General features: G+C 45.7%; 2 protein-coding genes and 1 long non-coding RNA gene across 15 annotated transcripts in view; 2 read left to right on the top strand and 1 right to left on the bottom strand.

Annotated features, from left to right (window-relative positions):
- The window catches only part of TIFAB (TIFA inhibitor), a 2,381-nt gene extending 485 nt beyond the window's left edge, over positions 1 to 1,896 (top strand). The window contains 2 exon segments of the mRNA XM_066276776.1: positions 1,273 to 1,397; positions 1,400 to 1,896. Coding sequence (XP_066132873.1) covers positions 1,283 to 1,397; positions 1,400 to 1,896 — 612 coding nt within the window. The 5' untranslated portion in view covers positions 1,273 to 1,282.
- A 48,139-nt stretch (positions 1,897 to 50,035) lies between these two features.
- On the top strand, positions 50,036 to 143,057 carry MACROH2A1 (macroH2A.1 histone). 12 transcript variants are annotated; one of them, XM_066272516.1, is made up of 10 exons: positions 50,039 to 50,211; positions 61,242 to 61,318; positions 61,408 to 61,611; positions 91,674 to 91,780; positions 92,119 to 92,316; positions 117,108 to 117,218; positions 125,636 to 125,735; positions 132,120 to 132,209; positions 134,693 to 134,867; positions 142,315 to 143,057. In XM_066272516.1, the coding sequence occupies exons 3-10, from the start codon at positions 61,440 to 61,442 to the stop codon at positions 142,478 to 142,480; spliced, it is 1,119 nt and encodes a 372-aa protein (XP_066128613.1). In that variant the 5' UTR covers positions 50,039 to 50,211; positions 61,242 to 61,318; positions 61,408 to 61,439; the 3' UTR covers positions 142,481 to 143,057. The 12 variants fall into 12 exon arrangements, with proteins under 12 accessions (XP_066128622.1, XP_066128624.1, XP_066128623.1 ...); XM_066272517.1 differs by lacking the exon at positions 50,039 to 50,211 and adding an exon at positions 56,720 to 56,734; XM_066272515.1 differs by lacking the exon at positions 61,242 to 61,318.
- On the bottom strand, positions 119,859 to 134,733 carry LOC136333412 (uncharacterized). 2 transcript variants are annotated; one of them, XR_010731032.1, is made up of 3 exons: positions 134,670 to 134,733; positions 133,988 to 134,199; positions 119,859 to 120,622 (listed from the first exon to the last, which is right to left on the bottom strand). It is a non-coding gene; the product is annotated as an uncharacterized lncRNA (long non-coding RNA). The 2 variants fall into 2 exon arrangements; XR_010731031.1 differs by lacking the exon at positions 119,859 to 120,622 and adding an exon at positions 127,514 to 127,809.
- Positions 143,058 to 143,640: the final 583 nt, after the last annotated feature.

The following is a 143,640-nucleotide window of genomic DNA, read 5'->3' as shown; positions in this document are numbered from 1 at the left end:
CCCTTGAAAGGCCTCTGGGACACAGGAGGACAGGAGCTGAGGGAGGACAGGGCAAGGACTCACAGATCCAAGTACCCCAGGTTGGGGGTTCTTCTTGCTGTGGGGGGTCAGAGGGCAGAAAGAGGGAAAGAGCTCCCTAGAAGAGGTCATGTTTGAATGAGGCCTTTGAAGAAGAGCCATACCTGGACACAGTTTGGGATGAAAGATACATTCTCGACAGAGAGAATTGTGCAAGCAAAAGCCTGGGGTCAGGAAAATATGTAAGTAGTTGTTCAAATCCACCCAGCCTGTTGAAGGGTGGTTTCTGTTGAAGGTGGGGACAGGTCCCAGGCCACATGCAGAGGATAGCTATGGTAGAGAGTTTGTGTTCCTCAAATTCATGCAGGAACAAAGCTGATCACTGTAAGTAGCCTTCCCACATGTGCCAATGAGATTCTAAAGCACAAATTACTAGAGATGGAGGAGTTGCTGGGACAGTGTGTGTGTCTCACACTGTGGCAGATATTGCCAGTGGCCCTCTGTGGAGCCCTGGTCAGTTCTTGAGCAAGAAACCTTCCTCGTCAGGATCTGTCTTCTGCCCCAAACAACGAGGATGGGATACTCATGGCGTTCAGACTCAGAAGTACTTAGCTTTCCATGGGAAGGTGCTAGCTGTTTTTAGCCCTCCTTTGGGTCCCCAGGCAGCCTTTCTGATTTCTCAGGAGTAGTCAGGGGTCCCCTTCTCTGCCCCCGCCCCATGTGCCTGATGCCAGAAGCTTCTGTCTCTCCCACCAGCTGGGTGCTTGGGAGAGCGAGGGCTTTTCTCTGACATCTGCTTAACCCCATCTGCTTAAACCCAGCAGCTGCTCGGGGGGGGGGGGGGCTCAGCAAGGGTTTGTCATGGGACTGCCAGATATGAGAAAGGTGTGTCCTATCTGTCTGTACTTCCCTTTCCATGAAACATGTCAAACCATCCTCACATACAATAGGGCACCAGACCTTACCTGGCATGTTGGGATGCATTATACTTTGCATAGACAAGGTCAGGCATACCTATATTACAGAAAAGAAAAGGACAACTCAGAGGGCAGGTGGCATGCCCCACTCACAGAGCCTGGGGAAATGAAGCTGGGGCTAGCGCACATGGACCTTGGCTATATCCTGGCTTGTCCGGAATAGTGGTATCCACATCGGTGCTTGGCTCTGTTTGGCTGGAGGTGGTCTGGGGTCCCTGAGGTGGGCAAGTGTGTCTATGCTCAGGGAGTCAGCGTGTCTGTGTTCTATCCTTCCCAGGCTCCTGTCCATGGAAGGACCTTTCACAGTCCTGCGGGTGAGCCTGCACCACCCCACCCAGGGCCCTGCCATCTTTGCCACTGTCCCACTGAGGCTGCAGCAGAACACTAGCCCACTGCTGATAGGGCAGGGCAGAACGCCCATCTCAAGCTGCATCTCTCCCGCCTGTCCTGCCAACACCTGTCCCTGGAGCCCTACAGGGAGAAGAGCAGCGCTCTGCTGACCTTCAACCTCAAGGTCCTGAGTCGCAGGAGCTATGTGTGGGTCAACAGGCTGACTCTGAGGTTCCTGGAACAGGTCCCCCTGAGCACCATCCACAGAGTTGCCTTCTGTGGCATCCAGATGGTGGTCCGTGTAGAAGGAGGCACCTCCCTGGAGCGCTTTGTCTGCTGTTTCCATGTCAGCCCCTCATCCTTGATTTATAGACTCCAAGCTGAGGAGACTGATGAATGGAAAGACATCCCCAAGGAACCACCTGCCCGAGGTTCAGAGCTGCTAGCTCTGGGTCACTTGGACTCTCTCCATGGCCCTTCCCAGACTGGGGACAGCTCACCCCAGCCAAGCACTGGAGAAGGAATAGAAATCCAGCTCCAGAAGGAGCCCGCAGACAGCGCGCTCTGCTAACCCTGTCACTGCCACCTAGAGCATGCCTTGGCTGAAACAGGACTTGAAATATTCGAGCTTCATCATGCGATGTTGATAAGCAAGGCCTGCCTGGCTAATAATGAACCCATTCTGCAAATATAAACTGCTTGGGGTGGGGGGAGCTCCCTCCCCGGTTCCAGCTCTGCAAGGCAACGGGAACTTCATATACTTTTAGAGGCCCTGAGGGGTTCTAGGAACTCCTCTCAGCGTTTTACCCACATTTCACAGTCTTGTCTGACTAGGAGTTACTTTATGTTGCTAATTTTGTGTGCCGCTTAAGAGCTGAGTTTGAGGTTGCAGCAGGAATGCGCAGACACATGTAACAATTACGTTTGTGGTAGCTGGGGGTTACCTTTGGCTTTCAAATACCCACAGGCACTGGGGGCTTAGGGAAGCCTGTGTTTAATAAACTGCAAGTATTTCATTAAGTTGGCATAGCCAATAGGATTCCCTGATCCCACATGGATTGCGTGCGTGCCACGCTGTCATGCAGAGGCAAGGGTGGGAACCACAGAAGAGGTGTAAGAGGAAATTGGAAAGTTGGGGGCTCACACCTCGGGTAAGGATGCAAGCAGAGCTCAGGGCTTCCTGGGCATGCGAAGCTGGGGGCTGAGCCTGCCAGAAAATCCATTGCATCTGTCATCCTCCTCATCCTCACGCTCCCCCACTCTCAGTCAGTTCTGGATCAAAGTCTTGGCTGACCACAGGGCACAGGTCTTCAGGAAAAGGTGGCTTCCCAGAGCACTGGGCTCTTTCAGGATTAATGCTATGAGAGGGTGGGGTAGGAGGTTGTGTTGGAATTCAGTCCGGCCTTTATTTCACTCAGGGTGGGGTGGTCTTTTCAAATAAGGGTGCAACAGGGTACAAGGCAGGCCACAGGTGTAATAGTTTTCTCAGAGAACAGAGGAGCAGAGCAGAGTTGTCTGTAAACAAGACATTGCATCGTGTTGAGCCCTGTGTCAAAGGGAATATGAGAGGCACAAACTAGCATCTTGAGGACATGACGGTAGATGCATTAGACAGTGGCATCGTCACCATGACCTAGAGCAAGGAAGGCCAGGACTGAACATGAGCAGTCCCAAATGGGACATTGGCATGCTGTGTCTGTTTCCCATGAGACCTCAAGCTCCATGCAGACGGGACTACAGATCATTCACTGGTGTATTCACGGTGGCCATTACAGAGCTGGGCAGAGGATGGACAGACAGAGAGGCGGAGGTGGCCAGGGAAGCACACCTTGGCTGTCCTGAGGCATGAGCAGGTTTTCCAGAATAGCTGAGGGTATGGTAGAGCAAGAAGCAGGCCAGACAGCTGGGGCAATAAGGCTGCTAAGCCATGAGCGGACAGTAGGTAGAGGCAAATGCCCTGGGCCTCCGTGGGGCAGCCAGATGCTCAGGTAGGGTCTGAACAAGGCCAGCTTCTTCCTCATTCTTGAGCCTCTGCAGCCCAAACTCAACCAGAACTATGGGAGTTTGGAATTCTGTGTTGTGACTGCTGAGGAAGGTTGGCAGGTTTGACAGTGCCCCATGTTACCAAGAAAGAGTGCTCAGCCAGCACTCCCTGCCCCAAATAGAAGCACAGAGGGGGCAGGCACATCCTGGAGACAGTGGGAGAGGCTGCAAGCAGAAGCGGTCAGGATGGCTGGATTGAGCCTTGGCCTGCAGCTCACCAAGTCTCCAAAGGATCTGCTCTGACCCTCTCCCCACGACTCACCTCCACACCAGTGCCACACAGGCCAGCCCGTGCAGGTCTCCCTTCCCCAAGCACACACCAGGAACGTCCTCCTTATACTAATAACCCTCCCACACAGGCCAGACTGTCTCTTTAAGAGATTCGCTGTGGTTGTAGGAAGCTAAGATATTGCCTTGCTGAAGGCATCTGCATTTTCATAAAAAGGATTGGGGAGGGTAATGCTGGCCCTAAAGGAATAAGTTTCCTCAAAGAGTGGCACCAATGATTTCACACAAGGCAGACATTTCCCTTCCCCTCAATTAGACAGTCCCTTCATACATGTACAAAGCAAGACATAATTCAGCAGCTGGCTCCAGGTCTCACTGCAACTAAGTCATATAGCTGAGACAGAAACTGAGAACTAAGTCTTCCACAACAACCTGCTGGGCAGCCAGGCTGCAGTCAGCAAAGAGATGTGCAGAAGCAAGTAAGCCTCAGGCAAGGTGAATGATTCATCACCATGTGCACGAACTCCTCCAGCCCCACCCTAGGCTGTAGGCTGGGAGCCGATCTTCCACTGGATCTGCTGTGTATGCTTGGTCCTCAGGCTCTCTGCTCTGTGTCTTCCCCCTTCAATTCCATTCCATGGCACCTAGTGCTGCTGATGTTGCCATCCAGCTAGCTGGTTCCCAACGTATCACACAGAACCATTCGGACCCTCCAGTTTCTCTTCCCTGAGGCAGCTCTACCTGCATTCCTGTGCTCCAGTCACTTACCACCATGCCAGGTCTCCTTAGCCCGTTGCCAGGCTTTGGGGCAAAGCATAAACAAACCCAGCTCCTCTACCTTCGAGTGGAACTGCCGCAGTTAATGAACTCTGTTCCCACTCAGGGCTGTGATTCCTCTTACCTTGAACATGAACTTGCAGGCAAATTAAAGTGAAATAAAACCTACCATTTGAGTTTCATTCTCAGCTGATTGGAAACATGCATTACCTCCCCATGACCGGGCTGTGAGAAGGGAAGTTATTATCTTTCCTCAGAGTTTGTAAACTCTTTATGGCTGAGGCAGCTTTAATCCTGCTGGGGAAAAATGATCTGGGAATAAATTGCTCTCATCTACCTTTGTTTTCCAATCACATGCTCCAGTGGGAACAAAACATCCTAAGTGAGGGGATGTGGGAAGCCAGGTGATCCCAGACAGAAGAGTTTAATTATTTTCTTCTTTAGGCACGTGAGTGGAAAGGGCTTTCCTGTGCCATTTGGCATGGAGGTTCATGCCACAGAAATGCACTCCTGCACGATGCCAGCACTCCTGAGCTGTTACTCTTCACTGCCTTTTTCCCCAGGGGAACAGGGTCTCCATTTCCCCACAACACCCACTTCTTTGTGAGGAGGAACCTGTGCCCAGCTCCTGGCATTTGGAAAGACCAGGAAGGAGTCTGAGAAAGGGCAGATCTGAATCAAAATCAAATCACAGTCCAGGAAGGAGGAAGAGGCTGCGGAGTTTGTGTTTCTGGAGATTCTTTCCTTCTTTCTTTCTTTCTTTCTTTTCTTTCTTTCTTTCCTTCCTTCCTTCCTTCCTTCCTTCCTTCCTTCCTTCCTTCCTTCCTTCCTTCCTTCTTTCTTTCTTTCTTTCTTTCTTTCTTTCTTTCTTTCTTTCCTTTCTTCCTCTGTTCTTTCTGTTCCCTACCACAGAGTTTATGTAGAGCAGATTAAAGCAAAGCCACCAGGCCACCCTTTCTAACTGCAGGGAGGAGCCCCATTGAGAGGTCTGCTGGCTTTCCTGTAAGGTTGGTGGATAGAGGGATGGTCACGTAGGGACTTAGACTCGCCCACTTTGGCTAGGACCACCCACAATCAAGCCCGCCAAAGGAAGCTTCCCAGGAACCATTTGGAAAGAAGTGATCATCTGCCAGTTAGTGAAATTTTACCACGTTATAGTAGTTCCACTTCCCTAGAGGGACCCTTTAAATATTTTCCACGTGGTTTAATTTGTGCAACTTCTCGGGCCTCCATTTTTCCTTGGGGCCAGGGAACCTTGCCGGGCGGGGTGTGCGCTTTGTATTCAATAAAGTCGTTTACTTATTCCACACTTGTGGTTCCGCCCCCTCTTCCTTCCTTCTCGGTGGGGAAAAATACCTTACATTTTTGGTGCCGAAAACCCGGGAGGAGTTAGAAGTCCTCAAGGACCACTCCTTTCTCCTCCCCTCCGAGAAAGAACCAGGATCTCCGATCTCCAACCCACTTCGGCGCACGGTGCAGTAAGTCCCCTGCCTCCAGCTTTCCTCTCAGTTCTTTCCGAGACTCCCTGTCCGAAACCGTAGCTACGTCAGGGAAGTCTTTTCCGTCCGTCCGAGTGAGCCTGTGCTTGTGGAGACCTCCCCAAGCACACCCACTTTCATCCGTGGCTGGACCTTGAGTTTTTAGGACGCTAATGCTCAGGTCTGACCACTCCGAGAACTGAGGGGAGCTGTGAGGGCACAGGAATTTCCCTCCCTAAGGAAGAAGAAACTGTTCTTCTTCTACGCTGTGGCCAGGCCACAGAACCCACTCAACTAGCCTCCTGAAGGGACTTTCGGTTTTAACACTCTCACCAATTTAACTATCGCCAAAAAAGTTGGGAACTGATTGGAGATCTCTTACATTTACGGCTCCTAATTATTTGCGCAACCGTCCTTAATCTCTGTGCTGCCTGTTCCACTGCGCAGGCCTTTTTCTGGCCAGAGAAACCTCACCTAAAACCTCTATTCCTAATCTTTCCTTCTCCACAGACTCCAAACCATCTCTCCCCTCCCTTCGCAAAAACCTGTTTCTTATTCACCATCTACTACCATCTCTTTCTCCTCCCCTGCTGGCCAGGGGCCCCTCCCTTCACTGTGTTCTCTAGTCCCGCCTCCGTCAGGCCTTTCTCAGCCTGGCATTGGCTCTTACACTGGTTTTCAGGACATCCAACCCCAATTTTCTTACAGGAAGTTCCTGCCCTGTCCTGCCTCTGGCTCCAGCGTTTTTCCTGCGGAATCTGGATGCTGGGCTCCGCACAAGCCCCCCCCCCTCCTCTTATTCCCAAACCCCCAAACCCTTATCCGGAACCTGTGAACACGGCATTTAAAGTTTTCAACGGTCCCAACTAGTAAAAACAGGCCTGTTCGCCAGGCCCCCATGCAGCAGAAGGTAACGCTCCAAACCCCAACTCTTGTGGCAACCCTGAGACCAGCAGAGCCACCAGCAGCTTGCTTTAAGTGTGGCAAGGAGGACCACTGGCCCCGGCAGGGCCCCTGCCTGCGGCTGCCCACTGAACCCTGCCCTGACTGCAAGCAGCCCAGTCACTGGCGGAGTGATTGCCCCTTTGGGCAATAGGTTTTTTTCTCAGCGCCTCTACGTGGAGGACAAGCCGCCCAAATGGAAGGCCAATCCAGCCAGGTGGGTGCATCGCTCGAACTCCTAGGACACGGCCTGGACTCGGAGAACCCAGGGTTTTGCAACAAGTGGGTAAGTCCATTTCTTGTGGACCTGGGGGTTGCCTTCTCTGTTTTTACCTTCATACTCTGGACCTCTAGTTCCCTCACAGGTTTCGGTTATGGGAATGGATGGGACCCTCTTCCTTTCCCCTTTTTACGCCACTCCTGACATGCAGTTCTGCCTCAAACTTGCCTCCTTATAGGACCACTGGCAGTCGGAACCACTGGACTTCATCCATCTCCAGCTCACCAAAAGGCTGGACCCTGCAAATTCCCCTATTACTCCTCTCTTCTTTTAAATCCTTACAGGACCTCATCCACGAAGTTTCTCCAATCACGGCCACACAGATGTTCCTCCTGACACCCCCCCAAAGCCACCACCTTCTGATCTCCCCCTCCCCACGACGCCCCTATTCAGCAGGAAGTAGCCAGATGAATAAATGGCGCCCCTTTTTCTATTTAACACAAAAGGTCAGAATGTAAGGTCGGTGGATAGAGGGATAGTCACATAGGGACTCAGACCTGCCCACTTTGGCTAGGACCGCCCACAATCAAACCCGCCAAAGGAAGCTTCCCAGGAACCATTTGGAAAGAAGCGATCATCTGCCAGCCAGTGAAATTTTACCACGTCATAGTAGCTCCACTTCCCTAGAGGGATCCTTTAAATATCTCCCACGCGGTTTAATCCGTGCACCTTCTCTGGCCTCCATTTTTCCTCGGGACCAGGGAACCTTGCCGGGCGGGGTGTGCGCTCTGTACTCAATAAAGCCGTTTACTTATTCCACACTTTGCGGCTCTGGCCCGTTCCTTCCTTCTCGGCAGGAAAAAATACCTTACATTTCCTTTAAAGACAAAGATCAGGGTCGGGTGGGGAACCTTCAGAAGAAAGCAGGGACTGGGGCCTTTGGAGTTAGAGCTCAGTCAGGCTGGCAGTTCTGGGGTTTCCATAATTGCTTCTCTGAGCCTGACAGCATTCTTCCACTCACCTGCAGTTTGCTGGGCTAAGAAAATGGACCCTATTACATCACCTTGCTTGGGGGATGTGGTAGGGAGTGTTATGAGTCAGGATCCAGTCAAGAAAACAAAAGCCACTCTAAGTATTTCAAAAATTTAACTTAGGGAGTTGGGGAGAAGCCACAGAGGCAATGTAAGTCAAAGATTAGCCAGAGCAGGAAGTTGCTGCCACTGCCTATACCAGTGGTCGACAAACCGCAGCTCACGAGCCACATGCAGCTCTTTGGCCCCTTGAGTGTGGTTCTTCCACAAAATACCATGTGCAGGCGCAAAGGCCAGCTTAGGAGTGCCCTGATTAAGTTAATAACAATGTACCTACCTATATAGTTTAAGTTTAAAAAATTTGGCTCTCAAAAGAAATTTCAATCATTGTACTGTTGATATTTGGTTCTGTTGACAAATGAGTTTGCCAAGCACTGGCCTATACGCACCCCTGGGGCTGCAGGGGCAACTGAGAGAGGTGGTGTCCATTGGAGGCAGAGGCCATCCAGGGGGAGCTGGGGCCAAAGAAGAGATACAGCTGCTGCCAGAGGCTTTCTGAGGCGCTGAGAGCAAGGGCAAAACGCCCTGGCTTCTCCACGCCCCCTTGGCTCCTATTGGCTGATGCCAGCCAGAAGGTAGCTAATGAGAAGCCTAGGCAATGCAGCCTGCAGGTGGACTCCCCCATGGTTCAGAACTGAGGAAAAAGGGGAGAGTGATGGATCTGAGGGCAGAGAGTCAAAGCCAACACAGGGAGCATGCCTACTTCAGTGCCCTTCAGCCCCCACCTGGGACGCTGAGGCAGCCACCAAAAATGGAGAGGAGGCACAGTGTAGAGGACTCCGCATCCTTGGGGCCCCCTGAAGGCAATAGGCCTACACAGTCCGTCCTCCACCCAGGGCACCCGACCTATGTGATTTTTGGTGTCTGCAGGAAAGGGAAGAGCAGGGCACAAAGGGCAAGGTCATACAGTGAAGTACAGAGAACTGGGTGTGGCCTGGCCCGGCCCACACAGTCCCACTGATTGGACACCTGCTTTGAAAGCCCGTCCCTGCCCATCACAGGCCAGGCACAGAGCAGGGTCTACATCCCTCCGCCTTCCACTTACTGACTCGGAAATGATCTTCATCTCCCGAGCCCCTTCTCCTTGTGTATTAAATGGGAACATTACTAGTACCTACCTCACCTCCGTGAAGACTGAAACACACCTCGGATGAAGGAACTTTGTGCACGTGCCTTGGAAGTGTTCAGTAAATGACAACCATTCACGGGAACTGCCACCCATCTCCAAATATTCCTCCCTTCAGGACGCTTCTCTGACTTTTTCCAGAAAGAAGCTGCACTTTCTGAGCTCCGAGCCAGTGTTGGGACACTGAGAAGAGATTCCAGGCAGAGATCCATGGGATGGAAGGTGTTCTCCAGCTGGGAACCTGCGTACTTGCCGTGTGTGCTCTGTGCCCTGCTGGAACTCCTGCCAGCGGAGCCCCTGCAAGGAAGGAACTGTCCTGGATATGTTTGGACATATCCACCTTGGACTTGGATGCAGCAGCCACCTGGCACCCAGTAGGTCCTCAGTAAGGGTTTGTTGACTGAATCACAAGAGACAGCTGAGAGAAAGGATTTGGGTGGGGTGATAGCAGACCTTTAGGAATGATGCTTTGGGAAGAAGCTCAAACTATAACAAAGCTCCTGGTTAAAAAGTTAATAAAATAATCCCTGGACAATTAGCTCAATCAGTTAGCTCAGTTCGGTCCAGAAAGAACAAGGTTGCATGTTCAATCTCCCTTCAGGCATGCACAGAAGCAACTAAAAAATGCATGACTGAGTGGAACAACAACTGCTTCCCTTCCCCCTCCCCCTGCTCTCTCTCCATTCCTCTCTCTGTCTCTCTAAAAATCAATAAAAATTAAGCCCTGGCTGGATAGCTCAGTTGGTTGGAGCATTGTCCCGAGTGCAGAGGTTGCCAGTTTGATTCTCTGGTCAGGGCACATACAGGCATGGATCCGTGTTCCTGTCTCCTCTCTCTCTCTCTCGCTCTCTCTCTCTCTCTCTCTCTCTCTCAAAAAAAAAAGATAAAATGCACTTTAACCAAATAATTGCTCAGGGTGAAAAGAGGCAGAGTGAGTTTTACTCAGTGAATAGACTTACTATTTGCACAGGACCCTGAGCTCAGGAGCCAAGGACAAATCCCAGCAGGGCCATGCAAGGCTCACACCTCTGATTCCTCTGCCATCTGCCAGTGGATTTTCCTGTTTCCAGATGAGTCTGTCTCCATGATGCAATGTGACCACCCAGCCCTTCACCACTCAGAAACACACACAGAGGGACCACTGGAAGCAGGCGAGCTGGATACTTGTCCTTGGAGGTTTTCAGAACCAGCGTGGGGCCTCATTACTGAGGAACACATGGTCCCCTGTGAACACATGGTCCCCTGTAGAGGCCAAGCAGGGAAGCTAATAACTAGGGGGCTCTAGCTTTTAGTTTTACGTTCCTCTTCCCCTGGGCCTGTGGTTGCTGTGCAGGTTTCAAGTTGAAACATCAGGGAAGCCTCATGTGGTCTGACTTCTCCTTCCCCATCCCATGCCAACACACACACGTGCACACACACGCACACACACACACTCCTGCCTCAAGGCTCTGTCAAGCACCACAGGTAAAGTATTGGTTAGAAAACCACAGGGTAATTATGAACTGTGAGCTTTGCTCCTCAGTTACAGAAAGAAAATAGCTCCACTTGAGATTCTCAGCACGCCTTACAAACCAGAGAGAATGTTTTGGCTCAGCTCAGGGGAGAAATAGAAGCCAAAGAGAAATCTCATTAGAGGAATGATGGGGCATTTGGAGGAGGCCAAAGTGTTCTGGATAAAGAAATCCCATGCACCCTGGAAACAAGATCCTGGGAATGCTGGAACAACTCTGACTGCAGTGTTTACCAATTTCCTATTGCGGTGGTGTAAATTCTCCCACCATGGTCAATTTTGAGGTCCTAAGATGATGTCACTGAACTTGGAGTTGAAAAGAGATACCCAGTGAGCATACCATTACATAGCATTTCCATAGCAATTGCATACAGACATGTATGCAAATATGGAAATGACCTCCAACAGCACAGATAAGGTAAAATAGAGTAAAACAATTAAGGAGCTGTGAGTTTTGATTTTTTAACTTTGTACTTTATATAATTTAACTGTAAGTTTATACGATTTAATTTTTAATAATGGCTAGTTTCGTAATCAGTTCTTAGGAGACAGTGTGAGACAGTTCCAGCACCCCACTCTATGGAGAAAGTTGCAGCCCCTTGTGCAAAATAACCAATGTGGAAATGCAGGTGGTACCTACACAGAAACCCTGGAGAGGTCAGACTAACCATTCCAAAAAACTTGTATCATATTATGGTATTTAGAAGTGAACATGTCTATATTTGTAACATTAGGTATTCAAAATAACCTTATGAGGATATGAAGCCATTCCTTACTACAGATGAGGGAAGCAAGGCTCAGAAGGGAAGCGTGCCCAGAGTCGATCAGCTGGTAAGTGGGGGCCCAGCATTTGATTTCTGCTAGACATTTGCTCTTCTCATCACCCTCTCCCTCTGTGCACACCTGGTGAGGGGCAGCCTACTTTCTCTGGCTAAACTTGGGTTGCAGAGCCCCACTGTCAATGCCCATCTAGAGATGTTACCAGATAACGGTTCACAATTGGAGTGCTTGTGCTGGGGCCCTGGAATCACTCCTCTGGCTTAAAACATGCAACATGCAAACACAACCACCTTTTTCCTGGGAGCTTGTTCTCAAGCCCGGGCAGTAACAAATAACCTGACATTTAGAGGACACCTTCTTCCTCATAAGGAAGGAAAGCACAGCTCTCTGGCCCCCCTTCCCCATCTCTTTGCCATCTTGGACACAGGATGTGGGAGTCTCTGGTAAACTGGGAGCAGACAGGCTTTCAGCTCAGTCTCTGGACACTGAGAGCAGCAGTACCTGGTTGACCACCCAGGCTATGTGTGAGCATTACCCAGAAGTCCCTTGGGGAGCCCCAAGCAGGCCACCTCCCACCAGCCTGGAGAAACTGGCATTGGATTACAGACAGGAGCATGACCCTGCCCAAAGCTTGGATCCCAGACCCCAAACTCACATGTGGCTAGACACCAGTCCCTAGGAAATCCTCCTGAGCAAAGTAAGCCCCTCTGCTACCTCCTAGCATCACCCAGCGTGGCAACTACCCCTCTCACTTGTGGGCAGGAGACACCCCTTTGCCCAAGCCTCATCCCCTCAATCCTGTGTCATTTCAAATTTTCTGGCATATTGGTTCGGTATGCTTGGCTCTTTTAAACATCACGCTTTATGACCTTTTACGGTGTAATTTTGTTTCTGTCCTGCCATTCTATTTGAATTAAATATCAAACAGATGTGAGTCTTTTTTTTTTTTTGCTCTTTTTAAAGAAAAAGTTTAATATTAGGGAGCGTGCCCTCCTATATGATCAGGAAAGCCATTTGGAGAAATAAGCCCCTTCAAATTAAAAAATAATTCACATTGTTAACGTTAAGATGCTTTCAAGTGATACATTTTGAAGTGCTAAGAAAAGGTGTTTCCAGCAAGCCATAAAGCAGCCAGGAGAAAAGAGGAAAAGATATATGACTCTAGGTCAATGGGGAAATTGGAGCTCAGAGATGGGGCACCCCCACCTGGAGAAGAAGCTCTAAGCTTGGAGATGAGGTACACAGATGATGGTGGGGAAACCATCTTCCCCCAAAGCCTGGGGGCTGCTCTCTGCAGCCTGTGTGGTCAGGATGGGAGGAGAAGCAGCAGGACCTCTTTTCAAGAGCCAGCCTGACCTGGGTACTCTTCCCACCCTCCCATATTTATACCAGCCTGGCACATCTCCCCTGATCAGCAGGCCCAGGGATGATCTTGTATGCATGGACATGCTGAATGGCTTAACCCCTTTGTTCCTGCTGAAGGCTCTTGGATCTTGGATGCCTTTCGAGGGTCTTGGATGCCTCTGGAAATGCAGAGAAAGCTATGGCACAGGAACACATCAGGAACATACATAAACTTGCATACAGTTGCAGAGGTGCATGGTCCCCTGATTTGGATCTTCTCCCTCCCCCCACCCCCACAAGATATTCATAGCACCGAGCATTTCATCACCCAGAACTCAGCCCACAGGACAGACGCCTTTCTCTCATAGGGAACAAGAACCCACGTTTCTAAGCACCCAGCACTGTGCTGGGCCTTTGCGTGGGCTGGGGGAGCTGGCCTGCCTCCAAACCTCTCTGGCTTCTTGGCAATACACATGCCTGGAGCCCAGCATTATTGGACTTGCCGCCATTCATGGCTATGAGCCAGGGCTTCTCCAGTGCTGGCTCAGGCTAAAGTGCTTCCATGTGGTCCTTTGACTCACTGCACCTAAAAGGCAGCTCTCCAACTACAACCGGCTGACTACAAATGACATTTCCATGTGGCAGGGAAAGGGGCCAGAATGCCTCTGATTCCAGCTGGTTCTGGACATTCTGGACCCTGAGACAAGGCTCTGCACACCCAAGCTTTGCCTCTAGGGATTATGTGCAAATTCCCAGAGACCCTGCTCTATGAGGAGCATGAGGCCCAGCTGATGAGAAACAGAATCTATACTTCCTAGAATTCTGCAGACAAAAGAGAAGGTTGTGTGGAGGGATTTAGAGCAAAGAAAAGCCTAGACTTTGGATTCAGCTGAAGTCTGGATCCTGGCTCTATCACCTACTAGCTCAGTGACCTTGGGCAAGAGACCAACCTCTTCCAGCCTGTTTCTTCCATCTGTAAAGAGGGATATCACCTGTGTTGCAGGGTGTTCGGGAGGATGAAATGAGAAGATGCATGTGAGGTGCTTAGCACAGCTGACCTACAGCAAGGGCTCAATGTCTAGAAAATACCTTTCTTTGTCCTTCCTCCAGGATGGCAAGCCCCCTATCTGATGGGGGCTGGGAGGTGGGTCAGAGCCAGGCCTACCCCTGGAAGTAACCACACTAGTAACTACAAGAGGAGCAGGAGATGCAAAGGGAGGGATGTGAATTAGTGTTTCATCATTCCTGTCTGGGGAGAATGGGGAAGTATCTGCAAGTAATTTTAGAAGAGGAATTGAGAGTCCGTGGGGAGGGGGAAGTACAGCAGAGAAAGGCTGAGGCTGGGCCTGTGCTCTCTAGAGATTCAGGACTGCATCCAGATTCTAGAGGCTCTCTGAGCTCACAGTGGCAAGGGCTGGGCTGGTCAGAAGAGGTTTCTGGTAGGAGGAGGACGAAGCTGGGCCTTGAATGGTGAGACGTCTGTTGAGGGAGAGAGATACCCACCTTCTGTGCCTTGTTGCTCAAGGCAGAGTTCCAAGGACAAGTCAGCCTTCTCTCGGGGGTCTCGATTTAGACCCCTTCTACCTCCCAGCCTGCACAGCCACACACAGTCGCCATTCATCTGTGTTTCACTCAGAACAGGAGGTCTTTTCTATAGTGCTGCTCAGGTGCCCGGCCTTGGAACTCCTAACAGCCACGGAAACACATTTCTCTCAACCTACAGCTAGGGGCAGCCATGTGCTGATCAGAGCCCTGAGGACACTTCCATCCCTCCTCAGGGGCCTTACGCCAGATGGCAGGGCCAGGGGAGTATGTGGGGCCCTGGTCTATACCCTGGGGCTCAGCCTCACCTTCCCCAGGATGCCCAAGACAACCTGCTTGACTCTGGAACCTCATTGGTGTGGTCACACTCATTCTGATGACCCTATTTCTATATTCTCCCAGGGCAGGGTCCCAGCTGCAGGTTCTTCTTTAGCCTTTGGGATAACATTGTGTCCTAGACTGATGAGACAGACTCTATCTCATCCTAGTGGGAACTTGGTAACTTAGACATATTCATATCTGTCTTTCTTCTTATTGAATTTTCCTTTTTAATTATGCATTTAAATATCAAATGACTTAAATATATTTAAATAAACAGCTGCTTACATCTCCCTCCGGTCTTCACTGGGGTACACATTTTCCCACAGGTGGGATCACAGTGCATAGACTTGATTTCGCTAGTTATTTCTTGGGCATTTTATATGACTTTAGACTTGTCATAATGATAGTATTCGTTATTTACTGTTGTATCAATGACACAGCTCAGTCTATAACCAATTGATAGGCATTTTCATTTGGTTACAATTTCTTTTCTTTTTTCTTTTTTTTTTTTGCTGTGTTTAAAGTTATATCCTAAACCAGTGGTCCCCAACCCCCGGGCCGCAGACTGGTACTGGCCCATGGGCCATTTAGTTCCAGTCCGCAGAGAAAGAATAAATAACTTACATTATTTCCGTTTTATTTATATTTAAGTCTGAATGATGTTTTATTTTTAAAAAATGACCAAATTCCCTCTGTTACATCCAAGACTCTTGACGCTTGTCTCGGTCACGTGATACATTTATCCGTCCCACCCATAAGGCCGGTCTGTGAAAATATTTTCTGACATTAAACCGGTTCGTGGCCCAAAAAAGATTGGGGACCACTGCCCTAAACTATTCATAAAATAATTTTCCTTAGCTGAATGTCCAGTTGAGAGCTGCGTGAATATTATCTGTGAGCTAGTCACACATTGCGGGTCCAATGTTTTAGGGATGGTATTCCATTCATCTGTGTGCCAACTCAGTAGTGTTCATTTCTTTTTTTTTTTTTTAAAGATTTTATTTATTGATTTTAGAGAGAAGAGAGAGAGAGAGAGAGAGAGAGAGAGAGAGAGAGAGAGAGAGAACGGAGGAGGAGGAGGAGGAAGCATCAACTCCCATATGTGCCTTGACTGGGCAAACCCAGGGTTTCCAATTGGCAACCTCAGCATTCGAGGTCAATGCTTTATCCACTGCGCCACCACAGGACAGGACAGGTGTTCATTTCTATGATTCCCATTTTATAGATGAGAAAACTGAGGCGAGTGGGATGAGCCCCCCTTATGTCTCCCTGTGCTGGTTCTCACCATGCCTCTCCCTCCAGGTTCACTGTGGGTCTAACAGGGTCCCAAAGTGTCTTTACCCAGGACAGTGAATGACAAAAGGTGGAAATGCCCTGATGGCAGGCAGCACAGGGATATTACGGGGTGGGGAGAGCTGCCCTGTGGCCTCTGAAACAAGCCCTACAGATGGCCATCACAGACCCAGCCCACAGTCGCCCTCCCTAACCCCTCCAGGGACCCTTTAAGCAAAGGAGGGCATGCTTTCTGGATTTCTAAACCCTTCAGATGATGTGAAAATGGGGGCAGGTCAGCCACATGAAATGCTGGCTACAACGTGTAAACACTACTGCGGGGTGCTGCTAATCTCCCAGGTCAAGTCCTGGTGCCACCAGCTGCCCACTGCAGGCACAGAGGCTGGGGTGGCTCTTACCAAATTGCCTGTATGATCTTGTGTCTGTGGCAGGCGGACATCGGGTTCCCAGGGCCAGGCAGGAGACCATATGTTGCACCTCTCTCTGCCCTGCAGTGGCCTGAGTGCCCTGCCCAGCATCCTCCAGATGCAAAGCTGTGGCAACTGCCAGGCCAGAGAGGCCCCAAACTCACACAAGCATCTCTGGCCCCCAGTTGTGCCCCTGGGTGAGGTGCATGGGGCTAACCAGAAACACCTGTGTACATGGAATTTCCTGCCCCAGCTCAGCCTTCATTTCCTCCGCCAGTAAAAACCCAAGGCATGCGAAGGTGAAAGAAACCAGCCAGTCAATCACCCAGACGACGGCCACCAGGACCGCAGAGACAGGACTTTCTAAATTAAATTTTAATTCCCACCCGATGGCCTGGCCCAGACAGCCATGATTCAAAATGTGCAAGTGGCTTCCTTAGGCAGGCAGATCCCTCCCCGGTCCTTGCAGGAATTAACCTCCCCACTGGGCTAGTGGATGGCAATGTCTGCCTCGGCCATCAGGCTGCGGAATGAGACCCTAAGAATAAAAGGAACCCCCTTTTCTCTCAACCTTATTGTGCAGCTGCAAGGGCTGCCCAGCTGATTAGCTGCTCGCTACCCCAGGCTGTTTGAATTATTAGGTGCTGGAGAGATCAGAGTCCACCGGTGACTCCAGGGCATTTACCAAGACAACATCAAAGCCGGGGGGTTCCCGGGGCCAAAGTGTAGGATAATGGTCAGAGCACTAGGGTCTGCGCTCTGTCCCGGCCCAGCAGGCTTAGGTGAGGAGAGAGTCGTAAAAATGCCTGTTTTTTTTTTCAGAACATTTTTCCAGAGATTCCTGCTGGTTAGAGGAGGTGGGGCTTAGAGCATAAAGAAGAGTACTGAACTACCTGGTTCTGGTCAAACCAGCAGAGGCATCATCTGAGACAAGGCTTGCCTGATCATGCAGCCGGCTGGGACCAGTCAGCAGACCGGGTCCATCACTGCAGACTGAGTCATGACCCCCACCTTCCCATCCCAGCCAGGGATGGGAGAGGCAGGGCGGTGGCCTGAGAGGCAATACTGCTGTCACAGAGGTCGGGGTTCAGAGCCCAGCTTGTGCCCTTATCTCTGAGTGTCAGTCTCCTGGTGCCTAAAATGGGAAACAAGGAAAGGCCCCTTCCTTACAAGGTTGTTATGAGGAATAAACGAGGGTCTGCGTGGTGTGTTATACTGAGCGATGTGTCAAGCAGGGGACCAGGTGAGGCGACCTTTGCAAGGAAACTGTTGCTCTGTCGGTGGCATGCCAGCGACAGTCACCACGGGAACATCCTCCCTTCAGCAGAGTCAAGATGGGAAGACCTTGCTTCAGGAGGAACTGACCCCATCCTGGACACCCACAGCCCCCTTTCATGTTCAGCTTTGTGCAAGACACATATGCCGCCTCCTCATACTGTCGGTCTCAAATATGCTTCCTGGGTGACCGTGGGGGAGCCCAGGGATGGTGGAGTCAGCACAGTCCTTCCTAGTCCTGGAAAGGTGACTGGCAGAGGCCTGGCAACCTGGTTGGAGGCCAGGACCAGCGCCCAGCAGGACTGTAGAACACTCGCTGGGAAATGGAAAGCGTCCCAGGTTTTTAATAGCTGCCATCTGCCATCTTTTAAAAATAGCTTTATGATTTTAAAAATAATATATACTTATTATAATATACTACATACAACTCCACACCATAACACGGATGAATCTCATCAACAATACTGAGCAAAAGAAGCCAGACACAAAAGAGTTCACACCTTGTAATTTCATTTACATGAAGTTTTAAAGTAGGCGAATGGAATCTGTGGTGTTTAAATCAGGAACTGGATCATCTTTGGGAGTGGTGGTCATGATAAAAGGACACAAGGTGAACTTCTAGGAAGTCTGGTGATGTTCTGTTTCTTTAACTCTTTTTTTTTTTTTTTTTACAGAGACAGAGAGAGAGTTAGAGAGAGGGTTAGATAGGGACAGACAGACAGGAACGGAGAGAGATGAGAAGCATCAATTATCAATTTTTCACTGCGACACCTTAGTTGTTCATTGATTGCTTTCTCATATGTGCCTTGATGGGGGGGGAGGGCTACAGCAGACCGAGTAACCCCTTGCTCGAGCTAGCAACTTTGGGTCCAAGCTGGTGAGCTTTTTGCTCAAACCAGATGAGCCTGTGCTCAAGCTGGTGACCTCGGGGTCTTGAACCTGGGTCCTCCGCATCCCAGTCCGATGCTCTATCCACTGTGCCACCACCTGGTCAGGCGATGTTCTGTTTCTTGATCTGGGTGCTGGTTACACAGGTATGTCCACTTAGTGAAAATCCACTGAGCTGTACACTTAAAATTTGTGTACTTTTCTTTTTTTTTTAAGTTTTTTTAAATTTTTTCTTTTTTCTTTCTTTTTTTTAAGTTGTGTACTTTTCTGTGTGTATGTTATATTCAATAATAAATTTTCTTAAAGTAAATTTCTGGATCCACAGCAATGCTGTATGTAAAAACAAATAAATATAAAACATTCATGCTCAGTGTAGAAAATGTGTTTTTTTAAAAGAAAAAGTAGAGCCTGACCTGTGGTGGCACAGTGGATACAGCATCAATCTGGAGTGCTGAAGTCTCCGGTTCAAAACCCTGCGCTTGCCTGGTCAAGGCACATATGACAACCAACCAGTGAACAACTCAAGTGAAACAACTATGAGTTGATAGATACTTCTCACCCCCCCCCGCCTTTCCTCTCTCTGTAAAATTAATAATAATATAAAAAAGTAAAATCTAAAAAAAAAAAAAAAAAAAAAAGAAGGAAAAAAGAAAAGAAAAAGTAGAAAACTGGAAACATGTCACTCATTTCACCACCCGGAGTTAATTCCTTCAGTGTTTTAGTATATTTCTCTTCCACTTTTCCATGTATACTATATGTGTATTTAACACATTTAGTATTATTCTTGTATGTAAAAATGTATGTGCAACTTTTTCCCTTAATGCTATATTGTAAGGATTTGTGTGCACATCCTGAATGACTCCAGAAAACTATCCTATGACTCTGTGATTTGCCACCATATGGATACATCATACTTTAACCTAGTGCTTCTCAATCAGAGCTGGCTTTGCCCCTCCCTCAGGGTATTTTGCAATGTCTGAAGATATTTTCAGTTGTCACAATTTGTAGGGAGTGGTGACTACTGGAATCTAGTGGGTAGAGGTCAGGGATGCTCCTAAACATCCTACAATGTCCGGAACAGCCTCCTCTACCCCAAATGTCAGCAGTGCTGAGGCTGAGAATCCTGTGTAATCATGTCTTTATTGGTATACGTGCAGGCTACTTCCAGCTTTTCCTAACACTAATAAGGGAACAACAAACCTCCTATATGAAGCACTCTGATTTTCTCCTTAGTTTCAGTTCCTGCAGGTGAGTTCAATGACAGGACCACTTTAAAGTTTTTAAAGTTTTTAAATTTATTGATTGATTTTAAAGAGAGAGAGAGAGAGAGAGACATTGTCTGTTGTTCCACTTAGTTGTGTAGGTACTGGTTGCTTCCTGTATGTGCCATGACTGGGGATCAAGCCCACAACCTTGGCACATCAGGATGATGCTCCAACCAACTGAGTCTCCTAGCCAGGGCCCACTTTAAAGCTTTTGCGTATGACTAGACTGTCTTCCAAGAAGTGATTAGGTTTACCTTCACCACCCCCAATCCTTCCCCCTCCTCTACTGACAAGCTCTGGCCCCTCAGCCTTTTCGAGGGAGTGGCACTTTTTTCGAAAAGTAGCCTCCTTTTTGGGAGGCCATCTTGAAGATACCCTTCTCTACCCGGACTTTATCTCTCACTCGTGCGTTCTTGGTGGAACTTCCTGAAAGAGCCGTCCACATCCCTCTCCACTCCCCCTGATCCATATCTATCACTGGGGGCACCGCAGACTCCCGCCCTCCACTGACACTGCCCTCAGAGCTACCACAGGACACAATGAACAAAACTTCAAGGTTGATTTTCAATGCTTGACTTGCCCTCAGCCACATCTACCACAAGCAAGCCCCCCATCTCTCTTAGAAGGTTGCCAAATATCTCTGTGCCACCACTCATTGGGGATTGTCACCCAGGGTCGGACACCACCCTTCTCTCATTCAGGAAGACAGAGATGATTTGAGCCCAGCCCATTTTACCGAACTCCAGACCTGAATTTCCAACTAAAACAACGCAACTTCACCTATCTCCCAAGTCAGGAGACTTAACCTTCCAATTTTCACCTTCTCTGGGTGCTCTTCCTAAAATAAAAATTACAAATGCAATATATAGACTTGATTTGAATCCCGATTCATACAAATCAACCTTGAAGCAAATGCATTTGAGGGATGGCCAGGGAAATTTGAATATGAACTTGGTGTTAGAGGTTAAGAAATCATTGTTAATTATGTGAGGTATGATTGTTAATGGTAGTATAGTTGTGTAAAAAAAAAATCTTTGTGTGTAAAGGATATACCCCAAAGTTTTTAGAGGGGATGGTTAGAATGTCTAGGCTTGACTTAAAATATCTTAGGTAAGAAGCAATACATTAAACAAATTTTTGAAAACATGAATGGTTATTTAATTTAATCAGGGGTTTAGGGAGGTTCACTTTATTGAGTGAGAGAGAAAGGGAAGGAGAGAGAGAGAAAGAGAAGCATCAACTTATTGTTCCACTTAGTTGTGCAGTTGTGCCATTGATTGCTTCACATATGTGCCCTGACCAGAGCTCGAATTGGTGACCTTGGGGTGAGCTGGTGCCCCCAGGACCAAAATGGTGACCTTGGTGCTTTGGGACAATGCTCTATCTACTGTGCCACTTGCTAGGAATGGAGGTTCACTTTTTTTTTTTTAGAGAGAGAGAGAGACAGGAAGAGAATGGGGTGGAGAGAGACGAGATGCACCAACTAATAGTTGCTTTACTTTAGTTGTTTATTAATTGTTTCTCATATGTGCCTTGACTGGGGGGCTCAAGCTGAGCCAGTGACCCCTTGCTCAAGCCAGCAACTTTGGCTCAAGTGAGTAACCTTGGGCTTCAAGCCAGCAATCTTGGGCTTCCAGACTGTGACCTTGGGATCATGTCAATGATCCGGCACTCAAGCCCGCAACTCCATGCTCAAGCTGCCAAACCTGTGTGCAAGCCGGCAACCTTGGGGTTTCAAATTGGGACCCTCAGCATCTTCCATCAACACTCTCTCCACTGTGGTCAGGCTGGAGGTTCACTTTTTAAAATATTTTTCAGACATTCAAAACCTCCCACAAATCTGACCATATTTCTCCTCTGCTGGGAATACTATGGTATGTTCTACTAGACGGACCCAGTCCAGACTTATAAATGTGTCATGACAGTACCAGGGGCCTTCCAGGGCCTGGTCACTGTCCACTCTCCAGCCTTCCCACTCCCTCATTTCCTCCGTCACCCTCCCCTCATCATAGACCATCGTCTTCACTTGTTTGAAAAGCAGGGGTACCTAACTCTGTCCTCTCTACCTATGAAAACTTATTCATCTTTCAAGAGTCTCTTCAAAGTGTCTCCTTGTTTCTGAACTTTTCTCTGTGTCCTCCCATCTCTGACCCTCAGACGAAGCCATTGACTCTCCCTCTACACCCCTGCCCTGCCCTCTAATCAACTATTTTATAGTTGCCTGTTCTCATTTGTTCTTCACTCTCACCTCCCTCTTACCTCCCCCCCCCACAACATACACCTAGGACTGAGCTTCTGGTGGACACCAGCTGTGTCTTGTTCACTGCCACTTCCCAAAGAGAATGGTGCAGATGCAGCACCTGGTCGAGATTCAATAAAAATCAGTGTGATGAAAGAGTGAGTTTTCAAGCTGGGCTTTTTCCTGTGCTTTATTTTATTTTATTTTTTTTATTTTTATTTTTTTTTTGCATTTTTCTGAAGCTGGAAACAGGGAGAGACAGTCAGACAGACTCCCGCATGCGCCCGACCGGGATCCACCCGGCACGCCCACCATGGGGCGAAGCTCTGCCCACCATGGGGCGATGCTCTGCCCATCCTGGGCGTCGCCATGTTGCAACCAGAGCCACTCTAGCACCTGAGGCAGAGGCCACAGAGCCATCCCCAGCGCCCGGGCCATCTTTGCTCCAATGGAGCCTTGGCTGCGGGAGGGGAAGAGAGAGAGAGGAAGGCACGGCGGAGGGGTGGAGAAGCAAATGGGCGCTTCTCCTATGTGCCCTGGCCGGGAATCGAACCCAGGTCCTCCGCACGCTAAGCCGACGCTCTACCGCTGAGCCAACCGGCCAGGGCCTGTGCTTTATTTTAGATGAGACCTATTTGAACAGTTTCTAAAAATGAGTCTTCAGGCATCAGAGTGCTCAAAGAATACCCAAGTTGCTAGGCAACAAAAGGATGCAAGTGCAAGTTCTCAAATATCAGCCCAGAGATGTTTTATCATTGCTCGTGGTCATTCTCCTTACTAGTAATTTGCTTCTTTACCTGCAAGAAAAGATATATTCAAAAAGCACAGTAACTTGTGTCAATCATTGGAAGGATACCAGAATTGGGACTAGGTCACACTGATGGAAGAAGCACAAACCTGATTCTGGCACCGGGAATATTAGGGAGAAAAGAGACAGCATGACCACCTCTAGGAAGTGGTCAGGACCCAGAGTCACCTCCTGCCTTTGGTCTTTGCTAGACCCAGCAGAAGAGCCAGTGGGGGGAAATGCAGGCTGGAGAAGGATGCAGAATTCTGAAGACAGAGGTGGGTTGATACCCTGCAAAGCCCTGAACCCCAAGGCCACAGGGTGTCCCTGCTAGGCCTCTGATCCCAAAATGCCACCTTCAGATGAAGTCTGGATAGACCAGTGCACCCAACACACAGAGCCACCTTACTTTGTCCCAACCTGTAAAGTAGCATGTCCTCCTTTCACGACAAACTCTGGAAAGCAGCAAGCATTCTTCTTTTGTTTTCTTGTTTTTCAAAAGAAAGGCAGTTAGCATAGCTTATGCATATCTGCAATTCTAAAGTAGGCCTGTGGATTACCCACATCAGAGACACTTGGGAAGCCAGTCAAAAAGGCTCTTCTTACTGACTCATTTCTGCAAACTCTTCAGGTAATTTTTTTTAATTATGGTAAAATATATATAACATAAAATATGCCATTTTAACCATACAATTCAGTGGTAGGCATTAGTCACATCAACACTATTGTGCAATACTCACCACTTTCTATTTTCAAAACTTTTCCAGCACCCCAGAGAGTTAAGCAATAGCCCCCTGTTTTCCCTAGCCTCTGGAAACCTGTAATCAATCCACTTTCTGTCTCACAGATTTGCCTAGTCTGGATAGCTCATGTAAATGGAATCCTGCAATATGTGTTATTTCATGTCTGGCTGATTTCACTTAGCATAAATGTTTTCAGGGTTTATTCATGTTGTAACATGTATTAGAACTTCATTCATTTTCAAGGCTGAGTACTATCCCATTGCATGTATTGACCATATTTTGTTTCCACATTCCTCTGTCAATGGACACAGGTTTGTTTCTACCTTTGGCTCTTGTGAATAATATGCTGTTGAGAACATGGGTGTGTGAGTATTTGTTCAAGTCCCGGTTTTCAAATTTTTGTTGTTTATACCTAGAAATAGAATTGCTGGGTCATATGATAATTCTGTGTTTTAACTTTTAAGGAATGCCAAAGTGTTTTCCACTGTTCCCAGGTACAAGGGCTCCAGCCCCATCTTGCCAACACTTGTTTTTATTCTATGGTTTTTATTATAACCATCCTAACAGGTGCAAAGTGGTGACTTATTGTGGCTCCTCCAGGTAATTCTCATGCACACCGAAGTTGGAGAATTCTGTTGTACGTAAAGGAGACAGAACATTCAACAGAGAGAGATAGGGACTCGGGGTAAAGGGAAGAAGTTTCTGTCATTTTTCAAAGAGTAAAATTTTCTTCCTGACCTGTGGTGGACAGAGTGTTGACCTGGAACGCAGAGGTCACCTGGGCTTACCCAGTCAAAACACATTCAACAAGCAACAAGCAAGCAATGAACAACTAAAGTGAAACAACTGAGTTGATATTTCTCGCCAAATCCCCTCCTCTCTCTGTGAGATCAATAAATAAAATCTTTTATTAAAAAGAAGAAAATTTTCTTCTTCCTCTTCCTTTTCCTTTCCCCTCTCCTCCTCCTTCTCTTCCCTCTCCTCCTCCCCCCTAGCATACATTGGTTCTTAGTGCCAAGGTCAGTCATTCATCAAGATCACCTCACATTCCTAAAGTGAAATTGAGGAGTTGGGAGTTGCAAGGGCTGGTTGAGATCTGAGAACACTGGGCAGATGAGCGTGACTGAGCTGGGGCCAAGGCCCAGCGTTGGTGACAGCAATGCTGTGGGAGCCTACATCCATGGGCTCTACTCTCATGAAGCTGTAGCCAGTGGAAGGATTAAGTCCAAGCCGCACTCTGAGGTCTAATGATTTTATGAGTTGGCATTGCAGGCAAACTTGGCCTTTCAAGGAGAACTGTAATGGGAATGCACAGCAGGAAACGTTTCAGCCAGCTTTTTATTAAGAAAACAAAACAAAACAACAACAACAAAACCAATGTGAGTCAGGGATGGAGAGAGGAACGTCCCTGCCTGCCCACCAATAGTGTCTGTGGGACAGCACTCAGTGGGCAAGGTATCAGGCTTTGCAACCACCTTGACAGACATCCAATAAGAGTGGTTTTCCTGTATTCCAGGATTCAGTCCAGGCTGAGTGAAAATCGCCCTGGAGGCAGGGGATGCCTCTCCACACCCTGATCAAGAAACTGCAAAGGTTCAGATGGGAAGCAGAGCTGACCCCTAAGCCCCCGTAGAGGCTACCCTCTCCCAAATGTACAATCCTGCCAGAAGTAACACTCATAGCTTCAGGTGGAATTTTGGTTTTCTAGTTACACTGAGCCAATTAGCCGGGCGGAGCTCTGTGGGTAAGCACTCTCTCAGGGGACTTGTAGGAGCCGCAGTCAAGAGATCAAATAACCCCCTTGCTCTCTGTGCAACAGGCCTGGACTCCATCAGCAGGACATGCCCAGCCAGCCAAGACGTAACTTTGGTGCAGACAGCAGGGCAATGAGGCAAGCAATAAAAAGGCCTAATCTCTTAAGGCAACATGAATTGTTGGCGAGAACATGAGGGGGAAGCAACATTAGCCAAGAATCATTTTCCTCTTGTTATAGATGCCTACTGACTACTTGGGAAAAAAGCAAAGTGGGGAAAAATTCTGCTAACACCAGTGGGCAGCAAGATGTAATTTACAGAACTGGTTTTCCCCAAATTTTAACCGCTAACAATTAGTCTTATGGTGATCATTAGTGACTACCATTGACTGAACGCCTCTTCTGTGGCAGGAATCATCGCTTGCCTAATCCCATGATCCTAAAAAATTAGCAGTATCATCACCCTGTGTCAATTAGGTTCAGTGCAAGAAACAGAAGTTAGTCTAGATATTTTGAGCAAAAGGGGATTTTCGTGTAGGGAATCAAATGTTTACAAGATTATAGAACGGCTGGAGGAGTTTACACAAGGGGTGACAAGCAGCTGTTGAATACAAGGACCCATTACATAGCTGAGACATCGGGGAACTGCTATTGCTGCCACTCTGGCTACTGTCACAGCCATCTCTTCCACTCTGAGGTGGCAGCCATCTTTCTTGGCTCCTCTTAACTCCCCACAAGCCAGCTTGCCTCAGCAGGAGAAAGAGGGTTCCTTCCCTTCCAAACCTCCCCTGAAAACCATTACCTAGAGGAAATTTCTTCTCAGCCAGAATTCTAACTGCAAAAGAGACTGCAGAGCTTTCCAGGCTCCCTAAGGAAAGAGGGTAAAATTGAGAATAAGAGTGCCCCACATCCCTATTTTTCATTTGTGTCCAGAGAGCTTAAGTCACTTGTACAAGGTCACACAGCTACTGCATTGAAGCCATTACTTGAGCCCAAGTTTGCAGGAATCCTGTTCTTACCCACTGCTTTTAAGAGAATAAAGGGAGGAAAGCACTATATATATTCTAAATATTCTTATTAGTTATAATTACATTGGTGGTTATTATTAGAACTTTAACATTTAAAGGAGGAGGCATTGTAGCCCAAACAATGTGCCAGCAATTCAGTTCCTCTACAACACTCTTTCTCACTACCAAGAACTTCCACACACACCTTCTGAGATAGTGATGATATTTGTTTTTTAATTTGCCATTGATTTTAGAGAGAGAGAAGAAGGGAGAGAGAAAGTGCCAAGTCATTATTTCGCTTAATTTTTCCACTTAGTTGTGTAATCATTGACTGCCTCTCATACATGCCCTGACTGGGGATCGAATCTGTAACCTCTGGCATACAGGTTGATGCTTTATCCACTGAACCACATGACCAGGGCCAGTGATAATGTTTTATTTCATAATCTGGGTAGTAGTCACATAGCTATATTGACCCTGTAAAAATTCATTAAGCTGACTACTTATGGGCTCTTCTTTATTGCATTTCTTTACATTATGTCAAACTTCAATAAAAAGCTTTTTAACAACAATGTTGGCTAATTCGATTTCCCCCAGGACCAGGAAAATATTCCATGTTTTCATTGAAAGGTGTTTTTCTTCTAGTCTTAAGAGGCTGAAAATATCATATCCAATGCTGCTGTCAACTCAGGATCTAAGAAAACTAAGGAATAAAAGAGCCAAGGAGGTTTGGGGGGCTCTTTGGCTAAAACCAAGACATTCCTTTTACTTCCTTTTCAGAGGTAGAAACAAACACATATGAGACCTGTCACAGAGACTCGTAGCTGTTCACAAACTATTTACATAACCCTCCTAAGCAACCATTAGGCTATAATTCTGAACCTCCCTGGCAGGTAGGTATGACTGGATTCTGGCCAATGGCATGTCAAAGTGGGTAGAAGTGATGGACATGAATTCTGTGTCTAGCCCATAAACCCTTTTGTGTACAGTCTTTGATTACCTTGTGCTAACTACTGGCCAATTGGAGTTTCCTGAGAGCCTAGAAGAGGGAGGAGTCATAAGACAGAAGAAGCCTGGGTCCTGTTATATCATATGGAGGAGAGCCATGTAGGAGAGTCACCTGACCAGGCAAACCTATGATGGGTCATTGCACAAGAAGGAAAGAAACCTTATTGCGTAAAGCATTTTTGTTTCAAAAGTTAGACTACCCTGAGAGCTAACTTTTGAAATTAGGCAAATCCTGTTCTCTAAATCACCTCTACCTTCCCAACCTAGAGCCAGCCCCAAAGCATTTTAAAAAATCTGAGAAGCCAAAGTAACCTCCTGCCTATTACTTATTGACTCTTAAGTTGTAACATGTACATTTCATAAGTTTCTTAGGTAAGTTAGGGCAAGAGATCAAGGGGAAAGACTCATTCTTATAAGAAAACCATAAGCATCTTAGAAGAAAACATAGGCAGTAAGCTCTCCGACATCTCTCGGAGCAATATATTTGCTGATTTATCTCCACGGGCAAGGGAAATAAAAGACAGGATAAACAAATGGGACTATATCAAACTAAAAAGCTTTTGCACAGCTAAAGACAACAAGAACAGAATAAAAAGACAAACTACACAATGGGAGAACATATTTGACAATACGTCTGATAAGGGGTTAATAACCAAAATTTATAAAGAACTTGTAAAACTCAACACCAGGAAGACAAACAACCCAATCCAAAAATGGGCAAAAGAGATGAATAGACACTTCTCCAAAGAGGACATACAGATGGCCAATAGGCATATGAAAAAATGCTCAACATCACTAATCATTAGAGAAATGCAAATTAAAACCACAATGAGATATCACCTCACACCAGTCAGAAGGGCGCTTATCAACAAAACAACACAGAATAAGTGCTGGCGAGGATGTGGAGAAAAGGAAACCCTCCTGCACTGCTGGTGGGAATGCAGACTGGTGCAGCCACTGTGGAAAACAGTATGGAGATTCCTCAAAAATCTGAAAATCGAACTGCCTTTTGACCCAGCTATCCCACTTTTAGGAATATGCCCCAAGGACACCATAGAACGGTGCCGGGGTCCAGCCCCGGGGGGGAAGATCCAGGGGTCCCACAGGAGGAGACGGCGTCGGCGAAAATCGAGTGAGAGAGCCGAATTCTTTATTCTCTGGTTAGCATTTACTGCCAGGCATCTCCGCCAAATGCTAGTCTAACTTTACTTTTTATGCACACACACTAAGTTACAATCACGTGGTATTTTGAATACATCATTGTCTTAGTTTCACTATGGTTACATATTTCTAGATAACAGTTAATTCATATCTATAAGCTACAAGTCAGGTGGTAAGTTATTCAAAGTACAGTTGTACAATAACTTGAATAGTAATAACAATATTGGTACAAACTTCTAAAAGATTAGTACTAATTAATAACTCTATTTTACTCTTGTTGTGAGTCAAGGGCACAGAAAGAGATAGCAGACGAAATCATCAAGGACTAGCAGAGGACCACCGCTTGCTCAGACAAATAGCCTTGAGTTCATGTAGTGTCCTAATTCTTTTTTCACAAGACTACAAAAGGCTTGCTATTAAAAAACTGACATAGTATAAAGAGTAATTTTTACTTAGAGATACATAGAGTGCACCTGCAAGATAGCTAGTAGCAACATAATATCAGAAGGCATTAGTTGCTATTGCTGCTATGAATCCCACCACATTCCTCTCCTTATTCTTGGAAAATGCAAAAATCTCATGAGAATGTTTTACTGAGAAAAGCCCAGCAACTGTCTTCAGTGACAATACAAGTCTTTTAACAAAACATTCTTTACTAGCCAGCTGCACTCCTATCCAAGGCCACGCAACAGGCCACTCTACTACACTTTACCTAAGATTCTAATGTCTAGTTAAACTTTATTTATTTACTATATTCATATACTAGCTAAGTTCTAACTATATTCTTTCTAACATGATTAATAAGAAGAAATTCTCCTACAAACTTAACCCTTTATGAAGGATATCATGGCCAGCCTCTTATGTTTATGAGCCCAGTTCAAGGGGCTTACAGGCTTTTCTGTGGAACTTACACCTTCTGTCTCATTTCCAAAGAAATTACTACAAATCTACAGGGAAAGCACGGTACTATTATCCCTGTGCCATAAATAATAGCACACACCCAGAAAAAGGGGGGAATATAAGGCCAGATTAATTCAAAAGATTAAAGGGGGAAGTATAGTTGTGCCTTTCCTTTGCGGTGACTTTGTCAACCTGCAGCTGTTGGTCTTTACTGCGGTGACTCTATCTTCTTTGCTGTGACTTTGTCAACCAGCAGTTGTGGATCTTCTCCTGCTGTGACCTAGTTAGCCAGCATTAGTGGATCAGCTCCCGACAGAACGGCTCGAAAAGGAGAAATGCACCCGCATGTTTGTGGCAGCATTGTTCACAATAGCAAAGATCTGGAAACAGCCCAAGTGTCCATCAGAGGACGAGTGGATTAAAAAGCTTTGGTACATATATACTATGGAATACTACTCAGCCATAAGAAATGATGACATCGGATCATTTACAATAACATGGATGGACCTTGACAACATTATACGGAGTGAAATAAGTAAATCAGAAAAAAAAAAACTAAGATGAATCCATACATAGAAGGGACATAAAAATGAGACTCAGAGACATGAACAAGAATGTGATGGCAACAGGGGCGGGAGGTTGGGGGAGGGGGGAGGGGGTGAAGAAGGAGAGAGGGGTTAGGGGAGGGGAGGGGCACAAAGAAAACCAGATAGAAGGTGACAGAAGACAATTTAACTTTGGGGGAGGGGTATACAGCACAATCAAATGTCAAAATAATCTAGAGATATTTTCTCTCAACATATGTATCCTGATTTATCAATGTCACTGCATTAAATTTAATAAAAAAAAGATATGCATGTTGGCAGTCCTTTTTAAAAAATTGCCCAGTCTTCTCCTTTGTTGACAAAGAAGCTCAGACAACAGCACTCTGGGCCCATTTAATACAGGGGCTAACAGTTCTGCACCACCAGAGGGCAATACTATATAAAAACTGATGCACCCATCATAACTGCCTTCTTGTGAAAGGGAGAAATGGAGTTGGTATTTACAGAAAGGGGCAGGAGGCAGGCACCAGGACTGTGGAAAGGTTGCCGGGTGGCAGGATGGAGGACATTGAGTAAAGCATCTTTGAGATGCATTCCCCCAACTTTCATCTCCCTGGCAATTGTTCCAATGGCTAAATTGGCCTGGATTTTTCTTTCTTTCTTTTTTTTTAATGCACCTTTATTTATTTCTGTTTTTAAATTATTTATTTTTTTTTGTATTTTTCTGAAGTGAGAAGCAGGGAGGCAGAGAGACAGACTCCTGCATGCGCCCAACTGGGATCCACCCAATACGCCCACCAGGGAGCGATGCTCTGCCCATCTGAGGTGTTGCTCTGTTGCAACTGGAGCTGTTCTAGCACCTGAGGCAGAGGCCATAGAGCCATCCTCAATGCCGGGGCCAACTTTGCTCCAATGGAGCCTTGGCTGTGGGAGGAAAAGAGAGAGATAGAGAGAAAGGAAAGGAGGAAGGGTAGAGAAGCAGATGAGTGCTTCTCCTGTGTGCCCTGACCGGGAATCAAACCCAGGACATCCACATACCAGGCTGACACTCTACCACTGAGCCAACCGGCCAGGGCCAGCCCAGATTTTTCTTACATGTATACAAATTCTCCAGCAGGAAGATCCAGCTGCATGAAGGAAGGAAAAACTATGCTGAAACTACCCTCCCAAAGCATTCAAGCATGTAGAGCTGTTAGAAAATAAAAACAGTGAAAAAAAACCCCCAGAAATAAAAAGAGGTAAGTGAGAGGACAGAGTCCATTTTGTTCTCTGTAGGGCCAGTGGCCTGCAAGAATCTATGGGAAAAGAGGAGTTTCTCCAGCAATACCCCGTGGTTTCCTATTAAAACCCAGGGTTGTGAGTTCTGCTTCCTGGAATGGAGACCTAGCTTTTTTCTGGACCCAGCATCTAGCTGAAAATAACTAAAAAAGAAGACAAATGTATGTCTTTAAACTATCTGATGGCATTAAAGAGCAATCAACAATTTCTGAAAGCAAGCAAAGGGGAACCCAGGAATCTGAGCCCAATCTTTGGCATTCTTTTCCTCCTTGAGATATTTGCCAGTTCAGACTTTTTTGTGGACTAGTACATCAGAAAGTGGCAGTTGAGAAGCTGAGCAGAGCTTTTGACAACCTCTCATCAGGTTGCAGGAACAAAAATTGGAGTTTAAGGCCTGCCAATCATGAAAGGTTATGGCAGCTCAGGTTTCCAGTTGGAATCTCAAAGATCTATGGCCTAGAATGAGAGAGCCTTAGCCCAGATTTCCTAGAAGGCAGGTCCAGAGGCAAAAGCTTGGACGCTATCTCTTTCCTAAAAACCCCAGCGGCATGGGAACTGGAGTGAGGAAGAAAGGGAAATGAGTCAGAGCAGAAGAGGGAAACACACGTTTAAGGGAGGGTCTACTGAACTCTGCAAAATATGCGTACTCCTTGAGACTCTCCAGGTCATCAAAAACAAGGAAAATTTGACACTGTCACAGACCAGAGGAAGATGAGACATAATCACTAAATATGAAGTGATATCCTGGAACAGAAAAAAGAAAAACCCATAAAGGAAAAACAAATGAGATACAAATAGAATATGGAGTTTAGTTTAGTTATGGAGCAAGTTAGTTCCTTAGTTGTTACAGATGTACCATGGTAATGTAAACTGTTACCATGTAAGGTACTCTCTGCCCTAACTGGGTAACTCAAATGGTCAGAGCATTGTCCCAATACACCAAGGTTGCGGGTTTGATTCCCGGTCAGGACACATACAAGAATCAACCAATGAATCATAAATAAGCAGAACAACAAATTGATGTGTTTCTTTTTCTCTCTCTGTCTCCCTTCTTCTTGTTCTAAAATCAATTAAACAAAAATAAATAAAAAAGAAACTCTGTATATCTTTGTAACCTTTCTATAAATCTAAAACTATTTTAAAATAAAACATTTGTTAAAAATAAATAAGTAAAAGGAAAGAAAAGAGCCTGACTAGGCAGTGGCACAGTGGATAGAGCATCAGACTGGGATGCAGAGGACCCAAGTTCGAAATCCCAAGGTTGCTGGCTTGAACGTGGGCTCACCAGCTTAAGCGTGGGTCTCTGGCTTGAGCATGGGATCATAGACATGACTCCATGGTCACTGGCTTGAGCCCAAGGTCACTGGCTTGAGCAAGGGGTCACTGGCTTGACTGGAGCCCCCGGTCAAGGCACATATAAGAAAGCAGTCAATGAACAACTAAGGTGCTGCAACAAAGAATTGATGCTTCTCATCTCTCTCCCTTCCTGTCTGTCTGTCCCTGTCTGTCCCTCTTTCTGTCTCTCTCACAAAAAGAGAAAAGAAAGAAAGAAAAGAGTAAGCAGATTGGTGCAGCCACTGTGGAAAGCAGTATTGAGGTACCTCAAAATATTAAAAATGAAACTACTTATGACCAATGATTTCACTTCTGGGAATTTGTCCAAAGAAACCTAAAATCCTATTTTTTATTTTTTTATTTTTATTTTTTTCATTTTTTCATTTTTCTGAAGCTGGAAACGGGGAGAGACAGACAGACTTCCGCATGCGCCCGACCGGGATCCACCCGGCACGCCCACCAGGGGCGACGCTCTGCCCACCAGGGGGCGATGCTCTGCCCATCCTGGGCGTCGCCATATTGCGACCAGAGCCACTCTAGCGCCTGAGGCAGAGGCCACAGAGCCATCCCCAGCGCCCGGGCCATCTCTGCTCCAATGGAGCCTTGGCTGCGGGAGGGGAAGAGAGAGACAGAGAGGAAAGCGCGGCGGAGGGGTGGAGAAGCAAATGGGCGCTTCTCCTGTGTGCCCTGGCTGGGAATCGAACCCGGGTCCTCCGCACGCTAGGCCGACGCTCTACCGCTGAGCCAACCGGCCAGGGCAAATCCTATTTTTTAAAAGTGAGAGTAGGGGAGATAAAGAGGCAGACTCCTGCATGCACCCTGACCAGGATCCACCGAGCAACATCTGTCTGGGGCCAATGCTTGAACCAATAGAGCCGCCTGCTGCAGGAGGAGAAGAATGGGAGAAGGAGGAGAGGGTAGGGAAGAGAAGCAGATGGTTGCTTCTCATGTGTGCCCTGACTGAGGATCAAACCCAGGACATCCACACTCAGGGCTGACACTCTATCCACTAAGCCAACCGACAAGGGCTCAAAACACTAATTTGAAAGAATATATGCCCCACCCCCAATGTTCATTGCAGCAGTAAGATTTGGAAATATCCCAAGTGTCCATCAGTAGATAAGTGGATTGAAAAGTTGTGGTACAGTCACACAACAGAATACTACTTGACAGTAAAAAAGAAAGAAATCTTAGCATTTGTGACAACATGGATAAACCTGGAGAGCACTAGGCTAAGTGAAATAAGACAATCAGATAAAAGCAAGTACCATATGATTTCATTATATGTGGAATCTAGTGACCAAAATGAACTAACAAGCGAAATAGGTACAGACTCACAGACAGAGAGCAGGCTGACAGCTGTCAGGATTGGGAGAAGAGTTGGGGAGGTTGAGTGGGGGAGTGGAAGGATTGAGCAAAAAAATAAAAAAATAAAGAAGAGAGAGAGAGAGAGAGAAAGAAAAGTCATGGACCCAGGAAAAAATTTAAAAATGAGTACACAAGTAGGCTAGATCAAATGAATTTTCACTGTTGAAAACATCAATAATAATAATACTTTGTGGGATTATAAATATCTATTTAGCATTACTTAAAATTAAAGTCATATACATATTAAATATTAATAATATAGGCCAGTAGATATATGAAAAATGCTCATCTTTACTAGTTACTAGAGAAATGTAAATCAATACTACAATGAGATCTACCTCACACCTGTTAAATTTGCTATTATCAACAAGACAGGTAATAACAAGTGTTAGAGAGGTTGTGGAGAAAAAGGAACCCTCATTCACTGCTGATGGGAATATAAACTGGTACAGTCATTATGGAAGAAAGTTTAGTGGTTTCTCAAAACACTAAGAATAGAACTACCATATGACCCAGCAATCCATCTACTGGGTATCTACCAAAAAAACTTGAAAACATTGTTACATAAAGACACATGCACCCCATATTCATTGCAGCATTATTCACAGTGGCCAAAACATGGAAACAACCAAAATGTCCTTCAGTAGAGGATTGGATAAAGAAGCTGTGGTACATATATACAGTGGAATACTACTCAGCCATAAGAAATGATAATATAGTGCCATTTATAACAACATGGATAAAACTTGATAATATTATACTGAGTGAAATAAGTAAATTAAAAAAAGCTAAGAACTATATGATTTCACGTATAGGTGGGATATAAAACTGAGACTCATGGACACAGATAAAAGTGAGTGGTTAACAGGAGGAGGGGGTTGTGGGGAAGGAGATTAAAGAGAGACAAGTATGCAGTGACAGAGAATGATGTGACTTTGGGTGACAGGTACCCAACACAATCAACAGTTCAAATGTTATAGAGATGTTCACCTGAAACCTATATACCCTTATTGATCAGTCACCCCATTAAATTTAATTTTCTAAATAAAAAATAGTAAAAAAAAAACCTCACAATAATATAAACACAAATATAATTTTATTATGTACATAATTGAAATATACAATGACAATAGCACAAAAGTCAGGAGGAAGGAGATAACAGAGTCAAAGTGTTCTAAAATCTTTACATTATCTGGGAAATTGTAAAATTGTTTATTTTTATTAGATTTTAATAAATCAAAGATGTTGTCATCTTTGTTTATCACCAACAGAGCAGTAACTGAATAGGTAATTAAGACCTAAAAGAGAAGAAAAAATAGAATAGGCCTGGCCAGGTAGCTCAGTGAGTTAGAACATCATCCCAAAGCGCCAAGGTTTCAGGTTCGATTCTGGCCAAGCAACGTACAGGAATCAACCAATGAATGCGTAAGTGAATGGAACAATAAATCAATGTTTCTCTCTCTCTCTGCCCAAAATCAATAAATAAAATTTAAAAATAAAAATAGAATAATAAAAATAGTTACTACAAAAGAGAGTAAGAAAGGAAATGGAACATAAAAGAAATAGGACAAATAGAAAATAAATAGTAAGTTATAGCCCTGTCCGGGTAGTTCAGCTGGTTAGAGCATCTACCCAATACACCAAGGTTGTGATTGATCCCTGGTTAGGGCACATACAGAAGTCAACCAATGAATGTATAAATAAGTGGAACAACGAATTGATGTTTCTCTTTCTCTCCCTCTATAGCTCTCACTCAAAAATCAATAAATAAATTCATTTAAAAAAAGAGTAAGAAAAGAAATTGAACATAAAAGAAGTGAAACAAATAGAAAATAAATAGTAAGTTACAATGCTTAAAGCCACATATTAATTATAGCATTAAATATAATTGAGAGAAAGAGACAGAAACATCTATCTGCTCCTGTATGTGCCCTGACCAGGGATTGAACCAGCAACTTCTGCACTTCTGGATGATTCTCTAACCAACTGAGCTATTTGGGCAAGGCCTGGGAGAGAACTTTTTTCAGAATACATAAAACTCCTACAACTTCATAATCAAAAGAACAAGGCCCTGGCAAGTTGGCTCAGTGGTAGAGTGTTGGCCTGGCGTGCAGGAGTCCTGGGTTCGATTCCCAGCCAGGGCACACAGGAGAGGTGCCCATCTGCTTCTCCACCCCTCCCCCTCTCCTTCCTCTATGTCTCTCTCTTCCCCTCCCGCAGCCAAGGCTCCATTGGAGCAAAGTTGGCCCGGGCTCTGAGGATGGCTCCATGGCCTCCGCCTCAGGCCCTAGGTGGGCAGAGCATCGTCCCCTGGTGGGCATGTCGGGTGGATCCCAGTCGGGCACATGTGGGAATCTGTCTGACTGCCTCCCCGTTTCCAACTTCAGAAAAATACAAAAAAAAAAAAAAAAAAAAAAGAACTCCATAAAAATAAGCAAAAGACTTGACAGACACTTCACAAAGGAAGATATTTGAATGGCCAGTAGTGAATTGGTGAAAAAGTGCTCAACATTATTAGGCATCAAAAAAGCAGCAGGAGTGAGAGCAACCCAAACTGTCACATTGCTGCTAGGAACATAAAAGGGCACAACTATTTTGGAAAAACTGGCAATTTCTTATCAAATTAAATATGCTCTTACACTTTGACCCAGCAATTTTAATTCTAGGTATTTATCCATGAGATATAAAATCATATGTTCAGCTTAACAGATAGTGGCACAGTGGATAGAGAGTCAACCTGGGACCTCTCAGGTTGAAAACCCTAAGGTTGCCAGCTTAAGTGTGGAATATCTGGCTTGATCTCCAGCTTGAGTGTGGGATCATCAATATGATTCTATGGTTGCTGGCTTGAGCCCAAATATCACTGGCTTGAGCCCAAGACTCTGGCTAGAGCGAGGGGTTATTTGCTCAGCTGGAGCCCTCTGGTCAATGCAGGTATGAGGAGCAATCAATGAACAACTAAAGTGCCACAACTACAAGTTGATGTTTCTCATCTCCCTCCATTCCTCTCTCTCTCTCTCTCTCTCTCTCTCTCTCTGAAATAATAAAATAAAATAAAATCACATGTCCATAAACTGGTGATACATACATCGGAGTTAATTTGTAAATGCTTGAAATTTTCCCTAATAGAATTTTTTGCTTATGTAGGTGAAAATAAAGAAGTTTTGAGACTTCTTAAAAAAGAAAGAAAGAAAGAAAGAAAGAAAGAAAGAAAGAAAGAAAGAAAGAAAGAAAAAGAAAGAAAGAAAGAAAGAAAGAAAGAAAGAAAGAAAGAAAGAAAGAAAGAAAGAAAGAAAAAGAAAGAGAAAGAAAGAAAGAAAAGCCTGACCTGTGGTAACACAGTGGATAAAGCATTGACCTGGAATGTTGAGGTCACCAGTTTGAATCCCTGGGCTTACCTGGTCAAGATACATACAGAAGCAACTACTACTAGTAGATGCTTTCTGCTTCTCCCAACCTCTTTTCTCTTTCTCCCCTCTCTCCAAAAATCAATAAATAAAATCTAAAAAAAAAAAAAGAATGGCACATGGCCCCGGAAGCTGCAGTCATTATATTAAAAAAAGAAAAAGAATTGATTGCCAGTTGTCTATATTAAAAGAAGCACTAATGGTAGTTTTTTCAGGAAAAATATAAATGATCCACTAGAAACATTTGTATGCAAGGAGAATGAAAAGCACCAGAAAGGGTAAATATGTAGGTAAACATAAATTAATATAATCGTACCAAATAATCCTAGTAATGTTGTGGGGTTTGAAATATAGGTAGAAGTTGCATGAGAATAAAAGTTGAGAGAGTTCAAAGATTCTAGGTTAACATATTCTCAGGTCTTAAAATTACTGGGAGGATAGGAAAAGTAATTTTTTTGGAAAATGTCAAGGACAGACACATTTTGTAATATTTACAGCAATTTATTACAACAGTAACAGGAGACAAGTGCAGTACCAACTACGATTTTTGCAGAAACTACAACGGGCTAATTTTTCAACTCTAGCACGCTACCTTTACTAGTTGCCATTCAACATTCTACTAAAGGAAGAGAACTTCTTTACTTTTATAAATAAGTATATATTTATAGTATATTATCACACATAACTATATATTTAATATCAATGTACACATTGTCTTTTTATTTTCAGTATAGACTCATGAATCCCTCAATTGTCTGAGATTTGACCCAGAGAAGCTTCTACACTGACTCCCTTTTTTCTTGTGACATACCCCATTGTTTTGGGAGTGTGTGCATGTGTATGTGTGCATATGTGTGTGTGTGTGTGTGTGTGATTGTGTACTCTACTACTTTCTGGCATAAGAAGATACCCAGGCTCATCTTGTATACTTCCTGCTCCAGTCCTAGAATGAGCCATTTTCCCAAGGAGTCCTGGCTCCTTTGAGTAGGAAATGGTATTAGACATCAAGATCTGGGTGCTAGATGTGCTTATTGCTCCAGCGGTATCTTCTTCTTGGCCCTTTCAGCAGATAGAGCTAGCAAATACTGTATTTCCCCATGTATAAGATGCTCTCACGTATAAGATGCACCTTAATTTTGGGGCCAGAAATTTGAAAAAAAATGTATTACATAAAGTTATTGAACTCAAGTTTTATTCATCATAAAATTCATTCCTGCAAAAAAGTAAGAAATGCAAGTAAAAATTCTACAACCACTGTATAAGATGCACCCAGTTTTTAGACCCCAAATTTTTCAAAAAAAGAGTGCATCTTATACATGGGGAAATATGGTATATGCATATGGGGGGATACACACACAAACACACATATGTGTATACATGTCTGTGAACACATATTTATATATACCTATTTTAGAAATCAGTTCACACCAATAACTCCAATTTCAATTTATCCCCATGAGATTCTTCCTTGCCTTCCTTTATTTCATATTATCTATAATATGAATTCTTCTTCCCACAGTGAGAATCCTGGCTTCCAATCACATCAACACATTTACTTGCTAAAACCGATATTAAATCTAAAATTGTTTTAGAATTGATTTTTCTGTACCACTACAAAAGAACAAACTCAGTAAAAATGGATCTATGTTCACTGGTTTCTGGTTTATCCTTCCTGTGCTTGTATATGTTATTTTTCCTTTTTTCTTACACAAAATGAGCATACTCTGCTCATTTGTACTTTACTTTTTCTACTTAACAGTATCTTCTAGAAATCACTCCATAATCAATTCATAGAAATCACCATTCGTTTTTACAGAGTATATTACTTATTGTATGTATGTATCATAGTCTGTTGAACCAATTTCCTATGCTTAAATATTTAAGCATTTGTCAATATTTTGCAATTACAAATAATGAAACAATGAATACTCTAGTCAGGGTATGTATTTTCATGTCATTGGGGTGCATTATCAAAGTAAATTCTAAAAGCAGAATTGCTTGGTTATGTGTAAATGCAGAGAAAATTTTACTGAATATTGTGAATTCCTCTTCATAAAGCTGTACCAATTTGTACACTTACCAGTAATGTGAGAGCCTGTTTCCTACAGTTTTGCCAACAGAGTGTAGTTTTAAGCTTCTGAACTTCTGCCAGTCTGATAAGTTATAAATGATATCTAGGTATAGTTTCATTTGTACTTTTCTTATGAGTGAAGTTGAACATCTGTTCACATTTTAAGCACCATTTTTCGATCCTTTTATAAATTATTCTTACCTTTTGAGCATTTAAAAATTAAGATTTTAAATCTATCCTCATCAATTTTCAGGATAATATATACTCAATTTTTATTATATATGTAAAATATATATATATATTCAGAAAAAGTATATATATTCTGAAAATACACATATCTGCTATGGACTAAATTGTGCCCCCTAAAATTTATATTGAAGCCCTAACCATCAATGAGGTCATAAGGATGGGGCGCTAATCCAATAAGATTAGTGTCCTTATAAGAAGAGACACCAGAGAGTGCTCTCTCTCCTTCTCTCTCTCTCTCTATATATATATACACACAGAGACACACACACAGAGAGAGAGAGAGAGAGAGAGAGTCATGTGAGGACAGCTGGCTATGTGCTTTGGAAGAGAGCTTTCACTAGAGACTGAACTGCACCAGAATCCTGATCTTGGACTTTCTAGCCTCCAGAACTGTGAGAAAAATTATTTAAGCCACCCAGTCTATAGTATTTTGCTATGGCAGCAGAGCAGATTAAGACAGTGACAATAGCTTTTATCTGTGTTATAGTTACCAATGTTTTCTTCCAATTTGTCATTTTACTTTCTTATGGTGGTTTTTTTTTTTCCGTGCAAAAGTTTTGTTTTGTTTCTAATGTAGTCAAGGTAGGAGCATTATAGTAACATTTGTAGAAAACTGTGAATATTGTTCTCTGATTTAGACAGTTGATGTAAGAAATAGTCAAACCTGTAGTGAATTTTTATAAGAGTTTATTTGAGCCAAACTGATGACATATGCTGGGGAGCAAGATCTCAGATGCTCTGAAGAATAACAGTGTTGCAACTTTTTTTAAATGCATTTGAAATTAAGGAGGAAATATATGGAAGATTGCATGGATGTAGGGGGAAGTAAGGTGGGGATTGGATTATAGGATGGTTAACAAGATTATGCACTCGTCTGAGGATGGTGTTAACCTAGATGCACAGGAGCAATGGACAAGGCATGCTTAAGGCAAAGATAAACCTTTTACTAAAGAAGTTATGTGCCTGAGATGTGACTACCCACCATGACTTGCCCAGTTAGGAATTTATAATCAGATCACCCTGTGAGGTTACTTTTTATAGAACTCTTTTTCCTTGACAATACCAAAACTTGACAAGAATTAATTTCTTAAATATTAGTAGTTATGTAGAATTTTAAAATATATCATTCAAATTTTCATTCTCTCTGACATTAAATCCATCAGTTTATCTTGTATTCTGAAGGGATTTTTTTTTAAGCGAGAAGAGGGGAGATAGAGAGACAGACTCCCACATGCTCCTTGACCAGGATCCACCTGGCAACCCCCATCTGGGGCCAATGCTAGAATCAACTGAGCTATTCTCAGTGCCTGGAGCCGTCGCTCAAACCAATCAAGCCACTGGATGTGAGAAGGAAAGAGGGAGAGAAGGGGGAGAGGGAGGGGAAGAGAAGCAGATGGTTGTTTCTCCTGTGTGCTCTGACCAGGACTGAACCTGGGACATCCGCACACCAGGCCAATGCTCTAACCACTGAAAAAACAGGCCAGGGCCCTGAATGGATTTTGAAAACCTATGTATAATGTTGTAGCATCATACATCAGTTATTTGGAAAACATTGGTTCACAAAGTTATACTATCTTTTATATATATATATATAAATATATATATATATCACTAAGATATGTAAGATCTTTCCAAATGTTGACAGCTTTTATTATACAACATCAAAAAATCACATTACTTTAAACTACCACCAATCATATCAGGAAAGTTTTTTTAAGTATTGGGACATCTGTCAACATGATGGCAGATACAAGCTTTTAAGAAATATAAAAGTCTGCTTAATTAAAGACATTTTAAAGTTCTTTTTTTTTATAAATAAATTTTTATTTTAATGGGGTGACATCAATAAATCAGGGTACATATATTCAAAGAAAACGTTTCCAGGTTATCTTGTCATTTAGTTCTGTTGCATACCCATCACCCAAAGAGAGATCGTTCTTTGTCACCCTCTATCCAGTTTTCTTTGTACCCCTCCCCCTCCCCCTCTCCCTCCTTCCCTCCCCCCACCCCCCGTAACCACCACACTCCTGTCCATGCCTCTTAGTCTCGTTTTTGTGTCCCACCAATGTATGGAATCCTGCAGTTCTTGTTTTTTTCTGATTCACTTATTTCACTCCACATAATGTTACCAAAATTCCACCATTCTGCTGTAAGTGATCCGATGTCATCATTTCTTCTAGCTGAATAGTATACCATAGTGTATATGTGCCCCATCTTCTTTATCCAGTCTTCTATTTTTTTTACAGTGATTAAAAGCCTTTAAGCAAACTCTTGGCCAATACAGCAAGAATCCATAAAAGAGTCGTGTCCTTAACATGTTCACCAAGTCCAAGTCCCATCACCATGTCAAATCTCTGAAAAATGCAACCCAGCCACAGTTCAGTCTGTTAGGAGCTGTCACAGGGAGCAGGAGACCAGGAAAAGTCCACATCCAGGAAAAGTCCACATGGCATTGGAGTTGTCAACATTCTATACTTTGCAGCTCATGTCCAAGTCCCAATGACCACTGCTTCTAGCTGGTAATGATTCAGGTAGACTGGAAAAACCATTTGCAGCATGCGTGGATATGGAGCTTCTGTTCTCCTCTGCCTGGAGAGATGAGACCAGGTTGCTTTTCCCTGGAGCTCTGCGACTGTGGCATGGTAAAGAGAACCTTGGGATACACTAAACTGGGTGGCAAAGGTAGATTCATAATAGAAGTTGGCAAAAGGGGGAAAGAGAGCTCTAAATTAGGAGTAGGTCCCAGCCTGAAATATGAGTGGGGCATTGAGGTAGGAGGGATAAAGGAAACACTATATATTAAGCAAAGCAGCAGAAAATAGGGCTATCAACACCCACAACAGAGATCTTTGAGGGAAGAATAAAAAACCTGACTATTCAGGCAAAACATAGTTAAGTGGCCCTTGTGCAAATGAGATCAGTTTACCTGCTTCTTGGAAGAAATATCCTAGGCTCGTCCACAGTGTTGTAGATGGGGCCGACAGCCCTGGGCACCTTCAGCCTTCAGTGGCAAAACCCAGCTTTCTGGGCAAGGTTAGGTCATAGGTGGCTGGAGCAGGGCTGGAAGAGACTGAACCCTCCCTTAGAGGAGCGAGGGGGAAGCCTACCTTCCAGTGTTCCTGTTTCCTCACAGCAGAGGCATGTAAGTCTGGCAGGCTTTAGCTCAATGACCTTCCTTTCCACTATTGAAGCAGGACGCAGATGGCATCCTATGAGACCCCTTTGGGGTGTTGGAGCCTTTAAGGGTGTATCCTAAAAGCTGGTAGTTCCCCTGATCTCTATTGGGCTTTTTCTGCCTCTAGGTATCTTAAAAGCCATGCTCAGAAGATCTCGCTGAGGGGTTTGAGGATCCCCATCCACCAATATAAATCTTTTCCATATATCTGGAGCTATTTGGAAAAAGACAAAACAGTGTTATTAGCTGGATTTAATAAAGAAGGTAGTAGTTTGCAGGCGTAAAAGATTTGGTGTCTCCTGTTCATCAGCATTCAAAATAAATGTAAAAAAATTTTTTTAAGTAAAAAGTATGATATGGTAGACCCATAAGAGTTCCAGGATATGACTACCCCCTTTAAAAAAATTTTTTTTAATTGACCTTAAAATGTTTGCTGAGTACACTTTAATAATACCTTAACTTTAAAGATTGTAAGCATGACAAAATACAGTGAATGCTTTTGCTCCATATGCAGGGGCATTTTCAGTTTAGCCAGTTTAGGAAATCCAATAATAGAACAATGCATACAGACAATGAGCTATAACATGCTTAGCAGCCTCTCCTGTTCTGACAGAGGTTACTATAGATCCGGAATATGTATCCACTGTAATGTGGACATACGACTGTTTGCCAAATGAAGGTATATGATTAACATCCATCTGCCAAAGTTGTCCTGGTAGGGGTCCTTGAGGGTTAACTCTAAATGAAGGGGTAGTATAGGACCCCTTGGACAGGATTTCCCAATCTGCTGTGCTGCTTCTCGAGAAAGTTGAAACTGTTTGCTCCAGGCTGCAGCGTTCTGGTGACGAACAGTATGAGACTGACTTGCTCAGTCTGTCCTGGTTGCTCTATATAATTTTCTTTTGGGTAGCTTGATCAACAAGGGCATTCCTAGGCCCTGGCCGGTTGGCTCAGTGGTAGAGCCTTGGCATGGTGTGCAGGATTCCCAGGTTCGATTCCCAGTCTGAGCACACAGAAGAAGCGCCCATCTATTTCTCCACCCCTCCCCCTCTCCTTCCTCTCTGTCTCTCTCTTCCCCTCCCACAGCCAAGGCTTCACCGGAGCAAAGCCACCCCGGGCACTAAGGATGGCCCCATGGCCTCGGCCTCAGTCACTAGAATGGCTCTGGTTGCAACAGAGCAACACCCCAGAAGGGCAGAGCATTCCCCCCTGGTAGGCATGCCAGGTGGATCCCGGTCAGGCACATGCGGGAGTCTGTCTGACTGCCTCCCCATTTCCATCTTCAGAAAAATACAAAAAATAAATAAATAAAAGAAAAAATACAACAATAAAAAAAAGAAAAGAATAAAGAAAAAAAAAAAAAAAGAAATAAAAAAAAGGGCATTCCCTTGTGCTAAAGCTCCAGGGAGCATGAAGTGAGCTTTAGTATGTCCTATGAAACATGGAGCTCTATGTTGACATATAAGTCTTTGAAGAAGGGGGAACTGCTGAAATAGTTCATCAGCATTTGTCCCTAAGACAGCAGTCTTTATAGTGGAAACACCATAAGTAAATATTTGCTGTCTGTCTATACATTAAAGGGGGAATATGGCAAATGCTGAAAAGCCATGATCTTTGTGCCCCTCCCTTTCACCAACTCCCTCCCTCTCCTCCCCCCACCCTGTAACCCCAACACTGTTGTCCATGTCTCTGAGTTTCATCTTTATGTCCCACCTATGTATGGAATCATATAGTTCTTAGTTTTTTCTGATTTACTTCTTTCACTCAGTATAATGTCATCAAGGCCCATCCATGTTGTTGTAAAAGATCCTATGTCATCATTTCTTATGGCTGAGTAGTATTCCATAGTATATATATACCAAAGCTTTTTAATCCACTCGTCCTCTGATGGACACTTGGACTGTTTCCAGATCTTTGCTATTGTGAACAATGCTGCCATAAACATGGGGATGCATTTCTTCTTTTCAAACAGTGCTATGGTGTTCTTGGGGTATATTCCTAACAGCGGTACAGCTGGGTCAAAAGGCAGTTTGATTTTTATTTTCTTGAGGAATCTCCATACTGTTTTCCACAGTGGCTGCACCAGTCTGCATTCCCACCAGCAGTGCAGGAGGGTTCTCTTTTCTCCACATCCTCGCCAGCACTTATTCTGTGTTGTTTTATTGATGAGCGCCATTCTGACTGGTGTGAGGTAATATCTCATTGTGGTTTTAATTTGCATTTCTCTAATCATTAGTGAAGTTGAACATTTTTTCATATGCCTATTGGCCATCTGTGTGTCCTCTTTTGAGAAGTGTCTATTCATTTCTTTTGCCCATTTTTGGATTGGATTGTTTGTCTTCCTGGTATTAAGTTTTGCAAGTTCTTTATAAATTTTGGTTATTAACCCCTTATCAGACACATTGTCAAATATATTCTCCCATTGTGTAGTTTGTCTTTTTATTCTGTTCTTATTGTCTTTAGCTTTGCAGAAGCTTTTTAGTTTGATAAAGTCCCATTTGTTTATCCTGTCTTTTATTTCACTTGCCTGTGGAGACAAATCAGCAAATATATTGCTGCGAGAGATGTCAGAGAGCTTACTGCCTATGTTTTCTTCTAAGATGCTTATGGTTTCACGCCTTACATTTCATTTTAAAGTTCTTAAATGAAAATTTTGCACACGCGCGCGTGCTTTACAGTTTTATCCACCAGTGAAAGTGTCAATACAGTGGAAAAGGCAAAAAAATCTTAGTATGATTATTATGAAAGCAGTTTAGACCCACAGGCCCCATGAAAGGCTCTTAAGGACCCTACAGTGATTCACGGAGTAACACTGCTTTATAGGGTAGTCTAAATTCTTCAAACTGTATTTTCAGTTCAGCTCTAACTTCAGGGGGGAAAATATTTAAATCCAGAGATACCTCTAGGATGGAAAATCATAATACAGCCCCCCTTCTTCCTACATACATCCTAGGATGGTTTTCCTTGGCTCTTTTGTTATTCTTTGTTAAGAGTAAACATACCCCTGTGTTTCTCAAGAGAAGGGAGAGAAGGGCATTAACTGCTTAGCAAAGACTGGAGGGGATGGGGAGGTTGTTGAAAACAAGGAAAAGTGTCAGATGTCAGATGTTGCAACCAATTGCAGATCCATGACAGAGAACTTATCTCTGAAGTAAACAGTTCTGGAAAAAAGGCTGCACCTGCAGAGATGGTGCAAGCCTCTGTCCCATGGCAAAGAGCACATCTGTTTGTTTGTGGGACAGAGGATAGTAGGGAGATGTTTTCCAAAAGCTTTCTTTCCTGGAATACACACACTCCCTCACATAGGCTCACTCTTCTTGGCTTGATGTGTGTTGATCAAAATTCTAGAACTAACTGGAGACCCTCTCCCTGCCCCTCCACAACCAAAGTCACGCTAAACCAAGGGACATGTGACACTTCACTGTTTAACTCTCAGATCATCAAAGGTCTTGGTGAAAACTCAGGGTGGGGCAAAGAGGTGTGGGGAAATGCTGGAACACTCGGGCTTGCCCTGCCCACTGGCCTTAGCCTGCTCTGAATTCTCTGGAGGGTCATTTGATTATCCGTGTTAAAGCTTGTAAACTATGATCCAGTAGTTTCACTTCAAAGAACTTATCCTCAACAGTCAGATGTTCACAGGTGTATAACTCTAAGGCTATTCATCAGGCTATTTATAATAGCATTGGAAACAGCCTGAAAGAAAAGCTACAAGGAACTGGTTAAATAAATGATGGTACAGCCCCTGGAGGTTTGGAACAGTGGTTCCCAAAATTTGATCTGCAGATCTTCTGAGACTCTTTCTGGGGATTTGCGTGGTCCATAATTTTCATAATTAAAATAAGACTTAACTTAGCTTTTTCACCATCTTGATCTTTGCACCAATGGTGCAAAAACAAAAGTGGGCAAATCTGCTGGTGACCACAGCACTGGTACCAAACTGGACTAATAATCATTTTATTCTTTATTGCCAAGCACTTGCAGGAAAAATAAACCCCAACAATTTCACTTAAAAATGTCTTTGATGAAGCAGTAGAAAGTATTAATTTAATTGAACCTTGGTCTTTCAGGACATATTTTTATGTAGTCTTTGTGACCACATGGAAAGGAAGCATGACATACTTCCTCTATGTAACAAACCAGGATGGCTGCCTGGAGGGAAAGCATTTGTTATGAGTGCACTGTGGGCTAAAGTACCTGCTTTTTTCACAGAACATCATTTTTACTTGAAACTGCAAGTAAACAGTTGAACATTTTTGTGAGCCCTAGATACTTATGCCTTTGTGGGCTCCTTCCTCTATGACAAGATATAAAAATTACATTTTATGATTGTATTGGTATAAAGACAAACATATTAATTAAATTATTTTACTCGACCTAAAAGAATTAACCTTCATTTCTTCTTTTGATTTTAAAAGAAATTAAAATGTTTTCATGGGTCCATAAAGTCATGTGGGTCTTGGCACTGTTCCTAATGGAGAAGTTGGGAAGGTGGGCCTGACAGACATGCTATGTTTATTCAAACTTGGGTGTGTGCAGAGCTGAATTCTTCATGAAGCACAATTTTAATATTTCATATTTACATATAGGCAGTCCCCTGGGTTATGAACGAGATTGGCTCTGTAGGTTTGTGCTTAAGTTGAATTTGTATGCAAGTTGAAATTCTCTGTGAAATCAGGCATATTTCTTGGCTTCCTGAATCTGTATATCTTCATCTGTAAAATGAAGATACAAATGTCTCAGAAACAGCCTGCCTGCTGAGGCTGTTGTGAGGGTGAAGTGATGAGATGTGTGTGACCCGGCACATGGTGAGTGTGCAATAAGATGGAGAGCAAAATCATCCTTTTGAACATTCTTCACTTCTGGGTCACCAACGAAATCAACTGCGTCAGAAACCAATGCTGGGGTGAAGGTGAATGAATTACTTCTTGCATATTGAGATTTATTGACTGAATATTGAGATTTATTGGGCAATCATCCTCTGTGTCTGGCCTTGGCCATCATTGAGGACCTGGGGAAGAAAGATCCTCAGGTCTGTCCACCACCACTGTACCAGCAGGCTGCAGGCATCTCCCTCTCTCCACACAAGCGTAGCCTGGCAACACACCTAGAACGTTGCTCTTGATGGGAAGGAACCTGTGACAGGCCTGGACAGAGTAAGTCCTCAGTAAGTGTCAGTTGAGTGAATATATGAAATCTGGCATCCTCCTGACTTGCTGTGGTTCACAGAAACCTCACCTGGTGGCTGGCATCTGCAGAACTGGGCATCTGAGGGGCCTGCGCAAGGACCCAGGGAAGGACAGAGCAACAGGGCAGGTGGTCTCTGTATCATCCCTGACACTTCTCTGCAGTTTCCCTAGGTCGGGTCCTCACACATCCTTAATGCTTTATTTTGGGACACAAAGAATAATTACTTCTCCAGTTTCATCTCCTATAACTCTTCCCTTCACTCATTCCACTCCAACCTCACACTCTCTGTTCCTTTTTAAAAAAATCAAAATATTACTGACATATAACTTTGTGTAAGTTTAAGGTGTACAAAGTGTTGACTTGATATATTTATATATTGCAATATTATTATCACTTTAGCTTTAGTTAACAGGGCTATTATATCGCAAAAGTATCAACAGTAAGAACACACTATTTCTTGAGAATTTCAGATACACTTCTGCCTCAGAACCTTTGTATCTGCTGTTGTTCCTCATGCTTGGAACACTCATCCCAGGATATTCACATGGTTTGCTCCCTCAATTCCTGCAGGTCTTAGGTTAAATGTCACCTTCTCAGGGAGGTCTCCTCTAAAATTTGAAACTTCACCCCACTTCACACTCCCTATCCTCCTTCCCTGCCTTATTTTTCTTCACTTTAATAACATCTACCACATTATGTCTTTTGCCCACTGGATTTCTTTTTCTCCTAGGCTGCAACCTCCAGGAGAGCAGGGAATTTTACCTGTTCTGTTCACTGCTTTATCTTAATCACACAAATTGGTGCATGGCTCTAAGTATGACTTCAGTACTTAATTGAGTCAATGAATGCACGAGTGGCATGTATTGGATACTGCTTTGCGAAGTCTTGCGTAAAACACCATGGTGAAGGAATGAGGTTACCACTGCTGCTCTAGGGAGCAGCGGAAGGATTGGGAGGGATTTGCTGGAAGGGGCGGCGGTTCTTTAAACTTCACATCAACTCTGCTGGGTGTGTATTGTTATCTAAATTTGGGCCATAGCTAGATGCTCAGGTAGCCCCCCCCCCCCACCCCCCTACACTTTGGTAGATGGGAGGAGCCGGGTGGAGGAGGGCCCTATTTAAGTACCTGGAATGGGGAACTAACACCTGAGAGAGAGAGAGAGAGAGAGAGAGAGAGAGCAAGAGAGCGCAGACAGACACACACGCCTAACTTAGGGATTTACAGATGGGCTTTACAGAGGCCCCTCTTCTTTCTGCTTGTCTGCAGTTTTAAAACACGTGTGTAGTGGTAAAGAATCACTGTTTACATCTGTGAATCCCAACTGGGTTCAATCGTGAACATTTGCTCAATCGAAGTAGCTAACGGCTTCCATCTGCAAAGCAGGTCCAGGCTTCTGGGGGTCATGATGAAGCATCTTAGGGCAGTCGGATGTGCAGTAGTTGGTCGTGGTACAGAAAGGGTTGCTGGGGGCTTTTTATCTAAAGACAGCGGGGTGGGGAAAGCTCTATGATGCACGGGAGGTTTGCATTGGTTGGGGAGGGAAGCAATTGTGCCTCCCTCCCTTGGGTTAACGGTAAGGATTCTAGGGATGAGGCAGCGAAAGTCCCATACGGAGCGCCAGGCACATAGTAGGCGCTCAATAAGTGCAACTCGAGAGACACGCGCTGGAGAAGCAGCACTGACAGGGGCCCTCTGCTCGGGTGCCCCCTGCGTCCAGCGTCTGGGCGGAGTGCCTGAGGGCAAGAGGCCGGACGCCAGGGCCTCAGTGCAGCCGAGGACAGACCGACCCACGTCCAGGCGGCAGAGCGAGAAAACCCCCGCGCGCGTAGCGGCATGCTTGGGGTCAAGGCCGGGGCGGCGCGGGAGGGGTGGCCGGACGCGCGCGGACTGGATGGGATGTGACGAGCTGCGCGCTGTGCATTGTGGGAATCCCGGGGCCGCGGCGAGTGGTTCCAGTTCACTCGACAGCGGAGCCGGGCGGAGGGGGCGAGCGCGGAGTGTGCGGGCGGGAAGCGAGGAGGCGGGCGGGCGGGAAGCGAGGAGGCGGGCGGGCGGGCAGGCCAGCGAGGAGCGCGGAGAGAAAAGGCGCGAGCGGCCCAGAGGGCACAAACCGAAGAGCTTGCTGCCGCCGCCGAGCCGCCCGTAAGTGCCGCGCGGGCCCCCCGCGCCCCGACCCGCCGCCAGGGTCCGGCCGCCGTGCTCTACCGGCCGCCGGTGCCTGGGAGCGGCCCGGCCTGGTGCGCACCGGGCGGCGCTGGTCGGGCTCTGGCCGCCGGCTTAGTGCGGCCCACGCCGGGGCCTCGCGCGCGCAGCGCCTTCCCAGGCCGTGCCGGGGCCGCGTGGGGATTCCCTTTGGTTTTGTTCAAAAGCAACCCCGGAAGCCAACTTCTCACCACCGCGTCCTCCTGCCCGCGCCCGGGCGCTTTTGTGGGAAGGAGACAGTTGGGGCCCCTCTACTGGCGACCCTTCCCTCGGTGGGCGGGCAGACGGCTCGGCTTGAGGCCCGACGAGGCCCCGCGGCGCTGCTGGCGGGCCTGAGCTTCCGGGAGCGGGTGTGCGCGGAGTTGGACTTGGTGAGGGCCCGCGGGCCCACGAGTTGCCGGCCCCGGCACAATACGTGGGTCCGAGACCCCGGTGGCCGCGGTGCAGGCGCTGGGCTCTTAACCGCTGGGAGGGTGGGGGGTGGGGGTAGAGGACATTTGCGGGACTGGAGCCGGGGCGGGGAAGGGGTTGTCCAGATACTGGCCAGAGAGTGGCCACGGGAACCTCCGCTGCTCTTGCTGGGCTCCTGATGGGCCTTTTGTTTGCTTTTTGGTTAGGAGTTTTTGAAAGGTAAACTCGGGAAGGCTGAAGGCTCCCAGGTGGAAAAGGCCAGGAGAGAAGAGACTCGCTGGGGGTGGCGTGGGGTAGAGTGGGGTGAGTTGGGCTGGAGTGGCGAGGTAAGTGCACAGGATGCTGTTGGCCGGGTCACCTGACAACAGGTGTGTGGATGGTGCGCCCCACCTCCACTCCTGCAGGGTCCGCAGCTCATTCAGCGATCTTGTTAGTAGATTGCATGGAAGATTCTTTTAGACAAGGTGTTAGGGGAAATAATCCTGAATTTGAAAGTGAGAGACTTCTGTAGAAACAGCTGAGACTAACCTTGGATTCAGTAATTACAGTGACCGTGAAGTCCTTGTAAGATTTTAATGATTCAATAAACATCCTATAAGAATAGACAATTAGAAGGGCACTCCTGCTAGCTTCTCTTTTTCTTCCACCTTTGTGGTTTGAGGGTTTACCGTTAAAGAGGGGGGAAAGTGCTTTGTTCCAAGGCTCCCTGCTCCAAGCCTCAGGGGAATTTTGAACAGCTTTAGATTTGAGTGGGAAGCCCCAGTTGTAAATTAGGTGGAATCCACCTATGGCAGGCCTCTTTTAGGGTACTCTTTGCTGTCAGAGCAGTTAGGAGCTCTGAAATGGACACCTCATGCTTGCAACTGGAATAATATCCCTTACCAAAGTTGGACAGTAGCGTCTTGGTCTTGCACAAGAGAGTGTTCGATGTGTATATGTTTGTAAACCTATTTTTTTCTTTAAAAAAAAAACACCCAAAAAAACAAAAACAAAACCCCCAAAACATCAAGACTTAAAATTTTTCCCCAAAACAATTTTAGCAGGAGAGTAGGGAGTCTCTTCAGTCTGTCATTTTGTTTTACTCTGTTCCCATTGAAATGGTGATAAAGGTATTAAGAAGGTTAAAGTAAGTGAAAGTTGTTTGAGCCAGGGTCTTTAGAATGAGGAAGGGATAGCTCACATTTTATTAAACATTGAGAGCTGTCTGGAAGATCCCATGCACAGTCATAAGTCACTGGCTTGGTGTATATATACTAAATGGGCCAGGGAGTGGTGCGTTTTAATCTGCCATTTCTTCTGGTCCTGGAGAGGGTTGGTAGATATGGGAGAGAGCCTTCATTCTTTCCCTGAAGAGAGGCTTGAAATACATATATTCTGGGACCTGCCTCTAATACTTGGAGAGCTAATGATGCCCCAAGTCATTTAAAGATTTATTTAAATAAATAAAAGAACACGCTGAAAACCCTATGCTGACAAAACCCAAGAATCTATGTGCTGTTCCTCAGAATTGCAGCAGCCTCTAGTTCTCGTTTGAGTGTGCTATTGGGTTTTTCAGACCTCCGTTGGCATACAGGCAGGAAAGGAGCAGGGGTAAGTAGCGTGTGTACCAGTCCTATGGGTTCTCCCCACTTTCTGTAGCTTTTAAAGTCTGTTGGGCCCCACCTCAGCTCTGATTAGTGAGCCTGAATGGGCCAATTCTTCATACCAAAGAGTTGTATAGGTGGTTTGCTTGGATTAAGCCTGTCATATCTGTCTTTCAATAAATATTTCTTGAGAATGAACTCTGGGTCAGACACGGGACAGTACCATGATCAAGAAATGACTCCTTTTCATCAGGAAGCTGACATTCGGAAAAGACAGGCAAGCCGCCATTGCGAGGCCAGAGCAGGAGGCTATAATCATTCCCATAGTGTCCCCCAGGATGATAACCTAACCAGGAGCAAGCCCTTACCAGGCACAGAAAGGCTAAGTAGGAATTGGCTGGGCAAAGGAGGGCCTGTCAGGATAAGTGTTTGAGGCCTGGGAACCACATGTGCAGAATCTTAGAACAATGAGAAAAGAGGCCATCTGGGGGAGCTGCCAGAGGCTCTGGATGGCTGGATCCAAGATGAGAATCAGGTGAAGCTAGAGGGCCAAGACAGCCAGATCACAGAGGATCCTGATCAGAAATGCTGAGGGATTTAGACCTTATCCTGACAGTAGTAAAAAGCTATCAGAGGCTCTGGGTAGGAGAGAGACATGGTCAGAAGTCCTTTACTTTTACTGGGAACTTTTCCTCTAACAAATATCAAGTGGCTTCTGGATGCCAAATCCGACCAGGGTCCTGCCCTACTGAAGCTCACATTTTAATTTGACCTTTAGTGGTCTTCCATTGGAGTGGTCATCTTAGTTTGGTACAGCCTTGAAAAGAGAGGAGGTGTGAAGGAGAGTTTCCTGGTGCAGCAGGCAGACAGTGCTTTACTGCACTGAGGTACAGGGTGAGGCAAAAGTAGGTTTACAGTTGTGAGTATGCAAAACAGAGTTTTTATTATTATTATTATTATTATTATTATTTGATTGTATTGTTTTTCATACGAACAACTGTAAACCTACTTTTGCTCCACCCTGAATGGTGGTCCTAGTGCATTTGGGGAAGCACACCATGGAGAGAGTTGGCAGAGGTGGAATCTTAATTCCAGACTAGCTTCCTGCAAACTTTTTTACTTGTGAGTAAAACTTGTGCTTGTTTTTTTTTTTTTGTTTGTTTTTTGTATTTTTCTGAAGCTGGAAATGGGGAGAGACAGTCAGACAGACTCCCGCATGCGCCCAACTGGGATCCACCTGGCACGCCCACCAGGGGCACGCTCTGCCCACCAGGGGGCAATGCTCTGCCCCTGCGGGGCATTGCTCTGCCACGACCAGAGCCACTCTAGTGCCTGGGGCAGAGGCCAAGGAGCCATCCCCAGCGCCCGGGCCATCTTTGCTCCAATGGAGCCTCGGCTGCGGGAGGGGAAGAGAGAGACAGAGAGGAAGGAGGGTGGGGGTGGAGAAGCAAATGAGCGCTTCTCCTATGTGCTCTGGCCGGGAATCGAACCCGGGTCCCTCGCATGCCAGGCCGACGCTCTACCGCTGAGCCAACTGGCCAGGGCGCTTGGGTTGTTTTTATCACATCACTAAAAACTAACACATGATAGAGATATGTCTGCTAGAACAAAATGTGCAGTTTCAGATTTATTTCCTATCTCAATTTATCCTCTACTCCCTGTTTGCAGTCCGTTGGTTCTACCAGGGTAGACTGTAAACTCTACCCTGGGGCTCAGTTTATGATGTAGTGTTTTATGAATGGAGAGAGATTTTTTTTTTTTCTGATTGGCTAGAGTACCAGAGCAGGTCTCAGTTCTGAACCAATCAGAGTGTAGCTTGTGAACCCCAGCTCTGTGAGCGATACTTGTGCAGTATATCCACATGCCTCTGGGGACATGACAGCAGTGACAACATTAGTCATTTGGTATGGTAGGAATAAATGGAAGAGAATGCTGTAAATGGGATTAATGTCCTGTGCTTCAAAATTAAGAGACTCAGGTTTGCCTTTGTGATAGAGTTGATAGGAAGCTGACAAATGCATGTGGATACGTGGACATTTATCCAGCTGCAAAGAAAGAATGGAGCAATCCTTCCTCAGCCACAGTGACTTGAGCACTGATAGTTCAAATTCCTTCACCCTCGGGTGCTGGAGATAGGGATGTCTGGTTAGCAGCTCCCCAGCAGTTCTATTCTATATTCACTCAGAATCAAGACGTACACATTCATTGTTTAGATCAGTGGTTCTCAAAGTGTGCACCAGGGTGCACTGTGCGCCCTAGAAGATTTCCAGGTGTGCCCTATGGTATTCCAGAGAAATACATGCCTGTTGAGGACCAAAACACCAACAGGGTTTTTGGAGTTTAGATTTTTGGGGGACAGAGGTGTGGGGAATTGGCTGTCAGCTGACAGTCTGCCCAATACCCCACCTCACTTGCCTGATTGGGTTGCAAAAGGCTATTAAGCTGTGGTGCTGGATTGTTTACACTACCCCCCATGTTCCCCGGAAAGACTGGAGGCAAGTTTCTTCTAGCCTTTGTTTGGTGTAAAGTTAAGATGATATGTATGGTGGGAGTTTTCTGCACTCAATACAATTAAGAGTAAAAAGAGAGGAATTCTTCAATGTATTGAGGAGGATATGAGAGTTTGCCTTTCAAATATATGCCCAAATATTGAAGAAATCACTAGGACACATCAAGCTCATGATTCTCATAAACACAAGAATGAAAAAACTTAACACATTTGCGCCAGGACCTGCCAAATTTACTAAATCTTACTAAGAATGTGTCTATATATAAAAATAACTTTTTTTGTCGTTTTTTAATTTTTTAAGCCCTCTTTTCTACGAATTCTAAAAAGCATAACAAAAAATATAACAAAAATGTTTTTTAATGTCAGAATAAATTAATTTTGTTGTATTTATTTCATTTAATTACCATAAAAGTATGCTTGGACTTTATACTTTTTTCTTTAATATTTGACTTAATTATTATAACATAGTTCTCAGAAATTTGTATATAGTGTGCCTACAATTATTTGTAGGATTTTAAATGTGCCTCGACTTCAAAAAGTTTGAGAACCACTGGCTTAGATAATAAAAGACTTCATTGTTGAGCATTCCAGTGACTTTGTGAGTGCTCTGTTTAACAGTTTGTTCTGCTGGAGCTTTAGCAGAGGTCAGTGTCTTATAGATATGAGGAAGGTAAGTATTTGCCCCTGGCTGTGTTACTGAGCTGGTTTAGTTACTGAGAAGTCACTGGAGCCATAAAATTATCAGGGAGTTGGAAGACCTGTGCAAGGCTCCCACCTTTGGTATCAGGACAATTGCAGTGTTCCTTCCCTGAGAATTCCCAAAGTAGTTCCATAAACTCCCTGGATTTTGAGATCTGGGCTCCCACAGGGATTAGCCAGGCGTGTGTGTACATGACTAATCCTAGAGAAGGCCCCCAACTGGTGTCCCACTTCCACATCTCTGAGTCCTGTGGCCTCTGGAAATGCTACCGTCATTTTTGTCAAAAGAACCCTATCCACAGTAAATGCCAACTGATCAGTAGCCAGCCAGCATTTGAGAGCCTACCAGGTTGCAGGCAGAGACACAGTGGTGCGCAGAGCTAACTGGTCCATCATCAAGACAGACAAGGGAATAGGCAGTGATGATACACTGTAACAAGTGTTAAGTGTGGAGTAGTTGGCCTTAGAATGTTTATGTAAATTGTATTGGGAGAGCCAGTTATGGGAAGGAAGACCTGTAAACTGCATTTGCAGAGCATTTTACATTAGACTGAGAAAAGCAATTGAACATATTAAAGAATGGTGGTAGGCACAGGGACATTATAAGGAATTTTTAGCTGGGCTCAGGGGCCACAACAGGAATGTCCACTGAGAAATCTGGGAGCAGTTTGACCTGGTGGAGCCCTGGTTGCTGGAAATAGGGTGAGAGATGCTGGAGGTCAGCATGGCCTTGTGTGCAAGCTGCAGCTGGACATGGGCTGCCCAACCTATCCTGTGACTGGGGGCCACAATGCAGAAATGCAGAGGAGAGAGTTCCTTGAAAGGTCTGCATCGCCAGAGAAGGTGTTGGGACCACTAGGCAGGATTATCCTGGACAAAGGCTGGGGAGGGTGTTCCAGATTGAGTGAGTGGCATGTGCCAAAACCCGAGATGGGAATAAAGGTAATTTGCAAAGCAGTGAAGAGCCTGTTAGGGTGCCATATTGGGGAGTAATGGAGTCATGTGATAGGTAGCTAGGTAGGATGGCTCTTTGCCTTCCTCACCTCTAATGGGCCCCTCCTACTAGTTGAGAGCTTGTGGTTTTCATGTCCATCTAATTCACAGGATCCTCACAGCCAGGCTTCTAATTAGTCCAGTGCTGTGAGGACAGTTCATGTTGTCCAGGTCATGTCTCATTTGTTGAAGAGCCTGTGGCCAGAGACTGGCATCTCACTCAAGCCTGGGTCATCTCTGTACGGCCTCTCCAACAGTGTGTCTCTAGGTAAGCTTTGGGTTTCTGCAAAAAAGTTCCTGTCTGTTGTGATTGATTTAGAGGAGTTGCAGAGATAAAGACTACAGATATCCCTTCAGGATCAACTACAGAATCTTCATTTCCTGGCCTGATAACAGTAAAAAAGGCAGCCAAACTAATATATGTGAACATATGTGATGTACAGATGCCAAGGTTGCCTGAATACCTATCACTGTCTTCAAAGCATCTGTGAGGGCTTCTGGTTTACTGAATGGGGTGTCCTCCTGGTCAATGAGTCCAGGAAGGAGGGCACAACTTTATCTGTGTGACAAGAGAGTATTGCTATTTCTCCGGTGAACAGTGCCTGTGCCGTGGAGAGAAGCCGAGTATATCCGAAACCACTTTTTATATGATGTAGAACTGTCCATCAGAAGAGGCTGGGTGCAAGACATGGGTCAAACAGGGCCCAGCAGGCTTTGGTTGATCATCCAGACCCTGGCTTCAGGGTCAGCTTTCAAGTTGATTTGTCATGCGATGGGAGCTGCCTGTTTCCTCTTTTCTTCTGAGCAAATAGGTGGAGGACATTTCCCAACTTCTCTTGCAATTAGATATGGCCATACGACCAAGTTCTAGTTGATGGATCATGGTCAGAAGTAGTGTGCCTGAACACCTTCATTGTTTTCCTCCATGGCCTTTTCCCTTCCTCGGTAACCTTGGGCATGGAAGCATGGAAGTCTGGATTCATGAATCATCCTGTGTAGAAGCAGTGGCCAGTGATGGAAACCCACTGTAGACTTTTCATGAGTGAGAAATAAACTGTAGGGGCATATTTGTTACAGCACCTACCCTCATTAGTACAAATATCCAATGCCAGGTGTTCAAGAAGGGGGCCTTGTTTCACTCTATGCACATTGTTGCCATTATTAACTTGACTGAGCACTCACTTAGTAGGAGTCAGACCCTTAAATGCATGCTTGTTTTCAACTCTTTGAGGTCTATTCTAACATCATCTCCATTGGACTGCTGAGAAAATAGGCTCAGAGGGTTATATCATGTGCCCAAGTACACATAGTCTTTAAGCAGCAGAGCCATGACTTGAGTCAGGTCAGTCTTACTTTGGAATTCAAGTTCTTAATCACAGTGTTCAACAGCCACTCTGTCACAGCCTCTCTGCCCACATTGGTGCCTCGCCATAGCTGTCCGTATCTCCATGGTCTTCTAGAGCAGGATAGACCTGCATATTCATGGGTTTATCTAGAGACTGCAAGCTTACAAGGTGATTTTCCTAAATGATGTTTTTAAAATCACACATTACTGGAATTCATGAGATTGCATGGCTTAGTCAATTCTAATAGCTGTGACTGCAGCTTGGGGATCTATAGTTAGAATTTCAGAAAGAACATGGGGAAGGGCAAGCAACAGAATCTCTGCAGGACAGCCCCCTTGGGGAGGGATGAAGACTTAGGGCTGCTTTACCAGAGAGCAGCTGAACTCAAAATGAGACATGAAGATGATGTTCTTCATTCGGCAGAATGATGCTTGAAGGTCCATGATGTTTTAGATCTTTTCTGGGACCCAGGGCACCAGAGATGAGTTAACTACAGCACCTGACATCAAGTTCAGTCAAGTTGGGGAGGGAGGCACACAGGTATATGCCAGGATATGTGCTGTAGGAACACGGAGCTCAGAGCAATTCCAGTTCACGGTCAGACCCGAGAAGAGAGCTTGTGTGAGCACAGTTCAGGTTGGCAGAAGGACAAAGGGTGTTACAGACTGCAGATACAGCATTCTGGGCACAGCATCACAGGTCATGAAGTCAGGGCTGACCTGGGGCATCTGAGCCAGGTAGGATGGCAGGAAACAGTGCTGCTGTAGTAGTTTAAGGATGCCATTTGTAGGTGGCTCAGGGTGATGGGGAACTAGCAAAGTGGGCAAAGATTCTGTAGTGACCATGGAAAGAAGGGACTGATACTGCTAGGGAATAGGTAAGAAGCAGAGCTGAACTAAGGTGGAGTGGAGTGAAGAGAAAGGGAAGACTTGAGAAGTTATGAAGGTAGGATCAACAGGGTTTTGGCTAGTGATTGGATACTGAGGAGGTGTGCAGACACGTAGGGGCCAGGTTGACTGACTTGCTTGCTAGCTTGATGTGTGATGTTCCTGCTGATGGGACTGAGAAACCCAGAAGAGTTAAAGGCGCCCATGGGACTTGCAAGTGGGCCCTTGTGTCAGGCAATGAGAGCAGAGCTCTGGGGCTCAGCAGCCAGGCAGGCACTGGGCCAGAGACCTGGCGTTACCAGCATATAGATGATGTAAAGACTCGGCTAGAATCAGAGAAAAGCACTGGGAGCATCAGTTTTAAGGAATAAGTATGTTTAGGACCATCAAGTTCCTGAGTGCTAATGGCTCCTCTCTGAAGCAGGACACTGTGTGATTCCCACATGGGCAACCTTAAACATACCCACACAGGGCTGCCTGAAGACAGAGCTGAAGTCTGTGCTCCAGTAAGAACAGGGCTGAGCTGCATTAATCATCACTGACCACAGGCCTCTCCTGCTGAAAGAGGGGAAACATTTAGATCTGAAAAGCTCTTAGTCCAAAAGTGTAGGGTTGATCTGTGAAATGGTCTGTGAAACACATTTGCAATAAAGCAAAAGAATGCTAAGAAACCCATTGACAGCTTTCCCTGCAAACGCACGTGTGCACATGTGTCCACACGTGTACATATATTGCCTTCTCAGGGTGAGCACAGGCACCTGTTTGCCGGGAATGTTTTAAAATGGAGCTCATTACAGAAAGAAATGGAGCCAACTAACTGTTTTAGAAAAACTCAGACCCTTCTGGGACTCCTACATTCAGTGATCAATTAAGACTTAGTGCCCTTGAATGGTGAAATACAGGATTCTCATTCCAGGGGACTTTAGCTCCCTCCCTCTTCAAGAACCCGGGCTTGGGTCCCTTAATTCTTTTGGGCCTGTCAGCACAGCTGCCCAACAGTGCACAGGAATGCTGCTCTCTGCTGTTTTGGCCATCTCTACCAGGCAGCAAGTTTGGATGATCTTGGGAATCAGTCACACTGATGTTAGATATGAACCATGGCACATCCCAAATATAGGGTTGGGTGTCATAGTAACAAGGATTTCTAACTGGCCTCCACAGGCATAGAGGCATGGACTGTTGGAGCTTGAGGGGTCCATACACTATGGAGCCTAACCTCAGTTTACCAGTAAATGGGAGAATTTCCCATTTGGTTCAATGGTCAGAGCATAAATATCCTGTAGGGAAGGCTTGCTTGGTGCTCCAGAATGGGCAGAGGCCTCCTCACCCTGTGCTGGCCTTTCACCATTACTATTTATTGTAGGGTTTTTTGTCCCACCCGCTCTGCGAGAACAGGGATTGTTCTGTCTTGTACACCACTGTCTCCATTCCCCAATATAGTTCCTGAAGTGAATGCGTGGTGACTTGAATGCTTTTAGCAAACACTTGAGACCTTACTTTGTGATGCTTCACTAAGTATAGTCAGGGACAGACTCAAGAACTTGCAGTCTGAAAGGAGGGATGGAAGTATGTGCCCATCATGGTGTTCTTTGAAGCACATGGGACCCCAGAGTATGATGTGTCTGGACCTGAGCATTCGGGAGGCTTGGCAGAGGGCAGAAAGCAAGTGTGAGGGATGGAGAAGGTCCTAGCCAAAGCCCAGCCACTGCAGAGGAGGGCATTTGGGAGGACCATGTATGACTACAAGAAGCACAAGGTAAAGCTGATGGGTGTGCCAGGACTAAATTTCTAGGGCATGGCATGATAGGCCAAGAGTCCTGCTTTTATCTTGGGAATTGTGGCAGCAGCAGCCAGGAAACACTATGAGACCAGGACCATGGCATATTCACATCTATGTGTGGACATAGCCCTGCCTTTGGAGGGCAGGTGGTTTGGGGGGAGGCAGTGGTGGCAGATCTTTTCAGGAGACATTTGTGATCATTTAGTTAAGGTAGTGATGACCTGGTAGAGAGGAGAGGGCCCCACAGAGGTGCTGAAGAGGGAGCATTCTCTGGCCTGGGTGGCATTTTGGATGAGGTTTAGGAGGAGGAACAGGGAAGGAAAAACAGTTCTCTGAGGGCAGGCCTGTCCAGCAGACTGGACGCGTTCAGAGGGCCTCTTATTCCAACCTCACTACCCACTGAGCTCCTGTGAGCTGTTCTTACCGCTCACAGATGAAGGACTGTAAGGTAGAGACACTATTTTCATCAAAGAACTTGGGTATCTGGCTTTAAAGCTTCATTCTGGGGGCAGGTGACATAGTTTTCTTTAATGAAGACTTAAGCAAATTTATCAGCCCCAGTCTCCAGTGTATGAAATTGTAATTCTTAAACAAGAGTATAGAATGTAGCCAAGAAATCCCATTTTCTTTTACATCATGCAGCATAAAAGAAGACACTTAAGAACAGTCACTGACAGAGTAACCTTTAAATGAAAGTGACTGATAAAATTGATGTCATGGTATAATATAAAATGAGAAAAGCTAAGCCATTCTTTCTTCAAGGGCCACAGCGCTTCAGCGGAGAGCATCAGCTAGGCTTGGAGGGCTCAGTGGCTGGAGGCAGTGGCATCTGCTGGCAGGTCCTGTTTCTTCCAGGGGCCAGGGTGTGAGGGGAAGTGGGGATGGTACTGTCCCAATGATCTTGATGGTGTGCTGCTTACCTCCACAGTGTGCTTACTGACCAGCTCCAGGGCCACCACCATGTCAAGCCGGGGTGGGAAGAAGAAGTCCACCAAAACCTCCCGGTCGGCCAAGGCAGGAGTCATCTTCCCCGTGGGGCGGATGCTGCGGTACATCAAGAAAGGCCACCCCAAGTACAGGATTGGAGTGGGGGCACCTGTGTACATGGCCGCCGTCCTGGAGTACCTGACAGGTGAGTGCCCCAGTCAGCTGTGACACCACTGACAGTTCTGACAGCTTTTCAGGGACTGAGAGGACCTTTTGGTTTCTTTTATTTTGAAACTTTTCAAACCTACAGAAAAGCTACAAATATAGTACAATGAACATTTTCATCTGGATCTGCCAGTTGCTAACAGTTTGTTCCTCCACCCTGTTTATGTGTATGCGCACATGTGCATGTATTTTTGGCCATATATATATATATATATATATATATATATATAATATGGTTTATTTTGAAATTCCCTCAATTATTCTAATAATTTCTTTTATAAATTTTACTGGCTTTCTTTCCCTATCCAGGATCCATTTCAGGATTATACATTGCATTTGGTTCTCTGGTTTCTTTAGTCTCACATAATATTTTTTATTTTTTTAAGAAATAAAATTTAATAGGTTGTACATTGAGCAATAAGAGTATATAAGTTTCAGGTAAACATCTCCATGGCATTTGAACTGTTGATTGCATTGTGTGCTCTCACCCAGAGTCAAATCATTTTCTATCACCATATACTTGTCCCTCCTTACTCCCTTTCCCTCCTGTCTTCCTCACCCTGGTAACCACTTCAGTTTTATTTATGTCCATGATGGGTTTTTTTAATTAAAAATTTAAAAAAAATTTTAAATCATTTTTATTTTTTAATTATAGTTGACATACATTAAAGCATTAGTTTTAGGTGTACACCCCAGTGATTAGATGTTACATAACTTACTAAGTGATCACCCTGATACACCGTGCACCCATCAGACACTGTACATAGTTATTAGAATATTATTGACTATATGACTATATTCCCTGTGCTGTACTTTTTACATCCCTATGACTGTTCTGTAACAACCAATTTATACTTCTTAATCCTCTCAGCTTTTTCACCCAGCCCCCAACCTTCCCCCCATCTGGCAACTGTCAAAATGTTCTCTGTATCTATGAGTCTGTTTTTGTCCTGCTTGTTCATTTATTTTGTTTTTTAATTTTTTTAACATTATAAATGTCTAATATTAATATTCCATAGTATATGATCATCACAACTTCATAAAACATTTTTATGAATAAAGACTCAGAATGACAGAGAATTTTAGGGAGATTGAATTGAGTGGTTGTTTTCTACTTTATTTATTTAGAAATTAAATTTAATGAGGTGACATTGGTCCATAGGATCACATAGATTTCAGGTATACATCTTCATGGCACATGATCTATACTCAGAGTCACTATATATTAATATTTAGTCTCCATTCTGCCTGACAACCTTTCCTCCTCCCTCTGGTAGCCACTATACTTTCGTCTATGTAGATGTTATTTTATTTTTTACATTCAGTTGTTGATAAAGATGTACTTATTGCCATTTTATTGTTCATGTTTTTTTATCTTTTTTTTTCTTCTTCTTCTTAAAGAAGACCCCCTAAAATTTCATGTAATACTGGTTTGGTGGTGATGAATTCCTTTAGCTTTTTTTTGTCTGGGAAGCTCTTTATCTGTCCTTTGATTCTAAATGATAGTTTTGCTGGGTATAGCAATCTTGATTGTAGATCCTTGATTTATATCATTTTGGATATTTTCCTTTTAATTTTTTTAGTGTGTGCATTAGAGAAAAAGACAGGAATTGGGAATGAGAGGGGGAGCGAGATAAGAAGTATCAACCAGTAATTGTGTCACTTTAGTTGTTCATTGATTGCTTCTTATACATGCCTTAACTGAGGGACTCAAGCCAAGCCAATGACCCTCTGCTCAAGCTGATGAGCCTGCACTCAAGCCGGATGAGCCCACACTCAAGCTGGTGAACTTCGGTTTCAAACATGGGACCTTAGTGTCCCAGATCGATGTTCTATCCACTGCCTCACCACTGGTCAGGCATCACTTTGAATATTTCTTGACAATCCCTTCTGGTCTGGCCTGCAAAGTGTCTATAGAGAAATCAGCTGACAGTCTTATGGGTGTTCCCTTGTAAGTTACTGACTACTTTTCTCTTGCTACTTTTAAAATTCTGTCTTTGCCTTTAACTTTTTGCAATTTAATTATCATGTGTCTTGTTGTGAGCCCCTTTGGATTCATCTTTTTTAGGACTCTGGGATGCCTGGACTTATATGTTTATTTCCTTCACCAAGTTAGGGAAGTTTTCTGTCTTTTTTTTTTTTTTTTTTTGTATTTTTCTGAAGTTGGAAACTGGGAGGCAGTCAGACAGACTCCCGCATGCGCCCAACCGAGATCCACCCGGCACGCCCACCAGGGGGCGATGCTCTGCCCATCTGGGGCATTGCTCTGTTGCAACCAGAGCCATTCTAGTGCCTGAGGCAGAGGCCACTGAGCCATCCTCAGTGCCCGGGCCAACTTTGCTCTAGTGGAGCCTCGGCTGCGGGAGGGGAAGAGAAAGACAGAGAGGAAGGAGGGGGGGAGGGGGGGAGAAGCAGATGGGTGCTTCTCCTGTGTGCCCTGGCTGGGAATCGAACCTGGGACTCCTGCATGCCAGGCCAATGCTCTACCACTGAGCCAACCGACCAGGGCTCTGTCATTTTTTCAAATAGGTTTTCAGTTTCTTGTTCTCTCTCTTCTCCCTCCAGCACCCCTATGATGCCAGTGTTGGTGTGCTTGAAGTTGTCCCAGGGGTTCCTCACACTATCCTCATTTTTTTTTATTCTTTTTTCTTTTCGTTGTTCTGATTGGGTGCTTTTTGTTTCTTTATATTCTAAATCACTGTTTTTCTCAGCTTTTTTTTTTTTTTTTTTCATTTTTCTGAAGCTGGAAACAGGGAGAGACAGTCAGACAGACTCCCGCATGCACCCGACCGGGATCCACCCGGCACGCCCACCAGGGGCGACGCTCTGCCCACCAGGGGGCGATGCTCTGCCCATCCTGGGCATCGCCATGTTGCGACCAGAGCCACTCTAGCGCCTGGGGCAGAGGCCACAGAGCCATCCCCAGCGCCCGGGCCATCTTTGCTCCAATGGAGCCTTGGCTGCGGGAGGGGACGAGAGAGACAGAGAGGAAAGCACGGCGGAGGGGTGGAGAAGCAAATGGGCGCTTCTCCTGTGTGCCCTGGCCGGGAATCGAACCCGGGTCCTCCGCACGCTAGGCCGACGCTCTACCGCTGAGCCAACCGGCCAGGGCCTGTTTTTCTCAGCTTTGACTACAGTTGATTCCCTGTAAATTATTCTTCATTTCAGTTAGTATATCCTTCATTTATGACTGGTCCTTTTTTATGCTGTTGAGGTTTATACCGGGTTCATTGCACACACTCATAACCAGTGTTTTGAACTTTGCATCTAGTAGATTGCTTATCTCCATTTTGTTTAGTTCTTTTTCTGGACTTTTCTTCTGTACTTTCATTTGGGATGTGTTTCTTTGTCTCTTCATTTTGGCAGCCTCCCTGTGTTTGTTTCTGTGTATTAGGTAAAGCTGCTGTGTCTCCCAGGCTTGGTGGAATGGCCTAATGTAGTAGGTGTCCTGTAGTGTCCAGTGGTACAGCCTCCCTGTTCACCTGAGCTGGGCACTCCAGGTATACTCCTCATGTGGGCTTTGTATACTCTTCTGTTGTAGTTGAGCCTTGATTTCTGTTGGCACATCAATGGGAGGGATTTAACCCCAGGCCGATCAGCTGTAAGAACTGGCTGAAACCACTGACCTCCAACCACCATGGAGCACTAGCTCTGCTGGTTCTCATTCCATAGAACAGGAGTTACTTCAGTGGGGCTCTGGTATTTGCCGGGTTTGCCTTTGAGTGTATTGCTTGTAGAGGTGGTTGAGTCAGTCATGCTTTGATGTCATCTGAAGCTGTCTACTGAGTGCACTGACTCTGGGGCCTCCTGGGAGGTGCAGACCAAGGTTAGCGCCCATCTGTGTTCTTCCAGAGGTCACTGGTATAAGCTACAAAGTGATCTGCAGATGGGGGCTACTTGTGCTCAGCTTGGGGGTGCCAAGGCCTGGTGAAGCTGCAAACCAAGGTTGGCTGGTACAAGTGCCTGTCTTGGAGCCACTTAGTAAGAGGTATGGAGCATACTGATTCCAAATGTTACTTTTTTGAGAGATTTTAGGAAAGTCTGAAGCATGAGCCACGGAAGGCCATTTGTTTGGAAAAACCATTGGAAACAACGTGGGTAGGCCTCAAAGTTGTGTGAGGTGGAGCTTCAAGGAATCACCAGATCAGAGCAAACAGTGTGAGCCATGTTGATGGAGTCTCAGATATGGTGCCTGCCTGTTGATTCTGTTCAAGGAGGGCTCATCAAAGAAACATTGGCCTCTGCCTTTCACCTAGAAATCTAGGTGAAAGCTATCTCCCAGCTCTCACCTTGAGGCTGGACATTTCAATTCATCCCCATATGCCCTGGTGCCTTTTGAGCAGCTGTCCCAGTGTGGAGCTCAGAGCATGTGAGTCTGAATAAGTCTGCATGAAGGCCCTTTTAAGAAGGACTGTCTGGGACTCCAGCCTCTATCTCCCTCATCGACAATCCTCATTGGTTTTTACAGCCAGAAGTTATGGGGACTTCTCTTCCTGGCACTGGAATCCTGGGCTGGGGAGCCTGGTGTGGGCTAGGACCCTTTGTTCTTCAGGTGGGACCTCTGCAGCTGAGATGGCCTTCCCAATTTTTATCCTTCGTACATGGTTGTGGCACAAGCCTGTTCCTTGTCTCTGCCCCTTCTACCAGTTTCATTGTGGTTTCTTCTTTAATTTCCTAGCTGTAGGACTTCTTTCAGCTAAACTTCAGGCGATTCTGAATGGTGGTTTCTCTGTAGTTTAGTTGTATTTTTGATGCTGTAGGAGGAGGAGAGTACTGTGTTTACTTATGCTGCCATCTTTCTCAGAAGTTGTCCTAGTCTTTTATATAGTCTTAATTCCTTGGCTTTTAAAATATTCTTTCCTGACATGGACCTTTTTTGTTTTGTTGTTTTGACATAGAACTTTTTGAAGCATCCAGGCCCATTCTTTTGCCCAGTGTCATTCAGTCTGTGTTGGTATCATTTGATTCAGGTTAAGTGTTTTAGAAGGAGAATTTCATAAGTGATGTCGAGTCCTCTGCTATAATGTCAGGAAGCACCTGATGTGGCTTTGTCCTTTCATTGGTGATGTTCAGTTTGGTCATTTGATTAAGTTGGTGTCTGCAGATTTCTGCACATCCTTAATCACAGTCTTTTACCAGAGGCTTTAGCATTCCCTGATTATTTTTACCTGAATCTATTATTTCTGTGGTGGTTAAAAAATGGTGAGTTTTCTGTTTCTATCATTTCTTATGCATTTATTAATCGGTACTCTTCTGTAAAGAAGAGTTTGCCTTCTGCCCTTCCCTTCTTTTTATTTTTTGTACTATTAATGTTGGTTCATGGAACTTTTAAGCTTAGCGGATTATGTACTGTTATGTTATTACTCATTTGATGCTGAAATTATCTCAAATTTGCCCCTCAAACTGATTCTTGTGTTCCTTTGCCGTGTCTCCATCAGTTTCCATACATTTTCTCACTTTCCCCGAGTATCCCACATCATGAGATACTCTGGTCTCACCATGGACTTTCCCTGTTACAGTCTTGGAATCAGCCGTCTCTCCAGATGATCATTGGCCCTTTTCACAGATGAAATCATAATGGTCTTATAGGTAGCTCCATAGTGATTGTGGAGGCCAGGTGGACAGGGATACCACCCCCATTTTTACCAATGAGAAAACCAGCCTCAAAGCATAAAAGGACCTGCTGGGCTTGCATATAACAAATAAGGACTCGAGGAGGGTCCCGTGTCCTGCTGTCCTGGTGCCATGCTTTACCACTTACTGCTCCATACAGCATCAGCATAGGTGGCAGAAGGGGTCACCCTTGATTCTTAGCAAGACAAGGTACCTCTTTCAAAGTTTACAGTCAGGTAGCAGAAGAGCTAGATCACTTCTTATTCTCCCAGGTCTCTCAGTAAAACAAGAACAAGGCTTCGCCCATGAAAATGCAGTCAAAATTGATGTGTGATAGTTGTGAGGGGTGTGTGCATATTCTGGGATTTTGGACCCTCTGCTTGTCAGAGACTTACAGGTGTCATGCCTAGTAGTGTGAGCTAGGTCTGGTTTTTCTTTTTTTTCACTCTATAGATAAAGAAACAGAGGTTTAGAATCTATGTTACACATACAAGCAGTCATCCAGGGAGACCAGGGGAGAAGTCACTAGATAGAAATCAGAGGACATTTTCTAGTTCTAACCTGGCAGTTTATCTGCTGTGTGGTCAACCTAGAGTGAGTCATTTAACCTCCTGAACCCAAGTTTTCTTATTACTCAAATGGACACAAGAGTCCTGCTCTACCTACTCCAGGCTGTTTGAGAGCCAGAGGGGCTTGGACTATAATGAGAAAGCTGACACAATGTGCCAACCCAGCCAGTCTGTGTTTCCTGATTCCTAAATGCCATGGGGCCCTTATCACTGGAGTTTTCATAGACACTGTCATTAAGTCAAGTATAACATCAGTTTTATTTCCTCCATCAAGCTTTCTCTGTTTAGTTTGCTGGGCGTAGGATGGGGCATTCCACTGAGCCATCAAATCTGAAGCAAGTAGTGTCTGTGCCTCATAGCAAACCTGTCTGTTTTCTTTGTCTCTGCCTGGCTGGCTCTGAAACTGAGCACAGTGCTCATGAGGTCATGGTCAGCAGGTCCATTCTCATGGCAGCCAGATACCTTGACCTTGTTTGCATCCACACCCATTGAGCCTGTCCCCAGCTATCACAGTAGTGGTCACAAAAGGGATGGAATGGTCAGGGCAGCCCATTAGTAGAGCTGGAAAAGTAGCTTTTGGCCACTCTTTACTCTGGTTTTAACACATTAACCCCTATTACACGTATTCTAACTTTTACCCAGGCCTTCAACAAAGCTGTCAGCTAAATCTGAACCATTTTCTCTGTACGCAGTGCTGAGTCCCTGGCATGACATTGTCTACTGCCAGTCCCCAGCATGGTACCTGGCCTACATGATGGGCACCTTGGGAGATATCTGAAGCCTTTAGTGCTGTGCTTAGTCACTGCTGTGGTCATTTGTGTCCTGTTGTTTGATGGTGGGATAGGAGCTAAGCACATCCAGTGAAAGCACAGCTCCATTCCACCCCTTTGAACAGTGCTGCACATCCACACTGGCTGCTCTCAGAAGGCGGCCTGCTCTGAGCCCTATAACTGGGACTTGAGAGTGTGTGGGTATTTGGAAATCCTGGACGTCTTCCCACTTAGCACTTTGGTTTTGGTCCTGGAATGAAAAGGAAAGGTGAATGAACTCTCTTTCTATTCTTCTCTTTGCTTTTGTCTCACTGAAGACCCTTTCCTGTTCATTCCACATATTTATTGAGCATTTACTATGTGCCAGGCACCATGCTAGGCTCTGTAAGAGAGCACAGGATGATGGGGGCAGAAATGGTCTCTGCTCCCTGGAGCTCACAGTTTAGTTGGGAGAAAGAACCAACCAACCCAGGTGGTATTGGACTTTGATAAGTGCTGTGGAGGGCATAAACAGGCTGAGGGGGCCTGGCCAACTTGGGGTCTGGAGAGGAACTGGCTCCAAAAGGCTTCTTTGAGGACGAGACATCAGCTGAGACCTAGAGAAGGAAATGGTGCCAGCCTGGAGAGAGCTGGGAGAGGGCTCTGCCATCTTCTCATCAGTGTTTTATGCACCTGCTAGGTGCCAGCCGGCCTCTTCTGAGAGCTTGGGGAAGATATGAAAAGAGAGAGAAGCCAGGGTACCATTCCTTATGCAGCTCAAGAATGTTAGAGCCCAGACCTCATGCTCTGACACAAGGCATGAGGGAAGCACCACCCAGTTCGCAGGTCCTCCCTGAGAGTTGCAGTGTCTGGCACTGGGATGAAAGCCAGAACAAGACCTCTCCCCACCCCAAAGAGCTTTCTGTCCGGGGAGGTGCAGGCCAGAGGAGATGAGGGTGATGCAGGTGCACATGTACTATGATTAGGTATTGGAAAACATTTCCTGGAGGATGCTTGTTAACCAGTTAACCAGAGTGCCCTGCTTGTCAAGTTGTCATCTGAAGGGCACTGTGGAGGGGTTGTTTTCCTGTCTACAAGGCCCAGACCCTTTCACTAGCATAAACAGTTGCAGATATGGTGACGAGGGCATGCAATACAAGGCCATTTTAAAATGACTGGGCCAGGCCTCCTGCCTTCAGAAGGCCCTTGTGAAGAGATGAGGGGGTCTGGATAGTCAGAGGTTGCTAATAGGACTGCTGAGCTGTTGGGCCCACCTAGGCCTAGGTGGCTATGGAGCAGGGAGCTGACATCTCCTTGATGGCCAGCCCTGAGGAACACCTGGAGTGCCATGATGTTCAGTGGAAATCAGGTAGAGGCAGGGGAGTTTGGTGGTTAAGAGTGTGGACCTTGGTGTCACAGCTGCCATATCATAATTGTGGCTTTAGGCAAATCACATATCTGAGCTGTGGCTTTTTTGTCTGTAAAATGGGGACAACAGTAACTGTCTCATTGGGTTATTATGAGGCTGAAATGAGAGGAGGCTCATGAAGAGCTCTTCTGTGCTGCACAGTGTATGTGCCCACATGCTGTCCCATCAGGGTTAGAGCAAAGAGAGGAAGGAGTCCCCAGTCATCCTGCTCTGGCTTCTGAGGTAACTAGGGGTTGCCCACTTCCCTTAGGGATGGGGATGGGAGCTGTCACTGCCCACTCATGCGTGTTGTCCTTTCTGTTGGTCAGAACCCACTGGGCCTCACAAAGTTCTTACAGAATGTTTTGGCAGCTTCAGGCCTACTCCTTCTGGTTCATTTCAAGCTGCCACTGGACTTCTTTTCCTAAAACCTGTAATCAAGATACCCTGTTACCAAAACTCTTCTTTCTGGTATCAGAGGCCACTTCTGTCCTGAGCTCCTGGCACACTTGTGGAAATCTTGAAGAATTTTCCAGTCAGCCAGGAGTCGAGCATACCCAGTCCTAGGTCTGTGTTAGGGCAGAGCTGAGGCCAGACTAGCACGAGAGTGTCTGAACAGGCAGCAGCCTTGCAGGCTGGGGACCACCAGTTACATGCTCGCCCACCGAAGAGCATCATGTTTTCAGGGGCAAGGGACCATGCAAGCACCTGTCCTTAAGGTCTGCTCAAGGCTGGGGAGGAGGTGGGGAGGAGGTCAGGGGCTTGCGTCTTGCTCTGAAACTTGGAGTTGCCATCTGTTTCTCCTCTTGGATCCAGAGCCCTATCGTCTGCTGAACTTGAAAGGAAAAGTCAACATCTGGAACAAGCTTGGGTCTGGTAAACAGACAGCTCCTGCCCCAAATCTCTGTGCGCCTGGCTCTGCAGCCCTGTTGGACTCTCCCCAGAGCTCTTCCTGTGGAATCCGGAGCTTTCCGTATCTTCTCAGGGCCCAAGACTGGCTGGGCTTCATGCTATTCTCTCTTCCTTGCCTCTTGAACTTCTAGTCTCAGGGATTATAGGAGCCCCCACTTTTTGGGGTTGCTGTGCAGATTACTATTTCATCCCATTAATTTAGCCAGCATTCATATAATTCCTCAATAAATGATAAAAAATAAGCATCACGGGGAAACTGAGGCAGTTTCTTTGAGGCATCATCTTTGCCCCCAGAGTGCTGTGCTAGTTTTTCTTAACTGGTATTTACAGGGAACTTGACTTTAGTTCAGTTCAGAAGGCCTCTTTGGAGTCTCTTCCTTGTGCCTAGCACAGCACTGCAATGCTAGAAAGTATAGACGTGAAGTAAGAAACACGTGACATGGCTTTTGCCCCAAAGGAATTTCCAGTGATGATGGGGGATGTACAAACCCCCATCAGACCAGCAAGGGAGTAAGCAGTTTCAAGGGATAAGTTGAGTACTTAAGTCCCACAGTGGGGGCCGGGAGGGATAAATGAGAAGAGGAAAGAGCAAGCACATTTGTGATTTGATATTCTCATGTCAAGGGTCCAAGACACTGAGTCAGCATCAGTCAAATTGTATTCAGCAGGACTGTGGTGTTTGGTGAAATTGAAGAGGTGGTCCACCAAAAAATAGGGCTTTGTGGCTGAAGCGAGGAGACAGACACATTCCCTCTGAGTTGGATATATGAATGACTTTGGTGAGTTCCTCAACAAAGGAACTTGGTTCATTTTGGGAACTACCAAGAAATAGCTTTCTTTACTGCAGTACTTTTCAGAGCCGTTAACTGTCTGATATCACTGCGAATCTCCAAGGGAAGGACCTGTGATAATATTGTGGTTCCCAAACTTCTATCACAGAAGTCTTTCAAGGAACACTGCTAAACATTGTGCACAGTACAGTGTTGGGGACAATGCTGTGGGTTCAGTCCATGAGGAATGCACTATGAGCAGTGCTAATGAAATAAAATTGAGAGCCACCATAAAGTGAACTTTGGTCTGGCTTGTTCTGGCCCTGGGGCACAAACCCTGGCTCATTGATAAGGGGCCTGGGTCTTCCTCCTCCATCTAGGGCCCAGCACACAGAAAGTGCTTCAGTATTTGCTCAGTGAGGTAGTGGCTCAGAGAAGCTGTGCATTTGTCCTGTTGGGTCACTTAGGCACTGACTTGGGGCCTTCCACTCTCCAGGCCTGTGTGAGACATGGAGATACAGGACAAAAGTCTCTGCCCAAGAAACTTACCCTGGAAGGAAGTACCTTTGGAGCCATTTTACTCAGCCCCTGAGAGAACAGGCCTGGTTCCTGTTCATCCGGTCCAAAAAGATGTGTGATGACATCTTTTTTTTTTTTTTTTTTTTTTTTGGTCCAGAAACCCTGTTACATAGCCTTATCACACACCTTATTCTACCAGTTTACTTCCCAGGACTTAAGCCTGTATGCAAAAATCAAATCCCCTCTCAGAGAGTTTCTCAACATTAGGATGCCCTGGCTACCAGCTCTCAGGGCTGAATGTCTTGACACCTTCTGATAAACATCAGCCCTCCTTTGGTGACCACTGGAAGAGGTCTGCTTATTTGCATACCTGAGCTCTGTCTGTTTAAAAACCTAGTGCCACAGTAGTTAGTATATTCCCACCTCACAGGATAAGGCTGTGGCTAGTCTTTTTTCTTCTGTCTTTATTGTATCTAATCCACAAATGATGGTGACACTGGGATTTGCGTATTCTTAACCCTCTGTTCCTTTTCCAGTTTCCCAAACCCTGCCCCTGCCCGTCCTCCTCACTTTTACCTTGGTCTTCCCTCTCTGGTTTCTTGTTAGTGACCATGACCAGAACCTCCACAGTCTACTAGCAGGCCCCGGGCCTCCTGTCACAGCCCGCAGTCCTGCCTGAACCTGCCTGTGTGTACTTCACTAACTGGTGATGTTTGCAGGGCCAGCTCCTGACCTGGGGAATCAGCAGGGTCCCCTCAGTGACCTTATGGTCACTTTACAAAGTCGATGAGGCCCAGCCCTGTGCCTGACTGCATCCTACCATAAAACCCCAAGGAAAATGGTGGTGGTTAAAAATACACCTTGCTGCCTTGTTCTGGCTAATAAAAAGATCATCCTCGCCCCAAGTTTTAGCTTATTTGCTTTCTGATCAGTAACTCAGATCCGATGTTGCATATCCCTTTGGTGTTAGTCACTGGGCCACATTCCATCCTGCCCCATCTGTAAATGCAGCGGAGCCTGCAGTTGGCTCTGTCACTTACCTGTTCTCTACCACTTTCCTATCCAGGACACCCAAGTGTGTCCTGTACTCACAGAGCTAAAAATAGAGCAGGAAGAGTACAGTCAGCTGGCTGCTTGATGCTCTGAGGCTCTCTGAATTCCTTCATCTCTTGCTGGTTTGGGTGACCACCTCTGTGTTAGAGACCGACACTTCAGCGCAGAACCCAGCTGACTCTTGCTAGCACCTTCTTGAGCATTCATGCTTTCCTCTGGTTCTTGCCACCCCATGGCGCTCACTTCTGCAAAGGCCTTCACCAGCTTCATTTCCTTTTAAAAATAAAAACCACAGTAAAGGAAGGACTAAGGATTTTAATGAGCCAGAGGGTTGTAACTAGTAAAAAGTTGGAAATACTAAAGTTAAAACTCCAGTGTGCTTGGTACTGAGTATGTACACACTATATAATTGCATATTCCCTTTTGTGGGTATGTGAGTAATTTGTGTTTGAAAATTCAAGAAGCTAAAACTCAGCTAACCCCAAATGCCTTTTGTGTGTATGTGTACATGCATGAAAGAGAGATTTTAATGTAATTATTTGTTTTATTAATATCTGCTATTGATGATCTTCATTGATAGCCAATCACAGAAAATCATCACTATCAGCAAATCATGAAATAATGAAGGTCGTGACCCCCAAATATGCTATATTGTCCAGCCTCCTTCAGGGGGAGTAGAGGATTCCATGGTGCATGGACATTCAAGGAGTGCTTGAAAAAGCAAGCAGTTTAGTACTAGGTGCCTTTGTCATTTCCTTGATGGTATGTATGGTGTCAGTCTGCCAGCAGTTAGCAGACGCAGGTGGGTCAGACCTCAGGGCTTGAGGCTAGTGTGGAAACCACCAGGGGGTGGACTTCCCCAGAATTTCCCACTTACTCCAGGTGTGAGGTGGCAGCACAGCCTGAGGGGCACTTCTGCCAGAGGGCACACGAATCTGCTGCAGAGCTCAAAAACTGAGTCCACATCCAGTCCTTCTAAAAAGTCCATGAGGTTGTCCAGGACAGTGTACATGTGACCTACGAGGCCCACTTCAGGAAACAAGCACCCCTTCTCCCCAGCTCCCCCTGCTCCCCCAGCCTCACCCTGCTCCCTCAGCTCCCCCTTCTCCCCAGCTCCCCCTGCTCCCCCAGCTCCCCCTGCTCCCCCAGCCTCCCCAGCCTCACCCTGCTCCCTCAGCTCCCCCTTCTCCCCAGCTCCCCTTGCTCCCCCTGCTCCCCCAGCTCCCCCAGCCTCCCCAGCCTCACCCTGCTCCCCCAGCTCCCCCTGCTCCCCCAGCCTCCCCAACCTCACCCTGCTCCCTCAGCTCACCCTGCTCCCCCAGCCTCACCCTGCTCCCCCAACTCCCCCTGCTCCCACAGCTCCCCCAGCCTCCCCAGCCTCACCCTGCTCCCCCAGCTTCCCCTGCTCCCCCAGCCTCCCCAGCCTCACCCTGCTCCCCCTGCTCCCCCAGCTCCCCCAGCCTCCCCAGCCTCACCCTGCTCCCCCAGCTCCCCCTGCTCCCCCAGCTCCCCCTGCTCCCCCAGCCTCCCCAGCGTCACCCTGCTCCCTCAGCTCCCCCTGCTCCCCCAGCCTCCCAGCCTCCCCCTGCTCCCTCTTCTCCCCCTGCTCCCCCAGCCTCCCCAACCTCACCCTGCTCCCCCAGCTCCCCCTGCTCCCCCAGCCTCCCCAGCCTCACCCTGCTCCCCCAGCTCCCCCTGCTCCCCCAGCTCCCCCAGCCTCCCCAGCCTCACCCTGCTCCCCCAGCTCCCCCAGCCTCCCCAGCCTCACCCTGCTCCCCCAGCCTCCCAGCCTCCCCCTGCTCCCTCTTCTCCCCCTGCTCCCCCAGCCTCCCCAACCTCACCCTGCTCCCCCAGCTCCCCCTGCTCCCCCAGCTCCCCCAGCTTCCCCAGCCTCCCCCTGCTCCCCCAGCTCCCCCAGCTCCCCCTGCTCCCCCAGCTCCCCCAGCCTCCCCAGCCTCACCCTGCTCCCCCAGCTCCCCCAGCCTCCCCAGCCTCACCCTGCTCCCCCAGCTCCCCCTGCTCCCCCAGCCTCCCCAGCCTCACCCTGCTCCCCCAGCTCCCCCTGCTCCCCCAGCCTCCCCAGCATCACCCTGCTCCCTCAGCTCCCCCTGCTCCCCCAGCTCCCTCTTCTCCCCCTGCTCCCCCAGCTCCCCCTGCTCCCTCTTCTCCCCCTGCTCCCCCAGCTCCCCCTGCTCCCTCAGCTCCCCCTGCTCCCTCTTCTCCCCCAGCTCCCCCTGCTCCCTCAGCTCCCCCTGCTCCCTCTTCTCCCCCTGCTCCCCCTGATCGCTCTGCTCCCCCAGCTCCCTTAGCAACAGGCATTGCACTGTATCACTTGGATCAGAGAAGGAGATGGCCTCATTGCTTTCTTGGGCAAATATTTTCTCATAATCTGTGACTATCATCTTAATTCTCTTAATTGTATCTTTTACAGAGCAGAAGTTTTAAATTTTAGTGAAGTCCAACTTACCAATTCTTTCTTTCATGTATTGTGCCTTTAGTGTTGTATCTAAAAACATTGCCAAACCCAAGGTCATCCAGCTTTTCTCCTTTGTCATCTCCTAGGAGTTTATAGTTTTGTGTTTTATATTTGCATGTGTGATCCATCTTAAGTTAATTTTTGCAAAGGGCATAAAGTCTGTGTCTAAATTCACTTTTTTGCATGTGGATGTCCAGTTGTTCCAGCACCATTTATTCAAAGCCTTTTTGCCTTCTTGAAGAAGCTGCATTGTCTAGGAATCCTCAGAGGTCAAGGAGTCTCTGTTGTTTCACAGTTTCCCTTTGAAGGGTAATATGCACCTTTCCTTTCTGCCATCGGGGTCTGCACACGTATAGACAAGTTCCACATGAAGGGTTCTGTTTTTGCTTGGACCAGTGGGAAACCCGCTTTTGGGTTCAGGAAAGGAAAAGAGTGTGTCCAAAACTAAGTGTGTCTCTTTCATCTCCAACCTTCCATCTGGGATCACTTTACTTATGACTGAAGTACATCCTTTAGAATTTCATTTAGTGAGGTCTTTTGGTGATAAATTGTTTCATGCTCTATTTTTGAACATGTCTTTATCTCACCCCTAAAGTTTTAAGCTGTTATTACTCCAGTGTCTCTATTTAATCTCTTTTCTCCACATGGAACACAAGCGTGTTAGCGTTTTAGTCTGTCTTCCATATCTGTTTATCTCATTCATATTTTTCATTTCTTTTTTTTAAAAATTTTTTTTAATTTTTCATTTCTATCTCTCAGGACTTCTTTTTGGATAACTGCCTTTTTAAAAATTATTTTTCATTTTTCAATTATAGTTAATATAATATTACTATATTAGTTTCAGGTGTATACCCAGTGAATAGACATTAAATGACTAAGTGATCATCTTGTTAAAATCTTATACCCACCTGACACCATACATAGTTATTAGAATGTTATTGACTAGATTCCCTATGCTATACTTTACATCCCCATGACTATTCTGTAACAACCAATTTGTACTTCTTAATCCCTTCACCTTTTCACCGATTCCCTAACCCCCTTCCCATCTGGCAACCATCCAGATGTTCTCTGTATCTATGAGTTTGTTTTGTTCTGCTTGTTTATTTCGCTTTTTAGATTCAATTGTTGATACATACATATTTATTGCCATTTTATTCATATACTTTTTCTTTTTTTTTTTTAGTGAGAGAGACAGACAGAAGGGGAGAGAGATGAGAAAAATCAACTCATAGTTGCGTCACTTTAGTTGTTCATTGATTGCTTCTTATATGTTCCTTGACCAGGGGCCTCAAGCTGAGTCAATGACCCCTTGCTCAAGCCAGCGACCTTAGGCTTCAAGCCAGCAACAATGAGATCATATGATCCCACGCTCAAGCTGGTGAATTTGTGCTCAAATTGGATGAGCCCGCACTCAAGCCAGTGACCTCAGGGTTTTGAATCTGGTTCCTCAGCATCCCAGGTTGATGCTCTGTCCACTGTGCCACCACCGGTTAAGCCCACCCGCCCTTTCTTTTTCTTTCTTTCTTTCTTTCTTTCTTTCTTTCTTTCTTTCTTTCTTTCTTTCTTTCTTTCTTTCTTTCTTTCTTTCCCTTTCTTTCCCTTTCTTTCCCTTTCTTTCTTTCTTTCTCTCTTTCTCTCTTTCTCTCTCTCTTTCTCTCTCTCTCTCTCTCTTTCTCTCTCTCTTTCTCTCTCTTTCCCTTCCTTTCCCTTCCTTCCTCCCTTTCCCTTCCCCTTCCCCTTCCCCTTCCCCTTCCCCTTCCCCTTCCCTTTCCCCTTCCCCTTCCCCTTTCCCTTCTCCTTCCCCTTCCCCTTCCCTTCCCTTCTCCCTTTAACACTTAATGTAATACTGGTTTGCTGGTGATGAACCCTTTAGCTATTTCTTGTCTGGGAAGCTCTTTATCTGTCCTTCAATTCTAAATGATAGCTTTGCTGGGTAGAATAAACTTGGTAGTAGGTCCTTGCTTTTATCCTTAGAATACTTCTTGCCATTCCCTTCTGGTCTGCAAAGTTTCTGTTGAGAAATCAGCTGACAGTCTTATGGGAGCTCCCTTCTAGGTCACTGCTTTTCTCTTGCTGCATTTAATATTCTCTTTTTGTATTAACCTTTTACATTTTAATTATGTGTCTTGGTGTGGGCCTCTTTGGGTTCATCTTGTTTGGGACTCTGTGCTTCCTGGACTTGTATGTATGTTTTCTTCACCAGGTTAAAGAGGTTTTCCATCATTATTTTTTTAAATAAATTTTCAATTTCTTGTTCTCTTTCTTCTCCTGGCACCCCCATGATGCCAATGTTGGTGTGCTTGAAGTTGTCCCAGAGGCTCCTTACACTACCTCAGATTTTTGGATCCTTTTCTTTTTGCTGTTTTGATTGCATGCGTGCTTTTTGCTTCTTTGTATTTCAAATCACTGTTTTGATTCTCGGCTTTATCTACTGTTGTTTCTCTGTAAATTATTCTTCATTTCAGTTAGTGCATCCTTCATCTCTAACTGGTTCTTTTTTATGGTTGCCATGTCCTTTTTTATTCTGTTGAAGCTCTAAGTTCATTTACTCTTCCCCTGAGTTTACTGAGCATCCCAATAACCAGTGTTTTGAACTCTGCATCTAATAGATTGCTTGTCTTCATTTTGAGTAGTTCTTTCTCTGGAGTTTTGTTCTATTCTTTCATTTGGGATGTGTTTCTTTGTCTCTTCATTTTGGTAGCCTCCCTGTGTTTGTTTCTGTGTATTAGGTAAAGCTGCTGTGTCTCCCAGGCTTGGTGGAATGGCCTAATGTAGTAGGTGTCCTGTAGTGTCCAATGGCATAGCCTCCCTGTTCACCCGAGCTGGGCACTCCAGGTATACTCCTCATGTGGGCTTTGTATACTCTCCTGTTGTAGTTGAGCCTTGATTTCTGTTGGCACATCAATGGGAGGGATTTACCTCCAGCCAGTTGGCTACAAGGACTGGCTGTGATCACGAGGGAGGATCAGATGTGCAGGGTCACACCCCACTGAGTAGGACTTATTACTTCAGTGGGGCTCTGGTGCCTACTGAGTGCTCCTTGATTGTATCACTTGTGGTTGTGGTTGAGTGATGCTGCTTCAACATGTTCCGAAGCTGTCCACTGGATGTGCTGGCTCTGGGGCCTTCTAGGAGGTGCAGGCCAATGTCAGCCATGAGCCATAGTCTGTGTTCTGCTGGAGCCTCCTGGAATGAGCTGCAAAGCAGTCTTCAGATGGCTGCTATTTGTGCTGGGTTTGGAGATGCCCAGGTGAGGCCAAGCTGTGAACCAAGGCTGGCTGCCACTAGTGTCTAGCCTGAGGCCACTCAGTGAGAGGCATGGGGCACACTGAGGCCAGATGCTGCTTGTTTGAGAGATTTGGGGAAAGTCTGAAGCATGGGCCAAGACAAGTTATTTGTATGGAAAAGCCACTGGAAATAGCTTGGGTGGGCCTGAAAGTTGGTGGGGTGAGGTCTCACAATCACCAAAGTTGGTTGAACAGTGATAGCCAGGTTGATAAGGACTTAAATATGGTGCCTGCCTGCTGGCTCTGTGTGGGGAGGGCTCAGAAAAGGAACATTGGCCTCTGTCAGTACTTCTGTCTAAGAGAAAGATGCCCCCAGATCTCTCTCTGATGCCAGACCATTCAGTTCCTCCCCATAAATCCCTGGTTCCTTTCAAGCTGCTGCCTCAGTGCTGGAGCTCAGAGCAAGCAAATCCATGGAAGTCTGTGCTCGGGCCCTTTAAGAGGAACTGCGTGGGTCTCCAGCAGCCCTCTGTCTCATTTAGCCATAATCCCTGCTGATTTTCACAACCAGAGGTTGTGGGGACTTCTCTTCCTGTCTCTGGAACTCTGGGATGGGGAACCTAGTGTGGAGCTGGGACTCCTTGCTCCCCAGGGGAGACCCCTGCAGATGAGATATCCCTCCTGATTTTTATCCTCTGTTCTGCATCTGTGCCCCTACTACCAGTCTCCATGTGGCTTCTTTGTATTGTTGGTTATAGGACTTCTGTTCAGCTAGATTTCAGGTGGTTTTGAATGATAGTTCTGTAGTTTAGTTGTAATTTTGATGTGGTTATGGGAGGGTTGATGTGGGTACCATATTTACCTATGCCACCATCTTGACCAGAAGCCTGGATAATTACTTTTGATCTATCTTTTAGAACTGTCTCCTAGTTTAATTCTCTCTTCAGCTATATCTTATCTACTATTTAATTTAGTCACTGAATTTTTTATTTCAGTTTTGATGCTTTTCATTTCTAGAAGTTCTGTTTGGTTCTTTTTTGACTTTGCTGGGTTATTCTTTATAACGTCTTGTTTTCTCTTCAAAGTTTTCTTTAAATACATTATACACAGCTTTATATTTATCTGAATAACTTTTTTTAACTTACTAAACAATAATTTAAAAATATAATTGGCCTGACCTGGTGGTGGCGCAGAGGATAGAGCGTCGGACTGGGATACGGAGGACCCAGGATCGAGACCCTGAGGTCGCCAGCTTGAGTGCGGGCTATCTGGTTTGAGTGGGGCTTACCAGCTTGGACCCAGGGTCGCTGGCTCGAGCAAAGGGTTGTTACTTGGTCTGCTGTAGCCCCACTGGGGTCAAGGCACATATAAGAAAGCAATCAATGAATAACTAAGGTGTCGCAATGAGGAACTGATGATTGATGATTCTCATCTCTCTCCATTCTTGTCTGTCTCTTCCTGTCTATCCTTTCTGACTCTGTCTCTGTAAAAAAAAAAAAAAAGAAAAAAAGAAAAAGAAAAAATTGTATGTATTTAGAGTATACAGTGTGATAATTTGGAATTTTCATGCATCTCTTTCTGGTGGATTTTGAATCATTATTCAGAAAACCTATTACAAAGGAATTCCTTCATGCTTTTGCTTAGTATTTTTATGGTTTGATTCTTATACTTTTACTTTGATCCTTTTGGAATTTGTCCTTAAATATAATGTGAGCTAGGGATCAACTTAATTGTGTTCCATGTACCCAGTTATCTCAAAACAATTAATTGAATAATTCATGTTTTCCCTGGTGATCTGAGATGCTACCTTTACATTCATGAAATTTCTAGATATAATTAGGGCTATTTCTGGACTTTCTTTACTGTTTTATTAGTCTGTCTTTTTATATAGTTTCTGTGTTTCTCATATCTGGTAGGTGTTTCACTGTATTTACTTTCGTGGAAAGTAATTATTTTCTTTATAAGTGAAACTTATTTAATAATATCAATAGTAAAATTTACATGTCCACAAAGGATATACAGTGAGATACACATCTCCCTTCCTGCTCCTTTGCAGACCCAATTCTCTTCCCAGGAGACAATCGTTGTTATTAGTTTCTTATATATCTTTCTAAGAATATTTTCTCTTTTCATTTCAAAGTAGATCTAGAAAGTGAAATATCAAAAAATAGTGAATCAGGATAATTAGTACTTGTGAGATGTGGAGACTGACATCTTGGTTGGGAGAATCTGAGTTTCACTGATAGGATTATTGATCTGCCCCTAACCTGCCCCCACCACCCTCAGTCTCCTCTGCTAACCTTGAGTCCTGACTTGAGATGGTGAGGTGAGGCTTGTCTGGGTCTTGGGCCATCATGGGGCTGCTTTTGCCTGGGATGACACTGCCTGCTATAGGTCCTGAGTGTTCTAATACACGGAACCAGTGCCCTATTTCTGAACTCCCCTCCTTCATCACTGTCCAAATGCTGCAATGTTTGACTCACTTGTTGAGAAATTCATCTGTAATTACCTATTTCTAAAAGTTACCCACCTCTGACCACGTGCAAGGTGGTGAGTGGGTGCTGGGGATCGAAAGAATCGTTGTTTATTTCAACAGATTTATATTCAGTGTTTTGGGTGGGGCAGGCATATCAGAGGCCATATCAGTGACCCTAGAGCTGGGACTATGCTCTCTCCACCCCTCCTTCACCACTGTGTACTCAGCTCCCCCCGGGAGACTGACCTTCCACAGCTGCTTAGTAGGTAGCTTTTTATTGAAGGATAAGATCAGTTAAGGGAGAGTGAGTTCAGGAGTGGGGAGTGTTGCTAATGTCAGGTGCTACCAGGAAATTGATGCTAGTAAGAGCTGAACTAGACCCTGGGCTTCTTAATGAAGTGTAATTAGGATTAACACGAGGGCACAGTGGGCCGGGCCTGCCTGAGGAGAGGCAAGTGGAAGGGCAGCTGTTGGCACAAACAGGAAGGTGTTGAAGTGTTTCAAGGGCTGATCTCTCACTTCTGTCACAAGAGCCACTGAGCATGTGTCAGCTATACCTTAAAAAGCAGAGGAGGCCCAGAGCTGTCCAACCAATTAAAATAACAGCATCCCAGCGTTCCCTGGGATGACCATCAAGGAGGGCTTTAAAAGCACTACTTAGAGAAGGAGATGAGTAAGAACTCTACAAATATCTTCTCTCCCAATATTTTCTCTTTAAAATACCAGCAACTATAAAACATATTTATAGTCTGCTAGCTCTCTTTTCCTGCCCGAAAGGGCTTCGATGTCTAGTCAACCCAAAAAAGCCCGGTAAAAAGCCATTCCTCAGAGCTATAAATAAGTTCTAGCAAGAACACCAACCCAAAGGTTGTTAACAACAGCCGGCCTCCCTCCATCTCCCTGCCACTTCCCACTGCCCCCTCTGGTTCTGGGGCCAAGAAGATGGCACAGACTTTCCTTGGCTTTTCTGGGCTGCCCAGCCAGCCTACGGTGCTGACCCTGGCTCCCACTTTTTCTCTCACATTCCCTCCCTCCCTCCTTTTCTTCCTTCATTTCCTAACCCACCTTCCTCCTTTTTAAGCAAGTGCCTTCCATCTAGTGGCCAGAAAGCATGTTTCCTGGTACTTCAGGGGCTGGCACGCGATGGCACCTGTCACTGAGGTGTCCATTCATGGGATTGACAATGCCTCCATTTGTCTAGAGGGGGACATTTATCGAATAGCCTTTATAGAAGACATTTATAAATGTCTTCTTTCTAGAAGGAGGCTCATTCCCTGCCAGAGCTTATATTTCTTGTTCTTGCTTGGAGGAACCATTTGGAAATCTACAGCCTCTGGAAAAGGCTAGCCAATGACTTCCCTGGCCATCGATGTCCTGATTGGTGTTCTCTGTGGTAACTGGTAACAGAGGTAGCCTTTGGTTACATTTATCTGTTGCCTCTGTAAATCTGGGTATCGACTGCTGAAAGTCAGTATCTGCTGTTTGTTCAGAAAATGAGGATACTTAACTTGAGCAGTGTTGGTTTTGGTTTTGGTTTTGTTTTGTTTTGTTTTTTGCCTCCCACCTCTGCCCAGGCCCTGGTGGTCTGTTCTCCAGATTCAGATTGTGACTTGTGCTTGTGACGGTGCTTTGAGTGCTAGGCAAAGAGAGCAGTTTAATAGAACATCTGCCATCTATTGAGCATGCGCTGTGTGCCAGGCACTAGCTGAGTGCTTCACATTTGCTAACTCACCGAATCCCCAAACTACCTATTGTGCTTAGGAGGAAATTAAAGCTCTGAGGGTTTAAATAACTTCTCCGAGGTCATTCAGCACAGTAATTCATTTCTAGAAGAGCTTCCTGCAGAAACCTTAGCAGTGAGAGGAGAGAACTGGGCCTCAGGATCACTCAGCCCACTTTGCATCTCCTTTGTCTTCAGTGGCCATCTCCCAAGGATGGCACATGCCTAGTTTCTAGGGCTGGCTCCTGTCTTTGATGGAGCCGCAGCCTGGCTGAGGAGGCCAGGACTCCTGAGAGGGCAGGTCCCGAGAGTCCCATCACCAGCGGGCACATGGTATGGCTTTGTGAGGGCTGGAGACACTCCTGTGGCCCGCCATGGGCCGGGGTCCTGCAGGGATGGGCCTGGAAAGGCGGTAGTCATTGACAGAAAGAAGAGCTGAGGGCTTGCAGGAATGAGATGGGTGTGAGCACAGGAAGAGTGATATCCGTTGGAGTGACATGTGCTGGCTGTAGGGAAGGGATGGTCTGGTCAGTGTTGGAGGTTCTGGCTGTAGCAGCAGCAGGACAGGTCCTGGGGGGGAATCACTGGTGGCCAGAGGTGGCCTGAGGGCTCCATGAGGAGCCACAGTCCTCAGAGGGGAAAGCTGTGTCTGGTCAGGTGTTGAGGGGTTGTGTTACTCAGCGGTACTGAGGGTGGACTGCAGGGCCAGACGTTTTTTGCCCAATGTCCTTTCATTGTCCCCTTAGTGAAGGGGAGGTGAAATCCTGGGTGACAGAGCTTAGGCAAATCTTTAGAAAAGTGTCCCTCAGCATCAGTAATGCACTTGGGCAAATAGGGCCTGGGCTGGCCTGGTACCGATGGACCCCGGGAGTGGCAGTTCCTTTTGGGGGCCTCTCTGACTATGACACTAAGATTGCTCTAGAAACAGTCAAGAAAATAACCTAAAGAGTCTTCATATGCTCAGCACTTTTTTAAAGAAACGGGATTAGGCAGGCTGGGACGAATGTCAGGGCAGAAGGGTGCTTGTGACACAAGGTTGAGAAGACCAATGGAGTAGCATATAGCAGCAGTTTTCAACTTTGTTACACTTGGAGACTGGTGAAAATAGAATTATTTTGGGGACCACAAAGGCAGAAATCACTCTGAGAATAAGCGAATTCAGCTAAGATCATTGGGTCTATAATCTTCATACAACATCAGGGTGGTGAACTCTTCTGTGGACCTGCATGAGATTTCTGGCGGACCGGTCCGCAGACTGGTGGTTGAAGAGCACTGTCATACATACAGGGTAGCTCGCTGCCTCTTTGCATTTACACTGTGTTTTCATTTTACATTTGAAAAAGATAACCGGCAAAAGATTGACACCAACAGCAGACAAGAGGTTAGAGCAGGAGTCCCCAAACTACAGCCCCGCGGGCCACATGCGGCCCCCTGAGGCCATTTATCCGGCCCCGCCACACTTCCGGAAAGGGCACCTCTTTCATTGGTGGTCAGTGAGAGGAGCATAGTTCCCATTGAAATACTGATCAGTTTGTTGATTTAAATTTACTTGTTCTTTATTTTAAATATTGTATTCATTCCCATTTTGATTTTTACTTTAAAATAAGGTATGTGCAGTGTGCATAGTGATTTGTTCATAGTTTTTTTTAGTCCGGCCCTCCAGTGGTCTGAGGGACAGTGAACTGGCCCCCTGTGTAAAAAGTTTGGGGACCCCTGGGTTAGAGCAAAATGTCCCCTCTGACCTAGTCCCCACCCAGTTCCAGGGGAGAGCTGTGCGTGTCAGATGAATGGGTGTGTACGCACAGGTGACAGGGCCACCTCTACTCTCGCAGAAAGCTGCTGGCCACTGTATGCATCCTTTTGACACTCGTTTCCCCTTTAAATGTTCATCTGGGAAATGGTGCCACATCAGGGCTCTTTAAGTGAGTTTCCTCTTTATATTACACTTTCAAGTAATTTCATTTCAGCACATATCTCTGATTATTCACCTTTTCCTGAGATGAATTAAGAACAAATGGCTGTGATTTCCATATCAAAACAAACATACATATTAACTATTTCCTTGTATTTTAGTTTAGAGTCCTTGAAAGTGAGTGATTGGTGGGGCAGAGGACCCTGCCCAGCTGTCAGCCAGGCCCCGGGTTAGAGCAGATTTCTCTGGGCCTTCCCTGGCACCTCCTTGCCACCTTCCGTCCTGGGGCCTTGACCTGTGCTGCCTCAGCAGCTGGTCTGGTCCTGCCCCTGCCATAGCACACCCTGCTGGGTCAGACAAAAGCCCTAGACCCCATCCTAGGCGGGACTGCCTGTGGGGCCACCCTGGGTGCTGCATTTTATCAAGGCAGTCTGGCAGCACTGAGGTTAATCGGGTTCAAGTGCATTTTTCAAACACATGTAAACTGTTAAGTGTAACAGCAAAGAGGAAACATCAGGTTTCCTATATTGCTTTTCTCTTCCTCCATTTAGGTCTCATGCACATCTATCCAGCCAGCCAGTTATTTTGATAGAGGACACTGAGGAAAAGAAAATCTAGTTTCCTTCCCCAAGAAATCAAGCCTGCTATACTTTTTAAAAGATCACATGTGTACTGTGTTCTCAATCATAGTATATTACATGTACCCCATGTTCTCAGTATATAATTTGCTAACATCAATCCTCACAGGCCTAGAGGTGACCTGTTACCATCCCCCTTGTATAGAGTGGGAAACTGTTGCTCAGGTGTGCCTGGCATATCTCACAGCTCGGTGCAGGAGCTGGGATGTAGACCCGGCTGTCTGACAGCAGCCCCAGCTCTAACCACAGAGTGCTGGTGGCTCCTGCCCTCCACTGAAGACAGACTGAGGAGGTGGCTTCCCCAGAAGCTCTCAAGATGTGGGGAATGTAAAGGAAGGCTTTCGAGATGGGGAAGGTATTCGTGCACAGGGTTGTGTTGGTGGGTTAGAGGAAGGTGATGTTTGCCAAGGATCCTCTCTCCTCTTTGTTAATGTCTGTGATGCCATTTTTTTTTACTGTGAAATACAGAAAATAATTAGCTGACTTTAGAGACTCCCCATTGAAGCTGTGTTTCTATCTTATTGGGAGAGTTTGTGGGGAAGGCGAGGAACTGTACTAGATGCTATCCCATAGACCTTAGCCCTTAGGAGGGGTCTGTAGTGTGGGCTCAACAGCAGTGGACACATTTGTATCAGATTTGTAACATGTGCAGAAAAGCACTAGAATGACTCATTATTATAAAACACCTTATATTCTGCACAGAAAACACCACCTTCGGCTACTTCTATAGTTTTATTTTCTCTGCGGAATCCCTGCTTCCTTTGAAGCCCCTGGGACAGGCAGGCTGGAGAGTTTTGCCTCATCAACCCATGCTCTGGTTGATGGCTCAGCAGGCTTCAGACCTGCTACTTGCTCGTCGCCTGTAAAGGTGGGGTGTGAGCCAGTGGACTGCGGGCAGCGGAGGGAATTGGTGGAAACTGGTGCAGTCGGGATGCAGGAAACTCCTAGCAGCACTCCGATTGGGGTTGATTGGGTCAAGGCCTTCAGGGATGGTGTAGAGCAGTTCTGAACTTGGTGAACTGCTTGCTGATGGAAGCCTGGTGACTAGAAAGCAATTACAATAAACAGATTCCTTGTCATGTTGTTGGCTTTGTAGCAAATATCTGTTTTCTCCTTGGGATTATATGAACATTTGCTTTTCTTTGATTTCTGGTTGTTATTTTCAATATTTCTTTTGTTAGAGGAGACGCTTCAAACAGCTCTGTGGAAGCCCTCGACTCTCCTTTGCAAGGTTTGTGTTTAGAGCTTGGCACAGCCTATACACATCACCTGTTAGCTGTTAGGAGTCTAATTCTGCAAACCATGACTTCATCTCCCTAAAGAAAGATAGACAGAATGCTTTGGTACAACAGATATGGTTCAGTTCAAGATATTTGAAGGGAAAAAAAAGACTCTAAGCCTTTGGTCTCTGGGTGAACTTTGAAAGTAGACCTGTCAAAGGTATTCACATTCAGACAGCTGCTCTGTAGCTGGAAAGGCTGCCAGATAATGCTGTGCTTCAAGGCTGTGAGAAATCTGTCAAGTGGTCTTAAAATGATCATGCTCAGTGAGACTGGGGGATTGGGCCCAGGGGAGCCTCTGCAGGGCTTGTTGCTCTGAGGTCGCCTTGCTGGTCCAGGCCCGCACAAAGGATGCAGCCAGTGGCTCACCACTTGCCAGAGACTGGAGTGGGAGCCAGAGATGCTGGGATGTCTTGCAAATTTGATCTTCAGACAAACAAACAAAATGATCTTTAAAAAATAGCACATGAGTTGGCCAGTGTTGTTCATTCAGCATGTCCCTTTGTCAATGTTTGTAATTAGGGAAGCTTACCACACTTAGGGTTCTCTCTGAGCCGACCCCAAGTGCTTTGGGCCCCAAACCAGCCTAGTGTTGATCACTGGTAACATAAGGAGACTGTCACTGGCCAGGAAGACTTGGCTGGAGGGGTGGAGAACCCAGTAAGGCGTCTGCTTCTTCCCCTAACTGCTCTTTCCAGTCTTCTGTGGTTTCTTATGGATTCCACTTGTTTTGGTTACAGTCCCCAGGGCTGTGGCTCCTGAAAACTCCCTCCAAGGGTGTTCTAGAAACTGGGGAGAAAAGAATTTGTGTCTGTTGTTCTGGTGCTTTCCTGGTTCTCAGAATTCCTTTTCTATTGAACCAGCCAGAAGTTAAAAAAAATTTTTTTTTTAGAGATACACAAAATCCTCTAAAGCATGAACTGCACCAATGGCAGGAAACCCTCTGCTCTGGAAAGGTGTGGGGTCTGTTCAGCAGATGCTGGCCCTGGCCTACCCCAGGAGGCAACTGGGGTAAGGCCCATCCCTGTGGGCTTGGGGTGCAGTGGCAGGAACCCATGTCTAGCCCTGAGCCTGGCTTCCATGACATAGCCCTTGCTATCATTTGCAAAGCCCAGATCACTCACTAGGAAGGAAACTTAATCAGGAATCTCTGGTGGCACACCCTGTCCCAGTTCCGCAGCAGCAGGCACTTACCTCCTTCCCGAACATGCCCTGGAAGGCAGATGAGGACTGTTTCATCTTGCCCAGTTGCTGTCATTTTGCACGTCCCCTCTGCCCTGCAATAGGCAGCCCTTTCTTAGCCAGGAAAGCCCCGTATGACTAGGCTTCTAAACTCATACTGAAGACAAAAGGGTGAGTTTTGCTGAACAGTTGGCCGGGAGTAAGTACGTGCCCTGGATTCCTGCTTTTGTTACCAGTCAGGTTTCTCCTCTGTCTTTGTCAGCTACTGTAAAATACCCAGCGCTCTGTCTGCTGCAGTGCAGGGGTGGGGCACACACTTCTTGTAGAAGGTGTGTCTCTGAGGTGTTCTGTCTTTGCTTCCCTGATGAAGGGGTTACTATGGTAACTGTTCCTCTGGCAAGCATGCAGGAGTAAATGGAAGAAGAGGCTTTTGCTGATCTCTGGCTGGAGTTGGCTCTCTGCCCCTCTTTGTTATCTCCAGTTGACACACCTTCCCTCCAGCCCCACGGGGCTGAGTTCAGAGGTGAGCTGGATTTTTAGAAAGGATGGCGTCCTGGGTTTTCTGGCTCCTGGTGAAGAAGGCAGCAGAATGACACCCCTGCCCAGCTCTTTCCGAGGAGTTGAAACACTCCTGATCCCACTGCACACCCCTCCTCCAGCCTCTCTGCTCTGCCTCAGTGTCCCTCCCAGTGGATCCAGTCTGCCATCCCTGAATCCCCTGCTTAATTAGCAGTAAATGAGCCCAGTCCTTGCAATTTTCCAAGTGTGGAAGCTCAGACCATTGGAAGTTTCAGCCACAGAGTGAGGTTTGGGGGAAAGAAAGCTCATGGCAGTCGGTGAATTCCTGGAGAATTGATCTTCAGAATTCTCAACCTGGGTGCTACTTATAGGTCACCCATTGCTTTAATTCTCTGTTATATACTGCCTGTCCCCTACCCAGAATGGGGCCAAACACACTCAGAGTCTAGCTACTTCCTCCTCCAGGTCTTTGAATTCGTCACCATCATCTTCCCTGCACAAATAGAGCAGCACTGCCAAAAATAAAAAGACCACATCCCTCCTCTCTGCCCACCAACGGCCTCTGTGCCTTTTCTGGAGAGAGCCTTCCACTAACCCTCCAGGCAGAAGGAGGAAACAGGCCCCCTCCACTTCCCTGAGAAACTGTTATTTCAAATGATCTTCTTGCCAAAGGGGTAGGCTTAGGGCCCTACTATAAGTGTTTCTGTCTCTTTCTGAGGCCAGGTAAAGTATTCTTAGCATATTATGGGGAAAAGGTTGGTTGTAATCCACCTGCCTTCTGCATACTCTGGCTCTGCAGACACTGATGGCTCATGATTCCCTGTAGCCTCAGAAACTAGAGGCAGGCTGGCAAGGGGAGGGATTGGTGGGGGCCAGGAAGCCAGCCAGGTGGGCTCCCGCTCCACACTACAGTTGTCCCCTCTAGCCCTCCTGCTGCCCAGGCCCAGCCCAGCAACAGCTGTGACTGGCTCTCCTTCCTGTGCCCTTCTTCTCGGTGCGTGCTCACATCAGGGCAGATTCCGGCTTCGGTTCCCTCCGGGCCATTCAGACAGTAGCACAGCAGATGTGCTGCTCCTTCATGAGCATGGCTGGGCTGGCCCAGGAAGGCATTTTTGCATTCATGGCACCTGTGGTCCAAGGTCATTTAGGCCTCCCAAGCTCCTTTTTCTGCTTGGGTAAGTAAGTCCATCTCTGCTGGGCATTGGGATACATTTCCACAAGCACTGTAGGGAAGCTTCAGTGACCTTGCTGGGAGTTCCATCCCTCCCTCCCCCTCCAGACAGACTGAATAGGGAACGGCTCTGTTGAGACTAATGGGTGAGCATGGGAGATGTACCAGTTCTCTCCCCTTCTTCTCCGGGCCTACTCTAGTGACTGTCACATGTGAAATCCAAGGTGAGGGGCTCTGACCTGGGAGCATCAGGCAGACAGGTGTCTCTGGTGTCCTGTTTTATCAGTGTGGTGACTATTGAGTCAGTGAATTCCTGCCGTGGGGTCGGGGGAACCTGCTGTTCCAGGTGTGACTGATTTTTCACCCCCACCAATATGGGAGTTTACAGGAGTAGCCAAGCAGCTTTTCAGCTTTACACAAAGAGCAGTTTTTGCATTGGGTTCAGCTCTTAATGCCTCTTAATAGTAAATATCATGTAATGTTGTAAATTTGAAATACACAATTTTTATGTAGCTAGAATTTCTTTTCCCTATTTTATAATGATTCTGAGCTTTGACTTTGCCAGAGACATCTAGTGTTTACAACATAACCTAGGATGCTAGCCATTCTTTAGTATCAGAGAGAGATCAGACTTGAGTTGAGCCCAGAAGCATGGGCAAGAAGGGTGGCATTCTAGGGCTGTCGCATGGGCAGAATTGCAGAAGTGAGAAATGAGGTGATGAGGTTGACTGTTACCAGGGAAGAGACTGAAGGCACTTCCTAATTTCCTCAACTTTGGTGCTGTGGTGTCATGTTAAGTGAGAGCTTGCCTTGAAAGGCAGTGAATAAACCCTGGCCTAGCACCAGCTATGTGTCAGGCTTATGTCCCTATAGCTATTTTTGTGGTTTTTTTAATACCAAGTGTATAGAATGCTGAAAGAGGAACACTCTTACATCCTCGCCTAGATTTAACAACTGTTAACATTTCACAATTGCTTTATTCTATAGACTTTTTCAGAATAATTTGAGAGTAAATTGAAGACATCAGGACATTATACCCCTAAATACTTGAGAATGTATTTCCTAAGAACAAGATGTTCCATAAAGAGTTGGTTATACTATTTATCATGCCTAATAAATTATTAATTCACTAGTGTCTGATAGCCAGCCTACAGTCAGTTCTCCTCAGCTATCTCCACAATGTCTTTTCTATCATTTTTTTGTAATCAGGATCTCATGGGGGATTGACACATGGTATTTGGTTGTTATGTCTCTTTAGCCCCTTTTTAACTTATATACACCCCACCGCTTTTGTTGTATACATGTTTTTATGATTTTGACTTTGTAGAGAGTCCAGTCATCTCCTAGATTTGTGTGCAGGTGGTCAACATTGACTCCATCTACAGAGACCCTGTAATCTGCCACTATCCCCTGAAGCCCTGTAAACCCATGCGTGACCCGTTGCTCAGTCTGTGCATATGTGTTCCACTCTTGGGCTACACCATTGGCTCATCAGGGATGGTGTTGGTGACAATCTGAATGTCAACTACAGGCAGCCCTGTTCTGGCAAATAAGTTCAGATCTCAGTTCTACCACTTCTTGATGAGGGACCTTTGGCTGGTGGCTTCTTCTCTGTAAACCTCAGTGTCTCATCTCCAAAACAAAGGGGTTGGACCAAGGTTTTGGATCAATACTTGTGTGATTTGGCTCAAAGTGTGCCAGGCAGAATGCCTGCATCTTCTCACCTCAGTAGCTGCTGTGTAACCAAAACCACCCATTCCCTGCACATGAGTGGGGGCCAGGAGGATGCATGTGACCCTGTGATGCCCTAACACGACCATGTGCTCTTGCCCTCTGTTCCCACAGCGGAAATTCTGGAGCTGGCTGGCAATGCCGCAAGAGACAACAAGAAGGGACGGGTCACACCTCGGCACATCCTGCTGGCCGTGGCCAATGATGAAGAGCTGAATCAGGTATGCCCCGCCCTAGCTGCCCCACCCCAGTCCTAGTGCCTGAGAGACAGCTGTTGTGCAGATGGAGGCTGGTGTTTGGCTGGCTATCAGAGGTGTGGACTACATTTTGGACTGTTAGCAGCTTTCCTGTTTCCCCCCATGGAAGTTGTTCCTGAAGTGAGGGACTCTGAGGACTTGTCCCTTGGGTAGCCTGGGTCCTGTCAGCATCCTTGTAGATGCCATGGAGGGGATGTGCTCTACCAACCAAAATCAAAAGCATGGATGGGCAGGGCTGACTTGTTGAAGGTCAGGGGCAATGTGGTCTGGCTCACCATCTGCTACTTTGGTTTTCCTGCAAGCTGCTAAAAGGAGTCACCATAGCCAGTGGCGGGGTGTTACCAAACATCCACCCAGAGTTGCTAGCAAAGAAACGAGGGTCCAAGGGGAAATTGGAAGCCATCATCACACCACCCCCAGCCAAAAAGGCCAAGTCTCCATCCCAGAAGAAGCCAGTGTCTAAGAAAGCAGGAGGCAAGAAAGGAGCTCGGAAATCCAAGGTATGTGATTTGGCAGGAGCGTGTGGAGTAGGGCAGGGCAGTGCAGGTAGGTGGGGCCAGGAGGAGGCCCCTTCCTGCTGAGTGCTTATCCCACTGATGGGGTGCAGCAGCAGAGGAACATGTGGGAACTGGTTACAGAGGGGCTAATCCTGCTTAAGTGGCCAGAGTCTGGACACAGTTGGGGGGAGGGGGCTGGATTCCTGTAGTCAAGGGGAATGTGTGGAGGGTGCTGGAAAGATCAGGGTGGAAGGACCTCGTGCCTGGCTTTTTTAGGGAATGCCCACGCCTGTGGGAAGTGGCCTGGGTGCACAGGATCTTCCTTGTGGAGCAGACAGCTAACACTGAGTCCTTCCCAGAGATGCCAGCTGCTCACTTGTCCTTGACTGATGTTACATTGCCATGGCTGTATGGCCTCCTCTGAGCATGTTCTAGCAGGGGCAGCCCAGACAGTTTGCTTTTTAGAGTGATTGCCTCATTAAAGAGTAACTTTTTAGGCCTTTCCTGCTTGGACTGAGACGAGGTCCTGAGTGCTGATCTTTTTGTGGAGAGTGAAACCCTGTCCTAAGTGTGCTCCTTCATCACTGAGCCCTGCCTCTCAGTAGTTGTCACAGTTGGCTCTGGGGCCAGCAAACTAGGTGCACTGCAGTTAAAGCTTTGTCTTTAATAAATGGAATCTTAAGGCTGCCCTATCCTGTGGCGTCTCCTCAGGAGTCACCCTTGGCCTGTCTGTGCCTCAGACAGACTGACTTTCATCACATAGGCCACCTTCTCTGACCTCTGACCTCCTATCCACACTCTTTGCAGGCCTTCTTTAATTGAGGTGGAAGAGGTTGTATTTTTTGTACATCCTTCTGAAAACATCAGAATATAAATTTCTCTTTCGGCCCTGGCTGGTTGGCTCAGCGGTAGAGCGTCAGCCTGGCGTGCGGGGGACCCGGGTTCGATTCCCGGCCAGGGCACATAGGAGAAGTGCCCATTTGCTTCTCCACCCCCACCCCCTCCTTCCTCTCTGTCTCTCTCTTCCCCTCCCGCAGCCAAGGCTCCATTGGAGCAAAGATGGCCCGGGCACTGGGGATGGCTCCTTGGCCTGTGCCCCAGGCGCTAGAGTGGCTCTGGTCGCGGCAGAGCGATGCCCAGAGGGGCAGAGCGTCGCCCCTAGAGGGCGTGCTGGGTGGATCCCGGTCAGGCGCATGCGGGAGTTCTGTCTGACTGTCTCTCCCCGTTTCCAGCTTCAGAAAAATACAAAAAAAAAATTCTCTTTCTCACAGACCACCCATTCCACTCCCCCTCCCCATCTCACCCCCCATCTCACCCCACTAGGCTCTGAATCATTCCCAGCTCTTTGAGAGAGAAACTCGATATTGAAGAGCATCCTAAGTTTATTTCCAGATGGTTGCACTCCACCTAGTTCACAAGTCCTGGAGGAGGCTGGGAGCCAGGCGAGGAATTCACAGAATGCTCCCTTCTTACTCCTGCTAACTATAAAATTAGCAGACTGAGCTGTTTCTTTACCCACTTTCAACATTTGCAGTTGGTGGGAAGGAGCAGGATGGAGAAGGCAGGGGAAAAGTGCCTGTGTAACCCTTTTTAAATGTTGAGAGAAGACAAAGGCACCAAATGTATCATCTCCTGATAATGTGCCCCAGGGAGCTGGCTGCTCACGGATAAGGGCCCTTGGTGCTGGGCTCTGGGGACAAGCATGGCACAACCATGTAACTCAGTCCAGCCATCCTCCATCCTCTGGCTGTGGTCAGAGCCGTGCCCTTGTTCCTGCAGGCCCACTGCTCGCTGCTGTTGGAGCAGCCTCTCTGACTCCATTGTGTATGGCAGCCCTGGCTGAACTTTGTTTGCTCCCTGTCACCCCAATTCCTCCCCTGGTAGTTTTGCCCATGACTTTCTGAACTTTCCAACTGACCAGACACTAGGAAGGCTATTTCTTTCTTTTTGGACTTGAAATTTAGAGAGAGAGAGAGAGAGAGAGAGAGTGTGTGTGTGTGTGTGTGTGTGTTTAGCTCCTAGTAGCTATATTTGGAACTCGGTGTTTCTAATAACCATATGCCAATAATCACTCGAACGCTCCACTTTTTCCCTTGATTACAAAAGCAGGAAGTCTGTTATGGTGGTCTGTTTTTCTTCCACACAATAAAACACATTGTCTGCTTACTGTACAAGTATTTGGCTAACATTAAACCCTGGGGGGAGCTGAAATTGGAACCGTGAACAGCTAATTTTCAAAACATTTGTTTAATGTAAATTGTGGTGTCAGCTCCCAGAAACAGCAGAGAACCCTGCATCTCCAGGTTTAAGTGGAATGTTCTGAAAATAACCTTTCCAGAGACAGAGAGGGCTTTAGTAACATGCAAAAGTACTTGCAGTAAAAGGGAGTTGGTATTTTTCAAGTGTCAACACTTGAATTCCAAATCATAATTTTTCCCTCAATTCTATGTAATTGGAAGTTTTTGAAAGTCTCCAGTTGTGACAGCTGAGTCAGCAATAGTGGGAACGGGCAGAGAATGGAGAAGGCAGCAGAATCACCAGCTGCCAGGCGTCTGGAGCCTGGGCAGTGATTTAGGGCTTCTCCTTCCTACTTGGGTGGCCTCAGGCAAGCCTGTGCCTCAGTTTACATCCCCACCAGCAAGATGATGGGGTCCATCCCAGACTTGGAATTCAGGGACTCAGTGAATATTTGCATGATGTGTTTTTGACCAGGTTGTATGTGTGAGGATTTGGTTGGGGCAAGAGTATGAGGTAATAGAATCACACTCCTACAGTCTCCCACTGCCCCCCAGACAGTCACTATAATCCATTTTCATGTATCCTTTCAGAAAATCTGAGCACATAAAAGCATATAGCTATGTAAAGCCTTTAAATATATGTATATATAAGTCATGTTACCCACTGTTTTGGCAGTGGTGCATAGTGGTTAAGGGTGCTCACCTGACTTTATATTCCAATTCTGCCATTTCCTGGCTCTCTGACCTTTGGAAGTGACTTGACCTCTCTGATATTAAATGGTGGTTGTGAGGCTTAAAAGAGAATTCATGTGAAGTGCTTATAACAGTGTGTCACAGATGTTAGCTGCTGCTGTTATTAACTTGGCAGTACTTCCATATCTGCACCTGTGATGCGCCGGTGGTGTCCCATGTGTGAGTCTGGTTACTTAGATAGTATGCGGGACCAGTGCACCCAGGTCTCTACGAATGGACTCACAGTTGTTTCTAGCATTCTTGCCAGCGTGCAGTACCACAGTAACCATCACTATAGTGGGTCTCTGCTCATGTGCAAGAGTGCCTATAGGATAAAGTCCTTCAGGTGAACTTGCTGAGGCAGTGTATTTTTTAACTTTGATGGCAGTTGCTCACATACAAAGCATTTCACCCCAGTAAGAAATTTTAAAAGCTGTCTCAGTCTCTTAACTTTTACAGCTGGGTTGTTTAAAGACAATGCATCTTATGATCAATACTGACTAAGACTGCATGTGCTCATGACTGTTCACGGCAGTGGGATACAGCAGTGAATGAAAGGACCTCCCCCCTCCTTCCATGCTCAGTGAGCTTTGGTCTAGTGAGGGGGGCAGTCATTATAGAAGGGTGGGGGGTAGAGAGCAGGTGCAAGGACAAGAATAAAGTGGAGCAATGGCATGGGCAGTGTAATTTTACATAGGTGGTCAGGGGAGCCTTCTCTGGTAAGGTGACACTTGAATGGAGACCTGACGGAGTAAGGTTTTGGGGCATTCAAATGATCGGGAGAGAGAGCTTCTGGCAGAGGGACAGTGAGTGGGCCCTGAGGTGGGAGAGCGCCTGGCTCCTGCCAGAGAGGGCTGGACAGAATTTGCTTGTGGGGGTCCTAACATGTCTCTAATGGACACCTTTGCAGTCAGAAGCCCAGGACCCTTCTCATGATAAGATTTCAAATGCATAAAATACCAAAGATTCAAAGAAAACCATTTTAAAAAGAAAAAAAACATGTGTTTTTCCTTGTGATGAGATCACTTAGGATCTACTCTCTTAACAACATTCAGATACATCATACAGCAGTGTTAACTGTAGTTAGTCATTATGTTCTATATGGCGGCCCTAGTTCTTATTTATGTTATTACTAGAAGATTGTGTCTTTTGGCCACCTTCATCCAATTCTCCTCCCAACCTTCAACCTCTGGTAACTGCAAATCTGATTTTTTTTTCTATGTGTCTGAGTTTTTTACATTTTTAAAAAGACTTCACATATAAGTGAGACCATACAGTATTTCTTTCTCTGTCTGCCTTATTTTACTTAGCATAATGCCCTCAAGTTTCATCCCTGTTATCACAAATGGCAGGATTTCCTTCGTTTTTATGGTTGAATAATATTTCATCATTACACACACACACACACACACCACAACTTTTTTTTTTTCTGCATCATGAGGAAAGAAGTTCATGGGGTCTGAAGCTTAAACAATTTTGAGAACCCCCATTTAAATAAAATAGAAAACTATAAATATAAAATTAGATACAGGGCTTTAGATAGAATCTACTTAATTTAAGGGACCTTTATTATCTTCATAATATATTCAATTCTGCAAGGGTGTATATTTTTCTTTTTTTGTCTTGCTTTGTCACTTAACATTGTGTTTGAGAGTTCAGCCAGGTTGTATGTAGCAGACAGCACCAAGCCTATGCATTTCACTGTTTGAATTTACCAAAATGTGCTTATTCTACTGTTGAGAGAGATTTGTTATTTCCAGTTTAAGGCTCCTACCAACATTCCTGCTGCAAAAGTACATGCCGTTTGGTATGCATTTGTTGCGTTGTGTTGGAGTATGCCTGTGAGTGGAACTGTGGTGTCTTGGGTATTCATAGGTTTAGCTTTAGTAGATAGTGCCAGATAGTTTTCCGAAGTGGTGGTGAAGGTATACAGTCCCAGTGTAGCATATAGGAGTTTTATTTCTATATTGTTGCCAAACAGGGTACTTTGAGACTTAAATTTTAGCCATTCTGGTGTGAGTATTGCCCTCATGACCAATTAGCGTTAGTATATCTTCAATTGAATTTTGGTCCTTTTGTGTATTTTCTTTTGTGCAAGTTTATATGCAGTTTTTAAAAATTGGGTTATTTGTCCATTTTAATGACTTATAATTCTTTTTATATTATGGATGAGGGTTTTTTATTGTGATAAATTGACATATAAGATTCTGTTTGTTTTAGGTATAAAACATAATGGCTTGATATTTGTATATCTAGCAGATGCTTGAATATTTCATTATAACATTGAGAGATGCCATAGGAACTTAAGTCTTGTTTATATATAGATTACTCTATGGTAAAATTTTTCTCATTATATGTCATTTCACTGCAGTTCCAGAAACCTATTGATGGCATTAAGTGAGGATTTACTCTCTTGTGAAATGATCACCAGAAGTCTAGTGAACATACATCACCATACATAGTTATAAATATTTTCTTGTGGTGAGAAGTTTTAAGATCTGATCTCTTAGCAACTTTCAAATATGCAATACATTGTTACTAACTGTAGTCATCATGCTGTATGTACATTGCGCCCCTTTGACAGCTGACTGTATGACTGGAAGTTTGTACCTTTTGACCTGCTTCAGCCAATTCACCCCCACCACCACAGCCACCCATCTTATCTGTACCTGTGAGCTTAGTTTTTTGTTTTTGTTTTTTATTCCAACATATAAGTGGGATCATATGGTATTTGGCTTTCTCTATCTGACTTATTTCACTGAGCATAATGCCTTCAGGATCCATCCATGATGTCACAAATGGCAGGGTTTTCTTTTTATTATGGCTGAATAATAATATTCCATTTTATATATATATTGTGTGGGTATATGTGTACATATATGTGTGTGTGTATATATGTATATATATAGAGACAAAGAGAGGGAGTTTATTCTTATATTATTATTTATTTTTTGTATTATTTTTCTTATTAATAACTATAAACCTACTTTTGCCCCACCCTATAGTTATAATATACAATATATACTCTATAACACACATATACTGGTAATATATAACATATATAGTATAGGACACATGTATACCATATATGCATATGCACACTATGTGTATAACATATAGTGTATATAAATTACATATCACATTTTCTTTATCTACGTATCAATGGACACTTAGGTTGTTTACATATCTTGGCTACATATTATTATAAATAATGCTACATGGGAGTGCATACATCCTTTTGAGTTAGCGTTTTTGTTTTCTTCCAATAAATGCCCAGAGGTGGAATTGTTGGATCATATGGTAGTTCTATTTTTAATTTCTTGAGGAGCCTTCATTTTGTTTTCCATAGTAGTTGTACCAGCTTACATTCCCACCAGCAGTGCACAAAGGTTCCTTTCTCTCCACATCTTCACCAGCACCTGTCATCTGTTACCTTTTCGTAACTGTGATCTTAACAGGTGAGAAGTGGTATCTCACTATGATTTTCATTGGCATTTCCCTGATACTTAGTGATGTTGAGCACTTTTTCTTGTACTTGGCCATTCGTATGTAGTCTTTGGGGAAAATATGTATGTCCTTCATCCATTTTTTAAATTAGGTTTTTGTTATTTTGCTATTTAGTTGTATGAGTACTTTATATATTTTAGATATTAATTCCTTATTAAATATGTGACTTGCAAATATTTTCTCTGCTTTAATAAGTTGCCTTTTTACTTTGCTGAGCAGAAGCTTTTAAGTTTGATGAAGTTCCATGTGTTTATTTTTGCTTTTGTTGCCTTTGCTTTTGGTGTTAACCCTCAAAAAAAAATTACTGCCAAGACCAAAGTCTAGGAGCTTACCTATTATGGTTTCTTCTAGAAGTTTTAGGATTACAGGTCTTTTTTTTTTTTTTTTTTTTTTTTTAATTTTTCTGAAGCTGGAAACAGGGAGAGACAGTCAGACAGACTCCCGCATGCGCCCGACCGGGATCCACCCGGCTCGCCCACCAGGGGCTACGCTCTGCCCACCAGGGGGCGATGCTCTGCCCATCCTGGGCGTCGCCATATTGCGACCAGAGCCACTCTAGCGCCTGAGGCAGAGGCCACAGAGCCATCCCCAGCGCCCGGGCCATCTTTGCTCCAATGGAGCCTTGGCTGCGGGAGGGGAAGAGAGAGACAGAGAGGAAAGCGCGGCGGAGGGGTGGAGAAGCAAATGGACGCTTCTCCTGTGTGCCCTGGCCGGAAATCGAACCCGGGTCCTCCGCACGCTAGGCCGACGCTCTACCGCTGAGCCAACCGGCCAGGGCCCAAGATTACAGGTCTTAATTCAAGTTTTCAATCCATTTTGAGTTGGTTATTGTGTATGGTGTAAGATAAGTGTACAGTTTCATTCTTTTGCATATGGATATTCAGCTTTCCTAATACCCTTTATTGAAGAGACTATCTTTTCCCCATTGTATATTTCTGATGCTTTTGTCTAAATTAAAGACCATATATGAATGGGCTTATTTCTAGGCTCTCTATTCTGTTCCATTGATTTATGTGTCTATTTTGATCCTAATACTATACTTTTTTATTACTATAGCTTTGTAATATAGTTTGATATCAGGAAGCATGGTGCTTCTAGCTTTGTTCTTTTTTTTTTTTTTTTTAATGAAGTGAGAGGTAGAGAGGCAGAGACAGAATCCTGCATGCATCCTGACCAGGATCCACCCAGTAAGTAATCCCCCTACCAGTTGATGCTCTGCCTATCTGGGACCACTGCTCCATAGCTCAGCAACCAAGCCATCTCAGTGCCTGAGGCGAGGCCATGGAGCCATTCTCAGTGCCCAGGGCCAACTTGCTTGAACTATTTGAGACTTGGCTGTGGGAGGGAAAGAGAGAGAAAGAGAGAGAGAGAGAGTGAGAGGAGGGGGAAAGGTGGAGAAGCAGATGGTTGCTTCTCCTGTGTGCCCTGACCAGGAATCAAACCCGAGGCCTCCACATGCTAGGCTGATGCTCTATTGCTGAACTAACCAGCCAAGGATCCAGCTTTGTTCTTATTTCTCAAGATTGCTTTGGCTATTTGGAGTCTTTTATGATACCTACTAATTTTAGGATTGTTTATTTTGTTTCTGTGAAAAGTGCCATTGGAATTTTATTAGGGATTGCACTGAATCTGTAGATTGCTCTGGGTAGTTTGGATTTTAACAATACTAGTTCTGCCAATTCGTGAGCACAGAATATCTCTACATTTATTCATGTTTTCAGTTTCTTTCATTAATGTCGTACAGTTTTCAGAATATAGGTCTTTCACCTCCTTGGTTTATTTCTAGGTATTTTATTTTTTTATGTAATTGTGAATGGGATTGTTTTCATAATTTTTCTGAGATTTCATTATTAGTGTATAGGGACACAACAGATGTGTGTGTATTGGTTTGTATCCTGCAATTTTCCTGAATTTGTTGATTAGTTCTAACAGTTCTTTGGTGGTGTCTTTAAGGTTTTGCGATAGTTTTACTACTTCCTTTCTGATTTGGATGCCTTTAATTGCTGTAGCTAGGACTTCTGATACTATGTTGGGTAAAAGTAGCAAGGGTTTTCTTTTCCTTGATCTTAGAGCAAAAGCATTCAGCTTTTCATGGTTGAGAATGGTATTAGTTGTGGGCTTGTTGTATGTGGCCTTATTATGTTAAGGTATGTTCCCTCTGTACCCACTTTGGTGAAAGTTTTTTTTTTTATATCATAAATGAATGTTGCAATTTTGTCAAATACTGTTCCTGCTCCTATTGAGATGATCATATGATTTTTATCCTTCATTTGTGAATGTGGGGTATCACATTGATTGATTTGTGAATGTTGGACCATTCTGTGCTTCCCTGGAATAAATTCCATTTGATCATAATATACGATCCTTTTAATGTATTGTTGAATTTGGTTTGCTAATATTTTTTAAGGATTTTTGCATATATGTTCATCAGGGATATTAGTCTGTAATTTTCTTTTATATATATATCATCTTTGTTTGGTTTGGTATTTAGGGTATTGCTGGCCTCGTAAAATGAGTTTGGAAATGTTCCCTGCTCTTCTATATTTTGGAAGAGTTTGAGAAGGATTTGATATTCTTTTATTTAAAATTTTTATTTAGAAATTAAATTTAATGGGTGATATTGATCAGTTAGATACATAGGAGATACATAGGTTTCAGCTAAACATTTCTATAGCATTTGAGCTGTTGTGTTGTGTGTCCATCACCCAAAGTCAAATCATTTTCCATCACCGTATATTTGTCCTTCTTTACTGCCCTCACCCACCCCCCACTCCCTGGTAACCACTTCACTTTTACCTGTGTCCATGAGTCTCAGTTTTATATCCCACATATAATTCTTCTTTAAATGTTTGATAGAAATCACCAGTGAAGTCACATGGTCCTGGACTTTTGTTTGTTGGGAGGTTTTTGATTACTGGTTCAAAATCAGCCTTTTTTGTTGTTGTTGGTTTGTTTTTTAGTAGTTATCAATCTGTTAGGATTTTCTGTTTCTTCATGATTCCGTCTTGGTAGATTGTATGTTTCTAGGAATTTATCCATTTCTTCTAAGTTGTCCAATTTTTTTGCATATAATTGTTTATAGTCTCTTATGATTCTTAATATTTCTGTATATTAGTCATAATTGTCTCCTTTTTCATTTCTGATTTTGAGTCTTCTCTCCTTATTTCTTGGTAAACCTAGCCAAAGGATTGTGGATTTTATTTTTTCTAATACCAGCTTTTAGTGTCATTGATCTTATATATTATGTTTTTGTCTCTTTCATTTATTTCACACTGACTTTGCACTCTTCTTTTTATAGTTCCTTGAGTGTTGTAAAGTTAGGCTGTTTATTTCGAGATTTTTCTTGTTTTTTGAAGTAGAACTTTATTGTTAAAACTTCTCTTAGAACTGCTTTGCCTTATCTTATAACTTTTAGCTTGTTGTATTTTCATTTTTCTCAAGGTTTTTTTTATTTTCCTTTTGATTTATTCTTTTCTGTGTGTTTGTGTGTATGACAGAGAGAGAGACAGAGAGAGGGACAAATAGGGACAGACAGGAAGGGAGAGAGATGAGAAGCATCAGCTCTTCATTGCGGCATCTTTAGTTGATCATTGATTGCTTTCTCATATGTGCTTTGACCAGGGTTGGGGGGGGGGCTCCAGCAGAGCGAGTGATCCCTTGCTCAAGCCAGTGACCTTGGGCTTCAAGTCAGCAACCTTTGGGCTCAAGCCAGTGACCATAGGGTCATGCCTATGATCCCACGCTCAAGCCAGTGACCCTGCACTCAAGCTGGTGAGCTGGCACTGAAACCAGAGAAGCCTGTGCTCAAGCCAGCGATCTTGGGGTTTCGAGCCTTGGTCCCCAGCATCCCAGTCCAATACTCTATCCACTGCACCTGGTCAGGCTGATTTATTCTTTTTTTTTTTTTTTTTAATTTTTTTTTTCTTACAGAGGCAGAGATAGACAGGAACAGAGAGCGATGAGAAGCATCAATCATCAGTTTCTCGTTGCGCGTTGCGACTTCTTAGTTGTTCATTGATTGCTTTCTCACATGTGCCTTGACCGTGGGCCTCCAGCAGACCGAGTAACCCCCTGCTGGAGCCAGCAACCTTGGGTCCAAGCTGGTGAGCTCTTTGCTCAAGCCAGATGAGCCCGCGCTCAAGCTGGCGACCTCGGGGTCTCGAACCTGGGTCCTTCTGCATCCCAGTTCGACGCTCCATCCACTGCGCCACCACCTGGTCAGGCAGGCTGATTTATTCTTTGACCCATTGGTTTACTATCATGTTGTTTAAGCTCCACATATCTGTAAATTTTCCAGTGTTCTTGTAATTGATTTCTAATTTCATACTATTGTGGTCAGAAGAGATGCTTGATATGATTTCAGTCTTCTTAAATTTGTTCAGACATGTTTGGTGGCCTACCATATAGTCTGTCCTGGAGAATGTTCTATGTACAGTTGAGAGGAATGTGTATTCTGTTGCTTTTGGATGGAATGTTCTGTACAAATCTGTTAATTCCATCTGGTATAACCTGTCGTTTAAAGCTGATGTTTCCTAATTAATGTTCTGTCTGGATGATCTATGCATTGATGAAAGTAGGGTATTAATGTCTCCTATTATTGTATTACTTTCTATTTAGATTACATCCCTTTAAATCTGTTAATATTTGCTTTATATATTTATGTGTTCCTGTGTTGGCTGTACAAATATTTACAAATGTTATGTCCTCTTGTTGATCAACTCCTTTATCTTTATGTAATGCCCTTCATTGTTTATTATAGTCTTTGTCTTAAAATCTGTTTTGTCTGATGTAAGTATAGCTACCCCAGGTTTCTTTTGGTTTCCATTTGCATGGAAAATCTTTTTATTTCCCTTCTACTTTCAACCTGTTTGTGTTCTTAAGTCTCAAGTCAGTCTCTTGCAGGCAGCATATAGATGGGTCTTGTGTCTTGTGTTTTTATTCCTTCAGCCACTCTCTGTCTTTTGTTTGGAGAATTTAGTTAATTTACATTTAAAGTAGTTATTGATAGATATGTACTTATTGCCATTTTGTTGTTTTTTGGCTTCTTGTAGTTCCCCTGTTACTTTCTTATTCTCTTGCTCTCTTTGTGATTTGATATTTTTAGTGTTATAATTAGATACCTTTCTCTTTCTCCTTCATGTACCTACTATGGGCTTTTGCTTTATAACTGATTAGTCCACCACTTTTACTATGTATTTACCTTTATCAGTGAGATTTATTTTGTATCTTTTTGTGTTCCTAATTAGCACTCTTTCTTTTCAGCTTAAAGAAGTTCCATTAACATTTCTTATAAGGCTTGTTTAGTGGTGAACTCCTATCTCTTCTTCAATTATGGACAACTTTGCTGGGTGGTAGAGTATTCCTGGTCAGACTTGTTTTTTATTTCAGCACTTTGAATATATCGTGCCACTCCTTTCAGGCCTGCAGTTTCTGCTTAAAAATCTGCTTATACTCTTATGGGATTCTCTTGTATGTAACAAGTTGTTTTTCTCTTGCTGTTTTTAAGATTATCGCCTTCTATTTCACTTACACCATTTTAATTATAATGTGTGTCTGTATGGTTTCTTTGGCTTTATCTTATTTGCAATTCTCTGGGCCTCCTGGAAGGATTTTCTTCTTTTTTATGGCTGAATAATATTATAATATTCCATAGTGTATGTGTGTATACTGGGGTGGGAAAATGTAGGTTTTATTTTTTTTGCCATGGTGACATTCTTTTGAGTTAATAGAGCTACTGTAATAAATATAAACTGTATGTCTTCTTTTCATACAAAGAATTGTAAACCTACTTTTGCCTACCCCTAAATATACTACTGAAAATCACCAATATTAATTATCACTGGTTAAGCCTTGTACTCTGCCTGCGTAGGCAGCCACTGACTTGTATCAGGGAAGCTAGCTCTGAGGCTCCTCCCAATAAAACCAACTCAAATTCCCGGATGCCTGAAATTGTCAGTTAGGGCTTTTTCACCTTTTAAAATCCAAGTGTACTTCGGCAGGAGTACTAAATTTTTATCTACTTATCAGTTGCATCCCTCCCTCGGTGTTGACTGAGCACCTCCTATATGTGTGATGTGCATTTGACAGAACAGAGGTTTTCAAACCTATTTGCCTGCATACCTCCTTAAATAGTTTTGAAAATCTTTTTATCTCACACATTCAAAATTGACAGCTAAACTTTTTTCTTGTTTTAATTCAGTGAGAAGCAGGGAGGCAGAAACAGACTCCCGCCTGTGACCTGACTGGGATCTACCTGGCAAGCCCTCTAGGGGGCTCTGCCCATCTGGAGCTATTGCTCCGTTGCAACTGGAACCATATTTTAGCACCTGAGGCAGAGGCCATAGAGCCATTCTCAGTGCCCAGGCCGACTTGCTTGAACCATTTGAGTCATGGCTGCGGGTGGGGAAGAGAGAGAGAGAGAGAGAGAGAGAGAGAGAAAGAGAAGGGGGAGGGGTGGAGAAGCAGATGGTCACTTCTCCTGTGTGCTCTGACCAGAAATCAAACCCGGGACTTCCACACACCGGGTCGATGCTCTACTTGCTACGCCAGCTGGCCAGGGCCTAAACTTTTCATAAATACCATTTAAATATCTGCAAAGGATAAAAGTTTTGTATTTAATAAAATTGGCATTAAAAAAGAAAACTGTTTCATCATTCATGTAAATGTATCCAAAGAAATCTAAATGTGCAGATTTGATATACCATTATAATTTTAAAAAATATACAAATAGGTTTTTTTGTTTGTTTTACAGTTGGAAAATTGACATTACTTTTCTCCTTCAGCCCTTATTTCCCTTTCCTTGGTCCACAAATTTATCCTAATGTAACACATTTTTATACATCTAGTATTTTATTGATCTTCACAGCAAAAATAATATATGTAAATTTAAATGTATTTTGAAAATATGTCATAAAATCACTAAAGGATTTTACAGGCTTAGATAATTACCACATTTATTAATAATATACAATTGATTAAACTGACAGCTATGTTACAAATTTTGTTAACCTAAGAAAAAAATAAAAATTTTTTGGAACTGTATGGGATAGATGAACATAGTTTTTCAATTCACTTTTCTAAGATAAATGGTACTTATTGCTAAAATGAGACAGTGTTCAGCATTTACATTTTTATATTTATAGGTATAAGTGTCTGGAAAATTTTGTTCACAAAAATAAGTAGGAATGCAAAAGATTTTGTAATAGCAACATCACTCAATCCTTTAAACTCTGAGTTATATGCCAACAATCACATACCAATCTGTCATCAGTTTGTCTTAATGAATGTTTTATTTTTGAATCATTTTTAAATTACAGAAAAGTTACAAAGACAGTACAGAGAGTTTCTGAATGTCCCTCACCCAGTTTCCTTGTTAACATCTTACAGAACCCTGGCACATTTGTCACAACTAAGAAACCAGCATTGGTACATTACTGTTAACTAAACTCCATCAATCTGTTCTTTAATGATATCAGCTGTTAACTCAATTTAGTATTTCTTCAGTTTTGTTGAAAGCACAGAATTAGAGACATCTGACTTGCAAAAGGCCTTGTCATCCAGTCTTTCCCTTTCTTGTTTCCTCTGAAGTATATTTAAAAAGCTTTAAAAAGACTTACCATGTAATTGTGGATTATACCTGTTTCTCTTTCACATGTCAAATTTGATACACCCAAAGTATTAGGAAAACCAAATAGTCATAACTTTACTACATCTTTGCTACTACCGTATTACTTAATAAAATGCTTTTGTCTTATCATTTATACTAAAACTTTGGAATTCAGATTTAGCTAATTTAGTTTATGGAAAATGTTCCAGGCCAAAGCAGTCCTGATTGTTAAAGAATTCAGCAAAATTAGACCTATTTTTGAATTAAGTAAAAATGTTAATATGTTAATGAATTTGAATCCTACATGGGCAAATGGATAGCGTACAGGCCTTGACCTGAGTTGACTGTCTAGATTTGTCCTGCAGGAAGGCATAGCCATCTTTAATATTTCTCACCCCTTGCTTTCTTTAAAAAAATTTTTCAATTACAGTTGACATACAACATTATATTAGTTTTAGGTGTACAGTGTAGTGATTAGACATCTATATATCTTATGAAATGATCACCCCAGTAAGTCTAGTACCCATCTGACCCAGTACATAGTTAGTACAATATTACTGACTATATTCCTTATGCTGTACTTTACAGCCCTGTGGTTATTTTACAACTGGCAATTGTACTTCTTAATTCTTTCACCTTTTTTTTTTTTTTTCTGTATTTTTCTGAAGCCGGAAACGGGGAGAGACAGTCAGACAGACTCCCGCATGCTCCCGACCGGGATCCACCCGGCACGCCCACCAGGGGGCGACGCTCTGCCCACCAGGGGGTGATGCTCTGCCCCCCAGGGGGTGATGCTCTGCCCCTCCTGGGCGTCGCTCTGTTGCGACCAGAGCCACTCTAGCGCCTGGGGTAGAGGCCGAGGAGCCATCCCCAGAGCCTGGGCCATCTTTGCTCCAGTGGAGCCTCGGCTGTGGGAGGGGAAGAGAGAGACAGAGAGGAAGGAGAGGGGGAGGGGTGGAGAAGCAGATGGGCGCTTCTCCTGTGTGCCCTGGCCGGGAATCGAACCCGGGACTTCTGCATGCCAGGCCGACGCTCTACCACTGAGCCAACCAGCCAGGGCCTTCCTTCACCTTTTTTGCTCATCCCCTCACCCACTCCTTCCATCTGGCAACCATCAATTTGTTCTCTGTATCTATGAGTTTGTTTCTATTTTATTTGTTTATTTTGTTTTTAGATTCTACATATAAGTGAAATCATGTTATTTGTCTTTCTGTGTCTGATTTATTTCACTTAGCATAAAACAGGTTCATCCATGCTGTTTCAAATGTCAAGATTTTATTCTTTTTTATGGCAGACAGTATTCCATTGTGTATAGGTACCACATCTTCTTTATTCAGTCATCTGTTGATGGACACTTGGGTTGCTTCCATATCTTGGCTAGTGTAAATAATGTTGCAGTGAACATAGGGATACATATATTTTTTTGAATTAATTTTGGATTTCTTCCCAGTAGAGTTGCGGGGTCATATGGTAGTTCCAGTTTAAATTTTCTGAAACCTCCATACTGTTTTTCTCAGAGGCTACACCAATTTACAATCCAACCAACAGTGCACAGGGTTCCCTTTTCTTTCTTTTTTTTTTTTTTTTTAATTTTTAAGACTTTATTCATTTTAGAGAAGAGAGAGAGAAGAGTGGGGGAGGAGCAGGAAGCATCAACTCCCATATGTGCCTTGACCAGGCAAGCCCAGGGTTTCGAACTGGCAACCTGAGCATTCCAGGTTGATGCTTTATCCACGGTGCCACCACAGGTCAGGCCAGGGTTCCCTTTTCTCCACATCCTCACCAACACGTTGTTTGTGGACTTATTGACGGTAGCCATTCTGACAGATATGAGGTGGTATCTCATTGTGGTTTTAATTTGTATATACCTGATGATTAATGATGTTGAGCATCTTTTCATGTCTGTTGGCCATCTGTATGTCCTCTTTGGAGAAATGTCTGTTCAGGTCCTTTGCCCACTTTTTAATTGGACTTTTTTTTTTATGATGTTGAGATGTATGAGTTCTTTATATTGTTGGTGGATATCTTCTTCCATTCAGTAGGTTGTCTTTTCATTTTGTTGATGCTTTCCTTTACTGTGCAAAACTCGTTAATTTGATGTAGTCCCATTTATCTATTTTTCTTTTGTTTCCCTTGCTTGAGGAGACATATTAAAAAAATATTACTAAGAGCAGTGTCAAAGAGTTTATTGGTTAATGTTTTCTTCTAGAACAGGGGTCCCCAAACTTTTTACACAGGGGGCCAGTTCACTGTCCCTCAGACAGTTGGAGAGCTGGACTATAAAAAAAACTATGATCAAATTCCTATGCACACTGCACATATCTTATTTTAAAGTAAAAAAACAAAACGGGAACAAATACAATATTTAAAATAAAGAACAAGTAAATTTAAATCAACAAACTGACCAATATTTCAATGGGAACTATGCTCCTCTCACTGACTACCAGTGAAAGAGGTGCCTTCCAGAAGTGCGGCGGGGCCGGATAAATGGCCTCAGGGCCACATGTGGCCCGCGGGCCATAGTTTGGGGACCCCTGTTCTAGAAGTTTTATGGTTTTGGATCTTATATTTAAGTCTTTTGTCTATTTTGAGTTTATTCTTGTATATAGTATAAAAAAGTGATCCATTTCATTTTTTGAATATGTCTATACAGTTTTGGTCAGGGTAATGCTGGACTCATAAAATGACTTTGGGAGCCTTCCTCCTCTTGAATTTTTTGGAATAACTTGAGAACTATATGTTTTCATTATTTTATTTTTTTTGAATATTTGGTAAATTTTACCTGTGTAGCAGTCTGGTCCAAGGCTTTTGTTTGTTGGGAGTTTTTGATTACTGATTTGATTTTATTAGCAGTTATTGGTCTGTTCAGATTTTCTGTTTCTTCCAAGTTGTCCAATTTCTTGGCATATGTTTGTAGTATTTCCTTATAATCCTTTGTATTTTTGTGATATCAGATGTTACTTCTTTTTTATTTCTGATTTTATTTATTTAGGCCCTATCTTTTTCTTGATGAGTCTCGCTAAAGGTTTATCAATTTTTTTACAGAACTAGCTCTTGGTTTCATTAATCATTTTTATTATTTTTTAAAGATTGTTTTATTTCTGCTTTGATATTTATTATTTCTTACTTTCCACTCAGTTTGGGCTTTGTTTGTTGTTCTTTTTCTAGTTCCTTTACGTGTAAATTTAGATTGTTTATATGAGATTTTTCTTAATTCTTGAAGTAAGGTCTGAATTACTATAAATTTCCCTCTTAGGCCCTGGCCAGTTGGCTCAGTGGTAGAGCATTGGCCTGGTGAGTGGATGTCCCAGTTTGATTCCTGGTCAGGCACACAGGAGAAGCGCCCATCTGCCTCTCTACCCGTCCCCTCCCCCTTCCCTTCTCGCTTCTCTCTCTCTCTCTCTCTCTCTTTCTCTTCTCTTCCTCTCCTGCAGCCAAAACTCAATTAGAGTGAGTTGGCCCTGGGAGCTGAAAATGGCTCCGTGGCCTCTGCCTCATGCGCTAAAAAATGGCTCTGGTTGCAACTAAGCAAGGGCCACAGATGGGCAGAGCATCGCCCCCTAGTGGACTTGCTGGATGGATCCAAGTCAGGGAGTATGCCAGAGTCTGTCTACACCTCTCCCCCTCTCACTAAATGAAAGAAAAAATTCCCCTCTTAGAACTTCTTTGACTATGTCCCATAGATTTTTGGGCCATTGTGTTTTCATTTTCATTTGTCTCAGGGTATCTTTTAATTTCTTCCTTGATCTCATTGTTAACCTATTCATTGTTTAATAGCATGTTATTTAACCTCCATGTGTTTTCTTCTTGTAATTGATTTGTAGTTTCATACCATTGTGATCAGAGAAGATGCTTGATATGATTTCAATCTTCTTAAATTTATTAAGGCTTGTTTTGTGGCCTATCACATGGTCTGTCCTGGAGAATGTTCTATGTACAGTTAAAAAAACATATATTCTGCTTTTTGGAGGTAAATGTCCTAAAATATATCACTTAAATCTATCTGATCTAATGAGTCTTTTAAGGTCACTGTTTTCTTGTTGATTTTCTGTCTTAATGATCAACTGATGTCAGTAGGGTGCTAAAGTTCCCTTACTATAACTATATTACTATCAATCTCTCCCTTTTTTCTTTAAAGTGAGAGGAGGGGAGATAGACAGACTCCCACATACACTCAGCAACCCCTGTCTGGGGCTGATGCTCAAATCAACTAAGCTATCCTTAGCACTGGAGGCTGATGCTTGGATCAACCAAGCCACTGGCTGCAAGAGTGGAAGAGAGAAGGAGAAGAGGGAGGAGAAGAGAAGCAGATGGTTGCTTTTCATGTGTGCCCTGTCTGGGGACTGAACTCAGAATGTCCACATGCTGGGCCAGTACTCTACCCATTGAGCCAACCTGCCAGGGAAGACGTGGCCAACAGTTTTTGCCCCCGGGCCAGATTAGAAAGAAAACTTTTTTCACGGGCTGGATGAAATATTAAAATTAAAAAATGTTAAATACAAAAATGATTCGTTTAAGTAAACAAAATTTTATTATGCAATTCGTTTATGAATAAATGTGAGTGAAAAAAATTTTAATATACAATATTATTATTATTATTATTATTATTTTGTATTTTTCTGAATCTGGAAATGGGGAGAGACAGTCAGACAGACTCCCGCATGCGCCCGACCGGGATCCACCCGGCATGCCCACCAGGGGCGACGCTCTGCCCACCAGGGGGCGGTGCTCTGCCCCTCCGGGGTGTCGCTCTGCCGCTACCAGAGCCACTCCAGCGCCTGGGACAGAGGCCAAGAAGCCATCCCCAGTGCCCGGGCCATCTTTGCTCCAATGGAGCCCCGGCTGCGGGAGGGGAAGAGAGAGACAGAGAGGAAGGAGGGGGGGCGGTGGAGAAGCAAATGGGCGCCTCTCCCATGTGCCCTGGCCAGGAATCGAACCCGGGTCCCCCGCACGCCAGGCCGACGCTCCACTGCTGAGCCAACCGGCCAGGGCCAATATACAATATTATTTTAATTACATACCGTATAAATATCCAAACTGTATTGTAATCAATCGAAACAATATTTAATTAATAGAATGAGTTTGAAGGGGTTATATCGAAAATTAAACAATTATTTCGTTTTACAAACAGCCTGGACACATTTTCAGTTATCAACTGCAGCTATTGTCTATGCTACAATGCCTTGCTTCAGTACACTTGACCACAAAAATAACGAATTGTTTGACCATGGGTGCGCACTGGCAAACTCCGCCTAAAGGAATGTGGGTTTCACATCGCCACTAAACGTCAAACAGTTCATATCGAGTACAGACAAATACAAAGTTGTAAATCTTTTTTTTTTTTTTTTTTTTTTTTTTTTTTTTTTTTTTCATTTTCCTGAAGCTGGAAACGGGGAGAGACAGTCAAACAGACTCCCGCATGCGCCCGACCGGGATCCACCCGGCACGCCCACCAGGGGCGATGCTCTGCCCACCAGGGGGCGATGCTCTGCCCCTCCGGGGGCGTCGCCATGTTGCGACCAGAGCCACTCTAGCACCTGAGGTAGAGGCCACAGAGCCATCCCCAGCGCCCGGGCCATCTTTGCTCCAATGGAGCCTTGGCTGCGGGAGGGGAAGAGAGAGACAGAGAGGAAAGCGCGGCGGAGGGGTGGAGAAGCAAATGGGCGCTTCTCCTGTGTGCCCTGGCCGGGAATCGAACCCGGGTCCTCCGCACGCTAGGCCGACGCTCTACCGCTGAGCCAACCGGCCAGGGCTGTAAATCTTTATAATTGAATTTTTTTAAAAAAATAAAGAAGTATCGCAAATCCATTTGACCAATTATTGGAAGTTAACCCTAGATTAGTCACACGTGGAATTCTTTTCCGCGTATTACTATCTTCTTTTTTGTTTGTTTTTTGTTTGTTTTTTTGTTTTGTTTTGTATTTTTCTGAAGTTGGAAATGGAGAGGCAGTCAGACAGACTCCCGCATGCGCCTGACCGGATCCACCTGGCACGCCCACCAGGGGGCGATGCTCTGCCCATCTTGGGGCATTGCTCTGTTGCGACCAGAGCCATTCCAGCATCTGAGGCAGAGGCCACAGAGCCATCCTCAGCACCCGGGCCAACTTGACTCCAATGGAGCCTTGGCTGCGGGAGGGGAAGAAAGAGACAGAGAGGAAGGAGAGGAGGAGGGGTGGAGAAGCAGATGGGCGCTTCTCCTGTGTGCCCTGGCCAGGAATCAAACCCAGGACTCATGCACGCCAGGCCGACACTCTACCACTGGGCCATCCAGCCAGGGCATCACTATCTTCTTCTTTTTTTTTTTTTTAATTTTTTTTAAATTTTATTTATTTATTTATTTTTTTACAGAGACAGAGAGAGAGTCAGAGAGAGGGATAGACAGGGACAGACAGACAGGAATGGAGAGAGATAAGAAGCATCAAACATTAGTTTTTCATTGTGCATTGCAACACCGTAGTTGTTCATTGATAGCTTTCTCACATGTGCCTTGAGCGTGGACTTTCAGCAGACTGAGCAACCCCTTGCTGGAGCCAGCGACCTTGGGTCCAAGCTGGTGAGCCTTGCTCAAACCAGATGAGCCCGCACTCAAGCTGGCGACCTTTAGGTCTCAAACCTGGGTCCTTCCGCATCCCAGTCTGATGCTCTATCCACTGCGCCACCGCCTGGTCAGGCACTATCTTCTTAAATATCTCGATTTCCAATAATCAAAGTCGCTTCCACTTCTGAGTAGCTGAGATTTTTAAGTAGCAGAGAATATTAAAAATTTAATCGCGGACCACATAAACTCATTACACGGGCCAGATCCAGCCTCAGGCCATATGTTGGCCATGCCTGGGCCAGGGCCTCAATCTTTCCCTTTATGTTTATCCATATCTGCTTTATGTATATAGGTGCTTCTAGATTGGGTGCATAGATATTTATGAGTTATGTCTTCTTTTGGATTGATCCTTTTATCATTATAAAGGGATATAAATTTGTTTCTTGTTATATAGCTCTTGTTTTAAGTCTGTTTTTGTCTGATATAAGTATTTCTACCCCAGCTTTTTTTTCTTTTCTTTCATTTATATGAATTTTTTTTTTATCCCTTTTGGTCTAAAGTAGGTCTCTTGTAAGCAGCATATACATGGGTCTCGTCTTTTTATGTATTCAGCCACCCTCTGTCTTGAGAGCATTTAGTCCCTTTATATTTAATTATCAATAGGTATGCAGTTTTTGCCATTTCATTGTTTTTGTAGTTCTTTTCTGTTCCTTTCTTATTCTCTTGCTCTCTCTGTCATATATTGATGACTTTATATAGAGCTTTGTGTGTATTCTTTTCTATTTTTTTAATATCCCTTGTGGATTTTGGTTTGTGGTTACCATGTGCTTCCTATATACAAAGCTATGTTTATAGCAGTCTATTTTAAGTTTTTGGTTGCTTAAGTTGAAACAATCTATATGCACCACCGTTTTTACTCACCCTCTCCATTTATGCCTTTTTTTATTGTTTTATTTTAGTGAGAGAGACAGACAGAAAGGGAGAGAGATGAGAAGCATCAACTCGTAGTTGCGTCACTTTTAGTTGTTCGTTGATTGCTTCTCATATGTGTCTTGACAAGGGGGCTCCAGCCAAGCCAGTGACCCTTTGCTCTAGCCAGAGACCTTGGGCTTCAAGCCAGCAATGTTTGAGCTCAAGCCAAGGACCATGGGGTCATGTCGATGTCCCCATGCTCAAGCCAGCAACTGTGGGCTCAAGCTAGTAAGCCTGAGCTCAAGCTAGTGACCTTAGAATTTTGAACGTGGAACCTCAGCTTTCCTAGTTGATGCTATATATCCACTGCACCACCACTGGTCAGGCATGTTTATGTTTTTGTCATTATTTTTTGCTTTGTGTGTGTACCCTCTAATTTATTGTTGTAATTACACATAATCTTCCTACTTTGACCTTTTAACCTTTGTACTAGCTTTATACTTGGCTGATCCACTATTATTATGTGTTTGCCTTTGTGAGAATTTTTTTTCTTATATTTTCTTATTCATATTTCTGATCTTTTCTTCTTAAGAAGTTCCTTTAACATTTGTCATAATACTCATTTAGTGGTGATGGGCTATTCTTTCTTTCTGGGAAACTCTTTACTATCTCTTTTGACTCCAATTGATAGCCTTGTTGGATAGTGTGATCTTGGTGTAGGTCCTTGCTTTTCATCAACTTTGAATAGTTCCTGACAATACCTCTGGCCTGCAAAGTTTCTGCTGAAAAATCAGGTAACAGTCTTATGGGAGCTCCCTTCTAGCTAACTGCTTTTCTCTTGCTGCTTTTTTTTTTTTTCATCTTTGGCATTTTAATTACAATGTGTCTTGGTGTGGACCTCTTTGGGTTCATCTTGTTTGGAACTCTGCTTCCTGGACTTGTATGTCTGTTTCCTTTGCCAGGTTAGGGAACTTTTCAGTTATTATTTTTTCACATAGGATTTTCAATTCCTTGCTGTTTCTCTTCTCCTTTGGATACCCCGTGATCCAAATGTTGGTATGCTTGATGTTGTCCAAGAGGTCCCTTAAATGGTTTTCATTTATATTTCTCTTTGCTGTTCTTATTGGTTGTTTCCTGCTACCTTGTCTTCCAGATTTCTGATTTGATCCTCTGCTTTATCTAATGTGCTGTTTTGCCTATCTAATTAATTCTGCATTTCATTTATTATATTCCTCATTCTAACTGGTTCTTTTTTATGGTTTCTATCCATTATGTAAGTTGTCATTGAGTTCACCAATTTTTCTCCTAAGTTCATTGAACATCCTTATAATCATTATTTTGAACTCTGTATCTGGTAGATTGCTTGCCTCTGTTTCATTTAGCACTTTTTCTGGAATTTACTTCTGTGCTTTCATTTAGTACATGCTTCATTGTCTCTTCACATTGGCTGCCTCCCTGTGTTTGTTTCTACATATTAAATAGATCTGCTCCACTTCCCAATCTTGGCAGAGTGACCTTATGTAGTAGTTCTTCTGTGGGGCCCAGTGGCACTGTCTCCCTGGTCACCTAAGCCAGGTGTTTCTTGTGTGGGTTGTGTGTGTCCTCCAGTTGTAGTTGAGCCTTGATTGCTGTGGGCACAGTGGGTGGGACTGGCCCACAGGCTGACAGGCTGTGAGGACTGGACGTGACAACAGTAGAAAAGTTCTACTTTCTTGATTTGCTTTTGCTGAGTCCTCACTCAGGAGTCACGAACTTTTTGATAACAATTGAGGAAAGGGAAAATGTTCAGTGTCTAAATAAAAATTGCCATTGTTCTCACTGTCTTTACTCTACAATGTATCTGAATGCAGAAAATCCCCAAATGACTCAAAATAGCCATTTTCAATACAAGCCCCATCTTTAATCAAAATATATAAAAGGCTGGGAAAGATGCATTCCTCAGAGAAGAGTGGCTGTTCAAGGAGACCTAGCATGAAACTTTGACCATAGGCATAGATCACTCTTGGGGCAGATCAATTTTAGGAAAAGTGCATTAGAAAGTTGAGGATCTAGAAACTGATTAAACCTCTCCATGCATCATACCCCTTGAAAGGCTCTTGGGAAGCCCAGGGTACACATACTTCAGACTGAATGATGATCACATGCCAAGATCCATGCCCACAATGGGGCTGGTGGGTCTCCAGGTAGACCAATGAGCTTACCAATAGCCACTGTAGCAATCCTTCTTCAAGGCAGTTTTTGTTTGTTTTTAATTAATTTATTTATTTTGTGACAGAGAAAGGGACAGATAGGGACAGAGAGGGAGAGAGATGAGAAGTATCAATTTTTGTTGTAGCTCCTTGACCGGGGGTTGGGGGTGGGGCTACAGCAGAGCAAGTGACCCCTTGCTCAAGCCAGAGACACTGGGCTAAAGCCAGCAATGTTGGGCTTCAAGCCAATGACCCCACACTCAAGCTGGTGAGCCCACGCTTAAGCCAGTGACCTTGGAGTTTCAAACCTGGGTCCTCTGCGTCCTGGTCCGATGCTCTCCACTGTGCCACTGCCTGGTCAGGCCAGGCTGGTTTTAATGAAGGAGAGTGGGAGAGTCTTACCTCCTGCACCAGAGAGGGTTGGAAGATTATGGTTCTTGGGCTGCTTTTTAGCTCTGAAAATTTAATGCCCTAGCCCCCTGGTCAGCAAACTGCGACTCACGAGCCACATGCAACTCTTTGGCCCCTTGAATGTGGCTCTTCCACAAAATACCACGTGCAGGCGCTACCTCGATAAGGAATGTACCTACCTATATAGTTTAAGTTTAAAACATTTGGTTCTCAAAAGAAATTTCAATCATTGTACTGTTGATATTTGGCTCTGCTGACTAATGAGTTTGCTGACCACTGCTAGAGCAATTTGTTTCCCCCCTCAAACTTGAATAGTGTACAGATATCTAGAAAGGAAGACCTTAATTAAGAGATACTAACTTGGTCTAAGCTATGAAAATGGTTCTGTACTAAATTATCACAGTAAAGTTTTGCCCCTGAATAGCTAATTTGTTTAGATGATGAAGTGCTGAAAATAAAATTTAACATTTTTCATAGAATTCTTGGACTTCAAAATAAACCTGCAGCCCCACTTTGAGAAAACTGACAAGTGCTGGTGGTTTCGTTCCATTTTCTCTTGAGTATTGTAGGCAAGGCCTATGAGCTGCTAACTTGTTTGAAAAGCCCCCATTTGTGTGGTCTCTGCCTGCGCGGGCCCATACTGACTCTTCTGTTTGTACAAGAAGAAGCAGGGAGAAGTCAGCAAAGCGGCCAGTGCTGACAGCACAACCGAGGGCACGCCCACGGATGGCTTCACCGTTCTCTCCACCAAGAGCCTCTTCCTCGGCCAGAAGGTAGGCAGATGTGCAGCCATGGTCTGCTCTTGGGGCCTGGGAAAGAGCGGTACAGGCTACCTCTACCAGCAGGGAGCCTGGGGATTCCCAGAGGTCACTCTCGGTCTCGGTCTCGTGGATGAGGGTGGAGAGAATGGGAGGGTATTTTGGAAGGGCCTCTGAGAGGGCCGTGGCACAAACCCTGGGAGAAGACTGGCAGGTGGGAGGAGGAGTTGGTGGTGGAGAAGAGGGCAGGGCTTCTGTGGAGGTCAGGACCCCGGGTTAGTCTCTGGAAGGAGCTGCTTATGTGGGATAACCTAGGCTCTGGCCAGAAGGACGGTGAGAAGTTAAAACTGGGTCCTGGAACAAGAAAGATCTGGCAGGCAGCCCAGTCGTTGGGGGGGGGGGGGGGTTGGAGCTGAAGGCTGAGCCCCTGATCTAGGGGGCGGGATTGTTTCTAGAGGTGTAGAAGCGTGCACTGAGCTACCTGATGACTCTTCCAGCCAATTGTTGGGTTTTGTTAACCATGGGCAATGTATTTTCAGCTGGCCCAGTGATGCAACTTTGCCAGGACACCATGGTTTTGTAAAGATGATTCATTTTTGTTGAAAATAAAAATGATGCATAGGCTTGTTAAGACCTGAGAATGAGAGTTAATTTTTTTCTATTAACACTAAAAAGGGGGGATGGAGAATGAGGGAATTAAACTTTTCTTAATTTAAAGGCATGGATTTGGCCTCCCTGGTAAATTGTGTCTGGGTTGAATGTGTTTAACAACTTGGTTCTGAAGCTGCATCATTTTTAAAACCTCACTGTCAACTTTCTTTTTCATCTCAGTGACACAGTCCTCCTGCTCACGTCATTCATTGCGGGTGCTCCTCCTCCCTCACCCCTTCCTGTCACTAATCACGCTCAGGCTCTCGTGATGCAGTTCCTGTGGACTCTGCTCCGGCAAATAACCATTACAGTTTATACTTTATAACCATTATCTGTATTTTGTATGCATTTGTCAAAGGAAAAAATAATCTTAAGATTTAGGGCTTTGAAATATTTAAAAAAAATTTTTATGTATTTAAAAAATTTCAACTCAGCAGTGCAGGCAACCACTTGGGTCTCCTTGCACATCCTTTAACATGTCCTTTGGGTAATAAATATATTGAAAGTTAATGTGACCTGTCATCCAGATTGCTTTAGTGTGAATGAAAGTGTGAAACCCCTGTGGTTAGGAGTAGCTCTGTGTTTCAGATCCCTACTGCAGCCCATCAGCCAGGACTTGGGGGCCTGTTCAGCAGGTAGGCCAGTGCAGCCCCTGGAACCACTCTTGCCCTCACTCTTTCCCCTGCCTCACCCTTGGGTGCTCTGACCCTGGTCTCTCACTTTCCGGTGTTCTTGCTACCTCCTTTTGCTACTCCAAAGCCAACTTCAAATCAGAACTCCTCACACCCTTCACTGGATGAACTCAGATATTTCCAAAATTGTAGTACTCAGCCCTACAAATGGAAATTTCCCCCTTGATTCTTGGCATGGGGTTCTGCTGTACGTGAGCCCTGGAAGCGAGGGAGCAAAGGCCATAGGTACCTTGCTAGTTCCTCTGCAACCACGCAGTGCTTCTTCTCCATCAGGGCATACCTGGTCTCAGGACCAGGAGCCACAGGCACGAAAGTATCAGAAAGTACAAATCCAGCTAATACTGACTGTGACCCACTCAGGGTTGGGGACGGGAGAGTCCAAAAACTATAGAGAAGTATTCGATACTTTAATCATTTACAGACATGTCATCTAATGTTATTTAAGACATAGAGCATAGAGGAAAATGGAAGAAGCCGGTTTGATAAATGAGGGAGATTCTAAAACAGGGGTCCCCACACTTTTTACACAGGGGGCCAGTTCACTGTCCCTCAGACCATTGGAGGGCCGGACTATAAAAAAAAAACTATGAATAAATCCTTATGCACACTGCACATATCTTATTTTAAAGTAAAAAAACAAAACGGGAACAAATACAATATTTAAAATAAAGAACAAGCAAATTTAAATCAACAAACTGACCAGTATTTCAATGGGAACTATGTTCCTCTCACTGACCACCAATGAAAGAGGTGCCCCTTCCGGAAGTGCGGCGGGGGCCGGATAAATGGCCTCAGGGGGCCGCATGCGGCCCGCGGGCCGTAATTTGGGAACCCCTGCTCTAAAAGATTGGTTGAGCTAGAATCCAGTGTAGAATGATCAACTGTAAGAAAGGGCTGCATGCAGAACCAGACAGCCACCTACCTTCTTTCTCAGAGCACGTAGTGAAGTGTTAGTGCTGAGAGCAAAACACCCAGCTGCCACGAGACTGTCCTTTGGTTAAATGTGCTCAATGACCAAGACTCCCACATTCTGGATGAGGGACCCCCAACTCCAGCGCTGCAGATGACCTTTAGTAAACAGCCCCCCCCCCCCTTATTCTGCAGCATCACAAAATAAAGCAGCACTTCAAGTCACCCTGGGCACCCATGTTAGAAACCAGTGCGCTAGCAGCTCTTCCTGGAACTGTGTCCCTCCGCACAGCAGGAGATGGAGTGTTTATAGTTTGGAGCTTTTGAAGCAGTAATTTTGCACTTTATTGACTATTACTGTCAGGTGAAAGTCATGTCATATAGCACAAAAGGGGCAAGAGTCACAAAACTGACATGAATTTTTATACAAAGCACAATAGCATTTTGCACAATAGCATTTTAAAACATTATTTACAGACATTAATTTTGACTTGGATTTTAGGGAATGTTTCAAAAAGGGCACTTGAGAATGACTGTATGGTATCCCGTGTCCTACAAGTCTTATTTTTCCACCTGTGACAGTGAAACCAAGGCTTGAATATTGCAAGCAGCTGGGGTGGAGAAAGGTGATACTGTGCTCCCCCCGGCTGTGTAAGGCATGGTTGCTAAGCTACTCACAGGCGAAGCCTGCCGGGTGTAGGAGGCTGGGATGTAATTGTTGATGAGGAATTTCACATACTAAAGTCTCAGGAGACATCACCTTATTACTCTCTGATTTTTACCCAGTGTTCACACACATTATTGAACTGTTTTCAAAAACTAAACAGTGCTGTGAACCTGAATCAGCTAAAAGAATTTCTTTAGCAGTTCAATGGAGATTTATAGCCTATTTTAAGAGAGATATAAGCCTGATTATTTTATTTTCCAAAAAAAGACTTCCAGTGTGTATTTCTATAAATCTGTGTGTCAGTGGTAGTAAATGATATAGGCTTCCTGGTGGGGTCAGTATTATTTGAAGCAGCTGGGAAGGGAGTGGAAGAAGGTGTGAGTCCTCATGCCTCCCTAATTGTCAGATGGCGGCCTCACCACTGTAGGCCACTGAAGGCAGGGGTGGTGTTCCATGGGTTTTCTCCGTCAGGTCAGACACCTCCTCCTGAGGCCGGGAAACTGTAAGGAAAGAAGCAGCTCTTAAAGCAGCAATGAGGAGGAAAGGGCCGTTAGCCCTTTCCACCCTGGGGCTGACAATTGGGTTCTGAGCCAGTTTAGGAAACTGACAAAGCCACTAACAGTGGTGACTTAGTTCCTGGGCCTCCAGCAGTGCCTATATATATCCTTATCTTTTTAGACATATTCTAGCTGGAAACATACCAGTTGCCACCACTAGATCTGAGGCTTCTGGGAAATTCAGGCCAGGGATCTGTGCAAGGTAGACAGCATAGTACAGATGAAGGAGCTCTTTTATCCCAGGGGCAAGGACAGGAGGGTGGGGTCTAGGTCGGCCACAGAGAAAACATGGTTCTTCAGGAGGAATTTAGAATCAGTTCTATGGAAGACATTGCCCTTTCCAGCCTCCTTAGTTTAGGTAGATTTCGGACAGGAAAAGGTTGTATTTTAGGTGACTAGCACAGGGAAATAAGACCGGTCAGTCCTTACCTTCTTTGTCCATTGTAAGGGAATGAAAGACACCAACAATTGACAATTACAGACTTGACTAACCACACCACTCATATAATCAGTAATACTTTAATTTCTTAAAATTGAATTTCTGACCATATTATGTAAAAAAAAAAATAGGATTGTACCATTTCCTATAGACAAGTAGGTCATGTCAAAGCATTCTTTCTGGATGTCCATCTAGTACAGGGGTCGGGAACCTTTTTGGCTGAGAGAGCCATGAACACCACATATTTTAAAATGTAATTCCGTGAGAGCCATACAACGACCCATGTACATTATGCATTATCCAATAAAAATTTGGTGTTGTCCCAGAGGACAGCTGTGATTGGCTTCAGCCACCAGCAACTATGAACATGAGTGGTAGGAAATGAATGGATTGTAATACATGAAAATGTTTTATATTTTTAACATTATTTTTTTTATTAAAGATTTGTCTGCGAGCCAGATGCAGCCATCAAAAGAGCCACATCTGGCTCACGAGCCATAGGTTCCTGACCCCTGATCTAGTAGCTCCAAGCCACCAGCTCCTTCCCATCAAAGGCAGGCCATCTCCTGATGTCCCTAAGTAGTGGGTGCCAACCTCCCTTCCAGGATGGCCATTATGGCTATGGCTGCCTCAGGTCTAAGACAGGTCTGGTTCCTGAGCTGGCATTTCCATTAATCCTGCTTTCAGGGAAGAGGGGGATGTTCATTTCATTTCAGAGTTATGCCATGATGTTGGGTGTTCGGTTACAACTCTGTGTGCCTACAGAAACCTGAGCACTGTCTTAGGCATTGTGTGGCCATCAGGCAGGAGGCAACCCCACACTGCCTTCAGGGGGCTGATACTCTTAACAAGTTTACATCATGAGTAGAGAATGGGTATTAATGTGGATGCAATGACTTAGAGGTAAGACTTGGATGCTGTGAACATCAGAAGTGGCTACAGCAGAGCCAGCAGTGGTTAGGATAATTGGGTCTCATGGTGGAAGGGGTCTTGAAGGACACTTGGCTAAGCCCTCAACTCCATAGCCAAGTGGGACCCTCTTCTGCTCTGTAACTGGCAGTACCCTTTGGTCACTCCTTCCAGTGGCCACCAGTTTTCACAGATATTATACTATGCTATGGTTTAAAACAATTTTCTATCTTTCACAATGCTGAGACAAAGAAGTAGTCTCTTTATTCAAATTCTAAAATCATTAATAACCCTCTTCCCTCCCAGAAAATCAGATTGAATTTGACAGTTCTCACAGCTTAGCAGAAATCTGGTTTCCCAGCATACAAGTACCCCTGTGGTCCTGTGCTACTGACAGCCACCTGCCTCTTTTGGCTGAGAGGTCCAGTTGGATTTGACCCTGGGTGTGGTAGGGGGCCCTGGGACCTCTTAGGACTAGATAGCTCTCCAGCCCCTCCCAGACCTATTCATGTGTGTCCATTGGACATCACATATTTTGCAGACATGCACACATGCCCCATTCATACTCCATGCTCATGGGTTTTCTTCTCCTGTCCAGGGGAGCTACCATATTTGTTCATGATCACTTCATGATTGGCTTCTGCCCACTGATCCAGCCCGCCCAACCCAAGTTGATTACTCCTTAGTCTTTCCAGAATGTCTGATGCAATTTGTTCCTTTCCCTCCCTATTCCTCTCCCAAGCAAACATCCACACACAGACCCTCCCTCACCCTCAAGCACACACTTTATAGTTAAGAGGATTTTTAAAATATATATATTTGTATATATTTAATAGCAGCAAAGCTGTGTTGTGGCTTAGCCTGACCCTGAGGACTCTGCTGAGCCTAGTGCATAGCAGAGCATAGTGGGAAAATCAGGCATGGGTGAATGAACCAGCACCTGGTTAGCTGGGAATCCCCATGCTGAGGCAGGCTCCATGAGATGCAGCACCCTGTGCTTCCAAGAGCCAGGCTGCTTCTGGGCAGGAGGGAAGGCCCGTCAGGGTGCACTGGGGATTCTCCAAGGAACTGGAGTTCTGTTGGCATCCACTCCCTCACTTCAGCAAAGCCATGAGCCTCTAGTTTCCCCAGGGAGCCTGTTCCCCCAACAAAGGGTGCTTCTCCTCAGGTAGGCTCAAAGGCTGCTGGGGTCCTCCCGGCAAGTTGAGCTGGAGCCTAGGGAGATCTCTGGTTTTCCAGTGAGGCAGGTGGATACAAATCCAGAAGCATCTATACACTTAGGAAAAAAGTGTGTATTTTGAGGATTTGAATACAGTCTTTAAACAAAGGAATCTCCTAGCTGTTGCTCAGGCACACCGCTGCAAGTACAGCAAGTGTTGTTTCTCCTCCCCCTGCAGCCTCCTGCCACTTTCACAGTGGGGCTTGTTTTTTCTTTTCTAACGAGGAGACTGCACATTGGTTTGAGTTTCTAGACAGAATTTGTTTGAAGTCAAATGCAATACTGACATGATATAGGAATCAAACCTCTTTCCTTGTCCTGAGTCCTGAATGTTCACTGCCTTACCCCGAGACTCCATCTGTGCCCACTTATACCTTCTCCCTGATCACAGCAGTTAGCACTCTGACCCTGATGCTTGTCTGTCTCCTGTGCCTCTGCACAGGCGCTAGGGCCCTGTGCTCTCAAGAGCTTAGCTGTGTGAGATTACCATTAGTGGGCTTCCTTGGGCCCCACAGATTGGGGTGGTCCCTCAATCACCCTGTAGTGCTGGGCACCACACCACGGAAGGTCCAAGTGGAGAAAACTTGTTTCTTTCTAATCTTTTGAGTCTAAACTAAAACTTCGACCACTGCCTTGTGTCAGGGAGTAGCCAGAACCCTTACTGGCCATGTGACCAAATTTACTTCCACAACAGCTTTCTCATAAAAGATCATGACTTTCAGTCTAACCTGGTCCCTTTTTTGAGAATATACTGACTGCATCTGGGAATCAGAAATGTGGATTTCTATTTCTAATACTTCTAGAATGTCAGGTTTTGTTTTCAACAAAAGAGCCCCAGAAATTCAGTAACTTGAAGCTCAGTTGCCAAGAGCCTCCCTGCCAGGTATCCTTGGAATGAAAGCCTGGACAAAGGGCTCCTGCCCCGCTCACCCTGTGAGCTGCTGTCAGCACCGCAGCCTGGATCTCAGGTGGTCAGGGGCACCAGCTGCTTTGTTAGGAACTGTCACTTAAGAAGAAGCATCTTGAGAGAGACAGAGCAAGCCAGTCTAGCTTTGAGGCAGGCACTCAAACCTAAGAACAGGAAGGGAAGGGTATATATAGGATACCAGTCCTGAGCCAGCTAATTTCATTTCCTTTGCCCCTCTCACAGTTGAGTCTAGAACTTGGGATTACTCACATACTGAGGGTTGCTATGGCAACATAACAATGGGGAGAGGGACATTCTGGAACTCTTTAGAAAAAGCCAGTTGGGGCCCTGCCGGGTTGGCTCAGTGGTAGAGCGTCGGCCTGGCGTGCAGAAGTCCTGGGTTCGATTCCCGGCCAGGGCACACAGGAGAAGCGCCCATCTGCTTTTCCACCCCTCCCCCTCTCTTTCCTCTCTGTCTCTCTCTTCCCCTCCTGCAGCCGAAGCTCCATTGGAGCAAAGATGGCGCGGGCGCTGGGATGGCTCTTTGGCCTCTGCCCCAGGCGCTAGAGTGGCTCTGGTTGCAACAGAGCGACGCCCCCTGGTGGGCAGAGCGTCGCCCCCTGGTGGGCGTGCCAGGTGGATCCAGGTCAGGCGCATGTGGAAGTCTGTCTGACTGTCTCTCCCTGTTTCCAGCTTCAGAAAAATACAAGAAAAAAAAAAAAAAAGAAAAAAAAAGAAAAAGCCAGTTGGTTGGGTACTCATAAAACTCACTCAAGAAAAATGCTCAACCCATTGAGCCTCAGAGTAACCTCACCAACAAGGTGAAAAGCATTTAAAAAACACATTGTCTCCCTGGAGAGTGATGTTTTCTTCCTGGGTTCCTCCAGACCTTCAGCATTGCATGACTAGTGTACATGTCAGATTAGATGTTACTGAGCAACAGACCATTCTCCTCCTTGCCACCCCTGAGCAGGTCAGGGGAGCCAACCAGTAGTCACAGTAATGAGACAGCCTTAAAGACCCATGGCCACATGAAGGAGAATGGCAGAGCTACTAGGGGTTCACCAAACTAGCTGGGACTTCTGCACCATCCCAGCGCGCAAAGAGGGCAGTCATGCAGCACCCCACCCAGCAGTGAGCACTCTGATTCGGGCTCCTGACAGCTGCTTTTCTTTGGGTCCCAGATCACAGATTCTTTTAAAAGGGTGGTGGATCCACCAGGCCAATATGGTTCATGTCTCTCTTTTGCCCTGAGTATCACCCAGCAGGTTCTGGACCCTCAGGCTAGCTTGCTTCCTTTCAGCATCCTGAGTGACATTTGAGTCTTTTGTTAGAAATGGATTCATTTTAGCCAGTGACTCCTGATTCCCTTTGTGCCCAGTGCACTTGAAGTGTTCACTGCCCTTCATCTGTGTCTCAGGGTTCACTTCTCTTGAATTCCCGGCTGTCCTGTTATTTCCCACCTCGTGCTTTTCTTTTCAGCTGAACCTTATTCACAGTGAGATCAGTAATTTAGCCGGCTTTGAGGTGGAGGCCATAATCAATCCTACCAATGCTGACATTGACCTTAAAGATGACCTAGGTAATTGGGGATGGGGTTTGGTGTCACCAGCTGTCAGATGAAAAGTTATGGAACCCAGAATTTAGGCTCTTCATCTTCTCAAACTTCAGATGGTCAAGCCAAATTCCCAGATCCAAGATGAATGTCTGGGTGTAGACATTGAATGTCCACTTACTCGGAGCCATTCCAGATGGAAATGACCTGACGGTGATTCATTAAGTGCAATTGGCTGCCTTCTTCCCCTTGATTGTAAATGTGTTACCATCTAAATTCTCTTCCATAATGATCACACTGACTGCTGGTTACTTGGGGGGGATTTTTTAAAAATGTGTTTTGTTTTGTTTTTTTCTTTTTCTTTTTTTCAGATTGGAAAAATCTCAGGTAACTACAAAATGATAGTTTCTCCATTTAAGCCTTAATTAGAAGTGACACTCAAAGTCAGAGAGCACCGGGGCAGGGAGGCAGCCACAGTGCAAACTCGGGCTGTCTAATCTACCAGCAAATTGGTTTCCCCCAAATTTACCAGCTATTGTCACTTCTTCAACATTGTTTTACAGCTGAAAACAGTATATGACCGAGTGCCGTCATGAAGAATTATTTGGCTAGAGGATGCTAGTAAACAGAAGGGCAGTATTCCTTTCCCAGGGAGTTCCTACAGAAGACAGCCCTGCCCCCAAGCCACGGGGTCTCCCTCTCAGCAGAGTGAGGCTTCGGAACCAGCGATAGTGGCCCCTCAGGTGTCCCCCCCTGTGCTTCATCTTTGCACAGAGGAGCGGTCCCCTGTTGTCTTAGCTGTGAGCCTCGCCAGGGCAGCAGGCTGGCACATGTCTACACCAAGATGGCCTGATCCCTGATGCTGAGTTCCGCGCATTCTGTGTGCCCATGGCTCCCACCATTGTTGCCTTTGTAAGGCAGCAGCTTCCCTGCCTGGGAGAGGGGCTGTGCAGGAGCCCGGCCGCCCACGCGCATCCGGGCACACAGTGGCTGCGCCACAAGAACCAAGGCTCATGAGCACCCTGCTCGAACTTGTTTTTTAACCGCCTTCATCAGATGCCACAAGCTAGAAAAAGCAGGGATTCTATCCTATTATATGTAAAGTACAGTACATAAAAATAAGATGACCTAGAATAAGAGGTAGGCTTAAAAAAATATTTTTACTCCTTGAAGGGGAAAATCAAAGGCAATCCTCTGTGCATACCTCTACTATTTTCTCAGTTTTCAAAGCAGTGTCTTAAAGATAGATGGACTGATGAATGTTACCAGAATATTACACCTGGGAAGTTGACTGCTGCTGAAAAAATGGAGAAACTTATTGTTTTGGTTGGCCTGATAATCCACTTTTTTTTTAAACAGACACCATGTTTAGTAGTCTTTTCAGTGGGGTGCCAGTTTTACAGGTTTTTGAGAAGTGAAATGGGACATTCATTGTTTTGTTATTTCTTTTAGCCTTTGAAATGATCTCATGTGTGTGTTTCTCTTTTTTTGGGACGTGTCATTCAAATGTTAATTTCAACATGTCACATTTGATATTCCTCCTCCTCACCCCCATCCACATGTGCGCACACCTCGTGGACTGGGCCCCTTGGGCTTCTATGTTGGAATCGACCAGGTAGGCCAGCCCTGCCATGGGGCGTTAGTGAATGTGCCTGTGCGTGGGTCTCGGTCCAACACAGTTGATATACATTTGTTTACCTGTTATAGTTGCAAGTTGTACAGGCTGACATTGCCTCGATCGACAGTGATGCTGTCGTTCACCCGACAAACACTGACTTCTACACCGGTGGTGAAGTAGGTAATGCCTAGCTGGGTGCTGCCGAGTGTGTGTGTGCATGGTCGGTCGGCCGCCGCAGACAGCTTGATCCTTTGACAGCTATGCAGGCTGCATTCATTTCACACTTCCAGCTGTCCTGACCTTCCCAAGGTCTCCCATCCCCGGGTCATGAACATGAGAAATACGGCTAGCTGTCGGCAAGGTGCATTGTGCAGCTCACAACCGGGCACTCTGCTGGTTTGGAAACTGGTTCAGCAGCCTCATTTCCTCATTTGCATCACGAGGCACAACTTTGATGGAGACTGGGTTCATACATGACTTCAGCTGCAAGGGCAACACAACCAGATTGGCCCAGTGGCATCCAAGACCACTTCTGTGCCCTCTGTGGACCAGACACACAGGGATGGCTGTGCACAGGCCTCTGTGCCCCCGCCCCCACATCTCTCGCTGTGGCAGAAGCACCCTCATTCCTGATAACAGCCTTAGTGGCTCAGGTGCCCACTGGGGCACGTTTAGAACAGTCTCCCACACTCAGGGCTCCTAAGATCTTCCAGGAACAAAAATTACCTCATTCTGATGTGGTGTCTGTAGACCACTCTTGAGAAACACTCTCCTAGACCCAGAAAGCCCCTTCCTCCCCCAGCAGCTGACACGCCTCATCAGTTGGCTCCTGGAGCTAAGTAGCTGAGGGCGAGTGGGCCAGAGAGCACTCGGTGCTGCTGCAGTAGTCTGGAGGGTGCCCTGCTTTAAAAATGTGCCGAGGCGCTTATGCAATGAGGCAACCGTGCGATGGCAAGAGGAGCACAGTGTTGGAGCTAGGCATAACGGGCTTGAATCCTGATGGCGCCATTTACTGCTTATGAGACCTGGGCAAGTCCTTACCTCCCTGATGCCTTGGTGTCCCTATCTTAAAAACAGTGGTAATAATGAGAATTATGTTAAATAACGTAATAAGCAAAGCATCTTGGTTTGTACTGGGCTTGTGATTGGTGCTGACCGATGGTCTTGCTCTCATGTGTGATTTTTAAAGTAGATGTGTTGGTCACGAGAGGAGCATTCTGAGTGTAGATTACAACACCAGCTTCCAGAGAGAATGCAGACATTCCTAATAATGCCAGGGGAAGTCATCTTGAAGAATGAGGCTCTCAGGGTCTTCACAGGCAGACTGGACACTGGGGGTGCAGCAGTGTAGCAGCCTGGCTGTCCAGCTGCGCTCCGTGTCCCTGGCAGGCCTGCTGTTCACAGGCTGCCCAGCCACTGTGCAGTGTGCTCCTGGCTCTCCTGCGCATTGTGAATCGCGGACATGGATGGAGAGACAAACTGGGCGGAAAGTGACGATTCACAAGTCTGCCAGGCCAGAATGAAATCAGGCTGTAGGTAAACTCCCCTTTGACAGGGTTTTGGAGGAATCTTAAGAGCGCTTGGTCAGGCAGCTTAAGAGAGAGAGAGTTCCTTTCTTAACCAAAGGAAAACTTGGTGGGAGGGAAATAACTTATTTGGAGGAAAATGAACAGCTAAGGACTTATCTTTCAGCCAGGAGTGACCAAGGCCTGGGTTCATCCTGCCGTCTAGGACTTGTGGTGAAATGGAAATTGTGACACTTTCTGAGTAAAAAATATCTCACCTGGGCCCAGGGAGAGGAGAGCTGGCTGACCTGCTGGGCCCTGGGAGGCCTGTGTTCAACAGGATTAGCCATACTAGGGGGTAGAGCTAGAGGCTTTCAGAGTGTCACAGGCAGTCAGCTGTGTCCCATCCCCCCCCCCCCCCCCCCAGGAACCCAGCCCTTCCTGAATAATGACAAAGCTAATGCTTTTCCCTCTGGTCTGCTTGTCCTCAACCCACTAATATGCACAGGGTAAACATATGACAGCCTCATTGACACGTAAGTAATTTGGGTCCAAGAACTGGCCCAAGGTCACATCACTTACTGCCACTGTCACAGCTGGACAAAAACTCAGCAGGGCCAGCAGCCTGACTGGCTGAGGAGGAAAGACTGTACCAGGACCAGAACCCAGGTCTCCTAAGCCTGCCTCAGTGCTTTACTCAGTGAACCTGTCCAAACTAGGACTGAGCCCGAGTTCCTTTATAACGCCAGAGCAATGATCAACCAGATTCACCCATGTTCTCAATTGGTTCCAGCTCCCGCTGTGGTGTGAGAGGGGGAATGAGGGAGCTAGGACCTAATCGCTCCATTTCTCATATTTGGCGTGAATTCCTGAGTCCCAAGACTGCTGGAAGAAGGAATGCGAGTGCAGGAATGCTTAGCCCCAGTGATTAACTTACCCATCAAAGTTCTTTCTAACAGTGAAATAGACCACAGGCTTAGCCTGACATTTGTCCAAGCCTAAATTTTCGCTTAGGCTGTTTTGAACACTGATACTTATGCCTGCTTTCTAAGCATGAAATAATGTTCTTGTTCTCATGGGAGTAACACATGTTTATGCTTGGGGGCAAATAAGCCAATTGCTTTATGATTAACCCTGAAGTTAAGCCTAAAAAGCAAGAGTCTCACACCAAGAGTGTTGACAATCCAGTCGAAATGGGCCTGTTTCTTGTTAAAAAGTACACGTGTGTCTACATGAACATGTGCATACATATGTGTGTGTAGGAGTCAAGTCTGGACTGGGTGGACTGCCTGCAATCTAGGGTTTAGTTTTAAACTTGGGAAATGCTATGTGTATTTTAACTTGTAAATTTCACTTCTAATTAAAGCAAGATTTAATTATAAGTAAAAATTTTAAAGTAATCACTCTTCCTAAGATAAAGCACCTTTAATTGTAAATCAGCCCATTTTCTTAAATATTTTGTAGTTTAGAGAGGAGTTGGTGGTACTAAGTGATATGATACTGATTTTATTTCCCTACCAAATTTCCCAGCTCTCCCCAAAGAGTAGATAGGATGGAGACTGAGCCCCTGAAATAGTCCTGCCTTGAGCACGCTTGTTCCTGTCCTCAGCTGGAGTCTGGGTGAGGAGGGAAGGCTAAACCAGGTGCCGCTGGGCTGCAGCATTTGGGATCCAGTGGATTCATTTTTTCAGTTTCACTGATATTTCAGACGAACCTGTAGGCAGGCCTCACTCACCTGGGTTGTATCATCAAAGCCTCCACAAGGCCTGACCCTGCTTCCTCAAACCCATTCAGTCATTGTCTCTGATGCTGAACTTTGTCAGAAATACTCAGCAGTTGCTGCCTCTGTCACTTAAACACCTACTTCACTGCTTTCCAAGACGGGAAGGCATAGGGCAGTCTGGGCTAATGAAGAGGGATGCTGGATGCCACCCATCCCAAGTTAATCTCTCTGATTCCCAAGGCCGCCTCCTAGACAGCTGAGGGCTCCTATGGGTAAACGGCCTACTGGTCACATTCATTCATGCACCCCAGACTTCCTATAGTCAGGTGCCTTATAGGTTAGTGCCTGCCCTAGGCCCTGGGACTGTCTTATGAGTAACAGTGCCCAGGCTGTCTGATTTCCTTCTAGAAACTTCCTGGGGTCAGTTAATCCTCCAGAACAAGCATGCAGATGAGGCTGGGTCTCTAAGAAAACCAGCCTTAGTTGTTACAGGGAGACTAGAGAAAATATGGCTGGTGCATTCCAATGCACCCTGACTGTCCCGTCCCAGAATTTGCCAGGTGCACCTTGACTTTTCCAAGACAAATGGTGAATCTTAAGGGGAGTATTTTGTCCTCTCATGAGGAAAAGTACTTTAAAATGTGCAAAATTGAGGAATCAGAGCTTAGGGAAGACCAAGACCCCATTCTGGCCAAACTATAAAGGCTGTCTCTCATTTTGGTTGCTGTCCCTTACAAGACATTTAACCCACAGACCTTACCCGTGTTGGGATCTTGTTTGAGAGCTTGGCTTCCATAGCAGACATTGATTATCAAGTACCGTAATGCACAAGAAAAAGAACTTCTTCCCTCCATTGGATTAAAAGAAAAAAGTCTGACCTGGAACAGTGAAGTCATCCTGCTTTCCAAGCTGTGATATAATACAAAGTCATCTCTAAGCTCTGCTTCTGATGTTCTCCTTTACCTAAAATGATTCTAAATCTTAAGTGTGATTAAGAGAATTTTGTCTGAGGCCATTTCTTTCTTTCTTTTTTTTTTTTTTTTTTTGTATTCACATATGTCAAAGCTGCAAAATAGGAACTGAGCATGGTAATAATGCTGGTCCAAAGGTGGCCAAATCCAAACGCTTTCTCCTGGGCCCGCTGCCAGGAGGGGAGCGCGCTGCCTGATAGGAGCACAGTATGCTTCTGCTGAAACCTCCTTATTGGCCGGTTCTCCCCAGAAACAGAGAAGACAGTCCAGGGGAGGTATCGGCCTGGAAGTCAGCACCAGCTGGTTCCTCCTGCCAGTATAAAGCCCATAGCATGTGCTCCCAAGAACAGCTACCTCCCATCTCTCACATCTCCGGCTCATCGTGGGTCTGCAGTACTAGAGGGTCTGGTCGATGGTGAATCCCTTCTAAATCTCACTCGTGTGACTCAGCCAAGGCTTAGCTCCTGTTTTGCAGCCACAAGGAAATTTAGCTGGTCAGATCATATAAAGTCTGTAATCATCTGACATGCTAAGTGTCTGTGTGTGCCCTGAGACACCAGAATGGCAATCTGACCTCGCCCTGTCCTTGCCTAGGAAACACGCTGGAGAAGAAAGGTGGCAAGGAGTTTGTGGAAGCTGTTCTGGAGCTCCGGAAAAAGAATGGGCCCTTGGAAGTAGCTGGAGGTAAGGTCAGGAGGCACGGGGCACCTGTGGGTGTGGCACACAGAATTAGGGAAACCATCTTATGGGACAACATGGAATTCAGATGTGGTAGTGCAAATGCATCTTTGGAATGGAGGCAGGGGAAAGCCTGTTGGGTTTACAACTTAGATTTTGATTTATTGTAGACAGAGGAGGGGGAGAGAGGGAAGTATTCATTTGTTGTTTCATTTAGTCATGCATTCATTGGTTGCTTCCTGTATGTGCCCTGACCAGGGATTAAACCCTCAACCTTGATGTTTCAGGATAATGCTCTGACTGAGCTAATCAGCCAGGACCACAGCTTAGACTTTTGTCACATGCAAATTGTCAGGAGAGCTATATGGGTTGTGAAAATTGCCTTTCCAATTTTTTTCTTTATTAAAATAGTTTCTAAATGTTTGATGTCTAGACCTTAAATTTTGAGGAATTATAGAAGCCAAGTTTGGCAAATTTAAGATCTGAGAATTAGAGATAGTGATATGGAGCCATCCGCAAAACTGCTGGTGAGAGATGCAAATTAATCCTTTTTATTCAGCCATCTGTGTTTTTAATGGGAAAATGTAAATACACGGTTCTCACTTGCCAATCACACCTTTCCTGAGCCGGGGACTCCGATGCGGGAGGACAGTGCTAAGGACGACAGGCAGAGCACTGCTGCTGGCCTGGGCTTTGGAATTTTGGGAGGGCAGAGGCCTCCTGAGGGCCTAGGAGTCCGGACAGTAGCTGAGGCCGGCTCAGCCCACAGCTGTGTGATGCTGGGGCTGCCATTTCCCTTCTTACTAGATGGTCCCCAATGCCCATTGTTTTGAAAATGAATCTTAATGAAATACGGGCATGAATGATTAGCATATGATGTCGACACAAGCCCTTCCTCAGAGGATCCCTCCGTACTAACCCCTTGTGCCCAGTGACTACACATGACCTGCCAGCCTGAGCTAGCTCTGGGGCTGGTGGGAATAAGAGCGTGTCATGCTCTCTGCTCTGCCTGTTGCTTTGCATACAAGGGACATGGCATTGCGTGGGGACACAGTTCTCAAACTCCTCCAGCCAGTTCCACCTGGAACAAGAAAGGACACACTCCGCATCCCTGGCCAGGGGCTCCCAGTCCTTCTCAGCCCCTTGCCGGCATTCCCCTGAACCAGCCCAGGGCCCTTCCCTGTGGGACTCCAGTTTGAGCCTGCTGGTGGCCCTGGTGCTGCCATGCACCAGACTCAGCAAACCCATCAGATTTAGCATGGTTAAGGATATACTGGTTTGTTTTAACAGCGAAAACACACTTGGCTCTTGATTATAAGATTTACTTTAGAAACGGTTTTAAAATATAAAGGTTATAAAATATAACCCTGATCCACTGCCCGAAGATAATCACTGTTAACATGTTTTACAGTCTTTTTCCATGCATAGTTTATTTAGCAGTGATATGCATGGACAGACCAATGAATTAAACCCCTAGTCTTAGGTTTCTTTGGGCCAACACTTCAGCCCAGGCTGCTCGAACCAGTCAGTAAGCATCGCTAAAGACACAGACCTGTGACTCTTGGTTCAAAGCTGTTTCTCCTGCACTGTGAGATGCCACAAATCACTATTTTTCAGTAGCTACTGGTAACATAACCGTAACACCCCTTGGACAGTACTGACTGGCGTTCCTCACAAAATGGGTTTAGGACACACTCAAACCAAAAAGCTTGGGAGTCTTTCTGTCACAGTGCTGTTGGGACATTCATGTGCTCCTGTGTGGAAGCCTGGCAGGCGGCACTCACCAAGTCTTCGGCCCGAGAACCACCTTGTTTGCATCACATCTTTGGGGATGGGAATCCTAACATGTGCTCTGGGAAACACTTGTTTCCATTTCTGATGGATAGCAGAGCCAGGGCCAGGGTCTTTGATCTGACCAGGGCCAGAGGCAGAGAGCGGGTCGCTGTGGAAAGGTGCAGCTGGAGGAAGGCCCTTCTTGGAGGAGAACAGTTCCATCCTAGAAACAGAAAGGAAGGGGCAGCAGACATGCTAGTTGGGCTGCTTTCCTAACAAGTTTGTCTTGAACTGTGTCTGGGAGATTTATAGCTACATTGTAATTATATGCACTTGAATGCACTTGAGGAAAGGGGTTCAGAGATTCCAAAAGGCAATTAACATGAGGCTGCAAACCTTCTGACACATTGAGTCAAGTTAGATGGTTATGGCTGTGCTTTCTGGGAGGGTAGAGGAAGGGTGGCTTGGCTAAAATTCCTCATGGCGATGCCAACTTTCCAAGGCTGGGGCTTTGCTTGGCCTCCCAGAATGAAAAGACTAACTGATGAGTAGTTTCCAGCCCGAGTTTAAATTGGAATCCAGGCTCGGTGGGCAGCACAGGCCACCGAAGGCCCAGGAAGGTGCACTGTAGCTGGACAGTGGGTCTGTGTTTGGCATCTAGTGCTGTGTGCTTTGCAGAGGGACAAAACTCACTGTTGTTGTCTCATCCCCTCCAGCTGCTGTCAGTGCAGGACATGGCCTGCCCGCCAAGTTTGTGATCCACTGTAACAGTCCAGTCTGGGGTGCAGACAAGTGTGAGGAACTTCTGGAAAAGACAGTGAAGAACTGCTTGGCCCTGGCAGATGATAAGAAGCTGAAATCCATCGCGTTTCCATCCATTGGCAGTGGCAGGTGAGGGCCCCGGCTTGTTACCATAGCATTCACAGGTGTATTTCTTGGCATATTGAACCCATAACTGTGGAGCTCTGTGTACAAGGTCACCTGAGGCTGCTTTCAAACACTTGCCATAAGCTAGGCCAGAAGAAGGGACAGTTGAAGAGATGTAGTGAGACAGGGAGCCTGAGAACAATATAGAACCTCTGTTGGGACATCAGGTGTCATCACATATGATAACCTCTGAGTGTACTGGGACCATCGGAGATGATGGCTCAGAGCACGAACCCTGGAGGACAGAGGAGGTATGGGGCAGGGGTGTTAATAAAGGAGCACCACCCCCCCATGAACCAATCTATGGCTACCTTACAGTTCTGTCCCTATACCACAGCATTCTGTGGGCAGAGCCCCTGCCTCTCACCTTTGTCTCCCCAGCGTCCTTCACCTCCCCAGACGTGCTTGCTCTTCCTCTGTCTCTCTGCCCTGCTAACAAGGCCATGAGACCCGCTAGCCTGAGTGGGCAGGAGTGTGAGTGTGAACCGGGGTTGGGCCTACACCACTCCCAGCTTTCATCATCCCCAGGTGGGTTTGCAGCTGCCCCTCAGACAGCCCAGAGAGCCAGCGCTGGAAAAGTGTCGTCCTCGGTCAGCTGATGGGGCCGGCTGGGCTACAGCCACCCCACCCCCAAGTGGCACACCCCAGATTCCAGCCACCAGTCACCAGGTCCCTGCCTACCAGAGCAGCACTGAGCTCTAGTGTGTGGTCAGGCCTGGGATTGAGTCCTGGCTCGGCCACCGACCAGCTGAGTGACGGCACTTAAATTAAAGCCCCACTCAGAGCCCAGATCCCTCACACAGCACCCTCGGCCTGCTCTGGAAATAAGGGAGAGGCCCTGAGGCTCTGATGAGGACATGAGGGCCTGGTGGGACCAGGCCACCTCACCAGGGTCCTCCCTGTGAAGGGTCTAAGTCATAGGCTTCTGGAGGGCTCTCAGTCTGGATTGCATGCTGTGAGCAAAGGGAAACTGGCCTTCAGAGCTGCGGCTGTCAGCATTTTGGGCCCAAGAGGGGCCACAGTCCAGGACTCCATATCAACAGGGGCTGCACCTGGCCTTCCCATCCAGATTGTGAGCTTGCCTGGGTCTCTGCCACCTGCCCCTTTCAGGACCCACAGAGGTCAGGGCTCTATGGGGGCAGCTTGGGCTCCACAAGCACCAGCGTCAGCCCGAGTCAATTCAGGCTTCTTTTTTTTTTAAAACAAAATGCTTTTTTATCAGAGCATAAATAGCCAGCCTCTCCAACTTTCCACAGAAGAGCTGTTTTTTGACACTGCACTGCTGTGTGACCTTTGGTAAATGAATCACCCTCTCTGCCCCTGGTCTGCCTTATCAGCAAGGCTATGGGACTGCCCTTCTTTACAGGCAGTTCTGAGGTTCAGTTAATTAGTGCTTCAGAGACACTTTGATCTACACTGATGAAAGGTGTTTCCGAAGAGAGAAGCAATAGGAGCCGTTATTAGAGGTAATAATTTCACGCTCTTTCATATGGCTATTGGGAAACTTCTAATTGAAGCATAAAGGTAATTCTCATAAAAGAACATCTGTATTACAAACAATTTACATTTTTCATGGAGTAAAGAGTTTTAAGAAATAATCAATTGAAAGCTTTTAAGAGGGCAGAATTCCTGGGTCAGCACATGTGCATGGCCGCACATCTGCCAGGCAGACCTTGCCCACAGCGCCGTGTAAACAGCTGCTGCTCTTTCATGAGGAAGAATGGGATTACACCAGAGCTGGCCAGTAAATCACAGTGGGTTTTAGGAGGGGAAATAAAACAGCTTGTTTGTGGCATCCAGTGTCTCTGGCATAAGAGTCATGTTGGAATTAAAACACTATAAATGCAAACACATTTGTAAAGTGGGCTCACTTTCTCAGCTGAGGCCCAGTGTCTCAGGCACAGGAGAATGACCCTGCGTGCCTTTCCTCCAGCCCAGCCCCAAAGCCTCCTGGGTATAAATGAGACCTGGGAGGGTAGCACTGGCCTCGGGAAGCCACCTCTGGCATCTGGACATCCTGTCCTTGGGCCTTCTGGTCACAGTATTTATGGATCCCCCCACCCCTTCAGCTCTGTTTGACATTAGGGAGCGACCCCACTCCGAGGGCAGTCTGTAGGGAAGAGCCAGTTGGGCTTTGATTAACCGCTCCTTAGGTTTACGAGCTTAAAAGGCAGGCCAGCTTGTCTTTTTCAGGCTACCATTTATGGTATTCACTGAGCCCCAGGCACTGTGCTGACTCCTTATCTGCAGTCTCTCACACTGCCCACGGCGTGCACACTGCTATTAATTCCACTCTGAGCCAATGAAGAGGAAGCTTAGAGGGGTTAAATCATTCACCTGCGGTCACACAGCCTGCACCTGGTAGGGCTAGGACTTGATTGGTGGCCCTTGGTTTCAGTGCTCATAGTATTAAGTACATGGAACCCCTGCTCCCTGTCCCCGCTGATCAACAGACTCACCTCCTGCTGGAGGCTCGCACACTCTGTGTGAGTGGGTTGTAGAGAACCTTGGAACCACCACATGGAGTTCCTTGACCTGCCCAGCACAGCCACCAGCCTTCTTGCCCCCTAGGCATGAGCCTTAGAAGAGAAATATGAAGGACAGAAGCCAACTGGATGAAAGAGGATTACTTATTAACCCAAAACATGGGAGCCCTGGAGTGAGAGAAGGTGAGAGGCCTTTTTTGGGGTTGTGCTATCTCGGCCCCTCTAGCCTTGGGGGACAGGGGCCCAACATCATCCCCTTCTAGATTTAGGCTTCTTCCCTTTGTAGCCCCCCACTCTCAGCTCAAGACCTGGTGGCCTGGTGCTGACCTCTGGATGGAGCGGCCCCTGACTCGGACTTCCGATGGGCAATTACTCGAAGCCAGACAGAGCATGGGAAAAATGGAGAGGCCCAGGGTCACAGTGTGAGGGAAACCTAATCCTAGCAGGAGTGTCCACACAGTGACATTTTCCCCATATCACCGAAGCTTCCAAAATACGCAGTCCTACCCCTCTCCCAGACAGCCAGGACAACTGGACAGGTGGACTGGCCCAGCAAGAAAACCAGGCTCCATCTAAAATCCACATTTACTCCCCCCAAAAATAATAATTAAAAAAAATAAAATCCACATTTACTCCTATCTAGCCCTCAGTGGCAAGTTCCCAGTCTCTCTCCCATCTGGCCTTGCCCCACCCCCAGGGCACAACCTCTCCCCACAGGTCCCTGATTGGCCCGCTCAGCACAGCTCTGGGCCTGGGCCTCCTGCACCTGCACTGCCCAGGCCTGCAGGGCCAGCTCACCAGGAGCCGGGATGTGAGGTGATGCCCACACAAGGAGAGGTCTCTTCTGCAGAGTGGCCCTGTGAACCCAGATTTCTGCCATCCAGACGAGATGGTGGGACATGCAACCAAAGTGTCCAGTCCCTAGTCATCCCTGAGCAGGCTCAGGAGGGCAGCAGAAACAGCCTGGGGGGTCCCCTTGCACCACCAGTTTAGGAAAGGTTGCCCCAGACAGAACTAGAGGGACTTCAGGGGAAGCTCAGACACCTGCCCCCTCAATCTGCTCAAGACAAGGCCAAGAAAAAAAGGTCAAAGTCTAGGATAAAGTCTGTGCAGCGTGTGAAGCGCTGGGCCGCAGAGTAACCTAAGACCTACCGTAATCAGAGCTGGCTGGGCCAGGCCGAGTAGGAATCCGAGGGCGCTGCCTCGGGCAGCAGCGTCCACATGACTGGCACTGTGGCCACACCCTGTGCACCTCCGAGCCCCTCATTCTGGTAGAGGACACTAATGCTTAGGTTAATGCCCCTGTCCAAGTCAGATTCCAGCCCGAACTGGACCCTGAGAGTCAGCCCTTGTTTCCACTCACTCTGCTGTTTCAGAGGAGGTGGCGTCTGGTCTCAAGGCAGACTCAGTGCGGCATAGGACACAGTGACTGTCACAGAGGCAGGAGGCCTGCGGTGGGGGAGGATGGCATCCAGAGGGCCTGTGCCTGTGCAGCCAACAAGGGAACCCAACCTGCTGCCATGCGGAGTGGTAAGGGAGGCGCCACAGGCAAGCCGCTCTCCGGGAGCCCACCTGAGCCAGCAGCCATGGCCGACAGCCTTCCGAAAGGACTGGGCATTGTACATCCAGACAGCAGCTCTCTAGGGGCCAGATGCCACATGGCTAGCACAGGGTAAGAACGATGACAGCAAGCATCACGGGGTCTGGGGTGGGGAGGCAGCTCTCCACTGTGAGACCTTCACAAAGACCTTGCAGACCCCCAGCTTACAGATAACGCTACTGATGGAGGACTCAGTGCACCATCTTGTTTGGTCCTCACAGCCGCACCAGGTCACGGGTGCTCTGATTACTGACCCCGCTGCACCAGACGGGACCCAGACGCACATCCCACGTGGCTGCAGGCCTCTGCGTGCGCCCCGGGGAAGGCACAGGGCTCTGTGTAAAGCAGTCTTGTGAGAGCATCTGCAAGTACATCCATCTGCCACTCTCCCTGGGCTACCAGGAAATAGGAGGAAAGCCATTACCTCCGTTCCTTCTCGGCAGCCTGGTGGCCCAGTGTGGTCACCTCCGTGGCTGGCTTTCTTCTTTAGGCTGTGGCTGTCGAGCCCAGAGCGATGGGCTCATCAGCAAGACAGTTTCCTGGAGACAGATCAGATTCCTGCTCATCCACAGCCACCGGCCAGACAGGCTCACCGGGTCCACAGTGGAGCATCAGGTGTGGGCACACGGCGCTCCGCCCATGGGCCCCTGCCTCCCCACTCGCAGGCTCTTCACCTTTGGACTCACCCTGCGAGTTCAGATGCTAGAGTTCACACGGACTCCACGAAGAACAGTGGCTCCCAGAAGCTGGTCCCCACACCTGCTGAGTCCCACTGCCTGCAAAGAGCAACTCCTACCTTTCCACGGGCCCTCAGCCCTCACACAGGCTCATGTTGAAACTTGATGTAGAGGACAGAAAAGGACATACCCTTGCTGAGAGTCACACAGCCCTTCTCAAGGGCCCTGGCAGAGGATTGGAAAGCTGTGGGAGCCAGTCTGGGCAGAGAGTGCTGGGCACAGGTGGGGTGACTGGCATGTGTTTGGTGCCCCAGGAAGGCCTTGTCAGCAAGGGCCAAAGGGCTAGGGCCATGCCCCATTTTGCAACACCAGAGGGGACAGGCTGCTCCCCCAGGGGGTTCCACAGGCCCACCACCAGCCCAGCTGTGCAGGGGTGGGCGGAGGGCAGGAGGGCCCCCTCACGAGGGGGCTCGGGGCTGGTAGAGCATGATCTGGGGCTTCCAGTGTAGAGAACAACTCTTCCCCGCCCCACCCGGCTGGGTCACGGGCACAGACTGCTACACCTGGTCCAGAAGCCCCCGGAGCTCCCAGGGCCCCAGTGCAGGCTGCTTGCTGTGCTGGGCTCCCTGCGAGCACCGTACCCGCTGGAGGCTCCCCACCCTGCCCTCTGGCACCGGCTGCCTCCCCCTCAGACTTTTCTCACCAGGGTGAAACCAATGGGGTCATTGTCACCTGACCAGCCCTTGGGCAGCAGCTATAGGTAAAGCAGAAAAATAAACGTTCTTTGTGACACACTAAAAATCGGCCCTTATTCCAATGACACTGTGACCTTGTGCCTGCACAGACCACTTCCCAAAAGCTTTCCCGCCTGGACCTCTCAGGAGTGGGGCTGGTGTGGGAAGGCAGCCCTTACACCCCATGCGCCCCTCCTGTGAGAGCAGTCAAGGCACCTGTGCCAGGTGTGGGGGAAACAGCTTCCTCCGCACGGAGCTGGCCAAGCCCAGAGTGGGGAAGGGCACAAAGGGAACGACCTGCCACATGGGGGCCACCTCACTCCAGCAAAGCCCTTCTCCCTGTCACCGCCACCCTCCATCCCGGCTCACCTGTTGGTTGCTCCCACTCTGGTGGCAGACAGTCCCAGGGTCTCCTCTGGAGGAATCTGTGCTGTTCTACCTGTCCTCACCGGTGGGCTGGTGTGTGTGCTGGTGGCCCTGCAGGTGTGCCTTTTGCCTGAGGAGGAGCCAGCTGTGTGTGAAGGAACTCGGGCTCTGGGTTGCACCCCTCTGTCACCCACAGGCTCCCCTGTACAGGCTGGAAACATGGCTGAATAACACCCCTGTGTTCTAAGAATAAGCCTCACTTCTAAAGCATTCCAGAAGTTATTATGGGTCTAATTGTCGAGCTGGGTGAAGCACTGTTTGATCAAAAGCAAGTGACAGGTTTTCTCCTGTGCATCTGAGGTGCTCTGAGCACTGACAGTAGAATGGGTGTGACTAAGGGAAGCAGCTAATGTGATGAGAACTCCCAGCACTCAACATGGCCAGGAGTGTTCTAAGAAACCTCTCACCTGGTGACAGGTACCCAAGCTAACGGAGAGTCCAGCCGAAACTGGCAAGTTGGTTCAGCACTTAGTACCAACAGATCCACACACAGGCTTAGAGCGACTGAAGGCTGTATATCTGCTGATAAAGAAATCCTCATGAAAACCGGCCCCAGATTCTCAGCTTGCATATCCTTAAATGCAATCTAGGGTAAGGTGTTTGAATCTAGGACCAGTGGCTCCAAAGTCCCCGTTATTTCTAACAGACTAGGCAAGTTGCTACGTTACTTCCATTGTCCCCCTGAGTCACCTAGGTCCTGCATTTGCAGTGTTGACCAGGGACAGCCTTGGACTCTAATGAAATGAGGAGCCCTGATTTCAGATTCTTGCTTAAGTTCTGAGGCCGTACCCCCCATATTGTCACATGACATTTACTTTAAATGAAAATGCATTTGCATTCACACCAGTCTGGCTTGTAGACTTGGATGCTATCCCTTGAGATGAAGAGCCCACTCGGCCTGGAGTTGTTCCCCTGCACCCACAACTCCCTGATGCCCTGGCCCTGCTCTGTGCTGGGAGTAGGTTCCTGCAGCTTGAAGGGCATGTGAAGGGCGTGACCTGTGTACTAGTGTGGACAGAGGCAAGAGCTTCCTGGAGAAGCTCCAGCCTCCAGCCGTCTCCTGGGGCCGAGATCCACAGGGAGCCTCTGAGGGCCTGGGCTGTGTCCTAGGCCCCAGGCTAGTCAAGTGGTGCTGGGAAAAGAAACATGGGAGCTCATGCTGCCTTGCTCTTAATGCACACCGCCTTCCATAGAACAGTATCCTCTGCACTGGCTCGTCGTCATTTGGAAGACATCTGCCATGCATTGTTTCTCTAAGCACAGAGACCCTTCTGCAGGTCATAGTTCTCTGCCCACTTGTTCTCCCTTGTCTGGTGGACACTGGGCTTTCTCATGCCTGCATACTAGCAACCACAGGACCCAACACGAGGCAAACTGTGGTGCGCGTGGCCTTGAGAGCCTCCCAGAGAGCGGTGGCTGGTGGACAGGGGCCATCGCATGACCACTGTGGCTTCCCTGGTGGCTGAGGCCTTTTCGTGTGTCTTGCAGGAACGGTTTTCCAAAGCAGACGGCAGCTCAGCTGATCCTGAAAGCCATCTCCAGCTACTTCGTGTCAACAATGTCCTCTTCCATCAAAACAGTGTATTTTGTGCTTTTTGACAGTGAGAGTATAGGCATCTACGTGCAGGAAATGGCCAAGCTGGACGCCAACTAGGCTGAAGACCCGCAGAACCAGCCCTCACCATGCCCCCTGCCCTGCCTCCAATTTGAAAAAAGAAAAAATTCCCTCACTTCTACTGGGAGGCAGGAACCCTTTCATTTTCAGTTTTGCTCATCTAGGAAAGATAAGGTTTTGGTTTCCAGTTTAATTGTTTTTGACCTTCTAAAATGTTTTTACGTTAGCACTGATAGTTGGCATTACTGTTGTTAAGCACTGTGTTCCAGACTGTGTCTGACTTTAGGGTAACCTAGATTTTATTGTTTTATTTTAATGAAATCCTGCCTGACGCAGAGCAGAGGGGCGAGCAGTGTCCCCTGCGGGTGCAGCATCCAGGAAGCCCGTTTGTACTGTGTGTCGTGGTGCTTTACTGTACACCCAATGGCGTTCTTTTTACTATAATATCCTTTTCCTTCAAGAAGAAAAATCATGAATATGCCGCAGACTTAATTTTTGTTTACTTTTTGTCTTAATGACAGGTTTGGAAATGAAAGATTTAAAAGGCAGAACAGCCCTTAATTATATTTGCAATTTGGAATTTGTGTGAATTGATTTAGTAAAATGTTAAACTGTTGTTTGGTGTGTTGCAAGTTATTGTGCCCTTGAGTCCTGAGTCAGCTTCTCTCTCCATCGATGGGGGCCTTGGGTGGACAGCCCATCCGCAGGACGCATCATAGTAGCTACTGCAGTGGTGGGTGGGGGGCATCTTCAGGCCCTAATGGCTGTTAGAGGAAGTTCCCATAAAGTTTCTCTGTTCATCCTGTGACAAGGGCAAGAGTGTTGTCCCCATTTCATGGATGACGATGCAGACACACAAAGCGGTGGCAAGTGGCAGTCTGGTACCAGAGGCCAGATCTTCAGACTCAGTGCCCAGCTCTGTCTTGCTGCCCATCCCTCCTGCCCATCTCTCCAGCTCACAGCTGGGCACAGTGCCCCTAGGTCACTTGCCAGATGGAGCTGCAGAAGCCTCCAGACCTCTTCTAGGGTTGTTTGGACTTGTTCTCACAGGACAGGGTCCATGGTACCAGGAGCTTTCCAAGGGCAAGGTGCCACCACCAAGATCCCCAAGATGTGCTGCCAACTGCCCATGCCTTCCCTTGGCTGTGGGTGCTCTGGGATGTGGATTATTTAGAAAGGCCTCAGCTGGACCAGAGTAG

Source organism: Saccopteryx bilineata, chromosome 4 (assembly GCF_036850765.1).
Source record: "Saccopteryx bilineata isolate mSacBil1 chromosome 4, mSacBil1_pri_phased_curated, whole genome shotgun sequence".
Taxonomy (NCBI): Eukaryota; Metazoa; Chordata; class Mammalia; order Chiroptera; family Emballonuridae; genus Saccopteryx; species Saccopteryx bilineata.
Note: the sequence above shows the minus strand (reverse complement) of the source record. Positions and strands in the feature narration are given on the sequence as shown.

Coding starts and splice junctions, on each gene's coding strand:
- MACROH2A1 (XM_066272515.1), top strand. CDS start 61,440: ATGTCAAGCCGGGGTGGGAAGAAGAAGTCCACCAAAACCTCCCGGTCG. Junction 91,781..92,118: donor ATGATGAAGAGCTGAATCAG/GTATGCCCCGCC, acceptor TTTTCCTGCAAG/CTGCTAAAAGGAGTCACCAT. Junction 132,210..134,692: donor GCCCTTGGAAGTAGCTGGAG/GTAAGGTCAGGA, acceptor CATCCCCTCCAG/CTGCTGTCAGTGCAGGACAT.